General features: G+C 37.9%; 8 protein-coding genes across 16 annotated transcripts; 2 read left to right on the forward strand and 6 right to left on the reverse strand.

Annotated features, from left to right (window-relative positions):
- The first annotated feature begins 5,350 nt into the window (after nucleotides 1-5,350).
- On the forward strand, nucleotides 5,351-8,717 carry en2b (engrailed homeobox 2b). 2 transcript variants are annotated; one of them, XM_087811112.1, is made up of 3 exons: nucleotides 5,351-5,567; nucleotides 5,646-5,786; nucleotides 7,668-8,717. In XM_087811112.1, the coding sequence occupies exons 1-3, from the start codon at nucleotides 5,351-5,353 to the stop codon at nucleotides 7,982-7,984; spliced, it is 675 nt and encodes a 224-aa protein (XP_087667238.1). In that variant the 3' UTR covers nucleotides 7,985-8,717. The 2 variants fall into 2 exon arrangements, with proteins under 2 accessions (XP_087667238.1, XP_087667237.1); XM_087811111.1 differs by having other exon boundaries at nucleotides 5,351-5,786.
- An 8,476-nt stretch (nucleotides 8,718-17,193) lies between these two features.
- On the reverse strand, nucleotides 17,194-30,767 carry cnpy1 (canopy FGF signaling regulator 1). 3 transcript variants are annotated; one of them, XM_087810810.1, is made up of 6 exons: nucleotides 30,732-30,767; nucleotides 29,671-29,769; nucleotides 28,889-29,004; nucleotides 21,433-21,645; nucleotides 19,938-20,034; nucleotides 17,194-17,326 (listed from the first exon to the last, which is right to left on the reverse strand). In XM_087810810.1, exons 1-6 carry the CDS (start codon nucleotides 30,760-30,762, stop codon nucleotides 17,286-17,288), a joined length of 597 nt encoding a protein of 198 aa, XP_087666936.1. In that variant the 5' UTR covers nucleotides 30,763-30,767; the 3' UTR covers nucleotides 17,194-17,285. The 3 variants fall into 3 exon arrangements, with proteins under 3 accessions (XP_087666936.1, XP_087666939.1, XP_087666938.1); XM_087810813.1 differs by having other exon boundaries at nucleotides 30,728-30,747; XM_087810812.1 differs by lacking the exon at nucleotides 30,732-30,767 and adding an exon at nucleotides 30,556-30,715.
- Nucleotides 30,768-36,611: 5,844 nt separating this feature from the next.
- atg10 (ATG10 autophagy related 10 homolog (S. cerevisiae)) lies at nucleotides 36,612-39,639 on the reverse strand. The gene is made up of 7 exons (XM_087811160.1): nucleotides 39,509-39,639; nucleotides 39,111-39,241; nucleotides 38,878-38,991; nucleotides 37,657-37,825; nucleotides 37,426-37,523; nucleotides 37,267-37,364; nucleotides 36,612-37,182 (listed from the first exon to the last, which is right to left on the reverse strand). Exons 2-7 carry the CDS (start codon nucleotides 39,213-39,215, stop codon nucleotides 37,098-37,100), a joined length of 669 nt encoding a protein of 222 aa, XP_087667286.1. The 5' UTR covers nucleotides 39,216-39,241; nucleotides 39,509-39,639; the 3' UTR covers nucleotides 36,612-37,097.
- An 869-nt stretch (nucleotides 39,640-40,508) lies between these two features.
- Nucleotides 40,509-56,604, reverse strand: fam110b (family with sequence similarity 110 member B). Its single transcript, XM_087811407.1, has 5 exons — nucleotides 56,504-56,604; nucleotides 49,436-49,495; nucleotides 46,387-46,962; nucleotides 45,930-46,315; nucleotides 40,509-45,192 (listed from the first exon to the last, which is right to left on the reverse strand). The coding sequence occupies exons 3-5, from the start codon at nucleotides 46,507-46,509 to the stop codon at nucleotides 44,292-44,294; spliced, it is 1,410 nt and encodes a 469-aa protein (XP_087667533.1). The 5' UTR covers nucleotides 46,510-46,962; nucleotides 49,436-49,495; nucleotides 56,504-56,604; the 3' UTR covers nucleotides 40,509-44,291.
- A 6,573-nt stretch (nucleotides 56,605-63,177) lies between these two features.
- On the forward strand, nucleotides 63,178-68,626 carry LOC148063292 (tissue factor-like). Its single transcript, XM_087811855.1, has 7 exons — nucleotides 63,178-63,378; nucleotides 65,455-65,578; nucleotides 65,650-65,739; nucleotides 66,633-66,724; nucleotides 66,785-66,963; nucleotides 67,328-67,490; nucleotides 67,552-68,626. The coding sequence occupies exons 1-7, from the start codon at nucleotides 63,318-63,320 to the stop codon at nucleotides 67,701-67,703; spliced, it is 861 nt and encodes a 286-aa protein (XP_087667981.1). The 5' UTR covers nucleotides 63,178-63,317; the 3' UTR covers nucleotides 67,704-68,626.
- A 962-nt stretch (nucleotides 68,627-69,588) lies between these two features.
- LOC148063293 (uncharacterized) lies at nucleotides 69,589-86,826 on the reverse strand. 5 transcript variants are annotated; one of them, XM_087811621.1, is made up of 11 exons: nucleotides 86,699-86,826; nucleotides 82,006-82,063; nucleotides 79,772-79,933; nucleotides 78,417-78,617; nucleotides 78,153-78,311; nucleotides 76,636-76,716; nucleotides 76,112-76,247; nucleotides 75,995-76,039; nucleotides 74,485-74,949; nucleotides 72,588-73,990; nucleotides 69,589-71,570 (listed from the first exon to the last, which is right to left on the reverse strand). In XM_087811621.1, exons 1-11 carry the CDS (start codon nucleotides 86,761-86,763, stop codon nucleotides 71,523-71,525), a joined length of 2,823 nt encoding a protein of 940 aa, XP_087667747.1. In that variant the 5' UTR covers nucleotides 86,764-86,826; the 3' UTR covers nucleotides 69,589-71,522. The 5 variants fall into 5 exon arrangements, with proteins under 5 accessions (XP_087667747.1, XP_087667746.1, XP_087667745.1 ...); XM_087811620.1 differs by having other exon boundaries at nucleotides 81,979-82,063; XM_087811619.1 differs by having other exon boundaries at nucleotides 81,979-82,213.
- Nucleotides 86,827-90,669: 3,843 nt separating this feature from the next.
- On the reverse strand, nucleotides 90,670-103,162 carry sdr16c5a (short chain dehydrogenase/reductase family 16C, member 5a). 2 transcript variants are annotated; one of them, XM_087811628.1, is made up of 7 exons: nucleotides 103,030-103,162; nucleotides 101,994-102,333; nucleotides 100,433-100,564; nucleotides 100,164-100,263; nucleotides 99,227-99,371; nucleotides 98,374-98,499; nucleotides 90,670-92,891 (listed from the first exon to the last, which is right to left on the reverse strand). In XM_087811628.1, exons 2-7 carry the CDS (start codon nucleotides 102,312-102,314, stop codon nucleotides 92,795-92,797), a joined length of 921 nt encoding a protein of 306 aa, XP_087667754.1. In that variant the 5' UTR covers nucleotides 102,315-102,333; nucleotides 103,030-103,162; the 3' UTR covers nucleotides 90,670-92,794. The 2 variants fall into 2 exon arrangements, with proteins under 2 accessions (XP_087667754.1, XP_087667753.1); XM_087811627.1 differs by having other exon boundaries at nucleotides 102,981-103,130.
- Nucleotides 103,163-105,630: 2,468 nt separating this feature from the next.
- Nucleotides 105,631-111,661, reverse strand: penka (proenkephalin a). Its single transcript, XM_087811157.1, has 3 exons — nucleotides 111,425-111,661; nucleotides 111,103-111,246; nucleotides 105,631-106,391 (listed from the first exon to the last, which is right to left on the reverse strand). The coding sequence occupies exons 2-3, from the start codon at nucleotides 111,241-111,243 to the stop codon at nucleotides 105,795-105,797; spliced, it is 738 nt and encodes a 245-aa protein (XP_087667283.1). The 5' UTR covers nucleotides 111,244-111,246; nucleotides 111,425-111,661; the 3' UTR covers nucleotides 105,631-105,794.
- Between the last annotated feature and the right edge of the window lie 32,518 nt (nucleotides 111,662-144,179).

A 144,179-nucleotide genomic window follows, 5' to 3' on the forward strand; every position in this document is an offset into this window, starting at 1 on the left:
TCGTCTTCATATTCAGAGTCAACTAGATAATGACACTGTTTCATGAAGCTTCACCAGCACATCTCTAGTGATTGGCTATTCATTTTCTGAAACCTTTACCCTCCTATAGTAAGTAAGTAAGTAGTTTAGTTTATGGTTCAAACATTGTCCACTTACTTAATTGTATTGTTTGTTTGTTTTTGATTCATTAATCAGCCTTTTAAAAGGGTTACACAGAAATTAGGCTGAAACTTGTACCAGCTACTTAAAGTAAGTAAGTAAGTTAGTAAGTAAGTAAGTTAGTAAGTAATAGTTATTTGTAAAGCGCCTTTCTAGACCAGAGTCACAAAGTGCCTTAACAATCAAAAAGAATACACGGTTAAAATATATACTATAAAAGGCCAAGACACATAAGACAAACACAGGAGTTCCAGAAAATCAAGGAAAAGCCTGCACAAATAAAAATGTCTTAAGATTTTTCTTGAAGGAGTCAGTAGATCCATCAAACACAGAGGGAGAGAGGGAGAATGTTCCAAAGCTTAGGAGCAACAGCCTGGAAGGATTTCTCTCCTCTGGTCCGGAAGCTTCTGTGAGGAACCATCAGTAAATTCTGATCCACAGACCTAAGAGCCTGAGCTGGGGTGTAAGGCTGGATCAGATCAGTGATGTAAGGGGGAGTCTGACCATGAATAGATCTGAAAGTAAGAACCAGAATTTTAAAATTGATCCTGAAAGAAACTGGCAGCCAGTGAAGAGTTTTAAGGATCGGGTAAATGTGAGTTCTTCTATTAGAGCAGGTCAGAATTCTCGCTCTTGCAGAGTTTTGTATCAACTGCAGGGGAGACAGCTCCTTCTTGTTTGGAAACAAAAATAAACTGTTACAATAGTCTAAATGAGAAGACACAAACACATGGAATATAAACTCCGGATCGTGCTGTGATATCATTTTCCAAAGTTTAAAGATTTTTCTCAGTTGAAGGAAACAGTTTCTGGACACCATTGCAAGGAAGTTGGGGAATTTAAAGATGTTACATTAAGTCCTAAAAATTTAGATAATCAGAGTCAAATCAATAATAATAGATACATCCGTTATCTAGTTGTCTATCTGCAAATGATTCAAAACTTGAATGCAATTATTTACATTTTCATGCAAACATATTTGATATGTACTTAATTAAATTATTATTTTTAATATAAAAAAATTAAAAAAAAATTTTTCAGAATCTAAAATGATCAGAAAAGATAATCATTGTTGGATATATCTTATCAATCCCTGGTGTGATCAATCTATTATGTCTATGTTTAAATATTTTAATCTCTCTACTTGTGTAAACTACCCTAACATCACAACCAGACAGTGTCAAAGACGTTCTTTACAAACAGAATAAATGTCTATTTATTTGGTTCTAATAATTAATGTATTATATATTTTAAGTTTCTGCAAGAAGTAAATTAAAGGGGGGGTTGACTGCAGTCTAATATAAACATGCCTGCTGAATAAGAAGTAACTCACGCTTCAGTCTGTCAACATGGAGCCTCCTGTTTCCCCTGAATATGCACAGAGAGGAAATCGTTGGCTTTCCCTTGTGCCGGCAACAAAAGCCTCCAGCAGCGTATTTACATATATGTGTAGCAGCAGAATGTGACCATGGCTCACTCCAGACTCCAACCACGATAACTATTATTACAGTGGTTCATTTGATGCTTTGCTCATTTGGTGACATGATATTTTCATTCTTTATAAAGATACTGAGGAATACAACACCAGAAAAAAACACTTCTGGCTAATTCTCTAATAAACCTTTTGGAAAATGTTGGTTTGATTTATATACATTTTATTGCTGGGACAAATTGAAATCCTTTATACAGTGATATACTTGTTAAAATTCATCAGTATATTTGCTATCACATCTTTTTTCAATCCTGGCTGTTGATGTGACGTATGGACCAGGCTTGACTCTAAGTGTAAATACAAGCACAAACCAAAAGTCAAACACTGGACTGAACCAGGGAAGAGGGAGCGAAAACTATTGTCACGCCCATTCTTACTATAGAATGTTGGAGAAAACATATATATGGAGCAGGCAGAAAAAGAAAAACTAAACTGTGAGAGAGGAACAGAAGGTCCACTAAAACAAGTCAAAAAGGTCAGCAGATTAAAAGGTGTTTGAAGATACGACGCAACAGACATGAAGTTAAATATGTTGGGTTGTTGCAGAAGTAGAAAATGTTTACTGCCATGTAAGGAATTCGATTGTGTTTTCTCTCATCATAGTTTAAATGTGTGTTCATTTGAACTTTGACTCACAAACACAGTTCTAGGGGTGTATTGTTCTCCCACCTGCAGGGACTAAATGTGTGTTTTTAAATTAAAAGGCAACAGACCCTAACAGTCTTTTGTTGGACAGGAGTGTTTCTTTCATGGCAAGGCTCAGGGACTGGGTTGCATGCACCACTGGACCCAGTGAGACTATAGCTGCTTCCACTCCAGCCTCACCATTGCTCCGCCAGACTAACTCTGTAACCTTTGGTGACCAGCTGCTCGGGGCGTAAGCTGGACGGACTCACCATGAGACGTTAAAAGAAGGGGACATTGAGGACCCGCTCATCTAGGTAGGCAAAACACATATTTGTGTCTCAATTGCACAGCTGTAGCAGGATGTATGGACACCTGCTGGAATATTCTTGGTTTGTTTTGCAAAATACGTCCTTTTTTTCTGTTCTTTTGTTACATTTTTTTTAAATGAATTTTTCTTCACTACTTTCATTTCAATATTTTACGTATTTAGGATAACTGGCAACTCCAATCTTGTAATATTGAAACCATAGCTCCTGATTTAAATTGATAGAGCTTACACAAATATATATTATTTATTTAGTTATTTTTCAAATAATTTTGTAAAGTTTGTAACAGCATGTCTTTTCTTATTGTTATGACAAATGGATGTATTGATTTTGAGCATAACTTGACTTTGTTTTTATTACACTTCAAACTTTTAAAGGATTATTTCAGTGAAATAAATAGAAATGCAAATGTAAAGGTTGACTAGTAAATTAATTAAAAACCAATGACCATGGAATAATTAAAAGCAATGATATAATCCAAAAATGAGCTACTGGTGTGGTAAGTAAGGAAATTATAAAACCATCAAAATATGTTTTGAATGTCTGCCTCTAATATTTTGCAGTGAAGAAGGAATGATATGACTATTGGCCTCACTGTTGCCTTCACAAACAACCCTTATGTGCGTGTTAGCATTGTGGATTATCGATGAAACATAACCTATTTTTACTCCACCATCAAATTCATCATCTATTTTTTCTCTGATTTTAAATCATTTGTGTTTTTATACAACACATATTAAACATTTCTTCTTCCTATCTAGTCGATTTGTGAGACTACCAGTGTTGATGAAACCAAGATAACAGTAAAGACAAAGAAACACTCAAAGCTCTCACGTCATGACAGTCGTTGGCTACCTTGACAAACTGCTTAAAACAATAACATATGTCCACCCACAGTTCTACACGTGGAGCAGCTACAGATCTCTTCAATATTTTCATTTCTACCATCATCCTCGGATGGGTCGTGTGTATCACAGTTAGCATGGCTTTTATTACCACTTTTGCCAAGTCGGCAGCTTTTCAATTTTTAAAGCAACCAATGGCGCCTTAAAAGATGAAAATAATTTGTATTTATTGTCAGTAAGTTGGATGCATTTTGTAATTATGATATAAACCCTTAAATTACCAGTTATTTAATGTATATCAAAACATGTAGAGACTCCTTAGAATTCTTAGTTCTTAGTTCTGGTTGCTATTGTTTCCCCTGTAGAGCTATGTTTGTATGAAGGGGAAACACAGATATATTTACCATCCTTTGCATTATTATTTCTTTCATTTTATCAATTTATGCATCACTTTTGTTAATAGTCATGTGGTGTACAACTCTGTATGTAAATAAATAAATAAACTGTGTTATAGGTACTGCAGGCTCCAACATATTTAAACGTCATTTTTCTTTAGTTTTTCTTTTAAACAAAATATAACCTGATTGATTGATGTATTATCAACACTCGGACTTTGTGGTTCACGAAGGATTTTTTTTCAGGTTTTGAAATACCGGAAGTTCCTCCAAATTCGTTTCTGGCCTACATTAAATATTCCTCTATTTATCTTGCAGAACAAAAGAAACATGACAACGCTATGGAGGGTAAAACAGACTAGAGCATATACGGATTTATGGAAGCTCATTATGCATTTCCAACTTTTTTTCCCCAAAATATTATTAACAGAAAAAAAAACAACTAAGAATAATTTTCTCATTTTCTGTCAGTAAAACGGACCGCTGGGTAATCTTTATCTAATCTTTTATTAAAAATAAACAGTAATAATAGGATTTTTTACATGGATTCAAATATATGTGCGTGTGCATGGTTGTGAGAGGCAGGTCGCATTTATAAATTGGTCCTATTTCGAGTTTGAGTCGCAAACAAAATGTTTCTTGCCACAGAAAAATAAATATAAAAACTATATTTATGACGAAAAACTGGGTGCGTGTGCTGCTTCAACAGACGTTGATCTTTATCATTGTATCTATATTTCTATTATATGGACATTTATCTATCAAATTATTTTTCTGTGTATATATTTACTATTCAAGTTTGAAGATTAACTGAAATCCGTTTATTTGTCAATTCGTCCATATTATGGTATATACATAATACAATGCAAAACAAATAAATCCGTAAAAATAGATTTCCACCCTTTACATGTAGAAAATGTGATGTGTTTTTTAACTTATCATCCAGTGACTTGGACCAGGGTTTCAAATACAGATTTACCAGAGGCGGCGGTTTTTCCATGAACGCAACACGCTCTAAGTCAGTGCGCCTTTTTGGGAATCCTAAAAATACGCCATGTGACGCGCACGCTTGGTGTCCATTGGTCGGGGGCACGTGTCTTACCGCCTCGTAGTAGCGCTCAAGCGTCGAGTCCAGCAGCCAATCGGAGAGCAGAGTCCAAATGTGTAGTGCAAGTATTTGAGCAAGTGTATCAAAGCTGTTCACTCCTGGACCTTCCATTATCGTGTGCACGGATGCAGAACCGCTGTGCACGTTTTATTTCATATCAACACTTTTAAAGTGTGATTTATGAGTGGCAGCGGTCGAACTTGAGGAACATGAGATCCGTATGAATTATTTTGTTAAAATAGTATATTTAAAAAAAACTTTAAATCATTCTTAATAAGGATTTTTCTTTTTATTATTATTGGCCTTTTCCTCCCGTTTTAGTTGTGACAGATTGCTGATCACACTGAACCCACAAAGCTGGAGACTTAAACTCGTTTTTATCAGAGGAGTCAAATATTATGGAGGAAAATTCGCGCAGAGACTCCGGAGAGGAGTCGAATCGAGCCATCCTGCCTCTCCTGCAGCCGCCCGCCAACCAGAACTTCTACAGGATCACCAACTTCTACATAGACAACATTTTAAAACCAGACTTTGGTCGAAAAAAGAAGGACCAGCGCGGATCCGGGCCGGTCACCATTCGAAGAGAGGACCTAACAGAGGGTTCAAAAAGTGTCGGTCCACGTCAGCAACCGGCGGGTCAGGAGGGAAAGGACGAACCCGTCGTTTCGGACGATCAGCAGCAGGATTCAGAAGTCAGCAGTGACGGGCTCAGGGAAGATGATAAGGCCGGGAAAGGTCGACGGGAGAGCTCGCAGGCCGGTGCCTCCTCGACCCAACAGATGTTGTGGCCCGCCTGGGTCTATTGTACCCGCTACTCGGACCGACCTTCATCAGGTTTGTGATCCTTTTTTTTCCTTTTCATTTGATAATACATTCGTTTTCGTTCGATTTAAAAAAAGTAATAGTAAAGACGAGTATTTAAAAGCAGTACTTTCCAACGACAATAGATGGGAAAACCAGCTCAGTTTAATATTCTATCCGAAAAAAACGCAATCACTAATGTAGAAAAAAGTTTCCCGAAAATATCTCGCTTAGGTTAAACATATTATAAAAATAACAATTGTGTAGTATGAGCCATATAAAGCTGTAAATGATTATTATAGGCAGTGTCAACAATCACTTTGAATTATCGTATTATTCGTCGTCCGTATAATCAATATCCATCACTTCACACGATCAATTACGACTTTGAAATATTATTCTTCATTCGAAACATATATACGAACCTAAATATCAACAAAGAGGTACAAAAGAATGAAACAGTTTAAGTAGAGAAAATACCGCAAAGGCCACGAATTGACGTTCAACTGAAAAAGAATGCAAAATTAAAAAATAAATAAATAGAAAGCAGACGATCAAACTACCATATCATGTCAAAATAGAGTAAAAACCAAGTTTAACGCCATTGTTTCTGACTTCTCTTTGTTAATATTCATTAGCATATTTTTGACAAAGGGAGGGAGTCCAAAAAGTGAGGCTACGAAACAAAAAATGGCACAATGTGAAATGCTAAACACGGACATTTGAAACTTCTAATTCTGCAAACGGGAATATATATTAGAATACTTGAGAGTCGATGCCAAGTTAAGTCGTCTCTCATTATTTATTAACTTGTACACATTAGATAAAAGATGTTGCTCAAAAACGCCAACAAAGATGATGCCGGAGTGACGATGGGGCTTTCCCTCGTAAACAGCAACATATTTCTTTATTATTTTCGTTTACGTACTTGAATTAAAACAGAATACTCTACGTTACGTAACTATGCTTTTCTTTCGTTTTCTTAAAAAGTTCATTTTTTAAGTTTTCCATGTAAACAAAAAAATAAATGCATAAAGATGTATGGAAGCAACAAAAATCCAATATTCAATTTTTTCTATTGAAAAAAATCTGATGATTATCTTACTTGTATCAGATGAAAAGTTAAGAATGTGTTTTTTTTGGTTGACCATCAAACAAAAAAAGTTTGGCCCACGCGGGCCTGCGGTCTTGTGAAATAATCTCGAAAATGACTCGATTTAAACACATTCTTTCAACCATTGCAACGGAATATTTAAAGTTGTAATTCAATTGTATAAGGATGTGTTTTAAATACATGCTTTTTAAACATTATATATTAAAAAAAACTTTATTATTTTTTCGGCCTTATTTGTTTTCTGGACTAGCGTCAATTTTTACTTACACCTGACTTCATGTTTGTGGTTAACAAAAGTGTTTTATTTCGCTGCCAAGTTAGTTTTTAAACGCTGTTCCTATGGTAACAGAGACGAAAAGATGCGCCTAACATCGAAGCCCAGGCGCCCCCACCCGCCCGGCCTTCATCCGGCTCTCTAAGCCCCACCCCCAGCTGCACCACCTCCTCCCCACGACTCCCCTTTATACCCTTTAGCTTGTCAATATGGTGTCATTGAGAGAAAAAAAAAGTTGATTTTTTTTTTTTTAAATGCATTATACCAGAAAATTAAATAAAATTGCGTAAATAGCTATAATACTGTTTTCAAGTCAGTAATATATGTCAGGAAAACCAGGAAACAAGTTTAAATTTACTTTAAATTGACCTAGCATTCATAATAATTTAGATTTGTTTTGATATATTTTGTAGCTGAAATAAAATCCTGTGGACCTCAAACTTTGATTTATTCTACTTGGATGTTGCGCCAAACATGTGTCGCTGCACATTTAACCATTTTTTTTCTTTTTACTTCAACACTTTAGGTCCCAGATCCCGCAAACCAAAGAAAGATCCGACCCCGAGCAAAGAGGACAAGCGACCCCGAACCGCCTTCACCAACGAGCAGCTCCAGCGGCTAAAGACTGAGTTCCAGAACAGCCGCTACCTCACGGAGCAGCGGCGACAGAGTCTGGCCCGGGAACTGGACCTGAACGAGTCCCAGATCAAGATCTGGTTCCAGAACAAACGGGCCAAGATTAAGAAAACCGATGGTGGCAAGAACTCACTGGCGCTCCATCTCATGGCGCAGGGACTGTACAACCACGCGACACCCAAGGACATCAAGTCCGACAGCGACTAGAACCACGACCTCTTTCTAGGAGTCGAACCTTGCAATAACTTCACCTCAACACCAGCATCATGTGTCTTTTTTTTCTCTTTTTTTTTAATAGTTTTGTGTGTGCGAGTGTATGTGTGCGCGCAAGGTGTGCGTGTGTGTGCCAACTCAGGGCCGTTTATATACAGGGGGAATGTGATTTTTGTGTTTTAGGTGCACACGCCTTCTCTTTCTCACACACGCACACTTTATTTCATTGAAGACATTGGAAGTCCACATGTTTTTTTGTTTTTTTTAGAAAGCCAAGACGTTTAGAATGGTTTCTGAAAAAAATTGTAAACCTGGAGAACTGTTTGTTATTATACCCCTTGCCGGAAGACTATTACATGTCTATTAAAAGTTAAATTTAACACCTTTTCTCCATGAAAAAAACGCGGATTATTTTATAAATTCCATAATTCATATACAAGTATCAACAACAAACGCATTTGTGAAAATAAAATGTTCAAAACGTAATTAAATATTGGTGTTTATATTTAAAAAAAAAAAAATCGGAATCATAAGTCATAGTATATTTATTCCAGACAAAAATTCTTCAATTCTTGCATTTAAAGCCACGGATGACGTAACGATGAACACAAAAGTTGCCTTAGATGAACCGGAAGAGGGAGGGGTGGGAGCAGAGCGCGAGGCCGAGGGTCGAGCGTCTGATCGCGGGGCCTGTCAGCGAGAACTGTCGTTGAAGCTGAATCCAAAGATGTTGACTGTTGTTATACTGACCCACGTATTAATTTGAATGAATGTTACCCTCGAAACTTCCGCGTGTGTGTCGTTAGATCAGTTTGTTGCCAACATTTTTAAAAAATCGTCGCCATTAATAATAATTGTTAATGAAATATTTCCGCTCTTTTCAATTATATTCTCATTCTACGTGGACTTCCTATAAGCTACATTTTTCCACGACCATTCACGAATGTGCAAGAAGTAGTTTTGTTTTTTTTAGAAAAGACCAATATATGTTTATTTATTACACAATGAACTCGTATAGCCATGTGGAACAGCGTTTACATAACTTATTTTTTCCTGCAATAACGTTTTTTTTTAATGCAAAAGAACTGAAACCATTATAATGTACCAAATGTAGTGGTCTTTTTGTGTTGTTTTTTTGCATCTGTCGGAACGGTGTTTTTCTACATTCAGACAAGCTTTTGCCTTATAGTAAAACCTTAATGACACCCAGTGACCTAAACGAAGATCTGTTTTTATACAAGTGAGATTTTGAATAAAATGAGAGTGCGTGTGATTTCAACTTTCTTCTGAATTTGTTTCTTTCATATTCGTGTAAATATCTATATGCGATCTTTGTTATATGATAAATAAAGAAACGTGTAGCAAAAATAAAGCAACGCTTTTAGTATTTTCATACGATATCATTTCATTACTAAAAAAAAATGTGTCGCTCTTAAGCACAAAGTACACACGAAGTACACAATTTACGTTTACTCTCATTTAAAATGTATACAAATCAGCTTATTATATATTTAGAGGAAACGTTAACTATTAATAAAACTGGGCAACCAACAATTATATTAATAAAATATGTACATTTCTGCAGCATTTTTCATGTAAAAGAAGATTTGGATCTTAGTTCAATGTGTTTCACAATATTCATGATTTATATCAAACTGCTTCTGGTAATAATGCTGTATCACAAATGACGTAATTAAATTGTATCAATATATAATTTAAAAGCGATTGAAGAGGGATTTGTGTCTAATATTTTGAGACTGGGGGGCTGGACTGCACAGGAACTTTTGTCACTGGCTCACCATGATTTAGAGATGACAATAACTGTACTGTGGTAGAAATAATCGTCAAATAGAGACATGTTTAAGATGTATAAGTGTCAGTATAAATACAATTTCTAGGTAGGGATTTCAACCGACAATTAAATAAAATGGCAATTTTAGCCTTGCATGATATAATCAAAAGTTACCAATTTCCTTTCAATGATAAATATGTTTTCTATAGAAATCCACAAAAAAGCGTTTAACAAACATATGGAAACAGATGTTGGTTTGGACCCACAAACCAGTTATACGATATAAAATGATATTAATGTTGACTATATTAATTATATTCTATATAGGTTCTCGTTTAATTTTGGTTTTAAAAAATGTTGCTTATTGTTGAGCATGTTTTTTGTAACTGGTTCATCCTTTTAACTTCTTAAGACAACGATTATTGACTGTTTATTATAACGAAAGAGGATCTGGAGACGTTGTGTTTCTGTTGCAGGACGATAACAACTTTTGTTATCGGCCATTAATGTTGTGAAGTGACAACTTTTATGGAAAATGCGGTAATGGAAAGGGGCGATGATATCATCAGTTTGAAAAAATGGTTGAGATGCTAATGTTTTTTGACTGATCTTAACTGCAATGGTTTTGTTTGAACTCTGTACCGTCAGAGTGAGTGTCAGTTAAACATAGGAATCTAGAGTCAGTCTAAAGAATATCATCCAACCGCAACTTGTTGCTTTCCTCAGATGCTGGAAGATTTTTTACGTGTTCTAGAGGAACAAAAACTATCTCACCAGTGCTGAGGGATAAATAAGAGGGTCTTAAGTAACCTCTGGAAGACCACAGGAACAGAAACAAAAACCCGGTCCAGTATCAAGGTCTGGGTACAATAATTAACAACGATTGCATGAGTTCTGAAAAATAAATATATTTTGAGAGAATGCTTTCATGGTCCTGGAGGGAAAAATGGTGCTCACTGGTAAAAGGTTGGTGACCCCTGACCCAGAAACATCAAAATGTGCCAAATGAGATCATTATTGTTGAGCAGGGTCGAGCTATCTGTAGTCTGATCCTGGGTTGAATCATTTGTAATACTTTAGACAGAAGCTTGTTGTTAGTCTTTACATTGAACCAGAGATCTTGACATTCATCAAGTTAAAGGACATTCTTTGCTCATATGTCACCGAGTATGCTGAAGGCAACAAGGTACCAAACCACTTCATATTTCTTCTCTCTCTGAACTCTTTGATTTGTACCATTTTCAGGAATGACTGTGTCCAGCTGAGGGAGGTTTCAGTAAATGTGTTGTTGCCAAGCAACAAAGCAGAAAACAGTCCATTCTTCCCTCCCAAGATTGATGAAGAAGTTTTTGTTGCTTTTATTTTTTGGACCTTAAGCCCTACAGGTCCCTTTACTTACTTTTCAACCCTTTTTGGCAACAAAAAAGTCCCAAATCTGTAGTGTAATATTGAATGTTTTCTCCCAGTTTTTTAGGCGATGTAAGAATGTTGGTGCTGAAACATGCTTTTTCACCTTTGTTCACATCTAGTTACTGTTTTGTCCATTTATGGGTTTTCTTTTATTCTTTCTTTTATTTTTTACTGATGAAGCTTCATGAAGCATTTTTCATTACAGACTAGATTCTCTTTGCTGTAGCATACTACAGAACAATTTGTACTTATTCTCCTAGAAATATCATTTAACTACGTGTTATAAACATTGTTCAAATAGTTCAAACATGCTGATTAAATGGTTTCGTTTCAACAATGATGGACCGTTTGGATTAAAGTGTACCAGTATACTATCTATCTAAATCTACCCGTGTAAGAGTGTAAAACCGTTAGCTAACGCTAGCAGTGGGCGCTATTTGATACCTTCTTTCTGGAGTGACCAATGGATTTAATCTCAGTCTTTCGTCCTGACACCTTAGTACCAGCTACTTATATTTACAGATTTAAATAAATTTATAAGATGCTAAGAAGTGTATAGAAAGAATTAAAAACAGTGTATTAGACACTTTTTATATTCCATTTAATACATGGATAAATTACGATACCAGCAAATAGTTCTGCTGGCAAACCATTTTTTAAAACTTAAATAGTGATGTTTAGGCCATTTTAGTCTGTTTTTGAAAATAGCAGAATTAAATTATAATGATTTAATCTATTGGATGCCAGGTTTTTTTAAATGTACAATCTCTTTAAAAAAAAATAATAATACAGAATACAACCTGGTTTTGAAAATATATTCGATGCCGACAAATCAGCATTATTTAAAAATAACAACACATTTTATCACTATAGTGACCCCATGAATTGATTTTTACCGGACATAGAAGAAACGATACCAACATTTCGTGATCTGTTCATCATTTATTCCCTGAAAAAGTCACGTAAATACTTTTAGAACTTTTTTCAATTACTACGCTAGCATACCGATCAACTCAACCAAAAACAAAACTTCCATTTCCATCAGTAAAAAGTTATTTTTTTCTTATTTAATCAAGCTGTTTTTTACATGTTACTGGAGCTTTATTAAAAGCATGTTACTAGCCTTGTGTTTAATTTTCTTCTTGAGTTAATAGACGTCTTTAGAGTTGTAATATATTTGGAGAGTATCTCTGACTGTCCGTTTATGATCACATATCAAAGACTACGGCGGCTTGGAAGTGCAAACAAATGTTGGAAGTCTTGATACTAATTAAGAAACGCGTGAAAACTTCAGAAACATTGTAGTATTTAGTTTGTTCATTTGTTTTACAATTTTTGTATATGTGTTTCAAAATTTGTAAATTTAATGCAGAGTTTAAAAGTTTGTTTCGGAGTTTATAAGTTTGTTTTGATACTTTGTTTTGTAAGAATAAGTCAATTTGTTTTTCACTTCACAGCAAATTGTAAAAGACAACACAAGCTGTAACAAAAACAATATTGAAGAATTATTACTAAATTCAAAAACATATTCACACAACAACAACAAATACAAGAAGCTGTCATTCATAATTGTATTCTAAACTGAGACTCTCATCCAGAGTTTGTTTTATTACCTCAAGCGATCTTACCAAGAAATACGATATATAAAAAAATAATAATCATACTGCGTGTAAAACATTTAATAAAACAATTTATCTTATTTAACAAAATCACAAGCAGATTAATTTCCATCGCTGCAGCGATGTCATTGAAGTAACAAATGGCCATCAAGGGCGCCTCGGTTGCAACAATTATAGGCTTTAATCTGTATTTCCTTCCCTTAAATCTCAAGATAAGCGGATACAGAAACACCCACTTCCACCTGTTTTTTTTGTTTCTGCTGTATGAAGTACATGTACAGCATATTTCCCTCTTTGCAGTGCACTACCCAGCGTCATACCCCTACTTACCTACCATCTGAGGCGTACATCATGTTTTAAGTGTACTTAAAATACAATAAACTCTCATTAATACTGTGCGTATGTCATTAAAACAATATGGAAGCCACTGTCATCCAGGCTTAAGATTAAAGGCTTAGTTTCAAAGAAAAAAATGCATTAAATTAGTATTCAAGCGACCTAAAAAACAAACAGTGATTACAATACTAAAGTTTTATTTTTTTCCGCACAATCCAAATATGTTACATTTATAGTAAATCGTGACCCAGAGGTGAAGAAAAGTCAATATTTTTAGTAAAACATTGTTTATCTTATTCTGTTTTTTTTTTGTCATAAACGCAACCTCTACGACAGTCAGAGGCAAAGGCCAGACAAGAAAAGAAAAGGAAAAGTACATCTCGGAAAAGTGTTGATGTCCCCAGTGTCTCCGTCAGACAATGGCGGGACTGTCCAGTCCCCCTTCCCCCACTGAGTGATTTAGCCATAGTTCTTAAAAACGCTTCCCAGTCAAACTTGGAATATGGCATGAAGAGGACCCGGGCTTTGTGGCGGAAATATAATTCCGGCCACTGAAAGCTGCAGGGAGAGGAGAATAAGGATGACATCAGACCAATTTCACACCGGGGCCTGGGATGGCCGGGCCAAGCCCTGGCCTAGCCGCGCTACACTGATCAAAGCCTGGAGCAGCCCCCCAAAGCCCAGGAGAAAGGACACTTAACTATGCTAATCTCCAGGACAAATATATATTTTAATCTTGTTAGAATACAAGATAATGCCGCAGCTCAGAAGACAAACTTTACACCAGAAGGAAACGAAAAAAGCGAAATCACACATTGTGTCAACCCGGTCAGTGGAAAGTAAACCAGAAACAAGGAGATGAAGATCCTGCAGTGCTTGGTTCCATTTTTACTATAAAAATAACTAAGTTGAGTGGCAAAGTTGTGCGACTTTTGTGGTAAGATCGGTGATCGACGTATGATTTATTTAGTTGGCAAACCTGAACCTGTTCAACTCTGCTTCCTGTCATAGTGTCATGGCAACTGTTTCTAAAGCAAACATCATGTCCTATGAAGCGTCCCTTTCACTCTCGCTGCTCCTCATCTGTCACAAGCCATTTTTGTCACCCGCTCCACCCCGCCTGCACTCTCCTCTTCACCCCCCTTGTCTATTACTCTGTTTGACTGATCCCAAATACTTGAACTCATCTGTTTTCACGACCTTTACTCCTCTCATCATCACTGTTCCTCTCAGCATTGATTCTTTTCTCCCCAGCTCACCCCTCTTGCACTGAATGACCAGACTATTTTCATCAATGTGTTTCTTCTTCCCTGATGGCTTGGGCGTATTCCAAGATGACAGTAGACACATCTGGCTTAAATTGGGAATTAGTGGTTTTGGGGTGCACACGGTACCATTTTCGCACTTGGCTAGCCGACCACCGTCACAATGCGTGCTGTAATCAAAGCTTAAGGTGGCCTCCTGAAACGTTAAAAACAAATAAATTTTTGTCAATCGAGAGTACGTCTTAAAATTCAATTGGGAATGAAAAGTGCAGAAATAATGAAAATGAGAAACAAAAAGGGAAATACAGAGAGAAGAATCGTGAAGTAAAACGCATAAAAAGTGATTTAAACCAATGAAAGATAATACAATTGAGAAACACTATTTACCAGCATAGGAACGTGGAACAATCTGACACAACAGACTGGAACTAGGAAGCTTAAGTAGCACAGAGGTGCAAAATGTATTGTATATATTCAGTTAAGATAATAACTGGAGTATGTACACCATTTTTGACATTAAGCAAATGCATTTTTTTTAACACTTTCTTGATATTTATTTTCTTGTATTCAATAAATCCTGGTGACCCGGTGGCCAGTGTTTGTAGTGCCACTTGCATTGTTTCTGGGTCAAGGTGAACAACCTCCAACACTCCATGTGTATTTCTGGAAGCCAGGGAGGTCGTTCATCTTGACCCTGAGACAACACAAGGGATATCACAAACATATATTTTTTTGCAATTCTTTATCAGCAATAATTCTTCCCCAAGTCCAAAATATACAATTTTAATCCAATAATGTACCATCAAAAATTAACGGAATCCCTACACTTGTATTGAGTACATACACCAAATACTTTTTAATTTAAAGAAATGTGTAAATAGTGTGACACATCTCCAGATTGAAATGCAATATATAATTATAATTATAGATTATAATGCACAAGAAACCCTATTGTCCACAAAGAAGCTACGCCTGTATGTTGCACTGTGATGCTCCTGTAAATAAAAAAGAAGGCATGACATTTGTTAAGCTGTCGCTTATTACAAACTGTAATGCACTGTAATCCATTATCTGATCCTAAACACTGACGTCTTCATAGATCACCAGATAAACATGAATCTTAACACATTAATCTACTTTGATTTTGACTTGGTACATTATCAGATGGTTAAGAAAAAAAAAAGATTGTCACATTATGTATCAATTGTATCAATAATAATATAGCATGATTTCAATGCAGTGACAGTTTATCACGCACCACGTATGAGTATCTTTCTTCTGTTTCTCTCCTCACAATTCAATACATGTGTATGCGATATAGATAATATTCATGTTTTATTGGTTAAATCAGTCTTAAACTACTGTAATAGTTTAGTATTTATTCACAGAATTGTGCTGGGATTTAGAATGCAGTGTTCACATCTGTTTTAGTGTGTGTCTATGGTCTCTTAAATTGTGATGTGCTTTGGTGAATTGAAGCCTTTTAAGTTGAAAAATATCTGGATATGATAGCTTGAGCCAATAGAACCAACACCTAAAGGTAGATTTACTTCAACATCAAATCCTTCAAATTTCAAGCACCTTTGACTTTGCTTTGGACGTTTTGATATTGAAATATACTGGAGTGATGTGTGTACTAATATTCCCTACATGTTCATTGAAAAAATATAAATTGAAGTGTGTAAAGGGAACATTTGAAGAACTTAAGTCCGGGTTCTTGATTTAATTAATTTTCCCCAAATGAGCGGCTGAACAGTTTATAAACCTATAAGACCTATAGAAGTCGCATTTAAACCCTAAACTCCTCTTGAAAAGGGGCTGATATGTCCCTGTAAGACTTGATGAGCATTTGCGAGACGAAGTGTGACAGTGGAGCTGCTCAGCAGCAGAACCGACGCTCCGACGCTGGATCAATGGCCTGTGGGAAATCAGAATTAAACGGCTGTGAAGGTTCTCTGTCAGTCAGCACCTTCGTAACCCTTGATCTGTCAGGGGTTGAAGGGGTGTCTGCGAGGAAGCCCAGCTCGCTGACACTTCCTCGCAGGCAGTGACACAAAGAGTTTGTATAGATCCAACCGTGGCTTAGTCCCCATACTGAGCCCTCGAGTCAGGACTTAGTGCTGGACATGTTGACAAAAGTACTGAGAAGATAAAGTCAAACCTAAAACAACAAATGTTCCCAATACAAATACCAAAGAGGATCTCAACGCTCGGAGCGGAAGTTGACTCTGGTAGTCTCTCGCCGGCTCAAGACTTTAGTCGAGGATTTTGTTTCTCCAAGATATACCAATAAAATGTTAAAAGATGGTGAAGTTTAAACTATTTCTATGTCTATTTCACATTTCTTTTTTTGCCTTACTTTTGTTGAAACTGCTGCTTTTTAAGGTCCAGACTTAACAATAGAAAAGGTCAGAAACAAATGGGTTGACATCATGTGATGAGGACTGAGGTCAGTGAGGAACTCCAAAGGCCATAGGAAAGGACGGAAACAGAACCACGTAACTCTTTCAAGGATTCAAGAATTTGTTAATTCACATCAATGGGAACCATTTTCAGAACTGAGTTTTCAAAACTGACACTTCAATCTCCTGAGTGTTGCTGCTCCAGGTGAGACAATCTCTGAAGGGGGAACATCCAAGAAATGTCATTATTAATTCAAATACAAAAACAGTTGAGATGTGAAAATAAATGAGCAACTTTAAAACCGTTTCATCATTAAGATTTGTGAGAAATGGGTTGCTGCCGGGAGAATTTGAGTTCTCTAAAAATAAATCACAAGCGTCAGATGAGAACACGTCATCTTTATTCACATTCTCAATGTAACATTTTGAATCAGAAAGCCTGCTTCTCTGACCCCTGAAGCAAATCCACTTCTATAAATCCGTGTGAGTCGTCGGGAATCCTCTGCAGTGGCCTGTGAGGAAAGCAGAAAATAGAATGTGAAACTAACACTTTACTTTACTTGACTTCATTTAAAATTGTAAAATACTTACATTACTAGTTACTTCTTTTAAAAGTAACTCATTTACTTTAAGTAATCGATTACTGCCAAAGTAACTAGTAACTAGGGAAAGTAACTTTTTTGTAAGAGAGGGATTAAGGCGAATTATCCAAGTGTATGGGCCAATGAAAGGTCCTTCTGATTAATCAATTCAGACAAAAGGTAAGAACAAGAAATGAAATAAAACAAAAATAAATTAGGGCTGCACCGATCATAATTTTTGTGGCCAATACAAATTGGTTGCCAATTATAGAGTCTCAACAGGTTGATAGTTGCCCAATTTATTTCCCACTAGAATCACATAAAAGTAACTTTAGTAAGTAAGTAAGTAAGTAATTTATTTATATAGCGCTTTTCCAGAACAGGGTCACAAAGCGCTTAAACAATCAAAACAATATTCAATAAAGTATATACTTAAAAGATCAAGATAAAACTGAGAACACAACAGGAGTTCCAGAAAATCAAGGAAAAGCCTGAACAAATAGAAACGTCTTCAGATGTTTCTTGAAGGAGTCAGTAGATCCATCAAGTGCAAAGAGAGAGGAAGATCGTTCCAAAGCTTAGGAGCAACAGCCTGAAAAGATTTCTCTCCTCTGGTCCTGAGCCGTATAAAAACAATACAATTCAAAAACACTGTATCCTTTAAAGGAAAATAACAGACAATACAAAATTAATTAACATGTTATGGCTTTTGACAAAGTAATTAGCTACAGCACTTACTAAAACACTACCGTAAATATTGTAACGTATTGCGTAATAACACGTTGATCCCAACGATGTTCTTGACTGTATTCAGAGGGGCGACACCTCATTTTGTGACTTAGTCTGGCCAACCCGTTTCGTTGAGTCATGACTGGATGGACATAGATCAGATCAATCAAACCAAATGTTGTTTATTATGTAGTTATTCCTTTTTTTAATCTGTAATTTTAATGGTATGTTTGTCCATTTTGTAATTAATGTATGTTTTATCATCGGTTTTGTTTCTGTACTATTTTCATTGTAGTCAATGTTATTGTTATGTTAAATTATGGAATTGTTACCGATACATTGTTATTGTTGGTATCATCTGTGTTTGTACATTATGTTGTTTTGGTAATCAATACCGGTTTTAATTATTTAATGTTGAGTCTGGTGCTGCTGCTCTGGATGCTCAGCAGATGAAAGAGTGCAGGTGCAGGGTGGGCAGAGTTTTGACATATTTGCTATGACTCTCCTTCTGCATCTGGAGCTGTAGATGTCCATCTGGGCGACAGGCATGTAGTTGAGGGCACTCTGCACTACACACTGTAGAAGGAGTAGTGGAGTGACAACTGCTACTGGTCAAACTTTCTGACCAGGCAGGTGGTGCTCCAGGAAAAGTCATCGCCGAGGTGGACGTCCAGATATATAGATGGGATGGGAATATGAGTCTACAATCATCTCCTCTGTTTACTTTGTTTATATCAGCAGGGTGAACAGGAGGGGGCTCAGCATGCCGTTATAGAGGAAGGGGTTTAGTCTAAGTTTGTGGTAAAGCAGGCCCAGAAGTTTAGTGTCATTAAGTGTAATGATTCTGCGGTTATGTTTACGATGAAGATCCACAGTGTCACGTTTATTATGTTGTTTGTAACGTGGACCATGGCTATTCTTTGGGCCAATATTTATTGAGCCCTGTAATTGTGGAGCTCTTAAGAACAGGTGGACGACTTCATGGAGAACCTGACCTCGTACCTAGAAATGGGTATTATTTAGGATTCATCTAATATTGGTGCCGAAATAGTTTTTTGAATTGGTGTTGGTGCTTGAACTTTGCCTAAAGTTATGCAAAGGCGTACAGAATCTGAAATAGTTTTTTTAATTTAATTTAATTTAATCTACTATCTAGCATGTTTACATAGGAACACAAAGTTATATTCTGTACTGGTTTTAAGCAACCACGAGTTTCATTCTGTCAGTATAATTTTGGGGCTAAATTGTCGGCTGGCAAATTGAAAGTTTTATTCAATTCACGTTCTCAACGGTCCTGTGAAGTGGTCCCATGGGTTTAGTTAAGAAATCCTTTTATGAAATTGAAATACAAACATCAATAACCTTAATATGAAGTGACCTTATAATTCATCTGCGTGTTTCTACTCATTTATAACTTCTACGTTTTTCATTTAATTAGTTTTACTATAAAACGATCGTTTGCTGTTGTAGATGTAGCTCTAAACCAGAAGTAACTTTATGCACCAACCCAATAATCGTTGTTTTATTATGAAGAACACATTTGATTTTTTTTAATTTGTTTTTAATTAACCCTTGTAATATGTATTTCACATTTTACGGTTAATAGTGGTGTCAACTAACAAGATAATTTTAAGTGGAAACAGAAAGTAAATCCATTATTTAATTTTTTTTTTTTTAATTTTAAATACACTAAAACATGATCAACAGTTGTAAATGTATTTTATTTAATAATACAAGTCACGATTGTGTTTGTGAGACTCTGTTTGTGTGTGTGTTTGTGTGTGTGTGTATGTGTGTGTTCGGTGCATGGTACCTGAGAGAGTGTGGCATAACTCTGTGTGCGTGTGTTGCGAGTCTCTGCTGAAAAGATCGATAATTTCATCCTCCAGTTCCTCCACAATACTTTCACACTGAAAGACAAAAACACAAGTCAGATGTAGAAGTAGAAGACTTTTATATTGACACATAGTAACATATGAGAAGCTGTCGGTCGTGACCTCAACACCACACTGACCTTTTGCCTGAAAAAAGATTATCCTAACTCTAAATTAAATAGTTTGAATTATAATAACACTAAAAAAGGTTAATTCATCAGAAGCTCAAACGTTGATCATCTTCCAAGATAATTCAACTCAGTAAGGCTGCTTTTATTTACGACTATCGTTAGTATCATTATTTTAGCGGTGTTGTTTTTTTGTTTGAGTTTGGTAAACAAACACTTGAAAAAAGGGATATAATTTCATTACAGTTCCAGTATTAGTCACAATATGTAGTTCCATCTAGACTTAAGAATGTTTTGAAGCTCATTCACTTGTATGGCTGCTCAGCGCAGCTACTCAAGCACTTTCCTCGGTTCAGAAATAGGGAAAAATAAATGAATAAATCGCAACTTTAATAAAAGCCATAATACATTTTAGAAATTCCACTCGACTTCCATGTGTTTTACTGTGGTAGACAACAGTTTTATTTATCCGTTTTGAAAAGACTGTTGAATGCAGCAGAACTAACGTCGCTGGTGGCTAAGTGGTTAGCATTGAAGTTATTATTATTTGGTGTTTGTGTGTGCATGTGCGCATGTGCGCATGTGCACACTTTAAATGTATCTACTTTAAATAAACTTTATTGGTATCCTACATTTTAATTTTTTAATGAAAGATGCTAGAAAGAGAATTTAAATCAGAGAAATAGGTCACATGGACAAGTTTGCCAAGATGTTGAAAATGCCAAAAGCAGATTTATTGTAGTTTTAACAGTGAAAACATGCCAACATACAAGAAAACACATTCATAATAGCAAATAAAAACGCTGTCTTTTCATTGTACAACTAAACAATTTGAATTACCGACCCAGCCAGTGAGCGGTTTACTGGTTAAGAATAAATGGGCAGAAAACATTCAAAAATAAATAAGTACTATTAAAAAAGGAGAGTAAGATGCATATCTTTGTGAATTAAAAAACGATTAAACAAACAAATTAATTAACAATCAAAAATAATAAAACGTACTATAAAAGAGGTTTTAATGAAAATATTGGTCTCATAGTAATACATAAGGTGTTTATTATTAAAATAAATGAGAAAAACATTTTAAATAGGAATAAGCTGACTGCATGTTACAAGAAATGAAAGGGGAATATCAAAAAGAAGTAAACGTTAAATCTTTACTAAATTGAGAAGATAATTGAATGTTGTATTTAATGAAGTGAACAGATGAGAATAAAAAGAATAAAAGTACACCTTCTTCCAGACTAGTTCTTTATTAATACAAGGTAAGATGAACATCAAAAAATATAGAAAATAAAGAACTTACTGCGAACTTCAGCCCGTTGGAAGCCTCAGGGCCGTCGAATTGGAAGTTGTTAAAGTCCGGGAAGTTTCCGGTGCCTTCGTCAGACCTGGGAGCAAACCTCCGGTACTCCTTCTCCTGTGTGTCCGGGTCCTTGTGCAGAGCGTAGTCGCTCATGTGGCTGCAGACGTCTTCCAGGAGCTCGCTCAGGTGGGTCTCCGACCGGGCCAGCTGTACCTGAGGTGGACCAGAACAGAGTTTTAATCCAAGTTTGATAAAGTCAAGATCATGAAGGAGAAGTGATTTTGGGGCTTATTGCCATAGAAACCAAACAGGAACTGAGGGTTTGAAAGGTCCTGTCAAGTCAGCTGACCCTGTGTCAGCTATGTTACACCACAGGCCTCAGAAGGTCAGCGGGTTGACCTCTGGTTTCCGCCCGGGATTCTTACACTTTAACCACCTTCACCCTGCGATTCTGACTTTTAATCTGAACCAGAACCCCCAAGACCCCTTCACCCCCATGTGGACTTCCTGTTCCCCCTTGTCTGTCTAGACGAGTGGAGACAGGTGCAGGACCGCTGAGCACACCCACAGAAGAAGAGAACAAGAGGGGTGGAAGAGGAAGGAGGGGTGAAAGAGGGCGAGGCCTTAGCAGCAGCCAAGTGCGGGGTAAACAAGACTGCCACCTGTCTTGGCCTGCTCATCCCTCACTCCACTGATCAAAGGAGGCTTCCTCAGTGTGTGTGTGCACTGTGGTGGTGGTCATTTGGTAACAATGTAGCTATATTCTCACACACACACACACACACACACACACACACACACGTTACCATGATGGTCATACCAGAGACTCTCATCACCCTTAAAACAATAGTAACAATAATGTAAGGAGTTCATTTCATTGAGCTATAGCAACATGTTTTAGACGGAACATCTTGAATTTATCGTTACAAGCAAAGATCTTTTACTCTAAAGATATTCTCGCATGGCTTTTTTTTCCAGTACAATAATACCTCAACCGATTAAAAATCTAAACCTGAATTTATTTATTATAAAAGTGCAAACACGGTGCTGTACGATGAAAACTTAATTTAACGCAACACACAGTACAAAAAAAACATTAAAAAAAATATAATATGAATAAAAAATAAGATAAAACTTACTATAGAACATAAAAAAGAATGACACAAATAATTTGTAACATAAATACATGAGCAAAATGTGATTAAATTGAGGGGCAATTTTATCGGGGAGGCCGTGTAGAAGGGGTGATGAATTTAATTCCCCGGGGGGGTCGTACTATCAATGTTTACAATATTTTGGAGTTTTTTTCCCCACTAAATAAACTTAAATGGCCACGAGCAAGAAGTTATTTTCATGATTAAATTATATAAAGGGTACGTGCACCCAAAATGTATCTAATAAAATCTAATTTGCCGTGTTTCTCTGCAAATAAATTAGATAAGAAACGGAAAAAATACATAAGGTGACTAAAAAACAGTAAAAGAAGAATGAATATAGATATTTAAATTAATCCAAAAATATTTTTAAAATATATTACTTTCTTTATATATTTTCTATTTGTAGGCTTTGTCGGCATTGAAAGAACCATTTTATTTAAAATGCCTTCAAGTATGATTTGAAGTCATTAATATTCTCCCTGATCGTTGGGATCAGTAAACAATACATGCGTAAACCGATGAACACGTTGTCTTTAAATCTCATGAATCAAAAAGCTGCTGTCCAGCTGTCACGTTATTCCAGACCCAGCTCACATATTAATCAGCATACAGTACTTCAGCGCTCCGTCTGCCACTATATATATCATATGGGAGCAAGTTTAATATTTCCAGATCAAACTTAATCCCAAATCCTGTCCAAAAAAAAAGAAAATCCCGGCTGTCTGACAACAAAACATTGTCAGGCCGTGGCAGCCCTGGGGCTTGTGTCTGAGTCATTATCATGCCATGCTACTAAATGGTTCAGAATTAAAGCCCTTCCTTGCCAGTTGCAGCCTCTTGAAAAGAAGCTGTCATTCAAATTGCTGTTTGAAGAATGAGACGAGGGGCGAGGGAGGTGTGGGGGGGCAGGGGGATGGGGGTCAGAGAATAGGCTTCTCAGGGATGCTTTCCCCCCATTCAATCCCCAATGGAAAGGGAGCCATTATTGCCCGGACAGGAGCCTTTCACTTCCATTGTCCTGCTGATATGGGCCAATAAAGATGGACATTAATATTAATATTATTAATAATAATGATGATATCAGCACAGCAGAAAGGGGATAGAGGCTAAAATGCCACAGATAAGCAGACAGAAATGTTTTTGAACACACATTTGATCTGTTGACAGTTTGAATTAATTTCCCTTCAAAATTATAATAAATTCAGAGGTTGTTGGTTTGATTTTGCAGCAGAAAAAAGAGATCCTGTGTAAGGAAAATAACTTGCAATGTATTTGTTTACTGTATTATACATTGTATTTATATTACAGATCATTAGATCATTTATATTTAAGATTTCATAGCTCAAATATTGTCCAGATGGAGTCTGAAGAGCAGGGGTGGGAAGTTCACATTATATACTGTGACTGAGTTGGGCCTTGAAAAAAAGAAAAGGAAGGAAGAAAAAGAGCCTTAATATGATGGAAAAACTTTATGAAAAATATAATATAAAAATAAAATATTATATATAGTAATTATATAATATATATATAATATGTTGTTTTTTTTAAGTAAATATATATACATTTGTTTTAAATAAATATTATTTAAATTAAATTATTATTTTAATACATGTTGACGAACAAAAAGTACTCAAAAACAAGACAGATAAAGATATTGGATGAAAACAAAAATCCAGAAACTAAGAACTTAACAAGTTATATAAAAATACTAGAAATAAGAAATGCATAATTGAAAAATATTAATATAATATAATTGTTAGCTGTTAAGGACATTTCTGTGATAAGTTTTATTGTTTTACCCCAACCTCATGAGGGCCGCACAAATACACTCAATGGGCCGTATTAAGCGTATTAAGCGGCGTAGGCTACACTTTCCAGCAGTTCTGCTGATTATCCTGAGGTGAAATAAAGTAAACAAATAATTTTGTTCTAAAGAAAGTTGTGGTTTTCATTGAAATAAAAGAAGGTTTCATGGAGAAAAAAAAAAGTATTTATTTTTTACAGTACAAAGCTATTTGTAACGACAATTAGGCCAGATGTGACTGCAGATTTACTTTTCAGACTTTTCAGAATACTGGTTCGGTAAGGAGCCTGGATTTTGTAGATGTGAATGAATGACACGAAACAGTGAATAAAGTACGTTAATTAAACATAAATGAAAAGCATGAAATATCCATTGACTGAATAGATAAACTAACTAACTTAAAATCTTGTCTTTTTGTGAATCATAACAGATGTTTGGAGAATCTCTCATCTAGGTCTGACAAACATTTAACCCTTGTGTTGCCTCTGAGTCAACGTGACCCGAAGGCCAAGGATACCAGGTACGTCATAAACAAAATAAAGTCTAATCTAATCAAACACATTTGTTTTTGGGGCTTTGGGTCAATTTACAGCGATAACACAAGATTTAAGTCAAAACATATGCACAGTTTTCAAATCCCATAACATGTATTTATTTATTTTTATTAATACATTTTTCATATACACATAGACCCTTGTATTTGTACTAAAATGTATATTTTTTTGTTTGTTCGTGAATGAGGTTATGCTGATCAGATTTTCTTGATAGTTGTAAATAAAGTAATTTGTCAGCTATTTTGAATGTAGTAACAGATAATATCACTTGAATGGAAACTTGTCCACCTTAAGGAAAAGTCATTACATATTTGGAACTAAATTTTCACAATTGGTTTAATTTGCGTCTCACTTTCCAATCGTTGTAAATGTATAAAAATATGTGGGTATACTCATTTTGGAATACTATATATTGTATAATTTAAAGCAGCTCTATGCGATTTTTAGTCGCGTGTCGCCAGTGGACTAAAGTGGTAGTGTTATCCCCGATGGGGAACCACATTACCCATGAGCACTCGCTAAACGTCGCAAAAGTTGCCATGTCCAGGTTTGCGGACAAATTTTCTGTTTCCAGACTTCCATTGATGAATGAAGGATGGATACTGATGAGGTAATGAATCAGATTGTGGATAATGAAATATGATATGACGGCTTTGTAAATAACATAACTTTAACTTTGTTTTTGTACCGTAATTCAACCCCCCACCACAACCAGCGTGATATGTAGCATGTTCACACCATCCCCAAGAACTTTTACAGTGAAAATAAAAATCGTACAAAACACCCTCAAGTCACAGTATATGAGTCATTCAACTAGTTTTAAGTTGATGTGTCATCACAAGTTAATTTAGTACAAAAATATTAAGGTACCCAAAACTACCCAGTTCTGCTTTAAAACAACAAAGTGAGTGCATTATTTACGATTTCCCGACTTTTATTTTTCAAAACTCAATCTAAACACAATGAATGTATCTTCACGTGTTGTCTAACAGCTACTGTTAACCCTTAATCTCTGCAGAAGTAGGATGGAAAGCCAGTTATTGACTTAAATGTTGACTGTATGTTTAGTACATTGGTAGCATCACAACAAAACAAACTAACAAAACTTTACTTCCTGACACACTATCAGAGCAAAGGTCTTTTTTATTCTTCAAAAAATAAATAAGGTTTTGGGTAGTTCCATTTTCATAAAACCTACCAGCTTTCTTGTTCTTTTTTAAAGAAAAATCCCACAAGCCTGTCAGAATAAGCAACAAAAATAGATTCATAAAAACTCATTTTACCGGACCATTATCTATACTTACATCAAATAATTAATTTGAGGAAAAAAACTTGGTAGTTATAACTGAATTGCACTATTCTATTTATTAAACTGTAAACTGTAAGTATATATTCAAATACGAAATAAATGTGAATGCTAAATTGATGATAGAAAAGGTTTATTTTTCCATTTTATTAATGAATATGTTCAAAATCCCAATTTTGATCGAACAAAACAAAAAATAAATAGTCTTAGTTTGTGTTCCAGAGCCTCTCCAGCAAACTGTGGATACATCCTTTGTAAACAAACTCCATTGTAAACGTTGATTCTCACCCTCGACGGAAAGTTTACCTTTTTTCTAACGGAAGCCAGAACAGAAGCTGCGATGTTTTGTGTCAGAGTGTCACTCTTCCTATTGTGCATCCTCTCATTCTCAATGCATGACTTCCCTTCGGTCACTATGAGATCTGCTGGCTGCTCTATCTAAGTTCAATGTCTCTGCGCATCTTAAACGTCTCTTTGTTGCGGCGAGCAGGTTTTACTTTTGTGCCACGGAGCGGGCCTGTGCCCCCAGGAAGTCCTACTGTGAGGGGGCCAAAGAGCAGAGACTTAAAACCTGCAAATCCTTCAGGCTGATGGCATCTAAGCTGTGACATCCCTGCCTCTCCGATTCACAACAGGTCACAAGCTGCTGAAAAGGAGGGACTTGGAGCGCGAGGGATCAAGGTTTGGCTTCTCCTCCTGCTCAACATCCTTTGATTGAGCGGACAATGCGATAGGTGGACTTTCCACAATGACCTTTGTCAGGGCAGGAAGTCAGTCACAATATTAGCGGCCGGCAGACATAATGTGGGGTTATGTGAATGTTTTCCCACTCTAGAGCATCATCTTATCTCACATGTTATCTTTCCAGTCAACTCGAGTGCTTACTTTCCTCCTTAATGACAGAAATATCTTTAATGTTCCACAGTATGACTGAACAGATGATGCGCAAGGTCAGGATTTATGTTCTCACTGCATGATTCCCTACAACTGGATTCCTTCTGCCTTGCATGAAGGATAAAAGCTCTCTGTTAGGCCCGTTAATTTGACCAGATGTCCAATAAGGTCAAGATGAAAAAATGGTAAAGTTTCAGAATTTAATGCTAATTTTAAGCAAGTTCTTTTACTGTACATTGTGATGAGCTCATGAAGCTTCATGAATCATTTTCTAAGATCAGCAGATGGCGCCCTTAGCTTAAAAATCATGGTAGGTTTAATTGAAATAGCTTTTCAGAGTAAAGCTTCTACAGCAAAAATTGCTAGCTGGTGCGCTCTGAAAAAGAGGACGATGCTTCATGAAGCTTCACCAGCACATAGCTACATATAGGTCCATTTGATCTGTTGTAAATGTATATTGCCAGGGAGTCTCCAAAAAAATTGGAGTGGTGGAAGGGAAAAATGGAATTTGATATCTGATATAATAAAATGTTTTTTTTATTTTTTTTAACCATTTTCTCTGAACCTTTGATGATGTCACATTCTGAGTCAACTTGTTGTTGGCACCCTTTAACAAATAGCTTTAGCTAGCTAGTAAAAAGGAAATGGAAAAGTTTCTCACAGGAAAAAGACCATGGAAGATTCTGCTGCTACAAAAACTCATTGCCATATCAAATATATAAATAAGAAAGTCCGGAGTAGACTGTTCTTTCTGAGAAGGCTCCGTTCTTTAAACATCTGCAGGAAACTCCTCTGCACGCTCGATCAGTCTGTGGGGGCCAGTGTTTTATGCTGTGGTGTGTGGTGTGTCATTCATTTCCTAAGGGGCCAGATTATGTGACTGCACAGTCACTGTTTTAAGATGCGGTTAAACCAAATGAAGGAATAAAAAAGGTCGTAATACATTAAAAAAAAAACATGCAATTCATTTGATCTTATAGTTCATAATGGCATTTTGAATACATTGATCAAAAATAACCGTGCGGGATGTCACTTGAGGAAAATAAAGTTTCTTTATACAAGAAAAAAAGAGGTTCAGTCACTCACGTTTTTGTTTGTTCGTTCATTTACTGTCAAATTATTCAGATCATAATCAGCTGCGCGAAAAACCCTATCCGGTCTTTATCTGTCAAACAAGATCTGGTTTCTAACACGAATATTATCGCACATACTGATCATTTCCATCGACTAAATTATCAATTTCATTCCTTTTCATCCATTTTAACTAAAATACAGATAATATTGAATAAGCAGGTTTTAGTCAATGCTATAAATCAACAATGTTACTAATCAACATAAATCAACTAATGTAAGTCAAAATAAGTTACAAAATACATTCTATTTAAATGTGTATCATAAAAGCAGTATGGGAGAAACATTTTAAACTCTTATTCAATTTATTTAAAGGAGAACAACAAAAAACAACTTATACTAGCATTGAAGTCATTAATAATATATATGTTAATTATAATTTTTAAATGTAATTGTATCTAAAAAAACAGTTTTCTAGTTTTAAGGCTGCATTAATACAGTCAAAAGGCCACACATGGACCCTCGGTAAGTTCTGGTCTATATAATACTGAAGGTACATTCACTCTCACTTTATTAGAACTGGATAGCATTATAAACTATTTCACAACTTCAACCAAGATATCAATCGTACAGAGAAGAGAAAAAAAAACAAGTTTATAATGTTTTTTACCTTTTTGTCTGTCATGGATCCATCAGGGTTGAGTCGAAAACTGCCAACATTAATTGTTTTTTTGGGGTCTATCTTACTGATGGAGTAGTTCAGCTCGTCCACAATGGCCTTGCATGCTAAGAAAAAAAAGAAGTTTGTTTCCGATATTATCTTAAATATTTCTTATTAAATACTCACAAGATTATCATAATTCAATATCAAATGTTTTGGGGTATTCTAGAATGAAACACAAAATCAACAAGACACATTCTTAATAGTAATGTTAGCTATAATTTAGAGATATTGTCTTTTTTTCCTATAGGGATTACAATATATATGCAGTCTGTGGAAAGAAACACAATGACCCAACATTATCTCATTTTCTATGTGTACACAAACACATATCTGGCGTCTGACGTTGCAGGTACACTGTTCTGCCACTTGGGGGAACCAAAAACAATATTTTCAATGAAATATAAATTACAGCTACAGCTTTCACAATAAATAAGAGAATTAAAAAAAACCTGCTCAAGTCCCTGAGAACCTATTAATCTCTTTTCACCTCAATAAATTCACATTATGGCCTAAGTTACGCCAAGAGCTGGCTGTGACTAAACATCCTCCCTCTGGATTAATCCTTCTTCTGTACTCATTTTAAAGTTGTTTTTATTGTCAAGTACTTAGCAAGATTAACTGTGAATTCACGTTAACAACCCAAATTATTTTATTTTAGAAAATGCTTTTATATTGTTGACATTAATCACCCATTTTATTAGGTAACAAGGTGAGCTTTTGTTACTTACCAGAGCAGTAAACCGTCTTATCCTTGCCCTCAGTGATGCTGACATGGAGCGAAAACGTGATCACAACCAGAAAGACAATCCAAGAGGCCATTTTAAAAACTAAAAATTATATAAAGAGAACAAAAAACAAACAAACAAATGTTTAAACATGCGATACAAATTTCATAAAATGTATATTGAACAACACAATTCACTCTAAATACTGCCGATATCATGTAGAATCTATTGACATCATGTACAAACACGATATACCAGCATTTGGCATTACAGACAGGGAGGTATTTAAGTAGGATTTCTATTAAAGTAAGAGTTCCGAAGTTATTTACAAGCACAATGGTGGTTTTATCTGGAGCACAGTACAAACATCTATTTAATAACATGAGAAAACGAGGTAATGATCGAATTTTATTTATTTATAAGGGTTGCAGAGGTCTGGCAAATCCACAACTGGCAGCTGTCACCCTCACTGTCTTTAAAAACGTTAAATATTCTAAATAATCTCAGAAACCAAGGTGACCGCAATAATAACAACATCACTAAAATCATAGACAACAACATAAATGATAACATTTATTTACTATGACGCAAATATTGTGTAAGGTGAGATTTTCTTTTAAAAGGGCAGAAATAACAAGTACTTTGATGATACTTTCAATCTCTATAATCTTTATTATAGTAGAAGATTATCTAAGGTTGTATATACGTTTTAAATAAATGTAAAATAACGTGGACATGTGACGAAATCAGATTGAAATTCATGAATCAAATTATATATATTTAATCTGAAACCCTCGGGGTGTTTTTCTACGATCGAGTGTTTATATTAAGAGAAAAGTTAAATATCCAGAAGTTTTATAGAAGTTGTGACGGTGCACCTTGTCTTACCTGTCCAGCAGCGTCGAACACGCGGAAGACACTATAGTGTATGTGTTTAGCTATTATGCTCATTTATCGTGACATTGTGTATTTTCCCTTTTTTTAAAACATAATTTAAATAAATCCACAAAAACGTAACTACAAGCATATAACTTTTCAGCGCATTGACAAAGAGACGTACCTACCGCTTCCTGATAGTGTTTGTAATTCTGACATGTTGTTTGCCGATTGGTCAAAATCTAGTCACGTGACAGTGATCGCCATTGATCGACGTTTCCTTGTGAATAGGACTACAATAAGTTGATGTTTTATCTTTTTTATTCCGTTGACAGATCTATTTATTAGAAGAAATGTTTTATCTGTAAAGTTTGCAATCAGATTAAATAAGAGGTGCGAATAAAATATGTAAAAATGTTCATCAAATGTTTTTTCAGGTTTACAAAAACTACCAAAAATAATTATTTCCGAGGAAGCGATTGAATAACACATTAAGAGGTATTATAATGATATAGTTAACATAACATTTATATAACATTGTATAATCAATTTCACTTGGGCTGGTAAATAGTCATTTATTTTAATTTCCCTTGGTATGTTAGCACAATAAATAATAATAACAAAGCCATTTTAATGAACTGTACGGTGTATTTTAGTCTTCAGGATAAAGTCTCTCCAACTTCATTTACTTCAGATAAACAACAAAAAACTAATCCACCTCACCAGGATACATTACCAGTAATAGAAAGAAAGGGAATGCTGGTTTCTTTACAAGAACATTTGATCTTGTTCAACCCACCATTAGTTGAGTCTAACTCGAGTTGTTCATTACAAAGGCAGCTGAGGATTCAGCCTCAGGCTAAATTCACGAAACGCGAGCTTGAAGCAGAGGCGTTTCTATGTATGAAAAATTGATGGAGACCCAACACATTTAATGATACATAAGAGTTACACATGAGCTACGACTACCATGTTTTCCACCGCTAGTCTACATGGTTGGTGGTCTAGAGAGGAGGGAGGAGAACGTTTTTTAAAATGCTTAATACACATTTATTTGCACTTTAAAAAATAAATAATATATGTAAATGGTATGTATGTATGTAAGCTTTTTTTTTTAATTAAAATGTAGTTTATCTGGAAAAAAGGTCATCAAGACTTGGTTGGAAGAGGTTGAAGGACATGGAATCAACCTTCTCCTCATGAATGGGTTTACACTAGAAACTCTACATCTCCAATAAGACCTGAGGCAATTCATCTTCAGGGTCATACGGGCCAGGCTAACATGTAGGATTGCCACAGACTCTCGCAATCCAGCTCCTCCACAGGGATGGAAACCAGAAGCGGCTCCTTAATGAAGAAGATTTAATCAAATGTACATAAATGATTACCGTCTGATTCACCGTTGTTTAAAACTGACACCACTACGTTAACGCTGAACAACCATGACCATTTGTATATAATAGTTTGGTTAAAAATGAAAGAATAAAAAGGAGAAACATTATAATGAATATAACGTAACAAAATTGACTCCTAGATGGGCCAAAAGGACAGACTTTTACATCCGTGTTTCTCTTCTAAGCGTGTTCACCGGCAGGGAAAAGGTGAGTCTTCTCTCGGTCCTGCATCAAACCCTCCAATAAACCTTGTCACATACAATCATGTGATCACATTGCGAGAGGGAATTAATGTTGATGTTCAGCGACTGGCTGGTGTTTTTGGATTCACAGCATTAGGAAGATTGCCTGCCAGGTTTGATCCGGTGTAAAAAGCTTTTAGACTTGCAGCAGGGGTCAGCATTTCTTATGTATGAGGTCATGTTGGCAGAGGTCAACAATAAAGACAGTATGAGTCGATGTGATCAATTTTATCATCTGTTTTGATACCAAACCTTCTGGTATAACTTAACATGTTAGCATATGCAGTTTAAGGTTTGAAATAATCAGTTGATGCCGCACTCTGAAAAGAACTACAATGTTTATTATATTGTGATCAAAACATGTTATAGACATAAATCTATTTATATAACGTGTATCTGTTTTTCTGCATGTGTGTTCGTCCGCTTGATCCTTGAGTCTTAATATAGACGACAAAACTGCTTGATAAAATTCTTTGAAAATTCACACGTATACCATTGACCCCTGAGGGTCAAAGTTCTAGGGAAAAGAAGAGACATTTGAAAATCAAAATATGTTACATTTTAATTTGATTGAAACCATATTCAAGGATAATTTGCTGCTTCGACAGTTGCAAGGCCAATTTACACTCTACTTTTCTCCCTCTATCCATTCAGTTTTTCTTTTCTTTTTTTTCATTTTCTCTTCATACCTGGGCAACGGCAGGTATTTTAGATAGTTCATTATGATGTGTCATTTGCTTCAACGCACAGTCCCCAACATATAATGGGAGTTTACATTAAAATATTTGCACAAAGCCAAAGCTTATACAGCAAACATCACTCACTGCCCTTTGCAGTATAGATTATTTTCTATACGGGACGTTGTTCAAATTTGTTGCGTTTCATAAATGAATGAAAAGAGACTGTCAATATTTTGAGTCAGGGCTCATCATGCTCTTAACAAATACTGCAAGTAATGGCTACGCAATGTGCAACAAACATTCGAATCAGAATCAGAAACTTTTATTGCCAGTATTGGGAGAACAACAAGGGATGTTTTCGTGGTCTCAGTACAGAATAAAAGAATCAGATAAGTTGAAACACAAAATTAGCAATAAAAAAACAGAAACAAGTCCCAAGGCAGCCATTCTACTGCGTTGCCTATGAATGTGTCTGTGTTACCAAATGAATCTAAACATTTTTTAATTACTTCCTAACATGCTGTTTGATTACCTTGTCCCTATACTGCTGACTTGTAACTACTGCTAATACCAGGCAGCGGTCCAGTTTTAGGGTCTGCCAAACCAGCTGGAGATAAAACTATTACTTTCGGGAATCCTGCTCAATCCTGATTACTTTTAACCAAAGACACAATGCTTGCATAAAACTTCTACCCAATCATTGACATATTTACAAATATATTTTCCCTTCAAGAAAGTGATACATTTGCTATAAATCTTTCTTATCCGCACAAAAACAATGCTTCATGAATCTTCAATCTATCAGCCCATCACCAAAAAAACAACTTTTTGATGAATCAACTTGTTTTGTGAGTTATATTTTTTCATTATTTCATTATGTACTGCCACCACAAATCATTCCTATGTTGGCAATACAAGTTTCGGATTCAATTAATTTCTTCCTCTCACCACATACCAAGTTTTTATTGCATCAAATACACTTACTTTAGTTAAACAGAGTATTTGGCACATTAAAAATATATATATATATATTTTAGAATTTGTACATACTTCAATGACCTGAAAGGATACATACATATGATCTCCCAAGTTGATTCAATTAATCTGTGTCGTGGTAGTATTATATACACATAAATAGAGGTGTTGGAAATATTGATATTGCGATGATATTCTATTCCAGGACATTGTATCGATATTCGACAGCAGGGTAACAGTTATTTAAACAAAAACATTATTTTAATGGGTTGCAAATCTTATTTTATGTTTCCATAGTTGTATGGTTTATAGTTCGATAATGTGCTCGTAAAATAAAATAATTCTATTTTTACAATTAGCATGCAAATATACACCACATTTGTTTATTTTTCTTTTTGCGATCAAACTTCCAGTCGCTAGAAATTCCCAGAGATCCTGGCGATGACTGAGGACGAGAGGATACAGTCGACTCCAACTAAATTTAAAGCTGATGGTTGGACATGTTTTGGTTTCAAACCAAATGATCTGTAAATTCTGCAACACCAGAGGAGAGCAACATATATGTCACATGTGTTGGGATAAAATTAATTATATTGATGGACCATGAAAACAATGTGAGAAAAACAACCCATTAGTTCTGAAATACCAGTTGTACTGAAGCGTATTTTAGCTCAACATTCACAATCTGGTCCTTTTAGATGAAATGTTTGCTTTCGACAAACAACCAATTAACTCTGTCCTTAGGATGCCAGCGCAGTGTTTTTCCTTCGGATAAATCTGTTGTGGTGAGATCCTGATGAGCTAAACACTTAAGCTGCTGTCATATGTAAAATACCTGGCCTGCTCCTCGCTGGGTTACAATTCTGGATTAAAAACAACAGCATAATCAATTAATTTGAATCATGTCCCCTGTAAAACACTCTAAATTTAAATGAGAGGTGACTTTAGACAAATATGTGCCGAGAGGATTCTCTCTCACACAGAGGACAATGGATTCATTTGAGCAGTGCATGTTTGCCTAATTTCCACATGAACATGGAGTTGTAAAGACTTTGGAAAACGACCTTCGTAAATCTCTATGTCGAGGAAGAAAACTATGTTTGAATCCCCTTCAGGAAGGTGTCTGTGAACCTGTTGAAAGACATGAAGGACTTCTTCTCGTCCCACTGCTACAATTCAATGTTACCGAAAATAGAACTTCTCCTGAGTGAGATGAACCTCTGGAAAGAGCGTTTGATCACCGATTCTGTTCCTTCTGTAGCTCTGGTTCACCCCGACATTCCAGTCCATGGGCAGCAGTCCAGTGTGTGCGTGTCAACCGAGGAGCCGCACCATGTCTGAACAGCCCAACGTTTTCATTCACTGGCGATCACTCCGATCCGACACACTCCTTCACGCAGAACTGGAAATTTCCGCTTTATGTATGTGCAGTATGTGCCTTTAGTGTGCGTGGAGGCTGCCTGGAGGGTGTCGCCTGAAGACAGTAGTGAGTCGTGGACAGCAGCTTGTTTACAGGTGTGATTCCTCACTCATTGTTTACGTATACAAGTTTAGTTATTGGGCGCTAATGTTAGCATTCTTTGTAAACAAAAGAACACGTTTCTTAAATCCTATTTTTATTTTAATAACTTTGAAAAATATAGTCAGCCCCCAGTGGAGTTCTGTACTAATTATTTTAATAAAATACAATTCAAACTTTAAATTATATACAGGATAAAATGGCTTTCTGGACCACCTGCTCAAGTGCTGAGATTTGGGCAGATTTTAAAGTCTGCCAGCATTTATACTGCTCCATAGTGATGATGAAGCTTCATGAAGCGTTGTCCTCATTTTAAGAGCCCACTAGATGGCACTCTTTGCTGTATAATCTTAGGTTTTGAGCAACCGTTTTTTTTTAAAGCGAAGAACATGGAAAACGATGACACGGTTTCTTAAGTAAGTAAGTAAGTAAGTAATTTTTATTTGTATAGCGCTTTTCCAGACCAGGGTCACAAAGCGCTTAAACAATCAAAACAATATTCAATAAAGTATATACTTTAAAGATCAAGATAAAACTGATAACACAACAGGAGTTCCAGAAAATCAAGGAAAAGCCTGGCTTCATCTGCTGAACATCTTTTTGTCCCTTGTTTTGTCGCTGGATCAAGGTGAACAACCTCCACAACTGCATATTCATTTCTGGAAGCCAGGGAGGTCGTTCACCTTGACCCAACGACACCACAAGAGATACCAAAAAAACATTTGTTTTTGGGTCACCTTGACCCAGAGATGGCAAGGGTTATACTTCACATAATTTTTAGTCTGAGGGCGAAACCTACAGAGCGAGAGGCCAATGCTTCATGAAGCTTTGTCACCCTTTCACTGCATCAATCATACATGGCTGTACGGTTTTGGAAGCTTTTTTTTTTTATTTCATGTGTTCATCGACAATTTTGAGCAGAAACACAAAGGCTGGTATGAAGAACTGCAACTACTTAATATTGTTGAAAGAAAAAAGCATTGAGTACACATCAAAAGTGCAAGAACTTAATGTATTTAGTGAGCTTTGCATATTCCATCCTTTACTTTAGAGGTGATCAATGCGTAAAATGTGAATCTGTAAATTGTGCAAACTTAACTGTTGATTTTAGAGATGTACATCTTGCTCTGTTAAAAATAAACTGTAGCTCTATGTAGTTAACATGATCATTATTAAGAGTTTCTTGTAATTAAAGTTTTAAAATGTAGTAATCAACTCAATTACTCAGCCACATTAAAATAAAACACACAACACCAACTCACAATAAAAAAGTTTATTCTAGTACATAGAGTATGATGGAGTTGCTGAGTGGATCTAAGGTAGTGCTGGGCAGATGATGCTTCATGAAGCATCGTTCTTTACCACTAGATGGCAGTATAATCTTTCAGTTTTAGTAACTATTTTAACAAAACCTACAATTATTTTCAAAACACAGAGAGTAATATACTGAGCTCAAAAAAAGTGAATGACCAAGAAATGTTTGTCTCTTGATATTTCTCAGCAAAGCCTACACTCGTAGAACCGGTGTTACTTGCAGTAACCCTGTGATTACATGGAGGGGAAAATATGGACGATGATACAATGAGCAGATTCAAGTCTGTGGTTAAACGTCGCCACCAAAATACACTTCATTAATCATTTCAAATAAATATTGCACAGGGTTTTTTTCCCCAATAAAATTCTGCCAAATGTCCTTTTCCTGAGTTTTCTTCCTCGATTTTCTCCATTCAGTCTATGAGCACAGTCAGGGGAGACAGTACATCAGAGGAACGTCTAAGCCCACCAGAGGACCAACCACGCTGAGCCAGGTCACCACATAGTTCAGCAGCCTACAAATAACACACGAGAGACAGAATATTAACTTTCTGGTTATTAATGCGTTACTTAAACCTGACAGGAGGGAGCATCTTTACCTCTGCTGGTTGTGAGCCTCCTGTATCACTGGTTTCATGAACTCCTCAGTTCTACACGGGTGCAGCACAAAGAAGGGTTGACCAAGCAGCGGGTGCTCCTGGACCAGAGATTCATGGTGTGATCAGTGACGCACACAGCATAAGTGTAAGATGTGTTACCTGCTGGGTGATGGTGTTCAGAGGGTTGAGTTGTAGACTCTTTCTGAATTCAGGATGCACAGTATTATACACCTCTTCTAGAGACAGACTCCTTCCCTCTAAGAGAAGCAAATGGTCAAGATGAACCTCAAAGAAACATGTTCCATCTCACACAGACAACTTTAGCTATTGGTCAACCATTCATTCAACATATACTAAGCATATACAGTGCGAGTTAATATCTGTACATACCCAGGGTAGAGGCTCTAAAATAAAGCACTGGCGTCCCATAGCTGCAGGAGTAGAGGATGTGATACTCGTATTGAAGAACCTGCTCGCTGCCAGCAACCGTACATGCAGAACCATCTTCCTCACCATCAGTTTCATAGATGCCAGAGTCACTAGCTGCTGCTGAAGGTTTCTGGAAGCGAACAGACAGTCAGGAACAGCCCTTGCAGTGCATCGACTCTCCATCAGAATACAAGAACTTAAAATGACAGTTCACCCAAATTTCAAACCCATTTTCTACTCACCCTCATGTCGACTAAGGGTTGGGATTATTTTCAGAGTAATCTGTTTCTTTTTAGAGTTATAGTCAAAAATGTTTGTTCATTTTAATGTAGCAACTGGCTCCGGTGGTGTCGTCATCGTCTTCATCCATCAAGACACTTAAAAACATCCAAATACTTCCATGGTGCTCCTCTGTAATGTTCATCTTCTGTTGAATTCTCAAAAGGAGGAATGGTTCCAAAAAAACAGTATATTTAAAGTGTGTTTGTAGCAGATGCTCTCAGCTGCCGCCTCTCCTAACGTCTTTCCTCCTTGAAAGACATTGCAAGTGTCATTGCGCAACATTTAGGCCCCTAGCCTAGCGCATGCTAAAAATAAAATCTAAAATGTACACTTGTACTTGTCAACAATTCCTCTTGTTAAGGCTTCAGAACAAGATGCACATTATAGAAGAGCACCATTTAGGTATTTGGATGTTTTGGGACGAAGATGAAGTGAATGAGCTGCAGTCGCTACATTAAAATGAACATGCATTACTGCCTACAACTCTAAAAAGGAACGGATTACTCTGAAAATAATCCTCTAAATTGACATGAGGGTGAGTAAAAAATGTTTTAATCCTGAACCATCACTTTGACATTGGACAAATGAAAGATAATACAGAAGTTGTTTTAAACAAAAGTTATTTCCTAGTTTACAAAAGGTGAGGTTCTTTGTAAAATATACTAAAATAAACTGCTAAATAATATTATGATAATTTAGCTTTTCGAGGGGTACTTTTCTGGTAGCTTTTCATTCATTGTGGTACCATCTTAGTTATTGCATGAGAGATGACTTCATATGAAAATATTTGACATACATTCATATTAGAACCACTGCACTTAAACAAAAAATCCAAATAAAACTAAAATGAAAATGATTGGTCAATTATTTAAACAAATGTCTTATTATTATATTATTTACTTGCTCCACTTGGCCATGGTTCTCTGGATCAGGACCAGATCGTCCAATGTCCAAATCATCACATATGCTGTAGGACTTCAGAACAGTCTTGCGTAGATAGCCCTCCTCAGTCCCCTGTAAGCCAGCAAAATACTTCCTTAAGTGGTTCATGTACACAAGAAGCATGATCATCCAAGAACACAACAGCCGCCATATTTTCATGAAGCGGACAAATAAGAAGGATCAGACATTACCTGGACTGACTCCCAACTCCAGCCGTCTCTCAGCTGCTCTGACTTCTGCAGCAGCAGCAGACAGTTGTGAGCAAAGTTCTTCTCATCCAGCAGCCAGCAGCTCATGTCGAGTCATCGAGGAGAGATAAACACTGAAATATTTCGAGATATTTCACTGGTTAATATCATGTACACCCCCCCAAATTAAACCGTCAATATTATATTAAGTGTATTTCATATCCCCTTGGTCTTATTAAAAATGTGTGAATGTATTATTTTATCTATCCATATGAGGTTTGTCCCACCGCGGTAGATGGCAGTTCTAAATGTGGCCAGCAGAGGACGCGTCAGTCACGCTACCACTGGAGAAGCTGGATTAAACGTGAGTGTTTATGTTTTCAGATATGAAAAGATATTACCTTCGACTCTTTTCATTAGCTCGGGGGTAAATGGAAACGGCGTTTAAATCCCTCTCGTAAGAGGCAACTAGTAAACAGAAGAGAAAATCTCTTCCGTATGTCGCTGTTTACATTAACACCGAGTACATCCGGTAATGGGGATGATGTGTTTCCGGGTCAGAAGGTCATGTGACTCTAGACCGCGCCCACACAATGTAGCAATGGTGTAGACTAGATCATTACCTTTTATTAATAAAAAAGGATATTTTGGGTTCAATGCAATATGATTTCTACTTTTTATTGTATTTTAAATTGTAATTGCTTTGGATGATGATATTCTTACAAAATGAATTTTATTTTTTACATTTTAATCTTACGTATGGGAAATCTTATTGTTCCACTATTTAACCAATAGCATTTTAAATATGGGGTTCAGACTTTCGGCCCTTATTCTTTTCCACACCTTTGTTCAGAGGGTTATTTCTCTTGTATGAAGCGCGTTTTTGCTTTAAATCAACAAAACATCCCTTTTTTATTGTCCCTGATGTTTGGTTTCATTTTAACATTATTGACTCAATGATGTCAGAGACACTGTTTTATATCAAGTACTGTGAAAAGTTTTGATTACAAGGAAGATAAACGAGAAACTGATACAAGAGCTTTTATCTTATTTTGAAAACACATGTACTGTATGTGTTCTGGGACAGCTACGGCACAGCAGTTACCCTGTTCCAACACTAGATGGAGCCAGACAATCTATATTTTCTGATTTATTTATTTAATGGCCATTATATTTAGTTTTATTATGGATTGTGCACGGAATTTTCAATCTACCATGTCAATCTTTTCTTAACATTAAGTTAATTAATTTTGAATCTGTCAACTTGCTGCTGTGATAGCTCAAATAAAGGAGTATCTTATTTACGGGAGATAAATGACAGCTGTGATTGGCTGAAAACGAATCGAGGTAATGTTCAGTCAACTAAAGCCAATTGTTGAAATAATGCAAAAGAGCTTCCACATTGTATACATTTGTTTCTTTACTCAAGCAAAACTTTTTCACGTCAAAAATACAGTCAACAGCAGAGTGTGCGGAGATCCTCTCGGTGTCCAGAGATCTCAAGTACAGATGAATGTTTCTCTTATCTAGCCCAAAGTAAAACACAAAACCTCAGACAGAGAAGAACAGGGCACATAATTTCAAAGTAAATATTTACATTGTCTTACATCATTTACACATTTCAAAAGAATAAACCACAGGATAATACTGTCAATCAGAAAAAAGAGAAAAAAATAATTTGCTTGATCGAACAAGACGATGATTGTTCAACAATGCTGAGGAGAGAAAGAAGGGTTTGATCCAGACTCGGCCACACAGAAAACTGACAGAACGGTCAACAGGACAATAACATGCTCAGGACAGGAGGACAACAGCGGAAGGACGTCTGACAGCCATACTGGGTCTGGTTAACTTGAAAGCATGTTTTAAAAATAAATAAAACTGATGGTTCAAAGGATTCAAGTTTCATTAAAACAATAATATTCCCAACTTCTGTGGTTCTTCGGCTTAGACTCAGCTTCATTCAAGGACAGAGGTGGGTGGATGTCAATGGGAGGAAACGGGTGTGAGAAAGGAGGGGATGGAGAGGAAGACCTTATTAAACTGAGAGAATCATGACCATCCCTCTTAATACTGAACCGTGGCAGATGGACCGCACCATCACTCAGACACTCGCCACCTTTCATATCACGACCAAACTTTCCTTCACTCTGGTGACGCTAAGACACTGTAACTGACATCTAGAGATGTGCTGACGAAGCTTCATGAAACATTGTTCAGAGTCCACTAGATGCCACTGCTTGCTTCATAATATTAGGCAACTATTTTAATGAAACCTCCCATCATTGAAGAGCGACTATTAGATACATCTGAAACCAACACTCTGTAGCATTTTGTTGAACCGTATCATCTTGTGTACCATTGTTGTTCATTTTTCGTTCTCTATCAACTGTATTTCCCAGCGAGAGCATCAATTTTGATTTTTCTCAACTGTAAACATGGAGTACTGGGGGGCTTTGACACTAGATAATGATACTGTAGTTTGTCAACTTTTATTGTGAAAACATATACTGTAACAGCTTCCTGGTTACTGCCCTCATACGAGGACACGAAAACGACAAATGCAATCTAAGAATAAAGGATAAATAAAAAAGAAAACGGGTCCAGGCATCTTCTACAAATCTACTCTCACAGACATTCTTGAAGTTTGGAATTTTTTTTTAAAATACAATTGGATGAAATTATTTAAAGAGGCCCTTAATCATTTCCACCCATTTAGACTGACTATTTTATTTGTGCGAGTTGTAACCCCTCCTTACAGACATTGTGCTGCAGTGCACTGTAACCAAAGAAACAGTGTTCAATGTAGTGTTTTTTAGAATTTTTAATAAAAGACACTTTTAAGAATGAAACCTCTGATGCATATTTATTGATTTGGATCGTCAACTAAAGCAAGATTAACTGAAATTTGCATGTCAATACCTTCCAAAAAGTAGAATAAAATCCAATTATACGACATCTAAACCAGTTGCACTGGATATTTTAAATGCAGCCTCAGAGGAAATTTATTCATTATTATATATCCATATTATTTTTAATTGATTTTGTATCCAAAATGTGTTCAAAATGTAAATGAGCCATAATAATGGGACAGACTTTTAGCTTTTTTTTTTAGCTATTTTAAACTAAGGGAAATGTAAAAGTCTCATAGAGTCCAAAAAACGTTTTCGTAATAATAAATAATTTTATCATTTAAACATATGGAAAGGTAATTTAATTGAATCTGTACTGATACAGAGCAAAGGGCTGTGAGATCCATCATGGATCAGTCAAATACATTTTGGCCAGAGATCTTCAATGATTGTCACCAACATTCTTCCAGAAGGAGCTATAAAGATTCAACAAAAATAGAGATTGAAGAGATATTTTAGGAAGTCAGAGGAAGTTATATAGGCCCTGGCTCTTAGTTTTCATACAAATTTTGATTTTCTTTTTCCCTCCAAATCTTTGCTCCTCAGAAAGGATTTGCTTATATTTGCCGTGCACGAGAAAAGAAGCTTTGCTCTCTTCGTGTGCGCTCGGCAGGAAATGAAAGAAAACTTTTTGATGCAGACTTTCTTAGTAAACCAGAACCACTCAACTTCTGACTAACGTTAAAACTTGTGTGTCCATCATCAAACCACCTGTTCCACCTGCTGTGGAAGTATATGGTCAATTTTTAATATAGATGGACCTTGAACACTTTTTTAAATCTCACAAATAGGTTTTGGAAAAACGTTATTAGGTTTTATTATATTATCGTACGTTTAATTCTAGGGTCACAGAATTACGGGTACTGAATTCATCACAGTGCTTCATGTTTAAGAGAATCCTAAATCTCATCAATCGTTTAATTTATGTCTATTACATGTTGAAGAAAACCTTCATTCTCTCCGAAAAGGTAAAATTACTGTCTGTAGGAAATACTTTGATACAGTTAAGCTGAATAAGGAATAAGCTGATGAAGCTTCATGAAACAGTATCATCATTTTCTGAGCTCAGTAGATGGCGCTCTTGGCTTAAAAATGATGGAAGGTTTTATTAAAATGGTCGCTCAAAGCAAGTGATGATAGAGCGGAGAATGACTTCGAGTTGGCTATGAAATTGAAGACGATGCTTCATGAAGCTTCATCAGCAGGAATATGTGTACATGTACACGTTTCTACCCTCATCATTACTGAAAAAGAACCAACTTTTTATACAAACACAAATAACCCTCACTTGACAAACACAAATACACTTAAATAACAAGGTTGACCTAGCTTAAGCATACCTTAGCTAACTCTTACCTAAACAAATACTGCATGTTGGTGGTTCAAATATCAGGGACAGTATTTTATCAATGTATTAATTATGATAAATGGTAAGTTTTGTTTCTTGAAACAAGGAAATAAGGTCAGAGAAAAACTTTTAGGGGCGCAGGGATTCAATGAAAATGATGGGAGCTTTCTCTGTGACTAAACAGTCCCGTCAGTCAAACATCAGTGGGTGTGGAGGGGGTGAATGGAACTGGGATTAACTTAATTAAGAGTGAAGAATACTTTGCAGGACCAGGACTCTTGTTTTCCACTTCTGGAACAAATACACTTGTTGATAAACGCAAATAAAAGACACGTAAAGCACTGGCGAGAGAAGGTTCTGACACTCAACACAGAACAGCTGCTAGAAAGGTGGCTGGTGAAGTGGATGTTGTGGAGCCTTCCTGAATATCATTAACAACCACTTGGATCACCGATTCCTTACTTCGAACCCTGTGACCCTGGCCGACATGCGATCTCAGCCGGGTCTCTCACGAGCCATCTCTCCTGGTTCAGGGACAAAAACGACCTTGATGAGGCAGCACTTTGTGTTTAAGTTGTCGTAAAAGGAAAGATCGTAGGAGAAGAAAAAAAAAACAACCTTTGTTAACCAGCCAAGCTTTTGGCTGCGTCACCGAGCCCCAGCATCAAGTCACTATCGTGCTAATCATTTAAAGTGCTGTTTTTTACCAGTCGAAAAAAAAGACCTTAGAAGTGGCACCGCTCGAGAGACCGGCGCCAAGATGGGAGCTGGAACACAAGAAGCTACTTCTCTTTCACATTGAAAGCAGGGCATTAGTGTTCCATGCACAGAGGAGTAGCCTGAGTAGATGACAGCAATGATGGTGAAAGGGTTTGTATTTGCCGAATTCAGCCTCCAAGCTTTGTGTCAGAACCGTCAGCGGTTCTAAACATGCGAGACCTTCTGAGTCTCCCGGGCCTGCTTGATGCTGTACAGCCACTTAATGACTCTGGCGTTCCGCTCCACGGCCGAGATGCCGTAAGGAACCCGCTCGCCGGCTTCCTCCTCCTCGTCTTCGGCGTCGTCGGCGTCGGACAGCGCGTCGTTGGAGGACCTCCGCGAGCGGTCGCACTCGGAGGAGATCATGGAAGCCGAGCGGAAATTCAAGCTGACGATGTCGGAGTTGGCTCTTGCGAAGTTCTCGGGGCCGACCTCTTCCAGCTCCTCGGGGTCCAGGCCGCAATAGTTGAAAAAGCGTTCCACGTCCGCTCCGGCCCTGGCGTACCGGTCGGCGAGGTCCGACTTGGAGCGATGCAGGGAGGAGCGGCGAGTGGCGGATGAACCGGGATCCAGCTCCAGGTTGGAGTCGGCTGGCTTGGAGCAGTCCTCCACGTCGCAGGGCAGGGACTGCGTGGTGGTGTTGTCGCAGGGGGAGGCGAAGAGTTTGGGTCGGGGCCGGGGGAGCGAGAGCGTGGGAGGCGGGAGAGAGGCAGGGTTAGGTTTGGGAGGAAGCGGTGGAGCGGAGGAGCTACTTGATCGAGCGGTGCGCAGTGGTTTGCCGTTGCATAGTCTGAGGAGATCAGAGGACGAGTGGGACGTGAGCAGAGGAGGCAGTGGGGATCGGGAGCGTTCCATTACTCCTCCCTCTCTTCCTCTCTCGTCCAGGACCTGTCTGCTGAGGTTGAGGTTTCCTCCCAACTGTGGACTGCGGCGACCCCCGGGATTGACTGGAGGTGTCTTTAGGGAATGGGCGAAGGACCTCAAGGAGAGTGAGGTGCTGGAGGCTGTAACCGACTCCAGAGGTTGTTCATTGAGCATCATCGTGGATCTGTAGGTCAGTGGAATCCTAAAATCAGAAACACAAAAATGTAATGAAAAAAGACGCCAATGGAAAAATGATCAGAGTAACTAAGACGATAAAGTATGGAAATACATCAGTGCCATCAGAATATTGATTGGTTGAATTTAAAATTTCCAAATTTAGTTTTTCCTTATTTAAAGTATGTCTGTTTATTAGGGTAGATTTTTAAATGTTTTCAAAAATTGATAAAAAAAAAATTTAAAAAAACCTATTTAATTTACAGAGTTTGACATATGAGATAAGTCATTCTTATTTATTTTTGTAATTAAATATATAAATGTTAGTATAATAGTGCCAACACTTTTATTCTGAATTTAAAGTTCAATTGTGTGTGTGTGATAAATAATGGTTTACAATTAACATGCAAATACTCACAGAATTTATATGTTGCCATTTAATATTTTTTAAAATTCAATATTGAACATGTTAATATAACATTTCAAAGGCTACAATTTTAAAAATATATTTATTAATTTTTTAAAGTTTACTCAATTTGAAAATATGAATTTCTTTTATTTGATTATTTCCCCCCCAAAAAATATTCAACCTTTCAATATACATCTAATTCAATTATTCAATGATATTAATTCAATGCTTAAAAGGAGAACAACTTTTTATAAAAAAAAAAAAAAAAAATGTAAATGTTAAATTCAACCATGAGATATTCTGATGACATAAGATATACTTCCATACTTAAGACTGCAGTGAGTAAGGTACTTTACCCAGAGGGAGTCCAGCTGCGGGCCAGGCCTCCAGAGGTTCTCACCATCACAGCACTCTTCGCTCCCCCACCTCGACTTTCGGAGGCGGCCCCCGGTGAGGAGGATGAGTTCAGCAAGTTTTTTAGGATTTCAAGGTTCAAATTCTCTCGCTTGGCGGTGCCGGTTGTTTCCAACTTCGCATTGTTGTTGGACGACTTAAAAGGTGCGACTCCACCGACCCCAGATCCTCTCTTGGACAGAAGGGCGTGGCCTATCGGTGGCTTCGCCAGGATGGGGGGCTTGATCGGCTCCTGTTTCGCGTTGATGACCTCCTGGCTCTTCACATACTTTGCCTTATCAGCCTCCAAACGTTCCACAGCGCTGAGGCGCTTCGGGTTTGGTTCCACCTGAGAAACACAATCCACACTCACTGATTTCATCGGAAGCCTGTGGTCTTTGAAGTGACAGACCCACATACCTGCCTCCTGAAGTACTCGGGGCCCTTGTTGAGGATGCGGAGGGGTACCGTGGAACTGAACGGTGGTGTGGGACCAGCACCCTTGCTATCTGGGAGGGCTGGAGCCAATGTCTCTGTCGGCATGGCAACAAGGCGGCTGAGGTGGCCGGCCGTGATGGCAGTGGGTGTGGGGGGGGTGACAGAGGGTGGGGGTATTGGAGGACCCCCAAAACATGAAGACACAATCTAGATAGGGGAAAGCCTAAAAATGTTCAAAACTTCATGGACACCTCCGTCTCTGAATCTGCTTCTAAAAGTCAAAATTTAGCGATCACTATAGTCCTTGATTATCAGATGTGGTTACACACTTCTACACACACAGTGTGGATTCAGAGTTGAACCCAAGTATGCTTGAATCTTGGATCCATTTCTGGTGTATTCTGCCAAGTCTCTGGCTGGTCTGCTATCTTATAGCCACTTAGTACTTGGACATAAAGCAGCAGTGTAGGGACAGAAATGAGTGTGGATTAGAGGTAGAGGGGATACCAGTAGTGAAGAGTTGCCCCCCTCCTCCACCACCGCTCCAGCTTTCCTGAGCTGCAATGGAAAAACAACATTCAATAAAGGTTTTAGAATTAGCAAGATTTGAGAAAACCATGCTGAAGAAAACCATCTATGAAAAAAGGTTGGAAACTAAATCAAGATTAAAAAATTCAAAATCGTTTCATTAGCAGTGACTACTGTGACATGACGCCTTTGTTAGCTTCAATAGCACCAAGTAAGTAGGGGTGTTTATTGGCAAGAATCTTGAGCCATGATACATATCAGGATACAAGGGCAACAATACTATATATTGCGATTCATTGCGATACGATAGGAACAAGCATGTATTTGTAGCATTTCCGAGAGTACTCGACTCTGGTGTTGCAGAGTTCACTGCACAACTCTTGATTTAGTAACTGCTTTAATTCGTTTTAAAACCAAAATATGTTCAGACATAAGCTATAAAAGTTGCTCGAGTCAATTGTATCCTCTCATCCATAGTCATGGCCATGATCTTGCAGGATTTTATTGATTCTTATTTGTGCAGGCTTTTCCCTGATTTCCTGGGACTCCTGGGTTCGTCTTATGTGTCTTGGCCTTTTATAGTATATAGTTTTAACTGTGGATTGTTTTTGATTGTTAAAGCGCTTTGTGACCCTGGAATAGAAAAGGTGCTTTACAAATAACAATTACTTGCTTACTTACTTTAACTGTGGAGGATTTATTGACTACTTCAATCTAGAGGACATAAGTTTAATTGCAAATCAAAAATGAACACCGTACATATTTGCATGTTAATTTTAAACTTGATTAGAATAATTGTATTGGATATACACAACTATAAACAATAAAAGCATGATGAATGAATACAAATGTCATATCATTTAAAAGCCTAAAAAATACCAAAAGAAAAAATACAGTGCTGTGGTTTATTGATCCAGTATAGTGAAAAAACATCGCAGTATATCGCTGTATCAATTTCTTTCCTAACAACCTTACTAGGAAGTAAGACGATTCAATAACGTTAAGAAAAAAAAAGGGTCTTGTTTAGCTAGACACTGCATCTGTCTGTTGCTTAGCTGATATAACAGAGGGGAAAAAAATACAATACGCTTATTAAATAAACAGTCATATACTTAAAAAGACAAGAGTTTGATGAATCTCCCCCTGATGCATTACTTTTTCCTATAGTTCTACCATGTTTAAATGTGTGTGAAACAACACACTTTACATGGATAAAAGGTTTTAGAAACTATTTGCGTATGTCTGACTTATTTGTGTGGGACATACAGTCAAAATAATTGACGTTGAATTTTGCCGAGCCACCTTTGTGTCAGTTTAATGTCGCTGTGAGCAACATAGCAACACAGGACGTCATCAATATGTTGTCGTGAGCACAGTTATGATGTCGCCCTCTGCAGGCAGAGTTGTGTCACTGCGAGGTCCACAAATACGGACAAATCCACACATTTCAACGCCAGAGGATAAAGCAGAAGTCACATGTAGCAGGACAACCAATCAACACAGGCTTGTCTGCGTTTCGTCCTGCAGATCATTTAACATAGACAGCTGTAGACACACAAATCAAGCTACATATCTGAGCTGCCAGTTTTAAATATACTTAGACATTTGACCTTCATTTCATGCATTTGCAAGAAAAAAGTCCCATGATGAACCCAAGTCTGAGCAAAAACCCCCATGGTTTTCATAAACCTATTCTATGAGCACGTCGTTTTTGTTTTCAAGCTTTGAAAATCATCGAAATTCTTCCCACGGGCGGGAGGTTTTGACCAGTCAGAGACCTGGAGGGGGCAAGGTCTGAGGCTTACTGAGCTCCAGGATCCTGGGCCCATGTTGATGAGCTCCCTGGCCCCGAGGATAAGACTCCAAAAGTCAACCGTTTTTTCATTCCATTTCTCCTGCCAGATGTTGAAATGAGATTCAATGTTTTTCTAACTGCAAACGTATAACTAGACAGAGCGGCAGCTTCGGTTGTTTGTGATGATTTGATTACAACAATCGCTCCATTTAGTTATCTGAGTGCAGGGAGGAAACCAGATATCTAACATCAGCACTGATGTGACATTTATTATGCTCTGGACAGTGTTACCGCTCCGTTTAGTAATCTCTGAACACAGTTTAAATGTTTCTTCTAAGGCACAGATTTCCCTGTGACTGTTTTCACTAAATAGTGTATTGTTTCATTGTTAATATACATTGTTATTCCGTGTTGATCATTGAACTGTTAACAGCAGGGTCATCGTAAAATTGTTTATACTTCCACTTTGTCTGAAAAACTAGAAGATTTGATATGGAAAAAAAAAAGAAGTGCGTTATAGCTGAACCTTTTTTTGATACGCAAACTTATAAGTAGTCACAAATATAACTTCTATATACCACTATCTCTGGTAATGCCAATTCTACTTTTAATTCCCTCATTTTAGAATCAGTCTGATTTATTTATTATAATAAGACATTTTTTAATTGTTTTACAATGTTGGGCATCGATATTTAGATTTAAACTCACCAGTTTAGAGGCTAAAGTTTTTCACGACCTGATGCCTCCTTCTTCTCCTTTTGGTGGATTCTAGAGGTGGAGAGAAAACATTTATGTTAGGAAAGAATATTTGCAGCCATTTTAAACTAATGGTCTGCTCAAATAAATATCATCACATAGAGCAGTGGTGGGCATTTTGCTTCAATATGATGGGAAAAGTTAATATAAAATACATATAAAAAGGACACAACATGTAAAAGATTAAGTACATTACATTGTATCATAAAATAAACAAGACATTTCATTGTGTAATATTCATTTGAAATACATTTAGTAATATGGCATAATCCACAAAGTATTTCTCCCAAAAAAAGTACAATTAAAAGAAATAAAGAGAAATGTCCTCAAAGAAAATATCTTTAACCCTTATGTTGTCTCTGGGTCAAGGTCAACAACCTCCCAGGATTCCTTAATACACATGCAGTGGTGGAGGTGGTTGACCTTGACCCAGAGACAACACAAGGGATACCTCAAACTGTTTATAGGGCCATCGGGTCACCTTGACCCAGAGATAACACAAGGATTAATGACCCAAATAACTTTTAAAAAGTTAGGCTTCAGTAACATTTATGATAAATGCTTATTTTTATAGTTTCACTGTGACCTCATGAAGGCCATACTTCGCCCATGCCTCACACAGAGGGATAACTTTTAACACAGTGCCACGTCTAAGCATCTGGCAGACAAATGTGACATCTTCAGCAGAGGAATAGAAACTCCATTACAGCTTGTCCTCTAATGGAGGTCAAAACAAAACTCCTGGTCCAGCTGACCAATTAAAATCCTTTTGCATAGAATTTAAAATATTCTCTCATGCGTCAGAAGATTGAGGAGAACTTTTGCAGTTATTTGGCTCACAGCGAGTTCTGCATCAACTGGATATAGCAAAGAAGGGACAGATATATTCAGAATAGCCATGCAAGAGCGATATCTCTCTTCATGGCTCATTGCAGTCCACGCTGAGCTGAAGGAGATCTTAACTCGTGACACAGACTGTTCCCACTCTTTATGGTTTGGATGCCTGGAACGTTTCAGCCGTTGACTGCAGAATTTGTTGGGCCACATTTCCTGATAAACCACCCTCGGGGCTGATCCGCATGAGATCCTCTGTGACACGACAGAATTCTTTATTTGATTTTGGACCAGGAAGTTAAAGCAGCAGGAGGATTGCTGAATGTTCTCCATGACAGTGTTCTGAACACTGAAGTCTGGACTTGGTACAGGTTTGTTACGGCGCCACACAGAAATTAGAACAATTTATAGTTTAGGATTTATTGATTATTACCGTCTAAAATAGGTTTAATTAAAAAAAAAGACTTGAAATTAATCCTTTAAATCAGTGTTCCCCAACCCCTGGACCGGCACCGATAACGGCCCTTGAGACATTTGTTACCAGGCCACAAAGAAAGAAAAAAACCCAATAAATAATATTTTCTATTGATTATTACTTAAGACACCAGATTTTCTCTTAAATAATATTAGCTTATAATATTACTTGAGAAAATGAGTAAACAAAACTTCTGTTTCAGAGTACTTATTCCATATAAATAATGCTGAAAAGCAAACTCACACATTGGCAAAAAGTTTTTAAAAACTAGCAGACACACACATACCGAACACTATCATCGGCATACTATCAAACATACATAGATGCAAATAAACATCTCCTGTCCACAGCGGTTTCTGATTCTGCATTATGGTGAGACGTTTCTTCAAGCACTTATTTGTAGTTTCTTTCAGGTCATGCTATTGTATTTTTTGTTTTTTTTATCTGAATGTCGGTCTGTGAATTCAATCCTGACATTTAACCCGTCTGTGGTTTAAAAATTGTCTATTCACTCATCAACATATTTACAAACAAAAAGTATATAAGCGTTTCCACAAGTGTAAACACTTGAAAATAGAAATAGCTGAACTTGTATCAACTCCCAGTCCTCTCCATCTGTCTCTGGGGATTGTTACAGGAAGAACTAATCTTATTATAAGCTTCAATTCACTGAGGAAGAGCAGTGTGTGTGTGTGTGTGTGTGTGTAGGAGTCTGTGTATGTGTGCGAGCGATGTATACATTTCGAAGGTTTCATCGAAGTCTTTGAGGCGCAAAGTGATTCAATTGTTGCAGGTTTTCTTGCCGAGAGATTAAAGGTGACGCAAACACGAGTGACACTTGTACGACCCTCACACTGGTGGATCTGAGCTCAGACATAACCAACAGAGCCCAGTCAGTCAACTGAGACCAGTCCATAATCTCCCCCCGAGTCAATTGTGAAGTAATCCACGGTTGAATGCCTTGAATACCAGTCTGCTGGTTGGGAATAAAATTCTCAATATCTGCCAAGTTATTAGCGGGTGAAATGAAAACACACACATCAGCTATTAGCCATCTTTTTGTGGCCCAATACTATTTTTTCCCTTCATAATCTGTTTTGATGGGTTTGTCTAATTTCTGGTGGTTTCTGTAGCTCCACAAAGATTAGGATGTTGAATAGAATGCTTACCAAAGCAAGACTAAATCCTCGTTACCGCAGCGGTGTGTCCCCCGGGCCCACCAACAAGAATTTCCATCCATTAGAAAGGATTTCAACTACGCAACTCTTCCATCAACATGAGCACTTGTCACACATAATTGGTCAAATCGTATCATGTCGGAAAAAAAAAGATTTGCCGTTTATGGAATAAATACAAAATTATTTCACACAGCTATAGAAGTATTTCTTCTGTGGACTTTTGTGTTTGATTAAATAAAGAAAATTTATCTAAACTAAATGCAACTTAAATAGGAGCAACATTATTCATATTATTCAGTAGATGGCACTCTTTATTTATGTTTAGTATGATGTTGTTTATGTTAGTTTGAAAATGTGTTTTCTTTTATTAATATTTCAGCCAATTATAAGCTTGTGGCTCATAAGTGAATATACTGTATATTGTGCTTTATGTTTTGAACCCAGAAGTCCTAACTTTTCTCTTGAGTTTGTTTTCTTTCAGTTGATGAATAAATAAAAACATTTAATACACATTAGAATATTTTACATAAATAAAATGTATACATCTGATGGTGCATGAGAGCCGGGCAGTTGTGTATGTTTTGTGGGAATACGTAAAATATACTAAAAATGTAAACAATAATGTTAAATAATGTAAACACAAAATAACTTACGTTTATATGCTCCTTCAATTAACAAAGATTGTCCAATCATAGAACAATCTCATAACTTCATCGATGCTCAAAGTGACTGAAAATACATTTGTACAATAATGCTATAAAATATGAAAGCAGCAACACAAAATACTTTATAAGATTCTGCAACACCAGTGTCAGAACAGTTACTACAATACCACTTGCGCATTTGCTTACAAAACAACAAAAAGGCTCTTGTTGTGCAGGTTTCTATTTTTATCTTCCTGGTAAGTCTCTCAGTACCTTAAATAAAGAAAACAAAAACAAAAAGCTCTAAAGTGGTTTGGTGGTCACATGACACCTATTAACAATCTGTGCTGATCGTCCAGACAAAGCTAGTGAAGTTATTAGACATGATAAACCAACTATTTCATATGTATATCAATAAAACATCAGAATCAGAATCTCCTCATGTCATAGCACATAGTACAAGGAAATTTAAAGTGCCTCATCCAGACGGTGAAAATAACGACACATATTTTAAGTAAAAAATAAAAAAGAAGGGTAAAAAATATTGATAAACAAGATAAAAAACACAAAATAAACAAGTATCAAATAAAGATAATGTGTAGCAATAAATAGAGAAGCAGCAGAAGTTTGAACACTGTATATATATGTATAATAAATACAAAGACCCTATTTCTCATAAGTCTGCGACAGCCTCGTTGTGTAAAACTCTTGATTCACATTTTAGGTTTAGATTCATTCCAACTGACTCACTGTGTCAACAGTTATCAATTAGTCTGAGAATCTGTGAGCAGCAGCATGTGTGTATTTGAGAAAACCAGAGCGAGGATCACATTATTAAACAGACTTCATAATCTTACATTCATTTGTGTGATTTCAAACACCAGACAAAAGCAAGATGACAAAGAAAGTCTGGGAATAATGTGCCCAAGAATGTGCACGAGCCATTAAACCAGCGAACCTTGTGACCTGGCTCTGGACAGGAAGGGAAAGTATGAGTTTTCTCTCTCAGGCTCTCAGTTGAGACTATTGAACTTAAAACATGTAATGCGTTTAAATTCATTGCAATGTCAAACTACTTGAACAGAATAAGGTATTTGGATGCACCAGGTTTGGTGATCATGAATGTTTACGTGACTGAAGTGGAAGTTGAGAATTGTTAATGTGTTTTTGCATTCATTTTCATTTTAAATGACAAGACAATAAAGAGATGAACAACTTTTGCATTTCCACATCGTCAGGCACGATACTAAAGCAAGATTGAGGAAAAAGCCGAGTTCTAAAGCTGGTGACGTTTTTTTAAAGCTCATTTGAGAAAAGACGAACGTGTCAGTGAACACAGAGTAATCACTGTAAGCTTCTTTAGGCAGAACAGAGCGAAACTTATGAGGATTTCACTAGAAATTTAGGAGTGACCACAATGATCCTTTAGTGGAAAAAGGATCTTTTATTCCAAAATGGAAAACTAAAAAACTGGCAAAGTTCATACAGTATGTTTTTGACATTGTCATAATGAAATATTAAAGTTTTAGGCATTTTATTAACAAAGAAATGTCCTATTCACGAAGCAGATTTGCTGGTACATGCTCCATTGATCAAGTAATTCTTAGTCAATTTAGTTTGATTTTGGTTTATTTAATGTCAATAAGATGAATATTAACATACAAATAAAGCTTACTTACCTGCTCTCTATTCTGCCACTGTTGTGTAGTAAAGATTTCTTTATGAACTTTTTTGAAGTTATAATGTCTATCTCAGAATTCTTGTATTTAGCGCCAAAAACTTGGGACATGAATGAGTACGTACATTCAACACATAGTCAAACAAGTTTTCACAATAAAACACTGTTACAATATGGTGTGGGACCACAAACACTGAAGTCAACAACAACCACTGCTTGTTTACCACTATTAGTTGATTTTACACTATGATTTTGAAACCCTGAAATCTGTTTATACTATTATTGCTGCAGCTGCTGGATCATGCTACATTTGGTTACCAGATTCTTTATGTGAGATCTGAGGGAGTAATTGTATTTGAGTAAGTGTTGCTCACAGGTTTATCGGAAATTAAATACGAGGAAAAATGTTGGTATTTCAAGCACAAGGTGATGCAGGACACTCCTTAAATGCGTCACATCCTGGCAGTGTGACGTCACGTTGACATTGAGAAATACTCAGTCACAAAGTCGTGTTGTGTAAGTTCACTTGTGGGCAAAGTATGAGTTTGTTTGGCACAATAATTGAAAGAATCATAAGGTGCTACTCACTGCGTTACGTTTTTTTTTTCAAACCACAAAATGAAATGCTTAAACTATACTTAAATACATAATAACTGTGATAAAGCCACATTACTCCTCTCCATGTGATTTTATAGATTCCATTAAAATTCATCAGAATAAGCAATTAACACACGTTTCTAAGTTAGATAGCTTGTTTTTTTCTGTCTTAAACTTGTAACACCTGTAATACATTACACCCTGTGGACACAAACTTCATTTTGTTATCTATTGGAATCCAAAATAAATGCCAATATAGTCTTTGCTGAACAGTCCAGCCTGACTATTTGGCAGCACTCACGGCAACTCCTCTTTGTGTTATGATGAGAGATACCGGACTGGGGAGGATGCACATGATGGGTTAAGGTTGGAGGAGGCTGACTCAGTACAGAAACTGCTGATAAGCTCCTTTTCTGGATATGAGCGAAACATGTGCACCTCTAAATATATTTGGTTGTGTCCTAAAAGGGCCACTAATCTGTTTATGTGTCTCTTAAATGGATCTTGGACCTCTATTCTACTCATCAGTATGTGTCCGTTTGTACAAAAGAAATATTTAAAATAGAAAATGCTTAATTTTTCTTGAGATTAAATCTAATTTACCATAACCACACCCACTCTGCTGTGATTGGTCAATCATTTAAGTTTGTCACCACACTTCATCAATCCCGGGAAGTCTCCCGCTCCAAGTGACTCATTGTATAAACAAAGCAGGGCGTTCTTCCCTTATGGCTGGAGGCTGGTGAAGACCATTATTGTATCTTAATGGACTCTCATAACCTCTTGTTCGCCTGGATTTCAGACAGATAACTTTATTTAAGTCATAACTTCAAAATACGGTCATGATGAGGAACTTCTTGCATCTTGGAGAGGAAGACTTCAACATTTGAAACACATGAGTCAGGAGAGTTAAGTTTTCACATTAGTTGCCATTTAAATTGTTTACTTAATGTCCTCCAAGTAAACAAAAAAGTGAATCTAAGGCATTGCCACTTGAAAATGTAGGGTATTTTCTATTAACGAGCATCTGTTGTATTCCAAATAAAAACATCTATTCATCGTTTATTCCATTATTTTCCAAAGAAGTCGGTTCTGTCCATTCCTGGTTCTGCCTCAACAACACCGAGCAGTGTGTGCGTGTGTATGGGAGGCAGAGAGAGACCTATTGACAAGAGATGCGCACAGAATATAAATACCCAAGACTTGCAAAAGGTGGTCAACAACAACAACAACAACAGACTAGCATCTGGTTATCGTTCCAGGTGGAACTACCATGACGACTTAGCTTACCTGCGTTCCTGCTCCTCTGAACCTGGCCTACCCTCAACCCCTCAGACCTCCACAGCCGTGGTGAGCTAGCAGGGCGAGCAGCCACACCAGCGGGGGCTCCTAATGGAAGCCACGACCACAGACCCACGGCTCTCTACTGAAGCCACACACCGCTAACATGGAGCCACACCGGGGGCTGCTGCCTTCACTGACATCCCGCCGAACAATAGACCTTCTTCTCGACGAGCAGGCGTGAAAACACAGCGACTAAAGTGTGTCATTCAGAGGATGGAATGAAAGCTAAAGGTGTGCGGGTGACAGAGGTGAAGGCGTTTATCTTCTCACCTGGAGGGTTGAGTCCAGAAAACAAAAGATGCTGCTGTAGTTTCCTCTCCGTTATGTCGGTGCGTCTGCTCGGCCTGACAGCATCCTGTTCCCAACCAGCGCCACTGTCAAGTCAGCGGCGATGACACGTCCGTTTCCGCTTCAACAATAAGTCGCATTTTATTCAAATAATAAATACATTTAGTTATTTCAAATTTATATTGCGATTTGTTTAAGATTCATTCTAGTTCAAATGATCTGCAGAACTGCATAAAAAAAGATATTTCAAGCATATGATGTTTTTTTTATTGTGAGATTTTTGTGATGTGTTTTCGTCCAAGTCTAAAGTTTTTTATTTTTTTTAGGCAGACAAAATGAAACCTGAGAATTTAAAGTTTCACCATCCTCACCTAAACGACTGTTACACCTATAGCACGGCTGCAGTACCGACATTTTCAGACCCGCAGCTACAGACCCGGAAGTGGAGCGGGGCTAGCGTTGGGATTTATTTGGGGATCGTTAGAACGATCCATTGCTTCTTTTTTTTTTTTTTTAATTATTATTGTTATTTCACTAACTCAAAACTTGATATTTATCAACAAAAACAGGGGTTGTTGTTTCATGGATTTATTTTTGACAACATTTGAAGCAAAGAAGAGTGAAAAATAAATCTTTCTATCCAGAGCTGATAACGTTTCATGGAGGGTTGACCTTGGGCTTTGTGCAAGTTTTATTAATAGTTTTTTATTTTATTTAATAAAACAGTGGCACATACATAATTAACCATTTAAACAAACATAATTTGAAAATGGTTAAATAACATCTATGAATTGCCCATTTACAGTCTTGGCTTAAGGACCATACAAACAGTGTTCATGTAGAGGAATACTATAGAGGAATGTAGCTGGACAGTACTGATAATTATCTAAACATAATAAACTACACACATGACATAATAATGTAAAAAATGTAAAGCCATTAAACAAGAGCCATTTTAATAAAATGAATACAATTATTAAAGTTATAATGAATATAGAAACCTCCACAATTATTGAAGTAATTCAATAGGCAATATTAGGTAAAAGTACAAGTGTTGATATCTATTTATTCCACTGTTGAAATGTGTCAAAATGGGACAAAATATGTTATTCTTAAATAAATATATACATGAAAATTATTAACATTTATTTTTAATATGTACAACTAAATGTGAGATATTTTTCATGACTATATATATTTATATTGAAACTCATTCAGTCATCAATCTTCTACCGCTTATTCCATTATGAGGTTTGTGGGGGGGGGGGGGGGGGGGCTATCCCAGTTTCCTCAGGCAGGGGGACACCCTGGACAGGACACCAGTCTGTCGCAGGGCACACAAATATATGCACCCATTCACACACACACTCATACAAACAGACAATTTCCCCAATCAACTGTGGGAGGAAAATCACTGGGCGACCATGCAAAGTCCGTAGTCCCTCCGGACCTGGAAGCAAACCTGCAACCTTCTTCAGGTTAGGCGATCGCACTAACCCCTGTGCCGCTGTTTTCCCCTGATGTTGAAACTTTAACAGATAATAATTATAATTAAATAACAACGAAGAAATGTATGTTTTTTGGAAGACCTCATAATGGAAAAACTATCATATGCAGATCTCTGAGGAGATTGTCTTGGGTTTATGTTTTCAAGAGGTAGATTTGTGGGTGTGATCTTATGCCATCAAACTTGCATTCCAGGGAAGTTGGGGGGTTCATGGGAGTGGTGTCTGGTTGCAATAACCCGCCTCCATGTTCTCTCACTTACAGAAACATTTGTGATGCGCATGTGTTGTGGGTTGTGTTACATGTGGTGAAATGATCCGAGTTCTGAGGGAATAACGTCAATGATTAAATGAAGGGTTCAAAGCACCAAAAATAGATGCAACTTTCATGGAAGGTAGATTCATATCTGGGTGTCAAAATATTACTATTCAAAATTGTGTGAATAAAATGTATTAAAAGAAAAACAGGAGAACCACGTTGGCCCACTGAAACTACCTCAGTACACTGATGAATAGTTAACATCATTAGCATCAGGCTGATGATGATGCCACTGACAGAGATGGTCTAGACCAGATTGTTACCACCTCCAGAATCAGAATGAGAAACAGCTTTATTCGTCGACTATATATGAAAATAAATACAGAATTTTTAGCGTCCGGCAAATAAAAACTCCAAAAGATACTTTCAAAGGGCAAACATGAAACAAAGAATGCTCAAAACTCAAGAACTGTAGTCAGGGGCTGGACTGGAGACGAGACAGCTTACAATGTCAGAGAACCATGGAACCGTCCATGGAAATATTGGCAAGAGATCCTGATGGAAAAATGGTGCCTTGTCAGGCTGCTCAATGATCTGGCAGCTTTTTCCTTAAAGGAGGAGGTTATAGCCACTCAATCACTAGAGTCGTGAGCACCTGCCTCTATCGAGAGCAAAAAGAACCACATAACAGAACCGAAAAATGGTAAACAAAACAAAACGGGAAAAACAGGAAACAACTGCACCTCTCTGTGTCTCTTTAACTCCTGTATAATGTAGCTCCTTTTGTGGAGCAAGGAAGAACAATAAAAAGAGGTAAGACAACTAGCAAATGCAGACTGCTTTGACTTTTATAACCCTTTGCATTTTTAACTCACTACCTTATGTCGGTTTCGGATCTGGAAATTGTCTCATAAATGACAAGACAGCAAGTTATCCCTTACATGAGAAAATAAACTCACCAGTAGGACCTCATGCCTTTTAAAGAAGAGGCAGAAGATCCAGGAGAGAAGATTTCTCTGGTGGATGAAGAAGGATGAAGAACCCGGACATACAACCTATTAGCTCATAGAGACGACAGGAACCAACCTTTAAAAGCATCATTAGACACCTAACAGAACCTTCTGGGCAGATACTTTTAATTTCCACTAAAAAAAAGGGTTAAAGAATGATCCAATGGTTTCTAGTTTTACTTACTGCTAGCAGAAGGACATTAGTCAAAGTGATTGAGCTAAATAGTGAAATCACCCTTTTTTAGTGAAATAATGGTAGACAACCCAAACGAAGAATTCCGACAAGATATTTAGTCAGTCTTTATCAAGTATTTTTTTTAGATGTCATGTAGACTGGCTGATGATTATAGCAAACATCCAATGATCATGAATTGGAAACTTTATTCATAGACCAGTGTCTTAAACTCATCTGGGCTGGGCTGGGGGTCTTTCTTCAATTTGATTTTTTCTTGTTTTTAACTTGATAACTATGAAATCCTCAACATGTCTGCCATTTAATAAAAACAAGGAATTGTATGTTTTTTAGCCACAAAGTGTTTGAACACGCCAGGTAAAGAAATACATAAAAAGTATTAATCAATTAACCAAAATATATCCGTGAAGTGTCAATATTTTCTACATGTATTGTATAGTATATTGAAAATGTGGAACATCAAGTCCATTACTCCATACCAACATAAATCAAGGTAGTATGCATTCTTATAATACTTGACTAATCAATGAAAATACCTCTGTTTAAATTCAGTCAAACCCACCGTCCCAGTGCACTCATCGCTGATGATGCTGATATTCAGGCCATTTCCCCCAGTCTTTCGCAAAATTTTGATGTTTTATTCTCAATTTATAAGTGAGTCTCTCCATAGTCTATATGGCTTCAACAGTCTTAATCCTCTGTTCACCAACTATTGATCCTCTGTTTTTACAAATGGACTCAAATAACCAAGATACATTGTGTAAGAGGCTTCAATTTGATTTTTAAGTTAATTTTGAATTCGTGATGGATGTCCTTGTAGTCTCACTGTGAATCTTGGCTATTTTTGTCAAATTGTTTTATATTTATTAACAAATCTGTTGCATATTAACCATTTCATAAAAGCTGTGTAATTGATACAATATCATGTGACAGTCTTTTTGCTTCTGAACCATCTGATATTGTACAAAGATGGAATCCCTTGCTCTACCCCTTCACTCATAATAACTTACACATCAAATAAAGGGCTGCACAATATCAACTTGCAGGCCTTAAATGGCCCACGGGTTTGTAATTTCAAGACTGATCTAGATTCTAGACAATAACAGATTCTGTCTCAGGGCGAGTCTGTTTTGTTTCGAGATCTGAGATGTGGAGTTGTACGATTCCTGGTTTGTCTCTGTACTGAAGTGCACTTGGAGAGGTGGATTATGGTCCAGGATTTCACCTCGTGGTTGGATTTAGCACTGAAAGCAGGAAATGTTTTTATCCTAGTGAATCAGCAATTTACGCGTTTGAGTTTCCAAAAAATAATCTGAAATAGGCCTTACCCAGGTAACATTAACACATTTAGCAGTTTTTCAAGTAAATATACACAGATTATAGAGAAAAATAGATCAGAGGAATCATTGCCAGTTGAAAGCCAGTGCTGTTCCTCACCGTCACTCACCCTTGCTATGCTTCTGAGGCTCTTTGTTTTAAAAATCAAACCCCACTATGTTACCTAGCAACCGACAAAATGGCACATGTGAGCTCCAGCATCCCTGTTATCATGATAACCGCATGGTTGTTGTGGAAACAAGGCGTTGAGGTCAAGACAGGCCACTGTGTGCGACGGACATACACGTATATTACCGGGTTTTATGATATGATTTTTGAGATTCAAAACATCAGAACTATCTTTTAATAAAAGTGACATGTGGCAGAGCAGGTGGTTTATATATTGAATTAACTAGAAAAGTAATTTCTCTCTTTCAAATGTTGCTTTACATTTTTTTCTTAAGGCATCATCTCATGGGAACTGGTGGAAAGTCTCAAGCTGAGAACTTCCCCACAATCCCCGCTCGGTCATTAAGGGTCTATATATTTTCGTGGCCCTTGAGTTCATTCGCAGGCCATGGTTCATTTTTTCTCAGGACCAATAACAAATTTTCAACTATATTCTAGTAAGTATTCCCTCAGTCAATCCAGAACTGTTGCCATATTTGGTCATCACGGACTTAAAGCTGCGATGTTCATGCACCGATGTGTAAGAGAGTCAACGTTCCGCACCATGAATGTCACAGGATGAGCTTGAATTATTAACAACAGAGCAAAGTTGTGCGTAATGGGATGTTATGATACTGTACTCTCTCTGTCAGGTGAATACATGCCAGGTATAGACTCAACATCTCCACTGAAAGTTCTGATTGTTTCTTGTGTCTACACGTTATCTTTGGACTTGCATTCCTCTGCGGCTCTCAAGGGTTTCTGAATGCAGGTCTAGACCGAGCTTAACTGATGTGTGAACCTGGAGGATGTTTATCTTCTCTCCACCTGTTTGTGTAATTGTGTGTGTCATGATGTTTGTGGTGTGGTTGTGTATGTCTTTGTGTGTTCCTGTGTCTGTGTGTTTGCACTTAGGAAAATATGTGTGTGTGATTTGTGATGGCAGGATGGGCCCACGGCCAAGACTTACTTATCTGGAAGATGTTGGGACTTTTAGAGAGTAAACATCTGGACTGCTGACGTATTAGTTCGATCGCCGGGAAATCGCGTAACTTACGGCGAGGGGCGCCGCGCTCCTTGAACGGTCTATGAAATGATTGTGTATTCAAGAAGTCGATGATGATGCTTCTGCTTCCTCTGGGCCCATCCTGCCACCACATAAGTTTGTGATCTAGGGAGTCTGTGCGTGTGATCATTTTATTTGCCTCTATGTCCATGTGTGCGTCATTTGGTTTGTGTGTTCGTGTGATTATTATTGCGTGTTTGTGATTGTGTATTTGGAATTTTTTCGTGTGTCTGTGTTAGTGTGTGAATATGTTTGTCTGTGTGGTTGCGTGTGTGATTATGTTTGCATGTGTGTTGTGTGCGTGTGTCTGTGTGTGTTTGCGCGTTGTGATTTTTTGTGTACATGTTTGTGATCGTGTATTCAAGTGATTATCTGGTTGTGTTCTTGGGATTTTTACATGTGTGTGTGAATTTGTTTGTCTGTGTGATTGTGTGTGTCTGTGTGTGTTTGTGGGTGTGCGAGTGTGGCCTCGAGGAGATCCAACAAGACAATATCTTCAGGGGTTTTCACTTGTAAATGTGTCAGAGTCGACCAGACTGTGACGACAAGGTCATTGTGGATATTATTCCAGATTGTTTCTTCAATTCACCCAAAAAAAATAATCACTCATCGTCACATTAGTCGTTTTTTATTAATTACAAATGAAACTCTGACTCTTAGCGGATTGATTTTGTGAGTTTGATTCTGTCGTAGTTGAGAATCCTTCCCTGAATCTGTTTGATGTGAATATTTCCTCAGTTATTTTGCCAAAAGACAGACACAAACACGTACCTCCTTGGCAGAGGAAACAAACTTTAAATTTTCTTTACTGGAAGCTGAATGACTATTTACATACTTGAGGTTAGGAAACATTTGATTTGCTTTGCTGAGTGTTGAAAGCAGACAGAAGAGCGTAAACATTTTTGGTTTCCCTCCATCAGCCCTGCACACACACTGATCTCCCTGTTCCACTGAGGAATGTAAACTTAATGGTTGCCAGAGAAACGGGGCTCGAGTTTTCAGCGTCGTCGCTGAAGCTCATAAAAATAAATGTTTTTTAGGAAGAATTGTGTCTCATCTGCTCACTCACTTCCATGTTGCTTAAGTCCATGTTGCTCAGAGGGATTCCAAGATGAACAAGTCATTGTTGTGGGTGGGAACAGAAAGGCGGAACCCTGAGCGGACCCCAAGATCCCTGGAGCGCGGCTCCCACACTCTCTCACGCAGTCAAGCGGCGGCTGAAGCTGAAACCCAGAGGAAGGTCTATGTGTGATCCACGTCGGAGTAACGGACGGGAACATGGCCTGTATCACGTTTCTCTTTTCTCTGGGACTCTGTGCCTGGACGCTCGCAGCTGCAGGTAAATACCAGGTTCCTTATGTAACAGAGTTCAGGACGACTCATGTGCTTCTCATTAGACTGTTGCACACACTGTTTTCTACACACACTTAGACACACAAATAGTTCTTGAGTGGACAGTTATTTATGTTGACTAATAATAAATACTGTGTGTTAGAACCACACAAATGAGAAATGACTAGAACAAGTGGACAGTAACTCTTGTTTCTTCAAGGAATAATTGAAACCGTACAACGCATATTAGTAACACATGTTAGTGATACTGTATATCGCTGTGTTAGGGAAGGTCATTTGTGTGTAACAATCAGAAGTTAATACAGCTCTAATTCCGCGCCAATAAAAAAATAGTAAACACAATGTGGAGCATTTTTCATTATTCTTTAATTCCAAATATTAAAGGCCCAATCAGCAGGATTTAAATCTTGTGTTTCTGGCGCCCCCTGGTTTCAGAATATCGTAAAAACCGTTACGGAAATTCAGTTCTACAATTATCACAGTGCACTTTTGTTTAATTAACTAGACAAATGCTCTCGTTGCGTCAGATTCGGGTTTGTGCAAAACGTCTCTCAGTATAAATGAAGACTCCACTGCTGCATGATGGTCATGTGACACTCAAGGACTCTCCAGTGTTGGGGGGAATATGTTGTTTTATAGCGAGAGGCTAAACTGCAAATTCCCTAACAAGTGTTACATACCTGAAGATCTCCTCATTCAGTTAGCATGCGGATTTAAATGGACCTCTCCATTTAATCATCACCAGGCGGCAACAGGATGTGGCTTCTGACTCACGGTGTCTTCATCACCAGAGAGATTGACAGTGTCATAGGAATAGAAGTTGACGTCGTTTGTCCACATCATAGAATGATGGCTGCCTTGATACTGAATAATGAATGACCTAAGGGAGGCGACAGGCATACAAGTGTCTCATCAAACCATTTGAAACCTCTGTTTGAACAGCACACTGGTCCTTTATCCTTTGTTGTTTGTATTTGATGATCAGTTATAGATGTGTGAGTTTGAGGTTAATCTGTTTACAATAAAGCAGATTTGGCTTCATTACAGTTTAGTTGAGCAACAAGATGATTCATCTTACAGCCTTAAAACCACATGATGTGTCAAGAAAAGCTTGTTTCAGACATGACTCAAAATAAGATTTTTTCAAGACTCTTTTAAATAATAAACTATTAATCATTATTGATATTTTCATGAAATTACACCCTAGAGGTGATTGTATATCAGTGCCATCAGAATAGTATTTTCTAAGTGTAACCTTAAAAAAAATTATTATTAAAATATTGAAAGGTTGAATTTGTTTTTATTGAATACTTTAATTAAACAATAAGTATATTCAGAGGTTGTTTTGTTTTTTATAATTGAGTTTAATAAGGCCCATATAAATCCAAAATATTTTAGTTTGAGTTATATATTTGAATATTCACATTTAAATCATTCAAGAACATTACATTATATACAAGTACAATATATATTATATTCAAGGACATTTATATATTTTTTCATTCGTAGCCTTTTAATTTAAATATGTTTGCACTTTTACCAACCTTCTTTCATTCAATTTGAAAGGCTACAGATGTTGAGTAAAAAAGCGTTTTGAATTATTCAAATTACAAAATCAAATGTATTATATTATTATTATTATTATACATTATATGTACAAAAAAAACCTCTTGAGAATTCTCAACTTTAATAAATCAATTATTCTAAAGACAACAAATGCAACCTTCCAATGCAGAAAATATTAAATTGAATTATTTTAAAAATAACTAAATTCTTAAAAAACAACTGTACAAACCGCATTTCAATTAAGAAAATTCAAAGTAGAAGTAAGAATCACTTTATAGGTTAAATCATTGGACTGATATTCTTATAACATGATCTACACCATTATTTTTGTGGACTCCTTGACTTTATGGACTATTGTACTGTCGAACTGTGAGTCCCATTTACCCTTTTTGTTTCGTGGGCTTCGTCCAGATTTAAATGTATTAACTTTTTGATACATTCCTTGATATCTCTTTACGCGTCTTAGCCTCATAAAGTTTTCTTCTTGATGTGTCAGATGGACAATCAACAGCTAAAGCAGAAAACATCCGCTGGGTCTCTGTGGACTTCAAGACTGTTCTCAAATGGACATACAAGGAGTGGGACCACCTTCCCGAGGGATTCACGGTGCTGTTCTCCAGGTGAGCGCATGTCTGCGCAGACACACCTTTAACCCTTGATTTTGAACCTTTTTGTTTTTGTTTATCTTCAGAGATGGTGGAGATTGGACACAAAGTGCTGAATGTAACCAAATTTTTGACTCGGAGTGTGATATGACTGATGACCTTGAACCGCTCAGCAGGTATGGGAAAAAGGGACCATGTACTGTACTTCCTGCTAGAGTACAACATGCTGGTGGTTCAAGCTAAGCTAGCAAGTATAGCTTTCAGTTCAACAGAAAACTATGTACATATTTAACTATTATATATAAATATGTGTGGTAGATCTAGCTCTGAATAAAAACTTACATACTAAAAAACTGAAAATAAATAAAAATGATGAATACTGTGAAGTGTGTGAAAATATCAATACACCGATATATTATACTTAACAGCGCTCGTTTTACATCCATTTTTACTTAAACCATTTTTTCCTTATTGGCTTTCAAATCTTATTTATGTATTTCCGTTCTTTAATAGTTTATTGTTCAATAGTCTGTAAAATAGACATTTTTATGTTTTTTTGTTTACAAAATGTTTGCAAATATTCACAGCATTTTTTTGTTGCTGTTAAATTTCCAGGAGATAGTCCACTGTTACGTCCTTCGCAGCTAAAGGAACAATTAGATCCCGTGACTGGGGACAAAAGGATACAGATGACTCCAGCAGCTTTTAAAGCCGTTTTCTGGGCAAAATAAGCTTTCAAAACAAAGTAGTAACTACTTATATAAGTAAATTGTATTATCATTACTGCAGTACTAATACAAATGTATCCTTGTTTGTACAGAATTCTGTTGATGCCCCTGTATGGTGATACATATTGTATCACCAGGTTCTTGCCAATACACACAATGTATTATAAGGGACACCAGAAAAGAAGAAATATCGGACTCAGGAGTCATTGATCTGTAAAAGTGGTCTTGGAGCTGGACTGATTATTTCTCTGCTTATTTATTTTAATGGCAGAGATATAACTCTAATATTATTATATGTATTTATTTATGATGATTCCTGGCACAACATTTCTCCCTGACAGCACCTACTCCGCTGACATCCTGACGGAGCACAACGACGACTTACCGGAGTTCGTACACACCGTCTCACGAGAGTTTAATCCATACAGAGAGAGTAAGTCCACCATTATCCAGACATGATAGAAACACATTTGAAGAGTGTGATTTCCAACAGGTGAGATAAGCGCTGTGGACTTCAGCGTCCAGCCTGCAGGGAACGGGAGTGTGATGGTGGTGATCAGTGACCCTCTGACCAGCATACACAGGAAGGGGAAGCAGCAAACCATCAGAAACATCCTCAAACATGACCTCAAGTACAAGATCAGATACTACAAATCTCAAAGCACAGGGAAGGTACTTGGATGAGAAATATAAGCATACATCAATGATTCTCGGGTCCATTGGTGTGCTGTGTGTGCGACTGGTTGTATCTCCTCTTCATGGTGACCCCCACCTATTGCCCTGAGCAGCTGGGATGGGCCAGACCCTGATAAGGAAATAAGCAGTGGAAAATAATTAAAGATACAGTCTATCACTTCAATAGAAGTTTGCATATGTCAAACCAATTCTGTGCCCGACTAGGTGGATAAAAAGGACTCCCAACAAGTGTAAGGAGGCACTTTGAGGGGTGATTTCAACTTGAGCTCACAGCCTTCTGTGTGAAATGGTTCCAATGGCAGAGGCAATTAAACTACATGGAATCTGTTTTGGGCTACAGAGGGACGTCATCTCGGACTCCAGCACAGCAAAAATCTATGGCCTTGACGAAGGAGACAGCTACTGCTTCATGGTAGCAGCCTACATCCCATCTAGACCCGCAAATGCCCAGGAGGGGGCATGGGGTATGCAGCAGTGCACACCACAGGAAAACATCAGGCTAGGTAAACACACACACGCGGCACTTTGGACTGGATTCGTACTACTGCTCTGTGTCGTTTTCAGCCTTGAGTATCGGAGTTGTGCTCGGCATACTCTGCTTCCTGCTCGTCCTCGTCGTTGTCATCGTCGTTGTCATCGTCCTCTGTTGCGTCTGTCGGAAGAAGCAGCGACAGAGACCCCAGCAACAGATCGTTCTCACCTCGACCGTTGTGTAGAGCAGCACGGAGCAACAGTCTGTGTGTCAATCTCAGGGAGCTGGACTTTTGTGTGATGTGGTCGACTTTTACTCCCATCCAAATGAAGAATTGAGTGTGGGTCTCTACGTGTGTGAGTATTTGTTGTTGTATTATGTGCTGGAAATGATTGAAAACTTTCCTACTACTTACAAGGACTTCCTTTATTATTCTGTAATGGCACTTGTTTTTGCTTACCAGATATGTATGATTGGCTTTACTATCTAAGCAGGTACAGAAGTAGTACCTGTATGTGAGCATTTGTACCAGAAAAAAAACAAAAAAAAACAATTTACGTAATTTCAGTTGTATTGATTATTACCGCCTTAAAGTTGTTTTGTTTGAGAAAAAGGCTGGATTTTCTGCAAAATCATATAAGCATGTGATTCTTGACACAGCATGATGTTTGGTTTGGACACGTTTACTAGTAAAAAAAATATACAGAAAACCAAAAGAAAATCTGTATTTGGGAATATCTTGTTGTAGAGAAACCAGTCTTGTACTCCTGCCGGTTCGAAGTAATTAAGATGTATTTTTCATGCACTTAAAGTGCGGCTGAAGTTATTCCTTCATCCTACTTCCTGAAAGTTGTTTTGGTTGAATAAAAAAAAGAAAAAAAAGTCCCACACTGAACATCTGTGTTCCCGCTGAAATGATTTGAGTGAGAGTCTCAATCATTACAGATGTGTTTGCAACACTAACACAAAAGCTACACATCTCTTTGTACTTCTGACGAATGCTATTAATGTTTTTTCTGCTTGTTTGTATTGTTTGTTTTTATATTTTTCCATAACTCAATACATGATGGTTGGGAGAAAACTAGTTTATCCATTTTAAGTTTGTCATTGTCTGAATTATATCATGTATTATAGGGTGAATCTTGAGAAATAAAGCCTATCAGTGATCATCATCGTCCTTTCCTTCTCTTCAAAAGATATCCACTTAGGAGTGAAAGAAGAATGTCCTTGGCCAGGAATAGGTTGAAAGTCGAAACAGTGGTTACAAGTCTTTCCTTTGATACAGAGCCAAATCAGACATCACTGAGGAGCTCATGGGTACAACCCCGACCGTGACCAGTATGTTTTCACCAAGTGTTCAACGAGGCGCCATCATTTGGCATCGATTCGGACCCATGTCAGTCGTTTCCTATGGCCTTTGGTAAAGACATAAAGAGTCGCTCTAGTGTCCCTGTACATACTGTAGACTAGCAGTACTAGTAGTAACTGACACTACTGTGGAACCAATGATCAAAAACAAAAAGGAAAAGATCAGAAGGCTCAGAATTGTACCTAAGAACCAGAATGAAAAGAACCAGGTCACATTTTCTCCTGCAACATTGAAGGCTCTTGCCCGGCTGTGTGCAACGGATTAGCCGCCTGACATAAGGGCGACACCTCTCCCGCGGTGTTGCTAGCGACTCCCTGGGTACAACTGGCCCGAGCTGAAGGGATTGTTTTGGCACTTTTTGGACTCAACATACTCATAATATACCACATTGACCTGACATTGAAGTCTCCTTTCATGCATTATTTGGGAGCCCCTGGAATTATGGGCCCCATAAACTGGTATTGACCACCTTGGAGTACATTAATCTTGCTGGCCTTTGCCTCCAAACCAGCAGTAAAGCTGCGAAAAAAGTCAGAGGACATAAAAAAAAAATTAAATAGGGTTCTTGTAACCTCATACAACCCTCAAACGGCAGGCTCTGTGGTTGGCTGAGCTCCCTGCGGAGAAAAGATCCCGGGGGGCTAGGCCTCTTATACGGTGGGCCTAATTGCCACCTGCTGGTACGTGAGGTGTTGTGTGTTCTTTTTCAATGGGAGAGAATACATGTTGAATATCTAATTTTGTAAAAATATCAAGACACTTGTGGATTCAGAAATGACTTGTATTTTATCATGTTTCAAACACAGTAACACACACAAGATCACACGTTATAATCATCGCGAGGAAACCAAGAAAAGGTTGAACACATGATTGGCTTTGACCTTTCAATCTTTCAGTGATGAAAACCTTGGCTTGTACTGCGTGCGTACAAACAAACATCTTATCTATAATGTAAACAACTTTTACAGGAGTAGCAACATGGAGAATCTTGCCACGACAGATAATGGTGTCAGGTAACGTCGGGACGATGTTGTCATGGCATTACTTTAAGAGAAATGGAAACTATTATCCAAATTATATCTATAATTATGAATTTCACAGTGAGTTCAGGGGTTCTGACCAACGTTATCAGTGTGATCTGGACGAGTGCCAGGTGACATACAAGAAGTGTTGAACACGCAGACACACTAGGTCTTAGTCGGTTTACTGACGACTAAATAATCATGTTGGTGTCGCTGCATCAGATGAGTTCAGGAGGTCATGCTGGCTATGTAACTGTAAATTAACTTTGTAACAGGTCCTTGAAGGTTTCACAGTGTAATGACCTAAAGTTCCTGACTACAACGTAGGAGTGATCATGGGTGGGAGGCTGTTTAATTTAAGGAGTAATGAGGGGCCCATTGGAATAATGCACACTATGCTTTCACCTCAGTGAATGCTCACTGACCTCTTGAATGTGGCAGTAACAGGGGAATGTTTATGAGAGTCTTTCAGGTGGTCCTACAGTGAGTCAGCATCCTCCACCTATACATATCATGTGCATCCTATACAGTCATGCCTTTGCACTTAAATGAGATTTTCTAATGAGACGAGTGGAATTTGACAGTCACTTAGCTTTGAGTGTTTTTCATCTCATAAACATTGTTAATAAAAGTCAAATACATTGATAAACAATATTTTTTCTTTCATTTGGAACTCACTTGTACCCATTTATTGCAATTAAACAAGAGTGCATATTCTTTATTTTCTTGGTACATACAACTATATCCACAAGTTGTCAGCTATTATTTTCCACATTTCCATGGGTACCAACTATTTACATAGAATAAACACATTTCTAGATGCATTTTGTCATCCAGCAAGTTGCCAGGGTTACAGTATTCTTCAAGCACAGTCATGACTTGTCTGTTGTGAATTCATGACCATTTTTGGAATAGTGGATTCTTTTATATTATATCTTCTGTTGCCAAACACCAAATTTGCTGTGGATAACTTCTCTATTCTTGAAGCTCCACTGGTTAATGATTCCACATTCACATATTGTCGAGTTCTTATGGTTGTTGCATCAGCTCGTGTTAAGGTGTTTCTTAACCAGAAACAGTTACATTCCAGGAGAACCGTGTTTGAATGTACTGAAGGAGCTACATTAAATGCTCTCTTAAGGGCAAGACATTATAACTACATCTGGTAGAAACGCACACAACACTGACATTTACTTCTTTTAAGTGTACATGTTATTTGTAAGTATGCCACGGTGTGTGTTAGATTTTAAAGCAATTGGTGCTCAAAAGCTTGTCCCCCAGACTGATGAATATTCCCAATTATTCCCTTTATATCTGGACATCTACTGCTACTAGAAAACTATCTGGTAAACATGGCGCATGTTAGACTGTATTTACAAATTCAGGCGCCAACCAAAACCTTTCAATCAGGGGGAGAGGTTTGAAGGTAGATAAGAACAACAACACCCGCACCCATTAGATCCGCCCACATTTAATAAATAAAGCATTGAAGCAGTTGTATCAGCTGGTCTCTTATCACAGAGCTTCTTCATTTGATTCTTATCCTGGGAGTCGGTCAACCTTGAAAGTTAGAGTATTATTGCCGTTAAAATGTTGAATATGTGTGTCCCCCAAATCTGCTTCAGCACCATTCGCTTGTTCTACAGTTATGGACATCAGCACTTGACTGATCTCACTTCAGGTCGATATCTTGTATCTGGAACTTAGGCTTCTCCTTTTTCTGCAACACACATGACAAACTTGATTACATTTATGGCTGTTTACACATTTTTGATTCCATCAAACAACGGATTCACATCCACAAAGTGTTCAAGTCAGAAAAGTGGTTCTGATGTGGCCTGTGGAGGGTCCTTGTGAAGGATTTCGTAGACCAAGGTATATAAAGGATTAAAAGAATGTTTAAGGACAAGCCTCAAAACCAAATCAGGAAAACTACAAGAATATATTTCAGGAGATGGCTTAGTTGTTCAATGTTCCAAAATCAAGCCTACAAGCCTTAAGTTTAAGAAGAGATAAATGAAGGTGAAAAGGGTATATGGACAATCCAGAAGCATTGATAAAGATGAATGTCTTGTTGGAACACTTACTAATATAAGATCAGACAACATCAACAGATCCCTGCAGATTTAATGAATTAAGAAAAGTTTACGGAGCCCCAGAAATGACATGATAAAAAAATAATAAAATAATAATAATGTGGCCACTGAACTCAACTCAACTCACTCAACTCAACTTATTATTTAGATTTTTAATGTAATATCTCCTCTGCTAGTCGAACAAATCATAGACATATTGAGGTAGTACAGTATATGTACATTATACCTGTATATATATGTATATATATATAACTATATGAGAATATAAATATTGTTTATGCAGAAAGAAAAAAACGAGAGTCCATTCTTCAAAGTGTAGTTATTCCTCAAAATAATGTCTCTTGTTGTGGCAAATACCAAAATATATAAAAAGCCGCATCCCAATTAGATTTAAAAAATAATCATGTAATAATGAGAGTACTGAATTGGTAAGCGCACCCATGGGAGTCATATGCTCTTTTACTATGTCATGTCTGGTTCTCGGTGGGTTTTCAAACAATCAATATATAAAATAAAATTTGATACAGTAAATCCAGTAAAGGAACGTGCAATTTACTTGAAAATTTCAAATTGCGAAGGGAACAAAAGGCAGGAGCCTGTACAAGCTATGTCTGATGTAGAAAAGGTTTGGTCCTACTCACCCTGAGCGAAGGTCGTGGGGGTCTTACAGGTCGTACCTGCTCAGTCACTGGCTTGGCCTGTCTATGGTCCAGAGGCTCCAGATCATCGGCTACATCAGGACAACCTATATATCCTCCAGCTCCAAACACGGACGACAGATCCCCTTCCAACAAAGCTGCAGGGGCGCTGGACGGGTTTAGCTCCTGTTTGAAAGATGTGCTCGTATTTGAGGCGATGCAAGTGTTACTTTGCTCCAATCCCAGCAGGTCTTCAGTGGCGCTGTCGCTGTCAGAACTGTTTATGACCCTACGTCCAGTCTCCATGACGCACTGGTTGTTGTTCTTTTCAGGGAAAATGTCCTTACTGTACATATCGAGTACCTCTTGATTGTCGTGGCTGCCTAGGTCTAGGAGTTCTTCACTTTCATGGCTGATACCTTGCAGGACTTCTTGGTTATCGAATTGACACAAATCCAGTATTTCTTCATTCTCTTGAGCAACTAAATTCAATGATTCTTGGTTCGTATCTAAATCCAGCACCTCCTGATTATCGGGACAGAAGTTCAGCAGGTCTAGGTCTCCTGAGGTAAAGGGATCCAGCACTTCTTGATTAGAAGTTTCTATTGGGTCTTCATGCATTAAAGAAAATGGTTCAACCACTTCCTGGTTGTCAGGACTACAGTGATCTACTATTTCCTGGTTCTCATCAAAAACAAACTCCAATTCCTTGTTGTCCTCACTTGCATAGACCAGCACTTCCTGGTTCTCATCGTTGCACGAATGATCCAATAAGTTATTATTATCGCTACATTGTTCACAAATGTCTGGGTTGTCCAATGGATCCAGGACTTCCTGGTTAGTGTATTCAAACGATTCCACCTGTTGGTTGTCTGTGAAGCCACAGAGATCCAGTGTCTCATGGTTGTCAGATTGACAGAGTTCTGGAACTTCTTGGTTGTCTTCTTCGGGGCTGAGTTTAAAGCCGTATGGATCATAGTCATGCACGATTTCAGAGGAGGCAATGTCAAACCCATAAGGGTCAAAGTCCAGCGGGGCAGTTTGAAGAGATGGATCATCATTGTCAAAGACTAGACCATTGTCAAGAGGTTCAGGGCTGAGTTCAGCATCATCAGGGTCCAAGAGGGTGTTACTCGAGTGCTCTGGACTCAGTTTAAATCCATATGGGTCATAAGAAGAGTGGCTGCTTTGCTCGTAGCTCAGCTCAAAACTAATATTAGCCTTTTCAGAACCAGTGTCGGTACAGAGAATCTGAGGCTCTTGCAAATCTGGAGACGAGGTGTCCTCTGGTTGTCCCTCACTGTAGCACTCGGGTTCTTGACTGCAAGTGACCTCAAGTGAAGGGATTTGTTCTCTTTTGGTCTGGAGTTCTTGGTCCGACTGGGTTGTCTCACGCATACACATACCTTAAAGAACAGCATCAACGTTAGACAACCTTCAAATACATGCCAAATAAACCTGTTCCTGAGAACATCTACTACAGGATGTTCTTTTCCAGAACTTGTACTTCCGAATTTGCTACCACAAAGCTTTGCTTTTCCATTGAATTTGTACGTACTATATGATTCATTTGTTCTTTTCTGTCTTGGAACGGTAAGAGTAGCACGAAATTTTAAAGGTAGCAAGAGGTTACAAGAGCGGAGTCTATTATGACATAATAATGGCTTCACACCTCCTCCAGCCAACTGTAATTATGCCCAGCTTTGTTTATACAAAACAGAAAATAAGTGTTTTCAGTGGGCAGGGCTTAAGCACATTTTCTAAATACGTATTGTAAATATGAGCTCTTTTTCAATTCCAATCAATAGACACGTGTTAATGATGCCAATAAAACCTTAACTCAAGTACAAGGTCACATAGAGGAAAGGTAAGATACGTGTAATAAGAGAACACAAGTTACCTTGACTCTCTTTAGTGGCTTCTGCACAGATCTCCCCAGTGATCGATCCCAGACTCTGCTCCTCGATGTCTGATGGCGGTGAGATGGCACCGAGGTCCAGCTCGTAGCCATTTGGGTCAGACTCCACAGAATACTGGCCCTGTGACTTCCACCCATGTCTGGGCTCAGGGCCAAGATCCTCAGATGAGCTTTGAATGGGTTTGAACCCACAGTCTTTATCAGACACAGCAATAGCCTCGAGATTCTCTTGGCTGTAGCTTATCTCGATGTCACTGTCTTCATCGGGGAACTCAGACTCGAAGCACTGAGTGCCCGTGGAAGCCTTATTTTCAGCACAGGACAGACTGGCATCGGCCTCATCGAACACGTTTCCTGCTGCGTCATCACTACCAGCTTTTTCTTCGGGGAACAAAACATCTGCTGCAAATGGGTCGCTCCCTTTGAAAGGGTCGGAGGCAAATCCATCTGGTAAGAAGATCAACATGACTCAGATCAGGGCACAAAATAAACAGCCATTTTTGTTGCTATTGATAAACATTTTAGACACTTTGTCTACAACCTGTCCTAAAGTCTTACTTTCCAGTGGAGACTGATACACAGATATGCATAATTATGGATTGCCTTACATAATGGGACCTTTTTGAGATTGAAAATATGTTTACACTCCTGCAGGAGTTATGTAAAACGCTTGTTTTGATTTCAAAAAAAAAATGTATACAGGTCATCAGGACTATTTAACAATCTGGAAAAAGGAATGAAAAAAAAGATGTAATGTTTCCACAAAGATACAATGAGCTGACGCATACAATAGATTACTGTGCCTTAGATAGTTCTTTGTTATTTCTGTGCTGTGCTGTCCCCAATTTCTGCATTTGTGTTCCGGCTGCTACGAAACCAGAAGCCTTGAAAATCCATCACAGAGGGATGAACGGATTCAATAGTACTGTATCAGTGGTGGCAGTGGAATAGAGCGGAAATTGGCGGTCAGATCCACTTTTTAGTGGGTTGAGGGCAGGGTCAAAGCTCCTCACTAAGTCAGAGCATAGGCAGAAGCCAGCAAGACGCTAGTAAAAAAAAAGTTGGGGGCAAATTTAACTAGAATTGAATGTTTAAATTTACAAAGGTTTGACTGTTCAAGAGGTGTTTGTACTTTAAATGGCAATTTATTTGTACACAAAAATATATAATGAAGTGCCTTAACCCCTTATCTCAGGGTCAGGCCACTTTGACCCAGAAAAAACACAAGGGATAATACAAACACATTTTTTTTTGGTCACCTTAACCCTGAGATAACACAAGGGTTAAAAACAAAGATTTGATGAGCATTGCTTTAGTCAATTATTAGCTAAAATCAGGAGGATGAACAAGTTGTAATATTGACTTATTATCAAACAATCTCAATCCTAAAATGAATATAGTTATGTCAAATAAGTCGGATTTGATAAAGAAAGACTTATATTTTAGATCTGTGAGAGCAGAACAAAACATAGCAAAAGAAGTTGATTCTCACCTGATGTGTCTGTTTTTAGAAACATGTCCTCCTCAAAAAGGTCATCTGAAATCACAATTGCAAATGTTGTCATGGAAACAAGTTCACTAAAAAAGACTCAGAGAATGCGATACGTACGATTACTCTGGCAGTGCGCGAAGGGATCCGCTTGATAAAAGTCTAGTTGCTTCTCAGGAATCTCGTCCGTCTCTTCTGGTTTTACCTGCTCAATGTCGCCATCTTCTGGGTCATAGTCCAGGTTTGATCTGTCCATCTGTGTGGACAACCTCCTGTAAGGGCTCATGACCTGTTTTGCATCATTTACATGGATCTGTATAAGAATCTCATGACCAAAACCCACCAGCATTTTAGCATATTTGATTGGATTTTGTCACCACTTACTTTTACTACCATAATCGTATCAAAAACACTTAAAAGTATTGATGGTCTGATGAAGTTTCATGAAGCATCGTCCTCATTTTAATAGTCCAATAGATGAAGCTCTTTTCTGTTTAATTCTTGGCTTTGAACAAATATGTTAATATAACCTCTACTGAGCTGAGGAAACAACCATACTGTGTCATGAAGCGTCATTAGAACATCACTTCTTCAAAATCTCTTGTTGTACAGATTGATTCAGTGGTTTCTACTCAAGGATTTACCTTTGATGAGCTGCTGCCGCTGTCATCAGCTTCCTCTCTGGTGTCTGCTAGACTGTTACAGAATGGTGCTCCATTGGCCCCCTGATCACAGAAAACAGAAATGTAAATGCGATGTATCTGACGAAAATCTTCATGTAGATATATGTAGGATAGTTCTATGTTTTAATCCATGTAAATCAACAACTTCAGTGAAAACAGATATTTCACTCCACCTGACCAAAATGAGAGAGAAGATTCCTCCACATTAAATTAGCGGTTGATGAAGCTTCATGAAACCTTGTTGTCTTTTTCAGAGTCCACTCTGTGCCGTCTTTGTCTTTGAGCAACTATTTTAATTAAACCTCCCATAATTTATACGTAAAGAGAGCCATCTACTAAGAACATATTAATGCTGTATCATGAAGCTTTATCGGCACCGTATCTAAGGTAGAGAGCACACAATCTGCAGACGTTAGGGCATGCAACTTGGTCACCTTGTCTAACAGTAGTCCGTCTGAAAGGTCCAGTTGTAAAAAACAGACCCAGACTGAGAACCAACTGTGATGAAACTCAAAACCAGTTAAATAAAAGTTCCCACAAAAATCCCAAATATATTTTGTTGCTGCCTTCAGCTTGGATGATGGCAGGCATCTGTTCTATCAATAACAGCTTCTGCAACATCAACATTCTTTTCATCCGTTTTTTAATTAATTTTTGACGAAGACCTTCATTGGATAATAAAAATCCACATTTTAAATTCGTTAAATGAGTAATACGAATAAATAGAATTCTTTTTCAAGATATCAAGATAAATATAATAATAATAATTAAATAATCTCACTGTCACTGTCAGAAAACAAGATCTAATACACCCTTGAAAATTTGCTCACCACAACTCACCAACGAGAGGTAAATTATTGTTGTTTAAGCAGTTTCTTCCGGCATGTCTTTGATCTAAATTTAATTTAACATTCCATTTTCTTCCTCAACTACATTACAAACCTATATATATTTATAAATGATACGATTTGATGTGATGATCTGTTGATCATTGTAAAAAGTTCTTTGCTTGGACCATACTCCATCTGCCACATATGCCACAAGTTTGAGACCCCTGACTTATCATCTTATATTATGCGTGATTAAATATTATGAAAATGGCCTAGTTACTTGATTATGCCTCCTGCTCCCTGAATCCAAGATACTTTTAAAATGGCCCTGTATATGCTTTAGTGATATCTTAAAACAGTGTTTGGAAATATCTTTTAGATCCATTTTTTTATATAACATTATACAAAGTCACAAATAATAAAGTAACAATTTTTGCATTTTTGAATGCAAAGCATAATGTTTTAGGATGGTTGAGAAACAGAAAACCATAGTAATTAATTAAAAATATTGAAATCTGAACTGCAACATAAGTTATCTAACCATTGAACAATCCCTACTTCATTGATTCAACATCTTATTAACAGATGAACAGAAGTATAATACAAATATTGAGCATGTGAGACTGAAAACCCAACATAAACTCTTACCATGATCAGGTCGGCGTAGGCTGGCAGTGATTGGCTGCGCCCCCATGGCCTCATGGGAAGTGGCTCATCCTCAGTTGTGTCTGCAGGAGATGTGGAGTCGTCCAGCTGGCTCTCCGGTGTCACAGCACCTCCAGATAGAGAGTAAAGCGTGCTTTCCTCCTGTCGGGACAAAAATAGTTGTTCATTTGTGTAGAAATGTTCTTACATTTATTGAAACTCTTCTAGAGCTTCTGAAAGATTTGAGGACTTGACAAACACACAAACCACCTGGAGGATCTCCTCGTACGACTGCCTGATGGAGTCCTGCAGTGGACTGTTCCTCTCTCCGGCCTCCTCCATCTTCCTCTTGGCCAGCTTCACCTCCTCTTTCAGCTTCCTCAGCCTCCATCTGGCCCTGGCCAGCTCTCGCTCGTACTCCTCCACCTGGCTCTCCTTCCGCACCTCCTCTGCCTGCAGCGACAAGATCTGCAAAGAATAACACACATATATTTGATGAATTATGAAGCGTTGTTCACGGAATACATTACTCACACAGACACCTGCAGTACATGTGTTGATTAAACAGAAAATAAAAAGGAGAAATACATCGTCAACGCCCTAGTTAAGTAAACCGAACACCGGCTATATCCTACTGGCTAAGAGGCTACATGTAACAATATATTACATGTATGCATCTATGTGTCATCCAGCCAAATCACAACTCGAATAATCATTCATAAAAAAGGAAAAAAGTTTTTGCCAGATTTTTATTTATTACTTAAAAACAGTGAAGAAGTGTTTAGTCTAATATCATCAGTATGTGTCTGTTTGTACAAAACTCTCTTTTCATTGACACATTTACGTTAGAAAATGTGCTTAAGCTCCACCCACTTAAAACACTGAGAGATTAAATCTTGTTAACCATAACCACTGTAATTACAAGTATCAATGCTTGTCAATGTGGAAGTCTCCAACTCCAAGGGACTCGTTGTATAAACAAAGTGTCTTAAAAAAAGTCATATTTTAATTTGAACAAATACAGTTCTAGTCATTTAAATTTCCCTGTTGAAACCATAGGTTCCACAAGCAGGATTGAATATTACTGTTTTCTTTTGTTTAAATATTTAGAAAATGAAATATAAAGTGTTGTAAATGAACATATAAAAAACAAGTATATAAGTCACCAGACCAATCAATGTCCACACCGAAGTATGACTGACCATTGTTTCTTGACAACAACTCTGAACCAACCAACATAACCAACATCTTTAAACTTAGATTGTATCATCTTGTTCTTTCTCTTTATTTCTCTTTGTTCTTGTTCTTATTTTATTTTGATTATTTTTTTGAAAAATTGCTGTATTTGCTGTGGATAATTTGGAAAAAAAACAATTTCCTGAAGGAGACCTCCTGAGGGATCAATAAAGTTCTACCTAACCTAACATACACAGTCACACACACACACACACATACAAAACAAATAAATCACACAATTTGACAGCAAAACCACCACATAGCAGAAACACACTTGAACGTGGGGACATGTTTGAAGTTTAATTACACCTCGTGACCCGAATCAATCAAGATACGAAGCTGATCAATGACCATTAAAAGAATGAAGTGGCTATCGACATAAGTACCTTCTGACTCTCTTCATAGCAGAGCTGTCTGGTGGTCTTGATCTGCTGCAGCAGGTTTTCCTTGTGGCCGTCGAGCTTCACCAGAGTTTCCTCGAGCTCCTGGCGGTCCGACTGCTGCTCCTGCAACTCCAGGTTCTCCACTGCAACTGAATTCTCCAATTCCTTCAGAAAACACACATGGTTACAAAAAGCAGGGGTTCAGTTGATAAAACTCATGCGGATGTTGAACTGACTCTAAAATGGTTGCATCAACTGAGGAGGAATTATACAGTAGAATATGAAGTGAGGATGTTGATTTCTCCACCCCAATCTACAGTATATATATATATATATATACTGTGTATGTATATATATATATATTTCACAAGAATTTCACAATGGAATCATTAGAAAATGTATTGTACATATATGTCTGAAATAAATGTTGAAATTTCATTACCAACAATTCCATTTAAATTGATTTGCTCCAAAAAAGTGTCATTATTATTATTATTTTTGCTTGTATTTACTGCAACAAACAAGATGTTTTGTGTATTGAAATATGATGTATAATATAATAAAGCAAATTTGTTAAATTAGTATAGAAGATCATTTATTTCTTTGAATTTACCAGAAATATAAAATATATTACCGAACAAAATCTGATTGAGTATAATTTCTGATGAATTTAGTCACTCCGCCATGTGGTCTATAACCATTTATGATGGAGTATATGTCCTCATATCTGTGTTATTTGATTTAATATGACTTATTGACCTTTTAAAGTATATATTTGAACTGTGTATCGTTTGTGATTGTTTAAGTGCTTCGTGACCCTGGTCTAGAAAGGCGCTCTAGAACTAACCATTACTTACTTACTTACTTTTATATTATATAATATTATTGGAAAATACATTTTCAATTGATTTTATGGGACATAAAGAATAAGAAAAATAATAATAAGAAGAATTTAACCAACAATTTACTCTGACAATTATATTTTGGTATGTTCGATGTATGTAGTCCCCAAACAAAGTATTTTATACAAATAATATTAAATAATAATTTTAAATGTGTCATTGTTTTTAGTTCATTCAAAAAATTGCACTTAATACAGCATAACATGTTTAGGTAAATATGAGCAATGGACTGATGAAGCTTCATGAAGCATCTTCCGTCCACTAGGTGTAATTCTTTGCCATATAATCTTTGGTTATGAACAACTATTTTAAGGAAACCACCCATAGTTTATTAGCTAAGAGCGCCATCTACTGAGCTCCAAATAGGATGACACTGTTTCATGAAGCTTCATCAGCTGATTATTACTAAATATAACGGGAAGCGGCTTGAAACAATCTTGCAGTGGGACAAAATCATCTATCAATAGAATAATTTGACATAATTCAGCAAAATACCTTCCATGGTCCAACACTCGACATGTTTCTGTATTGAAACTAACTAAAAGCAATAATCTGTATGGTTCAGCCAATCAGATTGTATAGTCACGCTACACATCTTTCTACTGATCTAAATGTTTTATCTTTGGTCAAATCTATAATTGCGCTATCATCTATCATTTTTTTTTAAATTTAAACAATTAAGACTTCTAAGCATGAAACTGCTCAGTGTGATGTGATCTTTTCATTAGCAAAATAAACTTAACAGGAATATTCAACAAATCTTGTTTTCATTCTTGGAATGAAAATCTTGTTATACATGATTATGGCGTTGCTAGCTACATATGCTAAGGATAAAATAAAAATATATTGAGTTCAGTTGACGAGTAAATCCTATACTTAAAAAAAAAAAGATATTAAATCATGGCTTTAAAATAATCAAACATAATTTTTGTTTGCATTTTTTTTATTAATTCAGTGAAATTTTCCTGCTGTTTTAAGAGAAAATAATGGAAATATTCGCACCAATGATCCATGTAGCATCAATAAATCTTATCTACCATCAATATGTGACCATATAAAACCTGAAAACGTTTCCTTATAAATACACAAAAATCATGATGATCACACATCCTAGTGCTGATGATGAAACTATCCATCACCTGGTTAAAAAGACAGGAGTTGATGTTATCTCAATAAAACAGCATTGTTTAATCACTGTCAAAGAGGACATGCTCTACATTAGACATGCCAATATTTACACGTGTGATCTAAACAGAAATGTGTTGATTCATCAATAAAGACACACATGCAGAAGACAGACACACACACCAGCGCTAGATGCTGCGGTCTTCTTACTCTTATTTCCGTCGATTTGGCGACGACTCGCTGGTCCGTTTCCACCACCTCCGTGTCCCTGGGAGACGACCAGCAGAGCAGACATGAGTGTTTGAGCAAAGACGAGAGCGAGCAGTCATTTTTCCAGTCAGTCTTCCCTCCATCCTCCATTTTTGCCTGCTGCACCGTTTGCTCCTCCATCGCTTTCCCGAGTCTGGCCGTCCTCACACTGCAGAGGGGGTGGAGCCGCTGGTGCGTCTGAATGTGTGTGTGTTCGCTGATGCATCACAGCACATTGCACCAATGTGAGGATGGAGAAGAAGAGGGGGATGAGTCAGGGAGGCAGCGTCAGAGACAGGCCCGTCCACCTAAAAGACTGCTGTCCCCTCACGTTCCCTGTTCGGATCCCCTCCTCCTCCTCCTCCACCTCCAGTCACTGCAGTATGCATCAATCTGACCTGCTCATTCATAAAAAAGCTGCAGGGAGCAAACATGCAGCCGCCTGGATCAATATTGATCAGTGCTGCTGCAGGCTATTGAATACATACGTGTGTCAACATGGAGGTGAATCACAGCTAGAACCGGTTTTGAGGTGTCGGTGGAACATTCGTCGCATTAAATCTCAGATTTGGGACGTGCTAGGCTCGAACTACACCATCTTAACAGTCCCTCCTGTTCAGATGAATTATAGCCAGGGGTCCCCAACCTCTTTTTGTACCACGGACCAATTCAATGTCAGGATTCTATTCACGGGCCGACGTTCAGATATGAAAAAGTAAATATACAAAAGCATGACCTGCAAAAAAATTAAATAAAGTGCATGAAAAAAAAACATCTCACCATAACTCTGAATCAGCAAGAACTCTGGACTGGTTGACAAGATGTTGGTGTATTTGCATCTATGTAAGTAAGTAAGTATAATTTGTATTTATAGAGCGCTTTTCCAGACCAGGGTCACAAAGCGCTTAAACAATCAAAACAATACTCAATAAAATATATACATTGAAGGTTAATACTGAGAACAACACAAAAGCCTGCAGGAATAAAAATATCTTGAGATGTGTGTTTGATTGTATGCTGACGATGGGGTTATGTATGTGTGTGTCTGTGTAGTTTTTAGCATTATTCATATGGAATGAGGACTTTGAAACAGACGTTTTGTTTCTAAATATTTTGTGTTTTACTCATTTTCACCAGTCAAGAGTCACATACTAATGTTATTTAAGAGTGAATCTGGTCCTTTTTTTTTTTTACAAAACTGAACACCTTACTGTTCTTTCTTTGCGCATATGTAGAGGTTTGTTGGTTGTGCTCGTAATTATTTTTAAAAGGGCAGTAAAATGATCAATTTGATGTCATATTAACATGATGGACAACTACGACTCATGCCCAAACGTGTGTCATCAAATAAGCAACTCATGAAAATATTGATTCTCAAAGCATTTAGAAAAGCTTTTAACTTAATTGATGTATTTAAAAATGAAAGTAAAGCATGCCATCTAGGTAAGTGTTTTTTCAATTATTTTTTGTTTCAAACCTTGAACACAAAACACGACACACCATATGAATATGTTTTTATTTTACTGGATTTTATTAAAAATATTTGGCAACAAACTGACTTTTATGTGATCTTTTAACTCTTAACTGGCTTCATTAATGTGTTTAACTCTCTTTTGAACCTTTTACTCTGTTTAACTCAAATATCCTATTAAAAAAACATTTATTTTGGCCTTTATCTTTACCTTTTTTTTAGTTACGCAATGTTCAGTGGTTTCTCTGCAAACACAGTTTGGAAGAACTAAACTTATGCTTAAAAAACAAAATTCATCCCAGTGAAGGACTGATGACGCTTCATGAAGCAATGGCATCATTTTCTGAGCTCAGTATATGGTTTCAATAGAAAAGCTGGATAGACTGGATATTGATTAAAGAGCAGACAGTGCCATCTAGTGGGCTTTTGGAAGAAGGTTAAAGCTTCAAGAAGTTTCATCAATCTATCGCTACTAACATTCACTAATGATTTTGTCGTATAGCAGCACTACACAACATTTTGACAGCGAGTGCAGAACTAGATGAGGCCACAGTTTTTGAAATCACTCTGTAAAATTAAAAATAAACTTTATTTTTTGGATTAAAATAAAGGTAAATGTATGTGTCTCTCTTGTCTTGACTGTAACATCAGCAATGAATATCACCCTGAGATTCAGCAACAACACACATGTGTTTTTGTTTGCAATAATCAATAAAAAAACAAATAAAAATCAAGTTGAGTATGTAACACTCATGGTGCTAGGACCCAAATCTAGTCAGTCCGGCCCACCACATGGTTGGTCAATGTTAATGTTGAATTATTAAGTATTATTTACCTAAAATATTCTTTAAGATGGGTTAAGCCATGGAACATATAGTATAGTAAAACTGAAAAGTAAAGCTCTGTTGAAGTTATAAGATAGACCGAGGTTCAAAAATGAAAAAAAAAAAAAAAACATCATTATCTCACACTTTCTGTCACGGAAAGTTTGGGGAATATATATTTAGTTCACTCAACTTACATTGTTAGAATCTTTTGGGCCACTGAACCAGTTAAAATCATGTTGACAATGACACAGTCTTGCTCGAGGGAACCAGAAAGGAGAGCTTAATGAGAGAGGGTTTCTTTAAACTGTGTTTTTCTGAAGTAAAACTACTACTAGAAATAACTAGAAATAGAAATGATCAGCCTTCACCTCATCTATTACTTAGAGGTCAGTAGGTGGCGCCACCAGTTCAAAAATTATGTTAAGTTTCATTAGAACAGTTTTTGAAAACAAAGGAAAATAGTGCAGAGTCCGCCATCTAGTGGACTCTGAAATAATGACACTGCTTCATGAAGCTTTATCCGACCATCACTAATACAGATGCTACAGATCAAGACTTGGACATTGAGTTTAAAATCACACCAAGACACCATGAAATAAGTTTGGTCGCGTCATCACATAATTCTTGTCCCGTACATCAATTCACTTCAAATGTATTGATGACCTTTTTTTTTCATGTATGGATCAATTTCAGATGGATGTAAATTCTCTGGTCACTCAGTGAATACATCACGGATATTATGTCATGTACATGAACTTTTCTCTTGTAGCCTTTCAGTTTCTTGAAACACAAACCTTTTTTGTTTTCTTTATTCCTTAAAAATCATAAAATAAATGTTAAAAGCAGAAATACTTAGAAGGTTAATATTAAAAATGTTATTATTATTATTTTAATATGTATTTAATTGCTTCTGGATTATATGACCAAATGAGTGTAAATCATGTTAAGTAAAAATAGTGAGTTATTACAGTAGATTAAACACCTTTAAATTGTAGCAGGAATCATCGGCACCATGGTCAGAGCTCAAGCAGGGATCAAGGGTTTTTACAGAGCGAATAAAGGATGAGACATCTTAGCCTGATCCTAATGCTCATTGACTAAATCCAAGCCAGTGCACAGAGCTCTCCCCCGACACATGAGTGACGCTTGACCTGTCGAGACCCGAGCCTTTGTCTGCTGTGGATTTACTTTTATTTATCTGTAGATTTGGGATAAGAAGAAAGTAATCGTAATAAGTAAGTAAGTATCGCAACGAAAATTTTAATGCAACAAGAATGTCATTTTTGCAACGAAAACAATAATTAATAAATGTTTTCTTGCTTATTATGATTGTTAATACTATAATTACCCATATTACTCAATTATAAAATTAAACATTTACTGTGTTTAAATGTTGAATTTCATATGAAACGATAGACTTAAAAAAAAAAAATCTGCAGAATGTTTGTTCCTTGTTTGCTTTTTTCACTTTTGCCCAGGCTTTCTGTAAATTAATACATTTATATTTCTAAACTAAATAATGACCCCTTTCCATTACTAAATAAACAAAAGATATTTGAGCATAATGTATGTAGGCAACATATCCATTGAAACTACAAATTAGTGGACATTTTTTCTTCAAAATATCTGTTATTAATATTTACAATATATGTGTAGAACTTCTGTGTTTGTTTATGTCCTTAAACAATTGATTTGTAGCCATTTAGTTCATTAACTATTGACTAAATATTGAATTAATATTACAAAAACAACAATAATAATCTGGGAATACAATTTAGGAACCCTTCTATCATTTTTTTTAAAACCTTGCCAGCTTTGCCAGACTGATAGTGATATTCCCAACCAATTTAAGTAATTCAAAGTTTATATATAGTATATATAATTTATAAAGACTAGGGTGGTCTTCATTTCTTTGTCATTTGTTTTCATTTATTTTCTTTGTAATGTAAAAACAGGAAAGCAAATCAAAGAATGCTGTGTATTGTACACTGTGATCTAATTTCAAATAAAATTAAAATAAACAATTAAATGAATAATAATCCGAATATTTCGTTGATAACATACAAATATAATGTTGATAACTGTAATTTATGTTGATATATTTCTCTCGGGTAGGAAGTATCTTGGTCACATGAAGATTGAATCAGAAAATTAGTTAAAATAAAGAAATAAAGATTTCCCTTAAATAGAAATATATTCATAATGAATGTTTTTGTCTAGTGTAATATATATTAAAAATGTATTTCCTCGCGTGAGTGCAGTAGCTGGATGCTAAGTGCTAGCTGGGCTAGTGTTAGCGCAGGAAGACACTGCAGCATCAAAGTAACTTCACGGTTAGGACGACAAACAATGGTACCTGACTCCCTCCTGGCTCTTCGTGGCCCTCGACGTCCTCAGACAATCTAGAACGAAGCGCATCATGACTGCAGAGCTCTCATCCTTCTTCTCGCAGGTTTACTTCGGTAACCATCTCCTGTAACCAGGACCGTTACCTGGTGACCCACCAGCCCATGTCCCAGGCTCGCCGTGACAGCGACGCACGGAAGTCGGAGCTGTACAGCGGAAGCAGCGATCATCTGGAATTCCTTTCACAATAAAACATTTGAAAATACATTTCTGAGGCCAGTTTATTGATGGTAACTCTTTAATAAAATTTAAAAATAAACGAAATTATAAACAATTAATATGGATTTAACAATGTAACGGGGTCATTTAACAAATTAGGTTTCTTCGCAGTGCTTTATTCTTACAGCAGGGGTCAGCACATCCTAATTTCATCTCCAACATTTCTATATATCCAGACGTTAAAACAAAGTTGATACTTTGTCATGACAATATCTAAACTGATGCAGCTGTGATGAGGTAACTTGATCGTTTATGCATGCAAGTATGATCCAGTAAGTGGGTACTCGTTTGGTTTTGTCTGGTGGCTCTGTTATTCTGAATTAAGAAGGCTTCGTATTTTATTTATATTGAATTTAAAAGGCTTTGTATTTTTTAATATTGAATTTAATACGCTAGGAATTAAAAAAAAAGTTGAATAATTGAAATTAAAATATAACAAATATTAAATAATTTAAATTATTTCAACCTTTCAATATTTGAAATAGATAAATTCAACCATTCAATATTCTGATGGCATTCGTTTACTTCCATAGCTTCTGTTCAATCTTATTTAACAGCTTGTATTTTGATCACAGATGATACTTTTTTGAATTCGATTTTACGATTTGATGTGCAGGATGAATACGAATATGTTTTAATCAAACAAACAAGAACCAAGTCATTAATATAGACAACACAAGAACGATCAGGTTCTAAGTTCTAGTAGTATCTCTGTGGGATGAGCAATGTCATTACTAAAACTATACTCTAGGTGGCAGTCGAGCTCTGTCCGTCTGCGCAACCGTTCAAATAAACTTGAATCAATTATTTTCAAATTGGTTTCTAAGTTAAGCCTGGATTTAACATAATATCCAGTCTCTCAAATTACATTTTTTTTTTTTTATAACTTCGTTTAAATCGACATTCTCGGCAGTTTAGATACGCCACAGTTGAACGATACCAGGAGGAAAAGAAAACGCATTATTTTCAATTACTTTCAGAGTAATTTATGCATTTGAGACGTCACAACATGGTCGGATATTTGCCTTGTAAATCTCCGCGGTGAAGTTAGTGTGATATTGGATATTCGACAGGCATTCGTTCCGACAACCGCCGAGTCATTGTCCGCTACACGCCCGAAGAGAGCTCACTAGAAGCGGTCAATAGAACTGCCAAGAGTCGCTGACGCTCCAGCGTCACCTCTGTTAGGGACCGTCAATGAATTTTTACTTTCACGAAGGTTACAGTTTTCATGTAACAATGATTTAAAAAATTTGTTTTCAGTTGTTTACGGTTGAGAACATAAAAAAAGGCATGAAATAAAGCTGATTTAGTTCTATGATCTTACACTAAATTTCAGTGATTTCATCCCAACATCTTGAGAAAGCTATTGAGAAAAATCACCAATATTTACATACAAATATATATTTAATATATTATGAGAGGTGCAAGGTAAAGACAATGATAAAATATTATAAATCTGATTTAGTACTATGATCTCATACTGAATTTGAGTGATTTCATCACAACATCTGGAAGCTATTGAGAAAATACACTAATATTTACATATAAACATTAATCTATTCTGTTTGACGGTTAGAACCACCTATTTTATAATTTCACTATAAAAGATTGTAAATTTAACGACTTTAAGATCTGTGAGTTACTTAAATTACTGCAGTGTAAATACAAAAAGACACTGATAATGAGTATTAAAATCATAATTTGTCACGTACGTCACGTTACAAATCTATGGGTTTATTGGGATACGACATCACATGGCATGTGACTACTCTTCACAGCCTCAAAGGTAATAAATCAGAATTAAAATCTAGTTCTCAAGCAATTACAAAAAAAAGACTACAGTGTGTTGATAAATAAGTGTGTGTGCATGCGTGCCTGTGTGTGTAACTGTTTTACTATTCGTGATTGTGTGCCTGTTTTTTTTGTTTGTCCGGTCTCTTGATCAAAGTGGAGCACAGCAGAGTGACGTCCAAGCGCCCGAAGCTCTTGGTTTTATGCCTTTATAACAGGACAGACTCAATAACTTACTGCTCTGGTTGTTGAAACAGGGTCATTGGGGATCAAAACCAGACTCTGTTGCTCAAATTAGCTGGAAATGTGAACCTCTGCACGTCTTTGATTCTTCTCACTACTACTGCTTAGTGTCCAGATTTGAATTCCAATCAACACATTTCTCTGAGCCAACGTTTAAACATGTTCCTGCTGCTTCACAGTGTCTCTGCTTGACTTCATTTGCTTAGTTATCTCCACAGGGGCTCGTTCACATTTCCTTCTGACTGGAGAATCTTTGAAAAGGGGTTTACGAGCTTCGTACCTAATAGAATGAGTCTCTACACTCTTACATACACGGTAGAGGCGGAGAGACAGTGCTTCGTGACGCTTCATAAGACCATTACATACACAGGAAGAGACTGAACAGGCTGGTCACGAGGGCCGGCTCTGTCCTGGGCCGCTCGCTGGACTCGGTGGAGGAGGTGGGAGAGAGGAGGACACTCTCCAGACTATCCTCCATCAGGGACAACGCTCTTCACCCACTGCACCTGACCGTGGAGGAGCTGGCCAGCTCCTTCAGTGGCAGGCTCAGGCACCCCCAGTGCAGGACGGAGCGTTATAGAAGGTCCTTCATCCCAACTGGTGTCAGGATATTTAACTCTCTACTCTAAATATCCTGATGCTAATCCGTAGTGTGTTTTTCTTCTCGTGTGTTTTTATTTTATTTTATTTTTTATTTTATTTTATTTTTATTTTATTCTATTTTATTTTGTTAATAGTGTTAAATGTCTAATATTGTAAATAATCTGTATATTTTTAAGATCGTTTTATTTTAATTTTATTTTTATCTCTTTTATTATTTATTTTTTCCTTGCACTTTTTTTCAACTGTGCTGTTGTAAAAGTGTGTTTCCCCTCTGGGGATGAATAAACATTTTCTATTTCTATTTCTATTCTATTTCATTACTTGCCTGATTTCGTCATTGCTCTTTGCAGACTGATGTGGTCCTTCATCGGGTGGTGACTCACAACATTCACTCGATCAGTTTGCTACCAAATGTTTAGCAGTTTGGATGAAGACCGGATAAATCAAGGTCATTGTGCTCTGAAGAAAAAAAATTGATTTTCCATTTCCATGTGTGGAATCCAAAAGTGGAAAATCTTGGAGTTTTGTTCGTGAGTGAGGGGACGCTGGTTTAATAGGTCTATCTGAGAATCAGAGATGTCAGGCTATGTATCATCAAGGCTGGATTTTATGATACTGCTACTGACACCAGTTCCTGAAGGATCCTTTTTTGTATAATTTTTTACATAATTTCTAACAAATAAAAAAAATGACATTACATATACTAATAATCTTGAGTTGAATGTTTCGGCTTGGTAAATTACCACTTCAACCTGTTTACTTACAGAGAAAATGAACAACAAATAATTTCAAGTACAAAGGAACACTTGCTAACAAGCAACAAATGAATCAGATTTTCACTGCCTTTGTCACTTCTCAGTTTTTGCTTCAGAAAAATCCTCACATTATTATGTTTTGATCATACATAGTTATTGCATTGGTACTGTAAGATGATGCATGTTTTGATACTCTCAGCTTATTGGCCTCTGGGATGGATAAGCGGTGGAAAATGAAGAGTATGATAAAATTAAGGTATAATTCAGATAAAAAGCGATATTCAAGCTGAACCATTGAAGAAAGGAATCATGCTATAATTTTTATTAATCAGATACTTCAACAGTGCATGACCTGTATTACAATGTCAGAAAGTTATAACACAGCGCTACAGTCGGACATACCATGATCATCAAACCGACGATACACAGAGAATAGCCTACAGTGGTGAATGTTGTTGAGGGTCTATCAAAAGGAAACAAGAAGCTTAATAGCAACGAAATGCTTTTGACTCTTCAATGATGGGGAGGAGAACTTCACAGAGATGGAAACAACTAGCATCAGCGAGAACCTACATGAACTGTTAGTGCAACATAAACGACTTCTTACTGCTCACTCAGCTGCTTTTTGTCTTGTTGTTTTTATTTGTCTTCAGATTTCCATTAGCTAGGTGACCAAGGTCAACAAAACACAACAACGACAAATAGATAAAAAGGGACTTAATATATGTATATATCTGTTTCAACTTCTAAAGGTAACACATTACATTATGAAGAGGTAAAAGTTGCTTATATGATATATGTTTGTAAAGAACAAAATGTATCGGACCTTCATCTGCAAACTAGTTCGTTTCGCGCTGCATGTTCAATGTTAATTTTCAAATGTGTTCAGTCCTACATTTATCGGACATCTGTTGTCTGTTCGGATGGCGCTGAGCCAATGTGAGGGGGCAGCTTGCTCCCCACAGCTACACTGTCGAAGGCAGCACTAGCTGAGGATCAGACGTGTCGGTGTGAAATGCCAAAACCCTGGACAAGAAAAACAAATCTTCGCGTGTCTTAAGTTTTTTGACACATGGTTTCAAAATTGAAAAAAATAAAATGCTTTGTCAATTCTGAAATTAAGATTTGCAGATCTGTTGATGTGAAAGGGGCCTAAATATGAAAGATTACACATTCACACTGTAAAATGACTTCAACACAGTATTGTTTCCCCATCAGAGTTCTTCTAAAATGGCATATAGTGAAACACAATTTCTTCATTCTGAGTTGGTGTGGCGATAAAATAAGTAAAATACAATCAAAGCATTCAAGTGTCTGGTTCAGGTGCATATTTAGACAGACATTGTCTTTTGAGGCACTATTATATCAAAAGCGTTTTCCTTCGTACGTACTGTGACTCAGATTTAGAATGGCGGTGGACTTGGACCATGGGCTTTAACACCACCCTAAAGTGCCTTTACAAACCGCCAGACAAAAACGAGTAGTTAAGGTAAGTGGTGAAATGTTGGACCCGACACCTTCAACAGTGGGTGACATCAAACAATCCCTTAACTTAAAAAATAAAAACAAGGCACTTTTGTTTATATATAATGTGCTGCGGTGCCAGAAATGTACACAGACGTGTTTAACATCGGAGGTTTCGTATTTACACTGATCAGCCATAGTGATTGGCCCAGATCATATCTGGATACAGGGAGGGTTTGTCAATGGCTTTAAACCGCTGCATGTGTCATTCGACCTGGAAGCAGCTAGGACTACAATACACACACAAAAAGAATAGATTTTTATGTGACTTCTGAGTTAAAAAATGTCGATATTGTTCACCGTCTTAGAATTTCAATTTCAATTCTTCCAGCTACAAAGAAAATGCCTTGCAAAATGAAGACACTACACTTTCAGTTTTGTGTCCTGGTAAGGGACCTTAGTTCTTGCCATGAGCCAAACTCTTGTCATGAGTGTTGTTTTATTGATACTGTTGTATGCCTTTATAAGCCCATGTGAATTGAGCTTCTTGGCAGCGATGTCTTAATTCTTTTCTGGTTCTTGTTGTTTCAAGAGGACAAGAACAGTGTTAGACTGTGGATTAAATTTCATGGCTGATCAGTGTAAGTGCAAACATGGTAATGCTCCCAAAAACAACAACAAGAAAAATACAACGACATGGAAGAAGGATAGATGTACAGTGAAAAACTTTGGAATAACCCTTTGCAAGTTCTCCAATGTTTTCATCATCAACCTCTACAAATTGAAATGAAAGGAACACACACATCTGGATTACACTAAGACAAGAACATGCAGAATCTAAGTTGCTTGTAAACATGATTATAAGGCAATTACATATTAGCACACAGGCACAATTGGGACCAAAGAGCACTTGTTTTCCTTCACTGTGCTTTCATACTGTCAGGTAATTGTGGCTCCCACTCCTCTCCTCAATTCAGTTTCTTCGAGTGACCCCTGAATGTGTCCATGAGGTTGAAGGCTCCCATGTACTCACCTAGCATGACGGCTTGCTTTAGTGGGAGGATGCTGAAAAGTAGAAGAAGAAATAATCATGTAACAACAGCCAAAATACATTGAATAGTTATGTTTATTTTATTTCAACCTTCACTTCTTGTCCTTAACAGTTTCAGTAAATGCACAATTTTTTAAACAAAACCAAGATGATGTTCTATATTAACGGTTACTTTATGACAGCATGAGCATCGGTCATCCATTTAGACTGTTGCCAAACATGGCTAATAGCTTGTAGCAAAAGCCATAAAGTTTGGTTCAGTGCCCTCCTAAGTCAAGAATTATCATTATTTTCTCCTGTTAATTGAAACGGCAGCCTTCTGGGAATATTCTTCAGAAAGGGGCGGGGTCACACGTCAATACAGACAGGCGGGTCACGCACCACAGCAATGTTTCAATGGAAACCAACCATGAATAGCCACGGCAGTCGTTTTATTGCGGAAGAACAGAAATATCGAATTGTTTTTCTTCCTTCAATGAGCCTGTTAGCTGTACTTTGTGACTGTTGATGCAAGATTATCTGTGAGTTTAATGCCATTATCTTCAAATTATGCCATTACACAGACTAAATTACTATTTGTCCGCTTTTGTGGACAACTATAACCATGAGTGAGTTCCTCACGCTATTAAGCTGCTCAAAGAACAAACGTACCATTCAGTCTCCGATCAGTTGGCTACAGTACATCCATTCAATGAGCAAAATTATGCGAGAGTTGAGTATATAAAAATGTGTATGTGGTGCAAATGATTACCCTGAGTAAAAAAATAAGTAGATCAAGTAACTCTGAAAAGATGGTTAGCTTGTGACCTCTAGATTTCTAAACAGGGAGAAGGACTAAATGGATTCCTTATAAATCAGCTGACAACCAACAAACAAAGAAACCAAAAAAAAAATAAGGACATACAGTATATTATTAATATTTATGAACATTTTGAACCGTACAATTGGTGACATTATAAGCAGCAATAACTTGAATTATGTAAAATGGTAGATAAATCTGTGTTTCATCTACATAGCATTGGATAGATATGTTGTGTAGTGATGGGTGGATGAAGCTTCCACAAGCATTATTCTCAATTTCAGATCTCACTAGATGGCACTTACTGTATAATCTTTGGTTTTAAGTATTTTGATGAACTATCTTTATTTTAAAGCCAAGAACAGCATGTAATTCGAACACTGTTTCATGCTGTTATTTACCGGCCCCCCCAAATATAACAAATGTTCTTTAAACGACATCTCGGATCTGCTGGCGGATATTATGCCTGATAACGACCATGTTCTTATTGTTGGTGATTTTAATGTCCATGTGTGTTGCCCGGATAAGCCAATGGTGAAGGACTTATTAAGCCTTATTGACTCTTTTAATTCGGTTAAACCCCTGGTTCCACACGTCCTGCCAGGACATACTGAATGATGTGACTCTAACTGTGCAGCCAAAGGCCAAACCTGTGTCCTGGATTAACGACCGGACGCGTGCAGCCCGACAAGCGTGTCAACGGGCTGAGCGGAGGTGGAAGAAGGACCAGCTGCAGGTTACTTTCCAGACTTTAAAATGACTGGTATAGATACCAATCCATGGTAAAGGACTCAAAAGGGAACATTTGGCAGAGATTGTGGAGGCTCATCGCCACAATCCTTGTGTTAATTTAAAACAATAGACTGATGACTAAGAAGCTTCCCCAGAAACACGTAACAGCTTCCTGCACTTTTTTTATTGACAAGGTCATCTCCACCAGGGCTCTTATCTTGCCACCTGACTCTGCCACCTCCCCCTGCTCCTTATCCTAGCCTGGTTTTGCTAAAGAATTTCGAACCTGTGACTATGGAGTTTTTAAGTGATGCTGTACCTCCTCCCTTTTTTAAACAAGTCTTTCCAAGCATAGCGCAGTCGGTGTTGGCCATCATTAACAGCAGTCTGTGTTCTGGAGTTGTCCCATAGAACTTCAAGAATGCGGTAATTCAACATCTGCTAAATAAACCTGGTCTGGATAAGACGATATTGGCAAATTTCAAGCCCATTTCGAAGCTGCCCTTTTTGTCTAAGCTACTAGAAAAAGCTGCTAAAGCACCTTGTACCAATTGACCATGGTGTCATGGAAGTCTTTTAAACAGGTTTTGAAACTTAGCACAGCAGGGAATCTGCCTTATTAAAGGTTTTTAATGATATCCTCGTGGCAAATGAAGCTGGTAAAAATGTCATTCTTGTGTTGCTGGACCTGATAGCTGCTTTTTATACTTTGGACCACAATATTTTAATTGCACATCTACAGGACACAGTGGATATTGGTGGCAGTGCACTGGAGTGATTCAGGTCTTATATAACCGGTAGAATTATGTGTGTGCGCATAGGTTCTGCTGAGTCCTGTTCGGCTCAATTGTCACATGGGATCAATTCTAGGGCCCCTGATGTTTTCGTTGTATTTATTACCTTTGGGTTCCATCCTTCGAAGTCATAGTATTTTCTTCCACTGCTATGCTTATGACACAAATATATGCGCCACTCAAGAAAAACCATGCATTCACGCTCCAACCTCTCCTGCTGTGTCTCGAAGACACTAAAGCCTGGATTGCCATTAACTTTTTTAATTTTTCATGAAAGGAAAACAGAAGCAATGGTGTTTAGACCCCATGGTACCTTTAGCTCAATATATTAAGCCTTCAATACGTAACTTGGGTTTTAAGATGGACAGTGATTTTAAATTGGACAGGCAAAAAGCACCATAAGCACCATCTTGCAGGACAGCACTTTGAAACAGTAATCCATGCCTTCATCACAACCCGGCTGGATTACTGTAACGCACTTAATTTTGGAGTTGGCCAGTCGTCCCTCGCACGTCTCCAGTTAGTCCAAAATGCCGCTGCTTGGCTTTTAACTGAAACACGTAAGAGGGAGCACATAACTCCTGCCCTAGCCTCCCTCCACTGGCTGCCTGTGCATTTTAAAATTCTGTTTTTAAATATTTAAATGACCTCGCCCTGTTGTACCTCTCGGGGCTGCTCAACCATCATGCTTCTGCATGCTGCCTCAGGTCGGCTGATCAGCTGCTCCTAGTAGTGCCGAGGTCCGAGAGGAAACCCGGAGGTCACAGAGCTTTCTCTGTTGCTGGACCAACCTGCCCATGAGTGTCCGAGAGGCCTCCTCACTGTCCATTTTTAAATCTTCTTGTACAGTAGTTTTTATCAACTGCTGTTGGTTATAAAGTGCTTTATTACCCCATAACTCCCAGTCTGCAGTTTTTTGATGGACTAGAATCATGTTGATGGATAAAAAAAGGACAATTTGGAAACATAGTAGATTAAAAAAAAGATAAACAAGGTTATTTCTGAACTCAATGTCCATTTTTGTACATTTTTCTTCGATATGCACACCTCATATAAAAGTTGGATTTAATTCCATGCTTTATTGTAGTGTGTGAGGACTGAGGCAGTAGGTGGTTTATATCCACTAAAGAACATTAGAACAATAGACAAGCTTCACACTACAAAGCTAAAAAAAAAGGTGGAAAAACAATCAGCATAGAAAGAACTGGCTTTTTTGAGTGAAGTGCAATTTGAGTTTTACAGCACAGATTGACATCATAAAAATAAAGCGGATGATTGAAAAAGCTTGAGGTTAAGTGTTTTGTGTTTTTGAAAGCTGCCTACATCACTGTGTGTCATCATTGTTTAATTTAGGTCAATTGGTTGTGGCCATACTTAGATTTTAGGTTTGGAGAATAATTGTAAAAGAAGCACTGTGGAAAATCCCGGCAGCATTATTTTGGTGATGGTCTTCACTACATAACTTTTCCTGGACGAAAACATGTGTTTTCATATGTAGTACTGACAGACTTTTTGAATTCATTAGAATATAAAAACAGAAACTGACTCAACAAGAGCCTTTATTTTGTCTTATAAACAAACTCACATGCTGTTTGTTGCCACAGCAAGAGTGGCGTATATGTACTACCAGTCACATTCAAAGAAAGAATTTTTAAATCAACATTCATACACATTCCTACATAACATTATATGCCTTCAAAAAAGGATATTATGAACTGATGGACAGTCAAGAGTGTGTCACTTAAATGAACATGTTGTGTGAAATTACAAATGTGTGTTCTCAAGTTTAAAGACATCAATCAGGGAAGATGTCACTTTTCTCTGCGCTCTAGTATCTAATGTTTTATAGACATTTGTTAAAAAAAAGTTTAATTGTGCCAAGTTGAAACTCAAAGCTGCAAAGCTGTCAACGCATTGTCCCTGGCGATCAATAGAGAACAATACACCAATAAATGCTGTCCTCGGGCTGTCAAGACTGCTGACAACACAACAGAACCACAGACTTTGCTGCAGCTCTACAGCTTGCCTTTACATCATTCCAATGAAAATCCACTTAACTAGGCAATTTGTTCATCACCACTTATTCATAGAACAGTTGTTGAAATAAGGAGAACTTCGGAGAGAAAAATCATGCCTGGAACTCTAAGCTGTGCACATGAACCACTCTTTATATTATATATGTTTTAAATTAACTTAAATAAATCATCATCGACAATACTACAGAGAAGACTTCACTTGCTGGTTGGCAATGTAGTGGAAGCGACTTGGAGCATGAGGGTCACCTATGCTCAGCTTAGCTGGTGAGAACCCCAAATCCCCTTTTGATATTATTCAAACTGCTTATGTACATATAAAGAAAGCATCCTTATATTGTAGTGACCGTTAAATGAGGGAGACCAAAAAGAATTAAATAAACAACATAAATAAAATAAATGAAAATGATGGTTGACAGTTAAACATCTATTGACCTGGTCTATCGGTTTATAACCAGCAGAAGAGCTGCTCAGTCTTTAAACCCACAACAGCTCATAAATATAAAAGACGCCAATGGTTTTCCTGTTACCTGCTCCTTTGCCATCAGAGCGATCTGTGACGATTACTTTTCCAGGTACTTATAAGCGTCCGAGTGTGGTGAAAAATATGTGACTTGTTTAATCTTCAGGGTAAGGCATGATTGCTTTGAACCAAAGCACTCAGTTGCCGATAGATGATGGATGTTTTTTCCCTTCTCAGAAAAAAAATCAATTGGCCTGTAGAAAATGGCAGGCAGCGGAAATTGAAAGCCCCGGGTCCTTCTACCTTAACAGCATGTCCAGTACGATGTGAATATTTTAATGATGAGTTTCTATAAACAAGGGGAACCAATCAGGTTTCGCTCTGCTGCAAATCCCTCCATTATCTCAAGTTCACCAAATCATTGCATTTCCTAGTTTTTAGAATCTCATTTAATACTTATTGTTGTGGTTATTGCTTGACCTCTGCGATCTTTCAATAACATTATTTCAATTTCTTTCGATCAAATTCTTGGAGTTCGTGGCGGTCAGCTCTGAATTGAGTTTGGTGGACAGCTCCTTGCACAAAGGGCTCTATATGATTCCGGAGAGCATTTCAACTACCACCTCGAATAAAAACGTACATGTTATTGTCAAAGCAGGGAAGGTAAATACTTACTTTTTTAGGGCAACAATAAGGTAGATGCTCCTCGGCATCAATAGGAACACCTGGTCAGTCAGGACGGCATTTACGATCTTCTTGGCAACATAGTCTGGATCCAAAATGGGGAGCGTTCGAGGCCACCTGATCATGATGCAGATAGGGAAAGTCAGAAAATGCAAAACTTAAAGAAGACAAATTATTTTAGTGAACCATAGTAGAAAGAAGATTTCTGCAGAAAGATTTTTCTTTTTCTGTTCAGGAACTGTCAGGCTATGCCAAAGGTAGTTTAACGAGCCTCGGGTTACTTGAAAGCCGACAGAGGCTACTAAAGGTGTAAAAATAAAATGTCTATTGTCAGTTCAAGGTCTTAAGATGTCGGTTTGAAAGTCTGAAGAGCAGATCGTGACACACCAGGTGCTGTTTTGGCTTCAGGGGGATGAACGTGGCAGAAAGAAGGAAGGCACGAAACAAAGACAAGAGACAACATCACTTGTCAAATCAGTGTCCGGGTCTAACGTCTATAACAGCATAGACATCAGGAAGTCAAGTCCCAGGAGCTGGTGAACTATGTGTGAGGTGAAGTAGCTCAAATGGGGGGGGTGGTTTGTGAACAAAAGGTTGCAATTTTGATCCATTTGTGTCTTTGCGTCCCTGAGCAAACACTTTTCTTACTGATCCGGAACTTATCTGTGTGTAAGTGGGTGACTTATCATTGAATGGAAATCCCTAGATATGCAAGTTTTTTTCTGACATTTAATGTAACCTTTAATATATTTGGATGCCAAGACATAGCTTTTCTAGACACACCCTAGTTCCTTAAAAGAGTATCTGACGCTTTGACAGTAATATCAGAAGGAAATGAACCTACTTGGTTTGACACCCGTCAAACATTCCTGTGTTGATGAAATACGGGCAGACGATGGTGGTCTTGATACCATCTTTGCCAGTTGCCAAAAGTTCCAGACTCACAGATTCGGCGAAACCCACTGCGGCAAACTTACTGGCACAATAATCTAAATGGGGTCAGAGAAAAAGACAAGTTAAGGTGTAAGCTAATTATTTTAACACAGTGGATCGTTAAACACTATCTACAACATCAAGATAGATTTAAGGTCAATGTGAAACAGAATTATTAAGACCTCCACTAATGACTGAAAGACATACACAGTAAAAGCCCAGGACTTTTTTCTTAGTATTACAAATTAAACAAATGCAGAAGACAACCTTCTAATTGGTCACTGGTGTTTGTGTGTCTACTTGATGATTCTCTTCTATCACACATGGAGTAAATAAACCTAAACCATCCCCGGGCAACTATTTTAAGAGCAGTTTGCATAGCTGGTAATTATCCAAACTCATTCCAAGAACAGATTTGAATATGGCCTCTCACGATCATGAAGACATCATAATCATCGTAAAACTTTTCCGCTATATATCCCTCACAGTCTGAAATGTATACAAGTGGAGAGGAGAGTAAGGTCTGTTGCGCTGTTGTGGCTGCAGCTAATGGCAACACAAATCATTTGAGTCATCATTTGAAGGCCAAACACACAGTTGTAACCTGAGAAGGAAGCAGTTAAAGTTTCCTCCTCTACTGCCCCATACTCTGCAACCAATGGATATTAGATGGTGAAACCTTATTTTTACTAAACCAGGAGAGTGCTCGAAAATGTAAAAATAAAATTAGTTAGGGCTGTTTTTCAGAGTTCATTGTTGTGGTCAGAAGATCAGAAAGACAAGTAATATCCCCTTTGACAGGTCATTTCTAGAGTTTAATTTTTTTTAAAACATGTATCTGTGTATACCTGCTAGTCCATTGACTCCAACAAGTCCAGCAGAACTAGCAATACTGACCAAGTGGCCATGGTTATTGGCAATCATGGCTGGAAGGAAGGCCTTGTAGGTCTAAAGAAAGAGATTAAAACAAATTTGTTATTTATTGTATTTGAGCATCACAGCCACAAAACTGATCAGGAGATATGGCATATTTTAAAACATTTTGTAAAAGTGGGCATCATTATCCAAAATCAACCTGTAGTGAACCGCACCCTGAGCATGTTAGTGTGTGACTCACCCAGAAGTGAGCCATGGTGTTGACCTCAACGGTCTTCTCGATCAGTGAATCTGGAGAATCCATGAACTTCTTCCCCGTCACAATGCCAGCGTTATTCACCAAGATGCTGACGTCTCCCACCTCCCGTTTAACCTAAATTGGAGATGTGACAGATTTAGACGCTGATACTTTTAACGCTGATACTTTTAATTGACATTTTAATAAGCAAGCGATGAAGGTGACAGGTAATTCATCTGGGTAACTCCTGTGACACAAAGTTGCTGTCACAGAACAAAGTTCACAGAGATAAGAAGCCTCTTATCAGCCAAGTCAGTGGGTGACACAGATTAAGAGTGATCTTGAACCCATTATCATAAAAAGCACAAACAAAAAGTATTTTCTGGTTATTACTTTGATTATTATTATTATTTGTAGCTATTCTTTAATGTTTCTCTCTACTTGACAACTCAGAGAACTTTTGTTTCCATCATGGCTGAACTAACGAGAGAATGACCTGAAGCTCCAAGGAAGAGAAAACCAGAAAGGACCGGACAAAGCTTAAATGTTTAGTAAACAAAAGCAGATGCAAGTTGCGTCATGGAGAGCCTTTGGTTTTGAGAAAAATCGGCAAGTATACAAACGTTTTTAACAGTATAGGAGGTCAGAAACACATATATTCAATCTTATCTGATGCTGCTTAAATAAGAGGAAACATTTATCATATATATGATCATATATAATGGTTTTATTTTACATATGGTGTAAATAAACATTGATATGAAATTATTGGTAAAATATGGTTTAAATAAATTGTATTAATGGACAAAAAGTTGTAAATGGTATCATCACCAACGGGTTCAAACACATACATCAATGGTCACCTAATTGCAATATCCTGTTGTTACCACATAGACGTTTAAAAGATTGCTCTTTTGGGTGTTAGGGGTTCAAAACTTTTAGACTTGAACCAGACAGACCCATCAATTTCATCATATTTGATTTTTCCATGTATAAAACAACATTTAAAAGTTTAAGAGAAGGCTCTACATTTTGGCTCAAGATAAATGTAAACGTGTATTTCACCCTCAAAGAAAACATCTCTAACATATTTTCTAAAAACACCACTATATTTCTAATTCAACTGTTTGATCGATTTTGCAACTCGCTCTTTGCATGATAAACGCTGCAATAGCTTTATTGCTACTAACTTGACCGTGTTACACATTAAGTAAGAAAATAAAGCTGAATTACAACAGATATTATATACTCATTATGTTTTATACTCTGCATTTGTGTTTTTGTACTGTTTTAATGCTGTAATCCTTAACAAAATTTCATTATTGTGCATTCTTAATACTGCATAATGACAATAAAAACTCTTGAAACCTATGTCTATTGAGGGCACTTGAGTCAGCTTGGTTATCCACTCATGGGTACTTCAGCTAGTGTTATACATGAGAGAGCAGCAGACCTGATAAAATAATCTAAATCTGTATGCGTCCCACAGTGTGGACATGTGTAAACAATGAATTAAGAAAGACAAGAGAGAGACAAAAACATGCATGAATATTGAATTGTGTACCTGGTCAGCCACACTGTACACCGTATTTTTGTCACTACAGTCGCACAGATAGTAGTGAACTCTGCTGGCTCCACTTTGCTTGGCTAGCCTGGCGGTCTCCTTCATTCCCTCCTGGTTGATATCCCACAGTACTAAGACAGTACCGAGGGCAGCAAACTCCTGAGCCATAAGTCGGCCGATTCCACTACCGGCACCAGTGATGAGGACTATCTCTCCTGCCACATTTTTCTTCCTCATGGGTACAAAGCAGTAGATGAACGACTCCAAGTTGTACCAAAGGGAAAGAAGGAGGACCCTCAATGTGTCCAGGATGAAATTCATTTTGCCGATGGCTTGACGTCTGCAAAAGAGTGGCGACAAGAGGAAGGAAACCACTTGGTTAAATAGCAAGGCAGCCGCGTTTAAATATTAAACTGGACTCTTGACTCTGCATGGCACAGTGTGACCCATAACTTATCTGAAATTAGGGTGAAGGTTAAAGAAACACAGTCGACAAGAGGTTTTTTGAGGTGAAACTCCAAAACTTTTTTTCTATTGTTTGTTATTTTGATTTATTCATTTATGATACAAAAATACAACAAAAAAAAATCCCATGTTGTATTTACAACAATGGCAATACAAGTTTCTGATCATAAATCTATAATAAAACAATTATTAACACTTACATTTAAATTAAGGCAGCCATTCATTTTCAATTATATATATAGCATACCAACAAACTCTATACATCATTCATCACACGTAAAGTAGTGGATGGTTGTGTATTACACAATCATTACATCACGGTTAAAGGTGGATATTGTGTTGGCATTTATGATGCTCGAAAACGAGATTTCAGTTCAGTCGCCTATATCGTCTCTTATAGCTACTGCAGGGGGTTTAAGACAGGTTGCTAAAAAGCCAACATCTCTACTGATATCGTATCTCCGCTCACACCCCAGACCTTCGCACGAACACACACTTTCAATGATATGTTTTCACGGTGACCGTCTTGACGATCCAATGTGGTGATGCTAGGAGCAGACTCGGAACCTACCGTTGGTTCCAGAGATAAACTGGGCTCTGTCTGGGAGCAGGCTACTGGTCTTTAGCCGGTTGCGTGAGGAGCTGTGAAAGGTTATTACTCTGCAAACATGGCCCGCGGTGAGAACGAGCAGGATGTCCGTCACGTGGAAAACAAACCATGAAGCGACTGGCTCGCGCAAAGCATTGTGGGAGATGGAGTGCCAAGCGTGTGTCCGAGTGTAATTAGTAATCATAGAACTGTTATTATTGTATTACATATATAAGTTTTCCTCATTCTCCCTCCACTTTTTAGGCTTAATTAAAATAGCTCATTTGAAGAACTTTGCCGACGCAAACACGTCAAACTAGTTTTTGATTTTATTTTAAATAAACTAAAAATATATTTTAAGCTTCCAATATCTCTTGTTTTAGACAACATTAAGTTAAAGTTGTCTTTACTTACTTCAACTCCTGAACTAAAACCCAAACTTAAAAAAAATAATTAAATCAATTATATTAAACAACAGGGCAGTCACCATGAAAGTATATAAGGGGAACTTGGTAGAAAATATTATGAGTCATATTATTTTCGTTTTGAGAATAGCCAGAGTAAGTGACTTCCTCTTTGCCTCAACAGCATATAACTATTCATTCTGCCGCCTTGATTATTTTAGGATCAAGTTCTGACTGATGTTTTCAGTTATTTCCTGTTTAATTTTCACATTTTTCACAGTTGTCGCCTGTATTATTTGCCTGCCCTGTGGCAACACAAACAGATTATCTTGAACCAGTTGATTATGTAACTTGTGAAATGGTTTGAGCAATACCTTTGCTTGTCTGTTTCCACAGCTTTGTAATTACATTCTTGTTGTGCCTCATAATACATCCTTAAAATAAACTTTTTAGCCTTGTTGTAATTATTGAAAAAATCTTAAAAATAATTCTGGGAAGTTGGGCTTTATGGTCTTAACAAATACTCAACTAAACAGAGATTGTCATGGTGGATGTACTGTGTATTTGAATAAAGCTCCTGGCTGTTTCTTTCAGCTGCCAGGTGTGTAAACAAACCACACAACTACAGACAAATCGAGGCTTTTACAGGAAAATGTAAACATGTAAACGTTTTCATCTAGTTGTTATCAGAGAGGATTTGTTGTGCTCTTACGTTAGTTCTTTTATTATCAGGTGTGTTCTTATTTCTGTGGCAAAGGTTACCAACAGTGAAGCCCTAGAGGGCTCTCACCAGACAAAAGCGAGGGTGAGGTCCCTCCACTTTTTCTGACGAGGGGGGGATAAAAGGCACCTTTCCTTTGGGTTGAAAGTCAGGGCCAATGTCCTGCTAGTGTCAGAGTAGACAGTATGTTACTGTATTAACCCTTGTGTTATCTGTGGGCCCGGATGACCAGGTGGCTCGAAAACAAATGTGTTTTTGGTATCCCTTGTGTTGTCCTTGACCCAGAGATAACACAAGGGTAAATGAATCAGAATCATTAACATGAGGGTTGTGCTCAACATGCAAGAAGACAGTAAGACAATGGCAAAGGTTGCTTCTTCACAAGGATACTGTGTCGGTTGCCTTTTGTATTTTGTATTTTTGTTGCCTCTCCTTTCTTCTGTATTCATTGGATGCATTTTCATTAATGGCCCTGAAGTACCATTTAATTTTCTAGGGACAAGTTCTGTGTGGAACCCACATAGACAGTCAAAAAACAAGGCTTTTGTCCAATCCGGTTCAGTGCGAGGTTGGTTTTTGTTTTTGTTAACATAGCTACGACCCACTGCTGGGGCAACCATCTTGAAAAGGATTTCCATGGGGTGCCATCTTTTCCGGCATCATGGCTGAGCTTTTTGCTAGTTAACAGCCTTCATGAATTATGGTGTGAGTTAATTTTCTAAATTACAGTTTTTTTCTGTAAAGGATGATTTCTGTTATCTTCCCTTATCCTATGAAATCAATATGTTTGTTGTAAATTAAAGGGCAACTAATTTGTTGATTTAAGTGTTTCTTAAAACAATGCAAAATATGCTTACTGCCACTTAATGCCACTGATGACGCTTCGTGTTTCTGTAGATGAAATCTTCTTTACCATAACCACGTCCTCTCTGCTGTGTTGGGTATAACATGGTAGACTCGTTGTATAAACAAAGCGGGGCAGGATTACAGCTGGCTGGAGGATGAACAGGGTCGAACATCACATCGTAAAGGGCTTCATCTCGTAACCTCTTGTTCGTCGGGATTTCAGACGAGGGAGAACTTAGATTATAATATTTATATATAGAAAATAAAATCTCTGGTTAATACTATTCTAATGGCTGGGTTGGATCAAAATCTTTCGATATATTTCTTTTTCAGGAATAAGTTGATTTTGTCACACTAACTTCTATTTTGACATTTTGCTGCTCTAATCATGACATGTGATACAAAAGTATTGTGTTTCTGTAGAACCCAAATATAATGTTGGAATATTATGTGCAGGCCTTTTAAAGCCCTAAACCCCCTCATGCACCATGACTTATTCATGTTTACAACGAGCATCCCAACCACTGCAAAGTGACGAAACACATCCATCAACATGTTGTTTTAATAAATAAAATCATGAACATAATGAAAAATTGTCAGCCAAAATCAGTGTGATTATCTGAACAGCATGTTTTAATCATCAAGGGACCAGCACTTTGTACAGATGATGTGACGTAATCAGTAATTGAATTAAACAAGTTTTAACTACAGGGTGAAGAGTTGAAGCTGAGCTAGTCGGGTCAACCGGGCCTGTGGGGAGTCATCACCATAGCGTTCTAGTCCATGAAGCCACCGTATCTCTTCTGTAGCTCGCTGCCGTCCTCCCAAGCCCGTTTAAAGACCCCTCCGTTCTTACTGTTGTCCACGAGCCACTCTGGCCTCCCTACACGCCTCATGAAGCCTCCATACCTCTTTTTAAGCCCCCTTCCCAACACTGCCTCCAGCAAATCACTTTGTGCTACGTTACCATCTGCCCGACGCATGAACCCCCCGTATCTCTTCACTGCCTCACCTGACGGACCCCCTCCCTCATTGCTACGCTCTGTTGCGGCGTTGAGAATCTTTAGGATTTCCAGACGAATATTCTCCTCTTCTTCCTGGTTTCCAGCACTTTCGGGTGACCCTCCTTGAGAGGAACGTCGTGCCATGAAGCCGCCGTAACGTTTCATGAAGCCTCCGTACTTTTTGGTGAGCTGGTGATCTTCCAACGTGGAGTCTTGACCTTTGGCTTTAACACTGCTGGTCGCTTCCTCTCCGTGCTGCTGAAGTGGGTCTTCACTGAGAGGATAGGTGTCCTCATCCCCCATTAGGATTTCCTTACAAAGGCGGAGCTTCTGGCTGTCCAGCCCACCATCACACTCAAGTGAGCATGACTGAAAGAGAAAGGTTTAGCAGGTATGTCAATTTCAGAGCAGTGTTCACATAATAAAAGCATCACGGTTTCATGGGTGGACTGTGAAAGTCAATTCAAACTAAACCATGGTCAGGTTCAAACCTTAAGTCACATTGAAATGTTGTCTAAATTGACATTTTCTCTTATATTCATATTAATTATGTTCATTTTTATTCCGTTACATCAGGAGTCCACAACCTTTTTTGCACCGTGGACCAGTTTAAAGTGGGCATTATTTTTCATGGACCGACCTTTATATAAAAAAAAAATGTCCCACTGGTTTACATTTTTAGTAAACTTGACTAAAAGCATGCTTATGTTACTTCTGAGAAAATACCATCTTATTCCAAAACAAATCACCCTTAAGACAGTAAAGTCCATGGTATATTGCATGCTATTGCATAGTTGTATGAAAAACAAAGAGATATTCATTCATTTATTTTCTACCGCTTTATCCCTTAAAAGGGTCGTGGGAAGACTGGAGCCTATCCCAGTATCATAGGGCAAGAGGCAGGGGGACACCCTGGACAGGACACCAGTCTGTCGCAGGGCACGAAAAGAGAGACAACCATGCACACACTCAATATGATAACATATGAAAATATAAACATAAACAAAAAAGAAATGCAAGAAGGGATCAAAATGAAATAATGCAGAACAATCAGCACTAAACAGATTCTTATGATTTTTTGGAATCGCCAGTTTACCATCTTGGAAATTAAGTCTCAGCATCGCGGGAAATGGAATGTTTGGGGCAACCTGTGTTCACAGGAATTGTGTTTTGAAAAGCTCTTAATGTAAATAATATAAGTTTTAAATGATCATATTTACTGGAGTGGAAGACCATCAATCTTTACTATTATTATTATATCTTAAGCATGTGTGATTGTTTCCAGAGACTCCATGAGTTCACATTCATGTCATAATCAGAGTGAATCATTCTTTCTTGTCCAACATTGCACCAAGACACAGTGAGAGTGTAGGGGGGGCAGCCAAGCAGTCTCTCAGCGGGAGATCAAAATCCACTATTTGTTGAATGTGTTCTAATGGAATGGCAGCATTTTTCTTTTTTCAGTGTGAAAGAGTGTTATCACCCTTTTTCCCTTTCTCCTCATCATTATCATTCTCCGACCCCGTCTACTCCTCTAATCTTTCAAATCTGTTTTCTGGCTGCACAGAGGATTACTTCGTTTTACTCAACGACTCCACCACATGGGTGTTGGTTCTGTTCTTCTGTCCACACACAAACACAAGTAGACACACACAAATCACAGTTAAGATGAGATGATTAAACATCTGAGCTATAACTAGTATTACTTGATACTGTTCATTAAATATACTTAAAGTAGCGGACTCGTCTCTGATGGTCAGTAACTGAAGCGAGACAGCTGAAACAGAAATCTCTGCTCATCCTAACCCCCCAAAATACACACCAATGACACACTACATGGTGCTGCGTACCACGTACTGACACAGTCTCACACACACAGCTTATAACACGAGTTATGTCTATGCAGATTTTCTACTATCACGAGTCACAGGAGAGTCTCCGGTACATAATCCTACATTTCCTACATGATTTTAAAGAGTTTGTACCATTTATTAATTCAGAATTGTATATATCTAAACAGCTAAGGCTAAACAAACAACAGCACACAATGAACTGTATTTAGCACAGTTGCCAGATTTATAAATTAATATGTTATTAAGTGTTAAAATTATTGTAATTATTCCACAACAAAGTCAAGTTTGTGTGCATACAGAATATAACCTTTATTTTTCAATGGAAGAAATGTGTCGATCCATCTCTATAAGACGAAATAACAACGTTTCCACTGATTATTGAGGGAGATAAGGTTTATATATTTAATGTTTGAAGCTGAAATGTCTCTCAATTCTGCCCAGTCTTTTGAACACCTTCTTATAGATCTTCCAAAAACCCTGCAGATAGCAGACGGTGCAGAGGAAAATAATGCCATATTGGATCAGATTAGGTTGACTAGTAACTATAACTAGAGGTGGGTTGAACTTTTTAACAATAGCAACAGAGTTAATGGGTCTATTCAGCGACACAATAAACAATTTGGCCCAAGATACACGTTGTATTACTGTTTTAAAATGGAGCGTGTAGTTTATAAAAAGAATTTCCAATCATCGCCTATAGATGGCGTGGTTTTGTGCCGGGAATCCATTTTGTGCCAGGATAAGGTGTTGAGTCATGAATACCTCTGGCACAAATCTACTGACCACCACTCAAATTTGCAGTGCTGCTATTTTTTTGGTGACTTTATTTCAATCTTTAAAAAATGAAACAATGTTAAAAAAATATTCAAGTGTAAACAATTAAATGTTAAAAGCCTGAAACATCAACAGAAGTGATAATAAAAGTATCTAAAAGTTATTTAGACACACTTGTGTTAGAAATTCAGATTCAAATACATTAACTTTTATTTCCCTTGGTTGACTAGATGCTAACACAGACTTTTTTTTTTATAAAATAATACATTTAAATTAAAAATTGTAATTGATTCTTTTTACACAATGAATTTTACTCTGATTTATTTTTACATTGAAAAAAAAATAGTCAGTAAAAAAAAATATTTTCTTGAAATTTGGTTTTTAAATTCCAATTTTAATGCTGTAAAAATTCAGGGTTATAAATTCTAATTCTAATGTCTTTGTATTTTTTATATTTTGTTATAAATATATACAGTATTTTAAAATAAAAATAAAGTTTTCTTATTTAATTAAGATTTGATTTTGTTTAAAAAGTTACATTAAAATAAATATATATTTAAATTTATGATTGTCTGATGTTTTTAAACATATTCAAACCATCAAATACTAAATAATTTTAGTATTCAATTTTTTAAATTTTTTTTTAGTAAATGGAGGCGAGGACTGTGTGAGCAGTAGGTGTCACTGGAGTACACGTTCCTCTATCCCTACTGAGTGTTACGTGGAGTAAAGAGATCACCGAGCTTAAAGCCACTGGAGACCCCCTCTCCGGCTCAAATCTACTCCTGGAGACTTGTCCGTCTGCTTCTGAAACCCAGATCATTTCTCATTGAAAGCTGTTCATTAAATTCTACTTAAAGGGGACCACATCAATCTGCTGTTGACATACAAGAAGACACACTGTAGACCATCACTCGCAACTCATCCCTCCCCCACTAACACAATATTCCAACTGCAGGCCACTTATCCATTCACTTAACGTGACCTCAAAGGTTAGTGAGTGATGGGAGATCCAACAGCACAATCCGCTCCCAACCTCATATGTGACATTGGATTTCATTTATTGGAATTGTCAGAAAATCCTGTTGGGTGCCACAGCAGAGCGATCTTGCTGAGCTTTTAGAGCTGCAGGCTGATGAAGAGAGAATTAATGGACAGGAAAATTGAATATTGGCACCCCGAGGCCTGAGAAGGTTGAGAGCGGCAGGGGCCTTAACTGGCTTTGACAGGACGTGAACAAAACGAAATAACTGGGAGATATTGAACAGTCAATGTAAAAACGTTTCTTGAAAGAATAGAGTGTGTTATTTATTACAGTTATTGATTCAAGCTGTTACGAAGGTAGGTGGAAGCTTTACTCCAGAGGTGTCAAATAAATCTTTTAAGGGGCCAAACAAATGCATATTTACTAAGTTGTCTGTAACAGGAAGTATGATTCAGATCGGGATATTTTCTTTGTATTCTTTAAATACTCAATATATCTTAATTATCTATGTGTTTGTCCTCCTTCACCAAACACTCCCACCAGTGAATTTGTAACAAGTTTTTACAGAATCAATATATTGAATTGTAAAAAAAAAAACATGAAAGAAAGAAATTAAGTCTAAAATCAATGTAAAAATATTCATTGTAAACTATTTAATGTAAAAAAAACTGCAATGATATAGGTGCATAAAAATAAACGTTTTTTTCTGGTCTGGTTTTGATACTGTAAAATTGTGTTAAGAATGTATATAATATATATTAATTTACTTCCACAACAACAGTCTTTTTCAAAGAATTATTTTTTACATAAATTATTTCATTTTGAATCTTTTTGCATTACTTTTTAAATTTTAAAAGATTTACATTGAATTTCTAAGACGGAAAAATCCTTTCTTTCTACATCAGTTTAACTCTTATTGGAAGTCTCTATATAATTGTTGACAATTCCATTATCTCTGTTCCGAATCCTATTTATATCACATTTTATAAATACTACAACATGAGCTTTAATGTACGTTAATTTTGAGACAACCATAAGATGACATCACAGACCAGTTTTTTCCTCCCCCGGGGACTTATATTCCACACATGTGCTATATTCCATGATGCTATTTTATTGCCAAGTATATAGTATTTAGAAATATACGAATTAATAAAGTCATAAAATCATTTTATGTTATATTTAAATTCCCGATTTTGTTCCCTAAAATACAATTTTTATGTGCCATAACATGACCTGTAGACATATTACAAGTTATCTATAATGATGTTTGTTTTTGAAAACCAGAACACCTGCAGGAAAGTCAATGGTAAAGAAGTATAATAAGTATAATAGATATTTTATCGAAGAAAATTAAATACATTTATGATATAATGTAGCTTGTCGGCAGTTTTATTGTTGGTGCAGTCTGTTAAACCATCAGATGTGACAACAAAAGTCAAGAACTAACAATTAAAAGTGATCTTACCAAGGCGGAGAGTCTGGAGTCCTGTCCCAGCAGATGGTACACGCACAGTGCGCATTCCTTCCCACAGTCGCTCCCAGCAACCAGCGACACGCACGCGCTCAGCAGCATCATCCACACGCAGCTGCCGTGTATGGCGGCCATGGGCTGTAGAGATGGAACAGAAAATGAGAAAAAAGTTAAGTATTTAAATACAAAATGTGCGACTTCTTTTAATCTGAAGTACTTTTAACCAATTTAATAGTTAAAATAGGTAGTAAAATAGATGAAATAGAATCCTTCTAGGTGTTGTAAAAGTGAGAAGTTTATCTCTTTTCTTCTTCACCTCTATCTTTTGTGCAGTAGCGTTGATCCTTCCGTGGGTTTTTCTCACTCGTACGAGCCTCCTGGACCACCAGTGCGTCTGCTTTAATATGAGCGCGGTGGGTAGAGTAGGGAGCGCTCAGCCAATCAGAGAACGAGCAGGTCCCCCTTCACTCACACGCACACACACGCACACTATTTCTCCGTGGCTCACTCCCACGCCTATGATACCCACAGAGACACGATGCCCTGGACCGGTACTGAGCTGGTCAAGTCGTAGTGGAGCCTCGAAGTGTTGAACCTCTTCCCCCCGCACCGTGCTTTAAGTAGTTTGTGTTTACGTCATCAGCGCACCGGGTGAGAGAAAATAACTGGTGATGTATTCGTGGACGTCAACACAATTTAAGTGGTTTTTAAATTGTACTTTACAATATAAGCAGAGGACAGTGATCCATTCAATTCGGGTGGTGATTTCCTTCCGATTACTTTTTTTGCCCCGGTTTTCTCATGGATGTCTCAATATATGTATTTGGTGTCTGATTTTGAATTACTGTGTATTCAATGAAAATGATAATAATAATAATAATAATAATAATAATAATAATAATAATAACAACAATAACAACAGTCGCCCTTTACAGCACATAAGGAAAGAGTACAGATTAAAATGCAACAGTAAAGATAATTAAAAGTTGTCTTTGATGGAGGGTGATTTTCGAGGCAGTTGAAGTTAACAGAGGCGTTTGAGGGTAAATACCGATTTACACACACAAAGCTTCTATTAGAAATAACAGACCCCCTATAGTTAGTAATTAAGTAAATCAAAACATTTTTACGTAACAGAGATTAATATATATGTTTCTTAATTCATCCCTCTTGTTCCGAGGCGGGTTACAGGGGGAAGCTTTCAAAACCTATTACAGATTTTCTGGGTGAAAGAATCCCAGGCAAAGCAGGAGACGAAGCCTCTCCAGTTGGACATACCCGGACCGGATACCTCAACTGGCTTCTCTCGATTTGAAGTAGCACATGTACTACTTTGAGCCCCTCCTAAATTACTGTTATTCTCACCTTATCTCTAAAAGTGAGAGTCTAGACAATCTGTGGAGATAAATATGTTTATTAAAACTCTTCACTGGCTTCCAGTTTCTTTCAGAATAAACTTTAAAATTCTGGTTCTTACTTTAAGAGCTATTCATGGTCAGACTCCTCCTTACATCAGTGATCTGATCCAGCCTTACACCCCAGCTCGGGCTCTGAGGTCTGTGGATCAGAATCTACTGATGGTTCCACGCACACGGTTCAGGACCAGAGAAGAGAAATCCTTCCAGGTTGTTGCTCCTAAGCTTTGGAACGATCTTTGTGCTTGATGGATCTACTGACTCCTTCAAGAAACATCTTAGGACGTTTTTATTCCTGCAGGCTTTTCCTTGATTTTCTGGAACTCCTGTTGTGTTCTCGGTGTTATCTTGACCTTTAAAGTACATACTTTATTTAATATTGTTTTGATTAATTAAGCGCTTTGTGACCCTGGTCTGGAAAAGCACTGCAGAGAGTGGTGACCACCCCCCCCCCCATCCAGGACGTGGCAAAAACACGCTGTCTGAACAGAGCCCACAGAATTCTGTCTGACCCACACAACCCCTCTATGGACTTTTCTCTCTCCTGGCGTCTGGCAGAAGGTTCCGCAGCATCCGCTGCAGAACAGAAAGTTTAGAAACAGCTTCTTTCCTCTGGCCATCAGACTGTTGAATGAAATATGACTTGAGCTATGCACTATTTAAAATATGATGTATTTATTCTATTTATAACATATTGCACTATTTTTAACTTATTTATATTTATATTTATACTTTTTATATATACATTAATTCTGCTGTGTTTTAACGGTTGCTAAGCAACGAAATTTCATTGCCAGTTTCACTGCTGTGTTTTCTGTGCAATGACAATATAAGAAAGTCTAAAGTAACTTTATTCATGCATTTATACATTTTGTCTTTTATTTATTTTTGACATTTTGTTGTATGCAAATTAAAGCGGGATTATGATAATGATTTATGATCAGCGCTGGTATAGATGTAGAATTAGATGAGATCACAGTCCAGCAAATATTGTGTTTAATGTGTTTGGTTGTACCGCGTTTACGTTTGTGTCCTGTTAACTATGTTGTTCTTGAGTACACGAGTTACTCATTTCCTGGACAGCTGGGTGAGCAAACGACAATGTCATTTCTCTCTTCAAGACCAACAAATCGTATAAATACTCAGGTAGTACATTCTTCACAATAAACTCTCTGGTGTCAATTGTGTGAGAACATAAACACTGGATGCCACATGAAGAAAGAAGCCTATTATTCAACGTTATTCCTCATAACAATGTCTCTAATTGTTGCTAATTTCAAAATGTATAAATTGCTGCATTACAATAATAATAAAAAACACAAATCTTAAAAAACATAAACATTAACAGGGGATTCGAACACAGAGTTCCGGATCCAGAGGGCCAGCGCTCTAAGATAAAGTCACAAATATCTCGCCCCCCCCCATTTAAAATATGTATATGTATGAGGCCATAGATTTTACTGTAGAAAAAACATGTTCATTTTTTATTTATTACATTGTACGTCCTACTTCTGCAACCATAGCATTTAATGACTTTTGCCACGGCACCCCATGACCTCAACGATCATGTGATATGCCAGGAAAGGGAGAGTTGATATTAAAGCTAACGCTCATGCTAATCATTAGATATTAGTAAAAGATAATGAAGAACACAACTTGTAGCCACTACCACAGGCATTCAATATCTATTGCAATCTGTGTCAGATTGTGATTTGATCAATCTCACATCCATGTGATCACACACTGATACACCATTGATCAATAATCGATCATCAATCACGCCTGTGGATTGCGGTATAGATGGTGGATCTTGCAAGCCTGGAGCTTTTCATGTGCTTTAAAATTAAGTTCTGCAATATCAAGTGCTAAAAAATTAGGTTGAACTGAATTGTAAAAAAGCCTGGACGGCTATAAAGAAGAGAAAGCTGTATTCACGATATACAAAAAAAAGGATCCTGGTTTATATGATCAAGGATGGGAGATTGTGATGTGTTATTGAGTGAAGAGATAGTAGGTGAAAGTGAGAACAGCTCATGGCAACAGGCATGACAATTGGTCCACATCAACATCCCAGAATCAGGAGATTCGAGAAAAGGCTGAGTGATGAAAAGTGATGAGCGTTCCGGTGATGATTTGAAGAACAAGTGAAGTGAGATGCTCGGAAATGCTGTAACTCTGGAGGCAAATAATCAATCGGTGAGCAGCAGTTTGGATTCATCTCAGGATATCCCATTTTACCTCGAGGAATATAATCAGAGTAAGAAGGAGTTTCACTTTGTCTTTATTGATGTTTCCTGATGATATTGTGGATCATAGTGAGAGAAAGGTGGCGGTTTATGAGAAGACAGAAAATTTAGAGGAAGCAGGTTAGAGTTTGTTTGCGTATGGGAAGGCAGGAGGAACATAATATTTTATTGGAGGATTGATGACAGTGAATACAGCTGGGTATTTGCAATCATTCATCCAGAGTAATGAGAGAGTTGGAAAGAGATTTTATTAGTTTTGGGGAAGTGTCTTTCAAAAGAAAAGAAACAAGTATATACAGTCGGAGAACGCTTTAATTTGCTATTGTAAAAAAAACAACTGCCTTTTGCTATTTTCTTTAAAAAAAACATTCACCTTGAGGGTGGTTTTCTTAGCCCTGAAACCATGTTTCAAAAACATCCAGTTTTCAAAAGTGGAGTCAATTGCAAACAGCTGCATTTCCTTGAGTGTCCACTTGAGGCTGGCTGCAATAAGAAGGGAAGTCACACACTCAAAAAATCTGAGGGCATTTCAAACATTTTACATTCTGTTTCAAAAGACAGCTTGGGTGTTAAAAACTAATTTCATTATCACACATTTTTTTCTTCATCGGTTTTCCCAAATCTATTAAATTCTATCAATTTGGGTTTATTTTCAGAGTAATCCATTCCTTTTAAGAGTTATAGGCAACATTTTAATGCAGTGACTGGAGATCAGTTTTTAAAAGACACATTTAAAAACAGCCTAAAACCTTTGTGGTGCTGGTCTGCAGTGTAACTTTAAGGCTTGGTTGACATGAGAACATAAAAGTTATCGTTCCCTTAACTAAGTGGCAGCCCTGTCATCACCTTATCTGCCTTGCATGGCTGAAAATAAACTCAGGAACAGACTCAAAATCCATATTTGTTACAGTCTATGGTTTACATGTGTTGATAGCAGTGACCATTTGTGTTACAGCTTGCATTAAGTTAACATGAATCATGGATAAACGTAGTCATTACAATCATTAAAAAGCAATTTTAAGGCATTGGCATACTCGTTGTATAAGTCAAAAATGTATCTTAAAGTCTCAAACTATTGCAATCCAGATTCCCTTGATAACACCAATATCTGGGGATTTTCATGAAACTATATTATATCTCTAACCACCTGGCACTTCACCAAAGAGGCGTTGTTATCACATGAGGTAATTACCCACCTATCAGAGAGCTGTATCAGTTTGACATTATAATGGCTGGTCTCCAAGTATTATCCCGCTTTGTCACTAAAGACTGTAATTCTTGTCTTTTATCCAAGGTGCTTTATTTCACTTGAAACTGCAGGAATGTAACTTGTATTGACATCTTCTTGGAGCCTCTGAATGCTGCCGGCTGAATGAAACTACACTCTTCAAAACACAAGCAAAGTTTAATGAAATATTTAAATATTCATGAAGGGCTCTGAGCTGAAAATTAATATCATAAATATCCTTACCAGCTACTGTTGGCCTGATAGGTTGACCTCACTAGAAATATCATTTATGGAGTCAGCCCTCCGGCCAACACTGACATGAGCAAAAGTGTCTTCTCGATTGTTTCTGCATACCTGGTGATATGTTTTTTTTTTAACCCCAACCATTCAGTTCTTGAATGTTAATGAAAATCATATTTATGACGTTACAGTGTTTAAAATCTTTAATACAGCATGGAAATCCTGATAATTATCAGTTTAAATGATACTTAAATTGAATTGCATGCAATTTACATTCTTTTTTTGACAATGTAAGTTGCAATAAAAAATTAAAATAAAGTGAAAATTTACTATTGAAGTTATGCTAGTTGTCCCAAACTGGCATCAGCGTTCAAATTAATTGGTTCCTATTAAAGACTGTGCTTTTAAGAAAAAAACAACCTGCCCACTGGCCTAGTCTTGGGGCCTCGAAGCATAATGGGCCAAGATTAGATTTCTGCCCCGATAATGATGAGCCTGACATAAACGGCGACATGCTTACTACTTACAGTCAACATCGGTTGACAAAATGTTGTCCAGATTGTCAACAATGTGATGCTATGGTTCTTTAACTCCAGGCGTTTCGGTCTTGTCTCTGTATTGGTTTTGGTCTTGTTTTGGTAGCGACACTTTAAAGTCTATTGTTTCTAACCTCATGGCATGAAAAAGCTTAAAATGTTCTGGCTTACTGGCTTGTGGTTATCGAGGGGGTGTCCTGCAAACAACAGGCTAACTTTTTGGGATAACCATGTCTGATTAGGAGAGACTGCCTCCACCCCACTTTGGCTCTCATATCTGGAAATGTGTCCAATTCTATCAGCCTTTATTAACTCATTAACAACTCAGAGCTCAGACCAAGGAGCAGAACTGCAGTCCTTCACACTCCTCTGCACTTCTCTTAGAGCACTCAGCTGCCCAAAGCACTTATTGTGCAGGACAGGAGAATAAAGAGTGGGTTGTTGAATATTCGATCCCTTTCCTCAAAAGCAGCATTTATTAATGAATTCAAATGAAATAAAACATTGGTTTGTTCTGCTTAACCAAAACCTGGCTGTCAAAAGATGAGTATGTATCTTTAAATGAGTCACCACCACACAGCCACATTAACTTTAATGATCCCTGAGTTCTTGACCAGCCTGGTGCTTAAATCAGATAAAGTTATTATTGTTGGTGACTTTAACATCCATGTGGATATGGTTCATGATAGCTTGGCTAATACGTTCAACTCTATACCAGAGTCAATTGGCTTCTTACAGTATGGACATGAACCTACTCATTGTTTCAACCACACCTTAGATCATGTTCTAGCAAACAGACTTGAAATTAAAAAACGTAATTATCTTCCCTCTCAGAACTCTATAAACTTGTGATTTATTTAGATTAGCTAGCACTACAGTGCATAGGCACCCTTATAACTTGACACTTTCAGATATATATCTATCTTAAAGTGTCATAGCCAAATTTAGGGAAGCAATTCCCTCAGTTCTCAGTTCAATTCCCAGTGAGTTAGGGGGATAGCTATACAGAAATGATTCAATACCTCCTGGTATCCTCTACCACAAATGTCTTTGCATTATTAACTTGACATCGACTTATGTCCCATAGACTCGGACTCAGCTAAAATTCTGGAGAAAGTGGTTGCTGGTCAGCTCTGCGATAACCTCCATGATAACAATCAATTTGAAATGTTTCAGTCAGCACAGAGACCGCCCTAGTAAAAGTTAGCAGTTAGTGGCCCCTGAACTGGGCTGTGTTTCAGTTCTTGTTCTTCTGGACCTCAGTGCTGCATTTGACACTGTTGACCACCAAATTCTCCTACAGAGACTAGAAAACCAAATAGGTATAAGTGGAATTACTTTAAAGTCGTTTCATTCTTATAGACAGAACACACTATGTACAAGTCAATCACCTGGTGAGCTGTGGTGTCACTCAAGGTTCTGTTCTTGGCCCGATCCTATTCAAAATCTACAGTATATGCATCGATATTCATATATCTTTGTAATGCTACTATAGGTTTAGATAGCTGGAGAAGGCTTAGACACCTAACTCTCTCTCTGTCTGTCTCTCTTTCTGCATTATGTCCCATCAACTGTGCAGTTCTAACCCACCCTATTTCTTTCCCAGAACCCCAGGGCTCCACCTTCTCTCAGAGTACCTTTGGAGTGTGCTGCTGAAACTAGGATTACCTTCACAACGATACTAATGGATCCAGACGCCTCCCCCCAACCCGAACACAGCAGAAGGCCGTCAACAGCGAGACTGGTTTTGCTCAAGTTTTCTGCCTGTTAAGAGAAAGTTTTTCATCACCACTTCCACACTGTGATTTACTAAAGGTCGATAAGAACAGTTTTTCCATTTCCCCTCTATTGTCTTACCTAAACTGTCTATATAGTCTTAACTAAAAGTGTTTCGAAGTAAAATCGAATTGAATTACCGGTGTTTATATTACTATAATCTTAGTGCAGCAAACAATATGAAAAACTGTTACAGGAACACAGTGTGACTATGGTGACAGGATAATTGTCTTCTACTCTGTGATCCACAAGCTATTAAGATTGTCTTTCAAGCATACGCACAAACGCTTCGTGATACGTATTGCAGGTTAATCTTTATTAAGGCTCTGACAAACAAGTGCTGAAAACAAGCAGAGAGACGACTTAGCGATGTTAGCTTAACGCCTTTTCATAATTGAAATGTGGCTTTGTTACACCTACAAAACTGATAAGAGCTATCTATGCGGAGGAAATATAAAACGGGTGCAGAGCGTTGTCACAGAAATGAAAGACATTTACCTGATGACACATGATCATTCTAGTATTTTTTTTTTTTAATTACAAAACAAACCCTCCTTAAACAGCAGGGCTAGAATAAATATGGGTAATTGTTTCAGGCTATCATGGTGTTTTTGAAATAAAATATTTTTTATAAGTAGGCCAGTCAATATAAGCATGCTCATGCAGATTAATCTTTTGACTCAGAGAATAACAACTTCCATTAAATAAATGGTTTCTTTTGTTACACAACTGAGATAGACCCCCTGTGGACTTGGTTCTATTAGATTTGCTATTAAGTAGATGTTTAGAATTGTTTTTTGGGACGTGGTGCGGCACTGAAAATGAAAAGAAAGTGACAGAAAATCTTGATTGTTAATTCTTGTTAAAGTATTTTACACTTTATAAAAACTGGTTCACTACAATTCTGTGCTCCTGGTGCATTCCAAATAAGAAAATTCAAAGTTACTACAATAACTATACTTCAATTTTATTATTTGGCCAAGTTTCATTAAAGACAATTATATAACTATTTTAACTGAAATTATTGGACAATATTCCCAAGCTAGTTTGTCTAACAGGGTCACATTATTCTAATAGCAATATGGATTTAAAAACGAACAATTAAGCACATTAATATACAGTATGTTTATTTAAAATAACACAAATTTCTGTGCATCATCCTTTTGACCAACTTGATATTAAATTATGGAATTTATTAAGAAGGTTTCGCTGGTTACACTAATGTGTGAGTCAACTGTTTGTGTCTGTATGTGAGCAGGTGTGAACTGTCAACTTCTCTAGGGTGTGAACTGCATTTCAACGATGCTCAAAAGTTTCAATTAATTCTCTCAAGCGAACACCGTTATTTTACTTACCAGATACTCAATGAAGACTTTTTTTTTGTAGATACTCATTCAGAAAATAACAGCTGACATTAATAAACATTATACCTTTGTTTTTTAATATAGCAGTGGTCATAAACTACAAATCATTTGATACCAGGCAAAACAGATTTTGTTGTAATGATGAATTGTCTTAAAGATGTTTTATTTTGAAAAAAATGACGCTATTTCGTTTGGGATTACTCAAAAAATTAGTATAGAAAACAAGGTAAACACAAACTCTATATAGGACTTTCTTGTTGCAAAGAATTCCGCCTGAAGCTTCAGTTTGTTCAATGTTAAAAGTATATGTATTTTTATGCACTTTGTTTGGTTAATGCTGGTCATACCATTTTATTTCTGTTGTTTTCATATGTAGGCCGATCCGTGAAAATGATGCCAGCATTAAAATGGTAGCCATAGCTTGAGGCAGACTGACAAGATGTTGAAAAGTTGCTGCCAATATGCTTCGAACACTCTCATAATCAGTCATTCACATGAGGCAAACTGACTCGTGCAGAGACACAACTGGAGTGACTATTATGGGGCTGGATTCAAACTTCTGTTTGTGGTTCGTCATACCTTTCTGTGTGGACTTTGTATGTTCTCCCCATGGGTTTACATGGGTTTAGTCCAGGCACTTCTTCCCAAAGTGTGTGAATACTTCTATGTATTTGTGTGTCCTGCGATAGACTGGTGTCCTGTCCAGGGTGTCCCCTGTCCCTGCCTGAAGAAAGTGTGAGCCCCCCGCAATAAGTGGTAGAGAATGGATGGATGAGTTTGGCGTCAACCCTGGGTACTATTTAATCAAAAGATCCTTCCCTTTCTTGAGCATCTGTTTTCTGGTGGGATCAGGTTGTGGTTAGCTGGTCCATCCCATCGTCTGACAGACAAGCCATCACGAATTTTGTGGAGCCTTAGCCACTGTGCCGGGCAAGGACCTTCTGTTATGCTAGCCACGGGGCCAATTTTTCGCACCAGTGGCAGAAGAGTGAGGCAGGCAGGACAGCTGTAAGTTTCCTGACCCATATCGAAGGAGTATGTCTCATAAAAGTTTATAAATGGCCAGAACCATGATGCAGCAGGTGCTGGTCTTCTTACAGTTGAGATTTTTCTTAAAGAGCAACACCAGATTAACTGCTAGTTAAAGGAGGTTTATTTCAGATGCTAAAGCAGAAACCCTGGTATAAACCAGTGATGGGCTGATGAGGCTTCATTGAGAAGTATCATCATTTTACAGTAGATGGCGCACAAAAATGACATTAGAAAGTTTTTCATTAGTTGCCCCATGCAAAGGAGTTTTTTTTAACAAAAATCCAAAATCCACATGAAGTACCCGACCACATGGAAGAACCTGTGATACAGAGATCTAAACACCAATGTTACAGAAATGTCTTAAGTTACAGAAAAAACAAGTGTATAATTATATTATTTACTTAATTTACACTTATTTTGTTATCAAAGTTATTAAGTATGTATTTAAGTTTGAGACACATTAAAGGAGACATTTCTGAAAATTATTTTTTGCTCTAAAATGAGTTTGAGTTGTTCATGGAACCTATTTATCATGATGCCCTGATTTGCCTTGTCAGCACTCTTTGACCTATCCATTGTGTAGTAAATCTGTTGCAACGTTCTCTCACTCTCGGTTCCGTCCTCCCTGTTCGTGTGCGACTGCACTGCATGTCCGTAACTCCTCTCTCCCACTTCTGTTCAGTGGAGACGCAGATTCTGACTGAAGAATTGAAAGGAACCAAAGCCTATTTTGAAGCCAGCTACTGTCATTCAGTTCCAAAAAGCCTTAAATACCCCAGACTCAGTTTGTTCACATGGGGTCTAATAATATAGCTTCAGATCTGACCAATGTTCCTTCTGACTTTCACAATTTCAAAGTTTTCTTTATCAAAGATAAGATACTGTACAGTACATTTTTTTTCAGAAAGAAAGCCTGAGATGGGAGTGCTAGTTTATGTCTCACCTTGCAAAAGGTATAGGTGAGCATTGCGAGGAAAAGATAATTACTTTGGTCATGGCTGGTTCAACCCGAACAACATTTTGTACCATCAAACTTCTGACATCAAGTCACAGGACAGCAGAAACAACTAGAAAATCCCTATATGAGGATAAATCTCTGTGTCATCTGCATAGGAGTGGAAAGATACGTTCGACGATCAGAGGTAGCATGTAGAAAGAAAATAAAATTTGCCATAAGATAGAACTTTGCAGTACAGTATGGGGCAATTCAGCTGTGGTTGATGAACCTTTGGTAACTGCGTATGCTTATTTTAGTGCAAGATCCTGTATCGTACGCAGTAAAATAGGTGAAAGACATAACCGACTTCTTCTTTGGAGAAAGAATGCAATAAATGTCAATTAACAGGCACAGCAGTTTTGGGTAATGATCTTTTCAACAAACAGCTGCTGCATCAGGTAAACCTTTTCTCTTCTCATTTTCCAACAACCATCATTACGTTTAGTGCGTCACAAAGACTCAGCCAGATACTGTGTCTGTGCTAATCAACGGCAATGAAACAGGTAAGGCAGGCACAGGCGAGGTCGGGGTGCTGATGCTTACCAGTATGAGACGAAAGAGGTTTATTGACTCTTTTTATGAGATGGTACGAGTGAGAGGAACTGGAATCGTAAAGATATCAGTTAAAATAGAAGATAAATGCTTATTTTATCTTGATATTATTTTGGTTTGAACCCATGTAAAGGAGTAAACCCTTTATTTGGATCAGAAAATCAATATAGGAGAATGTCAGAATCTATTATTCATTTTCTTTTTACACTGTGAGCTATTGATATATTGTTTTTTTTACAAATCAATAAAAACCATCATGAGGAATCGTTAAAATAATAAATAATCGTCAATCTTTGGCGTGATCACACAGTACTACAGTAAAGATGCCCTGTTCTCGGCATGGTCGTCATTTTCAAAACCGACTAGATGGCACTCTTTGTTATTCAATCTTTATGTCCACCCAGTCCACATCTGTCTGTTTCATCATCTATCATGTTGGCGATCAAGGATCTGATCTCAAATAAAATATCATTAACATGGAAGATTCAGATTTGGTTCTACAATAAACAATATGGGAGGCAGGTTGTGACCTGGAAGAGGAGAGAAAGCTGACCATTCAAAAATATTAAGTTATTAATGAGGATGTGACAAATCTGTGCAATTATTCAGAATATCTAATGAGAAAGAGGCAGTTCCTGGCGCCAAAAACCGGAATTGATGCCCAAATATTGTAAAACAGATCAATATTGTTGTACTAAAATTCCAATAATAAAACAATTAACCCCAATGAATTAAAATGCTTGTTAAATTAGGCTTTTAATACATTGTTATTTGCTAATATTAAATATAAGTAAATGTATGATATAAGCAATAAATATATAATACTCTAGAAAGCAGATAGAGAAAACGAAAGAGGTCGCTGTGAATTGAATTTCCAAAATAAGTTCTTTGGTGAGCTGGTACAGAAGCATTTTGTCCTGAGATGAGGTGGCCAGGGGCTTTTCTGTCTGAAATAATTTTGTCTTGTGTTGCTATGATTGTGCCATTAGTGCTGAAAGCTGTCCTGGAAATGGTCCACCCCACGTCAGCAGATGTGTCCATGTATGTGGAAACACAAGTGTAGATATTCTGTTGAAAAACAGGCCTAGTAACTGAATGAAAAAAAAAACCCTCTCATTTACTATTGGGACAAAATAATGAACATAAAACCTCATTTTACTTATCAAAGAACAATTGAGTTATTCCATCCTAAGATGAAGGAATCATTATTTTGTAATGTATTATTTTGCTTCCTACAGCCAGAGCACACAGAGCGTGTCCATTTCTCAGAGATCCAGTTAATTTCGACTCTAAAAAAATTCCATTAGGAGAGTATTATCAGACGCAGATTAGATTCTTTAGAATGTATGAAGTACCTGTTTGAACGAGAATAATCCTTGTTCCTACAGGTGCTAGAAACCCTTGTAAGTGCTTCAATTTTAATGTTCTGTTTTCAAGGTTTGTGCTTGGATTTCTGATGAAGTGCTTGAATATGTAATTGTTGTTTTCTCTGGTGTCTGACCAAGATCTGTCAGTCCGTGCTGACGTGCGACCCTTCTCTGAAGACTCTGAGTGGAGGACTCAAACATGTCAAGTTTTCCACTAGTGTCGTCCTTGTAAAAAAAATAAAAATAAACCATGGCTCATGAGAGGACCAAACTCGTGTATACTACTGTTAAGTATCCATGTTTGTTTAGCAAAGATATCATTAACACAGTAAACAGACGTCGTTGCTCATTAATTATATTTCATTAATTCACACGGTTAACATTTAAAAAACGATCCTGAAACCTCTCTATGAACCACCCAAAATGATTTATACATGGACAAGAAGAAACTTACCATTAATAAATCAAAAAGTAACATATGCATGAGGAAAAAAAAAGGAAATAGAAACAATTATTGGGTTTATTGTATTTACACTAACTGAGTATTATCAGGTAGTGTAAATACTACAACTATGTGTGAATGTAGAGGGTTAAGACCAATGTATTGATTGTTGGTTCCTAAACACATTTAAATGTAAAACAAAACAGCTGCTTTCCCTACAGAAATTGGCTCTTCAATTATAACAATGGAGAATGGAAACATAAAGGAACACTGGTAATAATTGGCCGTAAAGGGATCTAAGAAAATTGAAGAAAAACATTATTCATTAATTAAGTTTCTACATTTTGCGAAATACACTTCAGCCGCACAACAAATGGCGAGGAACATACAACCTCTAAAAGAGAAAGGACGCAGATTGTTTCAGCTAGAATCCTGCAACATTTTTTACTTTTAGGATTGAGCACAGTGAACTCCCTTTTTCCAGCGCACCAAATTCATTTTCAGAAAAGAAGCTCCTTCACTTCTACTTTTACGGCGTGTATGGTTGGCTGAGTTACACAAACGTGACGTCAGAGAAGCGCTCTGCAAAGAAGCGCCCCCAGATAGACAGGATATGACAAATGACAACACAAACAAAGGTCATAAACAGGACATGAATCACTGCAAACGTAGTTTATCAGTGTGAAGAAAAAACATACAAAATCAGCCCTTTTTTAAATTTTAAAACTTTTTCTTGACGACATTAAGTGTTGCTAAATGTTTGACATCCTTTTCTAGTACATACCATTGTTTAACACCTGTGACCGATATGGAAAAGCATTTAAAATTCTGAAATTCATATTTCCTCTAAGATTCTGTTTATTTTCTCTGTTATAAAAGATCTTTCGTACGAATGCTTGAATAGGTGTCAGCCAGTAATGACGGGGACCCTCGCAGCTGATGGACAAATTGGAAGGGCACAGGAGCCCTCAGACAATTTATAGTTATTCTTGAACATAATGGTGGAGGTACTTCACATTCTGATGGTCCTAGTCAGGGATGAGGGACACTTATTTTTGGCTTTGATAAAAAGCATGATAGATAAGAGCCACATGGCTAAAAGGTATTGTTGTATTTTTTACATTTCTAGTCAGAATATCTCATCACAAGACACATTCACCTTAGTGTACACTTTCAATCAGCTAGTCCATCTTGATGGACCAGGATTGAAATTACAGATTATATTATGTTTTCCTGTTTGTTTTGTTTGCTTTATAAAACGTCAGAGTGATTTGTTCAGCACCAAATACGTCAGAGAGTTGCACAAACACTGTTGTCACCAGCCTGTCTGATGATGGAGGAGATGTAGCCTGCAGCCGTTCGGTCTTGTGTTCAGCACTGCATGATGCTTGAGTGGCATGCGAGGCTGAAAATCTGGTCATGGAAGAATTCAAAAAGTCAAACAAAAGAAGTACTTTTAATTGTATAGATTTAGGGCAGCTAGAGTGTGACGACAAACAGTGATGGGTTGATGGAGCTTCATGAAGCATTATCTTTTTTCACTTCCAGTAGATGGAACTCTTTACTGTATAACCTTTGACTTTAAGCAACTATTTTAATCAAATTTACATTCAGCGGTGAGCCTAAAAATTCGCACCTCTGCACTTACAATATTTTACAATACTATGCGCACTCAATTGGCACACTCAAACGGCCAGAAAATTGAGTGTGGATCAATGGACACTTTACACCCTCAACGACCGCCATCTTAGTACCGGCATAATGTCTCAAGAAAAAACTCATTTTAACACAAAACAAGCGCTGTCAAGGGTCAACTATAGGGTTGAGCAGAAGAAAAAGCTGTCGAGTCATTTGCGGTAAGTGTGTAGCGGCAGTGTTTGATTTGAGACAGTACTACCCTGTTGAAATTTGCTCACTGCGCAAGTTAGTGCACTGTCTTACAGTGTTTTAGAGAAGAGCGTGATTTGAGACACAGCACTGGTCAGGCAAAGAGCGACATCTACTGAGCTAGAAAATTATGACACTGTTTCATGAAGCTTCGTTGTAATTTCTAATCAAATGGCTGCCAAGATGACCACACAATCGAGGTGCGGAGAGATGTTAGAGAACTTTGGGGGCAGATGGACCGAACCCATATTTCCTCTTGACTCCGGATGATACCCTCTTATTTCATCCATCTTCTCATCAACATCTTCTTCTTCCCACCAACCCAGTTTCATTTCAGGCACTCAATTGAAACCCCCCTTAAGAACTCTAGATGGAAGAGTTTAGGACGACTAAATTGAGCCATTTTTTCTTGCTGTAAAACAACATACCACAACTTCTGTATTTCAAAATATGTTTGACATCAATATGTTTTTTTTTTTAGAAAATGTGATGGGTCAGAAAACACCTCATAATAAATACCTCATTGATAATATGAAGCTCCATTTTAGGATATACAGATTTTGTTAAGGATAAAGACACCTTCACCAAACTCTTGTTGTCTGTGGCAGATCGTTGATCACACTAATATACATCTTTACACGGTTCACAAGGCAAACGAAACTGAACTTTCAAAACATCACGGCAAGAATGACCTTTTCCCATCAGGAAAAGAAGCTTCTTTTAGTCACTGCCCGCAAAGACATAGACTGCTGTGCGGGGTTTCAGTTTTTTAATCGATATTCTACATTTCATATCTTAATAAACAGTAACGTACCATGTTTTCAAATTGTGTTTTATCAAATATTACCGTAAATTCCGGACTACAGAGCGCACCCGATTAAAAGCCGCATGCTCAAATTTTAGAAAGAAAATCAATTTTGTAATTATACAAACCGCACAGGATTTTAAGCCGCAGGTTTAAACAGCCAAAAAAATGAACTACCGGTAATTCACGTCCATTTCTTACACTTAAATAAATAAAGCAATGTGTTATTCTTCTTAAGCATTGTTCAGATATTTACAGTCCGAGGAACCAGCGACAAAAGCAGGAGGCAGGTGGACAAACTGTCCGTGTCCTTCAACCGGGGAATTATTTCTTCATCACGCCGGCAACACGGATGAGTAGTTTGCTTTTTTCCACCTGATCGTAACGCAGTGATTGCGCGGATAAACGCGACTTCACGGCGGGCCGTCCTGCGTCTCTGCGCCTCACCTAGGATTCACTTAACGCAGCCTTTTTTCTGGACAATAATGGACTTGAACATTGGACACTGATCGCGGGGATTTGACTGTGGGGTGTCGTGGGTGTTCGTTGTTTTGTTCATGTTTGATTGATCCTCCTTTAAGGAGCGCTTTTTGTTAAATGTTATTAAGTAAATATATTTTGATTAACTTCTATAACGGCTTCATGTGTGGTCAGTGTTGTTATAATTAATGCTGTCACTCTGGAGCGTCACCAAGTCCGCACCAGAGCTCCGCCCCATGAAGAATGTGTGTGTGACGATCTCTCGAGGAGTTATGTGAGAAGGTCCGTTACAAAACATCAGAGGTACTTCATCCATATTTATGATTTCATCTGGCCCGATGGAATCCTCCGCTATCTTTGTTTGAGTGAATGTGCGGAATGAAGTAAGTTTCTCCTCGTAGTCGGGAGGGAGCTGCTGACACAAAGTTACCCATTCATTCTATTGGTCTACTGTTGCTGAGCAAAATGTTTTTCCCGCCACGAAAAGAAAATGAATAAGCCGCTACGTAGTATAAACCGCAGTGTTTGAAGTGTAGGAAAAAAGTAGCGGCTTGTAGTCCGGAATTTACGGTATATCAATGATGAATTCCTGTTTACATTAGATGCTGTGACATTCTACAGAAGTATGGAAAAAAACATCATATTGCATTAGTGATCACACTAAAAGACCATAGCAAGACAAGCAAATGAAGGATAATGGTAGAAAGTAATATAAAAATGTTATAATAATTCCTACCCGGATTACTGTTTTATTTATCACCACCTCTGCCCACTGCTGCCCCACAAAGGATATCTGGGATGTGCTGTGTGAACCACACGGGGCGGACATTGACAGCCTGACAACCTGCATCACGGACTACATCAATTTCTGCATGGAGAACATCGTACCGACTCGAGAAAGGTATGGTGTTTCTCCAATAACAAACCCTGGGTGACGTCAGGACTGAAGGCCTTGCTCAAGGAGAAGAGGAGGGTCTTCAAATCTTGGGACAAAGAAGAGTTGAGGAGAGTGCAGAAGGAGCTAAAAAAGGAGATCAGGAGAGGCAAAGACTGCTACAAGAGGAAGCTGGAGGAGCAGCTGAAAGGGGAGCAAAGCCAGGAGCCAACGGCGCTTAACAATGGTTGATGTCACTCTATGTCAAACAAAACTATTGCAATTCTTGAATCATGAAAGTTATTTATCGGTTTGATTGTATGCTGTGTTTCTTTGAGTCCTGTGAAACGAGCTCCTTGGTGTTGCGTTGACTCAGCTTTTGTTCTCTCCTCATGTTTAAAGGGGAGTCTTTGAGGTCATGTTGGTTACAAGCACTTCCTCAAAAATAGGAGTCAGCTGTGGTTTACAAAAAGCATGTACCAGTAAGTGCTTCCCCCTCAGGTAGTGCGTCAAAGTCTCTCTTTTTACCGTAACACAATAATGGTTGAAGATAAAGTTGAAGTATTATTTACCGATGCAATAATATGTAGATATCAAAGAGATTTTTACATGAATATCTGACATTTACGGACCATAATCGATGTTGTCATACTCCGGCGCTCTAAGAGTTTGTTATTTTGGAGGATCATTCACAGATTTCCCTTCACTTCCTTACAGAATTTGCAATCTATTTTTCGTACAGAGATGGGTCAGTTATATAGAATATAACAAGCTAATTTGTGTTCATGAAAAGAGATCAACATCTTTGTCAGTTAGTGGGGAACAAAAAACAAATCATGTATATGATCATTTGCAGATTAAAAAGTGGAGATAATATGAACAATCTGATTGAGGATATGGATATTTAAAAAATCATAATATAAGAAATGCATCTTTTAAGTAAAAGAAAAAAAAAGGTGTCTTTACGCTGTATGTTTAAATGGAAAAACATTGGAGCAGGTATCAGAGGTAACTTTGTTGGGCTTCACCAGATGAACAAATATCATGGAAAAGGCACATACTTACGTAATAAATCTGAAGTGGCAAGAAAAATATTTATTGTGAATAAGATTAATGACCTATTTAATGAAAGAACATTAACAACATTGCTTTGCGTTTTGCTTTCTGAGGTAAAACAGTAAGTACACGTAAATTAATTGATTGTTAAAAGCACATTTATGATTAATTAGAGAGACACAGAAATAGACTCTAACCTGAAAATCTTCAAATGTTTTAAAAAAGTGCAGAATTTCTATCAACCACATATTAAAACTACTGCAAGGCAAATTAATACTTCATTAAAATAAGTAAAACATTTGGAGTACTCCACCTACTGATATGAAAAACCTAACCAGGGTGAAAGTATTCAAATAAATGTATTTGACACTAAAACTAAGAATACTCAAGAGAAGTATACATGAATTTAAAGATTATTTGGAAATATATCACGTCACACATGCAGGATTTTTTTTGTTGAATTTTCAATTAAAATATGATATTTGAATTGTCCTTTTTTTTTAAAGTTCCATTTCTGCCAGGACAGAAAATTGTAATATATGTACACACTCCTGACACAAAGCAAAAACATTCAAGGTACATCTAAATTGAATTGCCTTTCCTAATTCCTAAGGTTTGCCAACTCCTGTTTTTTAGAGATTTTCTCTGAAGCTAGGGCCTTCATAGCGACGGCTAATGCTACACCAGGATCTAGAGTGAGATTAGAACAGTTTAGGATAAACAGGGGTCTCAATGGGTGTCTTAATACCCAGGTATTTCCAGGAATATACTGTCCAGAGGAATAAGGGCCATAACCCAAACCCATTTGCAACAAGGCACGGCTTAATTGGCAAAATCACCTGTCTAGCAAAAAGCAGATCCTGGGTTCAAATCCCAGCGCTGACTTTTTGGATTGCTAATATAATATCGTTAGGCACAGAACCATGGAAGACATGAGAATCAACTGTCAGTGTCTTTGCAAGTATTAATTGTCTGTTTTTAAAGACAAAAGATAGGCCGCAATTGTTGGAGAAAACTGTGTCCTACTCTCCCTGGATGGTTCATTTTGATCTGGAATGCTCAGAAGACAAAATGTGGACTGACTACCATGGACGTGAAGGTGTCTGAGCTGACACCATTTTTCGGTGATGCCGCATGTGCTCCATCATCAGTCCTTTCATCATCTTCCAATGTGAATCTATGATTGCTTGTCTGGGGGAAGTAGGTCAGGAAATTGCTTCTGGAAAGTGGACACATAAAAGAAAATCCCAGCATGATTGTGACAAATAGAAGATACTCAAAAACACATTGTAGTCATTGATTATAGCTTGAGCTGAAATGCTGAATGCACCTATAAATCCATGTTTTAGAATTAGTTATTTTTCCCTTTTTTTCATGGGCAAATGTGAAAGAAATCATGAATGAAACCACTTTCAAAACTATTTTGGCTATTTCGATGTCAAAGTAAAACATTTATTTAAACAAATTAAACAAATATGTTCAATAAATGTACCAGAAATCATGTGAAAACAGTTTGGTCGGAAAGCCAGCTGGGTGGAGACACTGCAGGAGGAAACGATTTGTTATTTAACATCCAACCTTTCATTAGCTGTTCATGTTGCTGGAACCTTTTCCAAAAATGAAATACAATGTAGTTGAAGGAAAATGACTAGTCTTTATTCATTATCTACAATAGTTAGCCATCTAATATAAATGTTTCCACGTGTGTATGTTGCTACGGCCAGAGCTTTGTTAAGAATATCATGAGTACCACAATTCATGGTTCTACAAGATTTATCAGTTTATCTATAGCTTTTGTTTTATGTCTTGCTACAGTCAATGAAAGCCGCTGACATTAAAGTCTGTCCAGGAATGCTTCTTTTTTTTCAGCGAATTTTCGTTGTCCGACGCTTTTGAACGTACCACTCCCCTGTGTTAATAAGATACTGTGAAAGTTAATCCACATTTTTTTTTACATTTTTAATTAAATAATCTCTTGTTAGGTCAACCTAAATAAACAGCAGCAAGTTTTTTTTTTTGTTTAATACTACAATTTGACATTATTTAGTCAGTCCTCTAATGTAATAATATAACTGTCCTTTCATTACTACTAATTATGTTGTATCTTGTCTTGTTTTGTTATAAAGGATTGTTGACAACATTTTTTCATGGTTTCCATTAACGAAAGCAATCCTAATATGATGAACTCAATTGATTTAATTACTGATCACATCAATTGAGAGTCCTTTAAAAGGACTTAAAAATATGTTTTCCTCATTTCCATTGGCTAACATGCAATCTGGTTGATGACAAAACTGTTTTATATGCAGTCAAAGTCTTCCTCGACAAACAGTATTTCAAGCAAACTCTATTTAATTGGGAGATGTTGAGCTTCATTTAACACATAGCATTACTATAGCATTAATATCAACAATGAAATACATCCATTCATTCAACTTGCTCCTAGCTTTGACAAGCAGATAAAGTGATTCATTCCGGTTAAATAAAATCTCGGTCCTCCATATTACTCTTCAATATGAAGAGAGTTGTTGACATTGTGACAGAAATAGATCAGAGGCTTCTTTGTGTTCATCCAATTCAAACGTGTAGCATGGGATACAATCGTGTTGAATAATAAATGGATGTCTGGCTTTTGTTTTGTACACGACCAACCCCTTATGTATTAGACATTTTAAATATATTTGACAATATTTCACAATAAATAGTTTTTGATATTTAATGGAATTGATTGATACAACAATTAACACTTGTAGCTGCAATTACATAACCGGTCAATAGTAATGGGGTGATGGAGCTAAATGAAACAGTGTTATCAGTAGATGGTGCTCTTGGCTTAAGAATATCAGGAAGTTTCATCTTAATATTTGCTTTTTTTAAGTGCCATTTAATTGAAAAACAATGCTTCATGAAGCATCATCACCACCTCATGAACTAGAAAGGTTCAAAATGTCAATCAACACAGTTCTTTGAGTTTATTGCCTGTGGACGATATATATTTTTTCGAGTGGTCTGACTAGATACTTTTAAATTGTACGTACAGTACACTGTCTGGCCAAAAGACAAAGTTGGGGTTTGAAATGAAGTTGGATCTTACAGTGACGACACAATATTCACTCCATAAATTGTGTTACACTTTGTCAGGGAAGGGAAGAATCCAGCCCTTGCACACAAATGAATAATTCATTACAATCTCAAATTAAAACCACATATTCTTTGTCATTTAGGGCTGCTGATTGTAATAAGTGTTGAAGAAGTTCTCAGAGCAGAAATATTTATCTACTCAGTAAGTGCAAAATCCATTGAAATGTTTAATGGAGTCTGCAACCTCCAAAAGCACCTTTGTTAAGTGGAGCAACAATTGGAAACGTTACTCACGTTTAAGTGCTTATGATTTTAAACCCCTATTTTTGAATTCATTAGTGTGTTTTTCAACTCTTCTAATGGGCTCTTTGGTTGTAAGTTCATTTAAATTTGGAAAATTCTTCATGAATTACACATACGCTTCTAAAAAGAAAGTGTGTTCTGGAGTTGATTGAGTGCACATGACGATATATTGCCACTAAGTTAAGAACTGTTGTGGGGTGAAGATGAGTTGAGTTGAGTTGTGGGGTGAAGATGTTCCCTCTAAGGATGTAACCCTCACCTTTTCGTGGCCCTACTTTATAAAAGAGGTTTTCTTTAATACTACTCTGACTCAACTCAAAACATAACAGCTTTACAATCTTGGGAATTGAGCAGCTATTAATGGAACCCACCTTATTATTACGCAAAGAAAGCAATCTACTACACTATCCTCGGAAATGTACGACACCGCTTAATGAAGCTTCATCGAACCATCCCCACAAAATTACAGAGTTTGATGCTTATACAGAATTGTCTGATCTTGTTTCGGGGATGAACCCTTCCACTGAACGTTAACAATTGACACAAATATTTGCATTAGTTAATATCCATGAATAGACAACCTTCCAAGGAAAGGCTACAGGGTTTTGCAATAACAACACCTAATGTTGGAAAACCACTTTTTATTTTTACAAGAACAGGATATACTTTATATTTGGTTAGGACAGATTTTGCGAATGTAGTTTTTTGTTATCATGTTTCTCAGGAAATCCAAATATTGTTTAGTTACTTTTATGTTATTTACACAACTTAAAAATTGGATTTCAAGCCACCTTCAACAGAGTCATTCAGTTAAGATAAGTGATCAAGCTCGTCCTTAACTTCAGTCTTGTTCTTTTTTAACTAGAATGTGAAGATAAAAATAGTGGGATTTGGATATTTTTAGATCGTAAAACCCTAAACCCACACAAGGACACAACATAGGGATTCGTTCAGCTAAGCCAAACTTTCATTCCAATAACTTTTTTTGGGGGGGTAGAGATACAATATTGAAATACATTTTTAGAGACTTTTTCAAGGTTACCTAAAAAGTGACCTTTAATAACAATAGCATTTTTGGCCTTCAATTTGAGGGAGACGATGTATACAGATCCGATTTGAACCTAAACCCCTCAAAAAAAGAATACACAAATATTCAAGGGCTACTCTTCTTTTGCTGCTGGATGGCCTCTGATATCTAAAAAGTGTCATTACACAAAGGTCACGTGACATTAATGACACACAATTCATGGACCAAAACAATTGGACAAGAGCACTACAGGACCGGCAGCTGTAGAAAACCATTATTTCTAAAAGCAGAGCAGAGCCAGAACAAAACTAAACCACACATTCAACATGTCCAACATAACAGCAAGTCCACGTGTGAGAAATGACTGTATCCACTGCTTCTTGGATCTCTCTTGGATGGTTAGTTCATTAAACAAAAATAATTCATAAAAAGCCCCCAAATTGTATTTGTTGCATTGTATTTCATGTCTCTACTAATCCCTTCTGTTTTATCAAAAGTGACAGCTTCTAGAAACCTGGTAGATATGATCAGCAATCAACATTAGCTTCCTGGTTCCAGTCCTTAGTGTCAGATTGCTAATGTGGTAATGTCCATCTCCCTATTTCTCTTTTTTTTCAGATGTTTCTAATTATTTGGTTGTTTTTCTTATATCGCAGTGTTTTGTGCTGCAGTTGTTTTGCGCTTTTCCTGGTTTTTATTTTCCATTTTCCATTGTTTTGTACATTACATCATTGTCTCATTGTTATTTAGTCACGAGATGTGCATCGGTCTCTGACCTGTCAAATCTGAATTAATGTGAAAGTAGACATACAAAAAGAAAAGAAAAGTGCCAAATCAAGGTGAAAAAAGAGATAGAAATATAGCCACAAATATGAGTCTGAGAATTCATCAGAGAATCCCAGTGTTCACTCCACCAGCATATGGCCTGACGATGAGACTGAAAATCTCCTGCTTGTACCCAGTGGCAGTCAGGACACCTCTGGCAACCTCATGGAGCTTTGTTGCCTCCCAAGATCATTGCTAACTCACAGGCAAACCAGTTAAACTTGGGAATGTGTCGAGCAACAGGACATTCTCCACGGTGTCTTCACAGTGCCACAGAAAACGCTTTTTTTCTGATTCTCCTGCAAAAATTCATTTGAAAGTAGGAAAGAAGTCTGTAAGAGAATTTAAGATGCGAGATAGCGTATTTGGTACTAATGTGTTTTTGGTAACCCTTGTGTTGTCTCTGGATCAAACGAACGACCTCCCTGGCTTCCATAAGTGCATATGCAATGGTGGAGGTCATTCACCTTGACCCAGAGACAACACAAGAGTTAAAGACTTGGTTTGAAATTCGTTTTCTGTTTCACCCTACAGTCAATATTAGACCAGAATTTACTTTTGCTTTCAGGCCTGTATTGGGAATACTTGGTCATTAAATGTCAGCTGATGGTCATACAAACGACTTATCGATGAAAACACTGACCTATAATCATGACGGCAATGACATGCGTAACTAACCTGGGGGATGTTACACACTCTGATGGACATATGATGACTTCCATCTGAGTCACCCGTCAAACCAAGAAAAGATTTATGGGCTTTTCTAATGAACTAATGACACACAATGTGTTTTTTTTGTCTCTCCCAGACACACATTGTTTAAAGCCTGGGGACATTAGCATCTGGTTTGAACTAATAGCTGCTCTACCCCATTTAACCACAGATAATTGTCAACGTTCTGTCGGGAAGTACACCATTGCCTCCAGTGCCTTATTCTTGATAAAATAGTTAACACGTGATTCTACAATACAGTCGAAAAGAAAATATGAAAAACATTGTGTTTTCGTTAAAATCTTGTTCACTGCTAAGGAGCCCTATGCATGACATTGTCTTATGAATGTGCTTGTAATGCATTATACTATACTTATCAGAGTGAAAGATGAGAAATACCTGTAGAAGCATCTCTTCTCTCAGGTCGTCATTCCGAAGTTATGTCAGAAGAATCAACAGAAACAACTTCCTTTATATCCTTTGAACATATGTAAAGGGACTGCATGCGTATTTTTTTGTTCTGGTCGCAAAATAGAATAGAATAGAATAGAAAGGCTTTATTCATCCCCAGAGGGGAAACACACTTTCACAACAGCGCAGTTGGAAGAAAATAAAGTGCAAGGAGAAAGAAATACTACAAGAGATAATACAAAATAAAATAAAAACGATCTTAAAAATATACAAATTATTTACAAAATTAGAAATTGACACTATTAACAAAATAAAATAGAATAAAAAATAAAATAAAATAGAAATAAAAACGGAAAAAAATAAAATAAAAAGCACACAAGAAGAAAACCACGCTACGGATTAGCATCAGGATATTTAAAGTAGAGAGTTAAATATCCTGACACCAGTTGGGATGAAGGACCTTCTATAACGCTCCGTCCTACACTGGGGGTGCCTGAGCCTGCCACTGAAGGAGCTGGCCAGCTCCTCCACGGTCAGGTGCAGTGGGTGGAGAGCGTTGTCCCTGATGGAGGAGAGTCTGGAGAGTGTCCTCCTCTCTCCCACCTCCTCCACCGAGTCCAGCGAGCGGCCCAGGACAGAGCCGGCCCTCGTGACCAGCCTGTTCAGTCTCTTCCTGTCCCGGTCCGTGCTGCCTGCTCCCCAGCAGACCACAGCGTAGTGGATAGCAGAGGCTACCACAGAGTCATAAAAGGTCCTTAAAAGTGGTCTGCACACTCCGAAGGACCTCAGTCTCCCCAGGAGGTGGAGGCGACTTCGGCCCTTCTTGTACACGGCGTTGATGTGTGTGGACCAGTTCAGTTTATTGTTGAGGTGAACACCCAGGTATTTGAAGCTGTCCACCAGCTCAATGTCCGAGCCCTGGATGCTCACCGGTTGATGTGGTGGGGACTTTTTCCTGAAGTCAATCACCATCTCCCTTGTCTTCCCGGTGTTTAAGCAAAGGTAGTTGCTCTCACACCAGTCAACAAAGTCCTTGATGACTGACCTGTACTCCAGCTCACCCCCCCCAGACACGCAGCCCACAATGGCCGAGTCGTCAGAAAACTTCTGGAGGTGACAGCTGCTGGAGTCATAGGTAAAGTCCGCCGTGTAGAGGGAAAAAAGGAAAGGTGACAGCACTGTCCCTTGAGGCACCCCGGTGCTGCAGATGGTCACCTCAGACCTGCAGTCCTGCAGCCTCACATACTGCGGCCTGTTGGTGAGGTAGTCCATCGTCCATGCTGCCAGCTGTGTCCCAACTCCTGCGTCCTCCATCTTCTTCCTTAGCAGCGCCGGCTGGATGGTGTTGAAAGCACTTGAGAAGTCAAAAAACATGACTCTCACAGTGCTACCGGCGGCTTCCAGGTGAGTCAGTGCCCGGTGCTGCAGGTAGATGACGGCGTCGTCCACCCCCATCTTTGGCCTGTAGGCGAACTGCAGCGGATCCAACGCAGAGCTCACCGTCGTGCGTAGCTCGCGGAGTACCAGCCTCTCCAAGGTCTTCATCAGATGGGAGGTCAGGGCGACTGGTCTGAAGTGGCTCGGCTCCTTCGCATGTACCGCCTTGGGAACCGGAACCACACAGGAGGTCTTCCACTGGACCGGGACCTTCTCCAGTTTGAGGCTCAGGTTGAAGATGTGTGTGACCAACTCACAAAGTTGATCAGCACAATCCCTGAGCAGTCTGGGGCTGAGTCCATCTGGTCCAGCAGCTTTCCTGATCTTCAGTCGCCTTAATTCTCTCCTCACCTGTTCCGATGTAACAGAGAGAGGTGGCTGTGGGGGGTTGGGCAGCTGAGGCAGTAGGGCTTGTTGGGGTGGAGAAAGGTGGCTTGGAGGTGAGAACAGTTGGGGGGAGGGGGCTGAAGCAGGGGAAAAACAGCTTTGTGAAGAGTGAGGGGCAGAGGTGGAGGGGGGAGGGGGGCCCTGATCAAACCGGTTGAAATACTGGTTCAGTTCAGTGGCCCATCTTTGGTCTCCCCCTGCTGTGGCTCTGGCTCCACTCTGGCCATGACCTGAGATGTTCTTCAGGCCTTTCCACACATCCCTAGTGTTGCCCTGCGCCAGTTGCTCCTCCAGTTTCCCCTTGTATTCGTCCTTGGCCATCCTGATCGCCTTCTTGAGTTCACGCTGGACCTCCTTAAGCTCCTCTCTGCTCCCTGAAGCAAACACCCTCTTCTTCTTGTTCAGCAGAACTTGAAGTTGAGGGGTCACCCATGGCTTGGTGTTGGCAAAGCACCGCACCTTGCGGGTCGGTGTGACGTTGCCCTCACAGAACTTTATGTAATCTGTGGAATGGTCATTGAAGGTGTCGATGTCATCACCATGAGAGAACACGCTCCAGTCCGTAGACTCAAAGCAGTCTCTCAGCCTCTCCTTGGCTTCATCATTCCACATCTTAACAGTTCTTTTCTGTGCAGGCTGTCTCCTCACCATGGGAGTGTATTCAGGTCGCAGACGTATCAGGTTGTGATCAGAGCGGCCGAGGGGGGGCAGGGCGGTGGAGGTGTAGGCACCTTTTACATTTGCATATAAAAGGTCCAGAGTCTTGTCCTCCCGGGTGTGGCACTTCACGTATTGTGTGAAGGTGGGAAGAATGGAGGAAAGTGAGGCATGGTTGAAATCTCCGTTAATGAGCAGGAGAGAGTTCGGGTGTTTGAGCTGCAGGTCCGACACTGAGGCGCTCAGCCTCTCGCTCGCTGCGGCTGCGTCCGCAGAGGGAGGAATGTAAACAGTGAACACAATCACATGTGAGAACTCCCTCGGGATGTAATACGGGCGGATGCCCACCGCAACGAACTCTATGTCCTTAGTGCACACTTGTTCTTTAATGGAGACATGAGCGGGATCGCTCCATCTCTCATTAATAAACACCGCCACTCCTCCTCCTCTCCTCTTTCCATCCATGTCCCGGTCCGCACGCACCATCTTGAACCCCTCCAGGGAAACAACAGAGTCTGGGATCTTCTCCGTCAGCCAGGTCTCCGTGAAACATAGAAGGCTGCTCTCCCGGAAGTCTCTCTGATGCCGGGTCAGCGCAGCGAGCTCGTCCGTTTTATTCACAATCGAACGTACATTTCCCATGATGATCGATGGAATAAAGGGACGGAACCTACGTTTCTTCTCTTGTTTCATCCGACCTGCTCTGCATCCGCGTCTTTTTCTCTTGATTTCCACGGGAATCGTCCATTCCGCGCTGAGAGAGAGAGCGGTGTTGCGCAACCCCAACAGCTGATCCCTTGTGTAAACAATAGACCCGCTGAGCGTGTCTGCCGACGGAGTTCCCAAAAGTGACGAAAATAGCAGAAAACCGTATGCAAAAGTTGTAAAAGTGGTCTCGTTTTGTGCACAACGGCAACAAGATCCGACCACTCTAAAGAAAAAATTAAAAAGACGCCAAAAAAAAGGAAAAAGTGTAATAAAAAGTAAGAAGAAAGAGGGAGCTGTTGTAACCAGCTGCTGCTCGTGCGGCGCCATCTTGCTAGATGGCGCCGCAGTAATGGTACAGTAATGGTAACTGTTTGTTGTCCAAAATGATGTTTATAGCAAAATGGAAGTTGTCTGCTTGTCCTTCGATGGAATGTTTGTTGGGAGAAAACAAACCAATGTTCAAAGCTGCTTCATCATCTTGATACGTTTTCGGGACAGAGAGGTGTGTGTTCCGCCTCCATTTTTGGTTTTGACCTGGCGATATTACCCTTTCTCGAGGTGCAGCCGAGTGACTTTCACTGCTCTCTTGTTGCCCATTTGGGCTCCTGTTTTAGCGGCATCCACGACAATACAAGCAGTTCTTCTCATTGTTTCGCTTCAAGCCATCCTCTCACTCGCTACATCAAAATTGCAATTGTTGGCAGCATTTCTCCAGACCCACGAGCGCTTACTTTTTGCAGAATGCTCGGACTGCAAGCCGGTTTCCATACCTCTCAAAGTATTGAGCCAACTCATCATCTGTCTTGACATTGATGACGTTGTTGTCCACATACCCTCTATTAACACACTTTCATTCCAATAATCGCCTGACCCATGGCTCCCCCTGAGGCAGACGTGTTTGTTCAACCCACTCCAGAATGCCATTTTTTTAACCGTTTATTGTGTATTTTTTTGTAATGCCTGAGTGCCACACATTGCTAACATACAGTAAAGGAACACTGCTGGACATTTATAACTCGCAGGAACACACAGAGTTTAATGGACATATACCACCAGAGCTGCAACTTATTGTCCCTTCCTACGGACATCGCGGTCACCCCCAGGGAGGCCCCGAAGCGACTGAGTATGCCGATCCAAGGAGAACGCTGTTTTTATTACTGCCGGTGACTTCAATCAGTGCAACCTACAGACTGTTTTCCGAAATATTACCAACACGTGAACATTCCCACCCGCGATAAAAACACATTGCACCATGTTTTCAGCAATATACGGGGTGCATACAGGGCTGCACCCCGCCCCCACTTTGGACACTCAGACCATATATCTTTGTTTATATAGCCAACCTACAAACAATTATTGAAACACACAAATCCTGTCTCTAAGCAAATTAAACTGTGAACCCCAGACACTTTGCACTGACTTACTGGGACATATTCAAGGATGCAGCCATGCTGGAGGACTCTTCTTTCTGTGTTGAGGACTATGCTGACTTTGTGACCTGCTACATAAGCATTTCTGTGGAGATTTTCGTGCCCACAATAAAAGTCACAAAGTTCTCTATTCAGAAGCCCTGGATTAACAGCTAACAGTGAAAGTACGCCACAAGTTACGTGCCTGCTCTCTTGCTTTCAGGTAAGGCAGTGAGGCGAAATACAAAGACACCAATTACGGACTGAGGAAGGCCATCACAATGGCCAAGAGGCAGTAAAAAGAGAAGCTGGACAGTTTCTACTCCTCTGCCAACTTCGGGCGGATGTGGCAAGGCCTGCAGCACATCACTGATTATAACACCACCACCAGCACTATAAACTACACAGACAGTCTGGCAGATGACCTCAACACCTTTTATACCCGATTTGAAGACTCCAGCCACCGAACAGAGGGGCAACACAAACATACCTAGACCCTCTAAACCCCCCCACCAACTATATCACCAGAACAGGTTAACATGGCCTTGAGGAAAATCAATCCACGGAAAGCAAACTATACAACCTTTCCTCCTGCCAGAGTAATGTTCCAATCTGCTTCAAGACCACAACCATTGTCTCCCTCCCCAAGAAAAAATGACCCACCTGCATGAATGACTACAGGCCAGTAGCACTCACTCCAATCATAACAAAGTGTTTTGATCGGAGTGCTGGCCCTCATTCAGAGAAGCATACCCGACACAATGGACCCCTACAGCATGCCTACCGGTCCAACAGATCCACATGAGATGCCATTGCTGCTGCCCTCCATTATTCCCTCCTCCACCTGGACATAAAGACTCCTACGTAAGGATGCTCTTTATTGAATACAGCTCAGCCTCTAACACACTCATTCCCCACAAACTCACCCACAAACTGTCTGCAGCACACCTTCTGTGACTGGCTCCTGGACTTCTTGACTGACCGGCCCCAGTCAGTCAGACAAGACCTCGCTGAGCATCACCACAAACTCCGGTGTGCCACAGGGATGTGTCCTCAGCCCCATCCTCTAAACCTTTATCACCCATGACTGAGTCGCGTCCCACAAGGACAACATAATCCTTAAATTTGCAGATGACACTGCAGGGATAGGATGCATCACTGGCGGGGAGTAGGCGGCCTACAGTGGGGGGGTTGACCAGTGTGGTGGCGTGGTGCAAGGACAACAACTTCACCCTCAACGCCGACAAGACTAAGGATATTATAGTGGAAATGCGAAGGAGAGGAAGCCACTGTATATCCGAGAGCTTGAAGCTGAGAGGGTGAGCAGCTTCAACTATCTCGGCGTCCATGTCACAGAGGATCTTACCTGTACACTTAATACCTCGCAACTGGTCAACAAGGCGCAACAGCCGCTGTATTTCCTGAGGAGAATGAGAAAGTTCGGCATGTCAACAAAGATATTCAAGAAGTAACCCTACAGCTGCATCGTTGAAAGCATCTTGACCAGCTGCATCACCTTGTGGTACAGCAGAACTACTGTGGCGGACTGCAAACGCCTGTAGAGAGTGGTGAAGACAGCAGAGAGGATCACCAGAACTTCTCTGCCCTCCCAGCAGAGCATATAACACCGCACAGTCCACAGTAGAGCTGCCTCCATCCTCAAGGCTCCCAACCCCCCCCAGCACGGACTGTTTACACTCCTGCCCTCAAGCCACAGGTGCAGGAGTGTGAAGTGTAGAATAACAAGACTGAAAAACAGCTAATTAACCATCTTACCTCATGCCGACAACCCCTTTTCTAGTGTGCACTATATAATTCAATTTTCATTATTTTTCACACATGTCACTTTAGGGGCTCTGTACATTGCAGGACAGGTCAAACTTACAGTACATTTTTGGACAATGGTAATGATATAATCAAAGCTAGTTAAGAGCTCATATCTATGCTTTTGCATTGTACTGACAAAGTGCCTTTTGGCGGTCCATGTCAACTCATCTGTCTGTTAGTCGCACGATACACATGTACTTCTTGATTGAAAAACCATTGATATTATACGCTTGTTATTCAAACATGTTTGTTTATTTATGTCTCTTTGTTTGCATCTGATCTCTATGACAACATTAAATGAAAAAATAAATAATGAACTCTTCAAAATTACATGAAATATTGTCCATGTTGAAAATTGTTTGTTTTGTTTCTAAGCCCAATTTCCCACAGGCAGGAGATCTCCAGAGGGATTAATAAAGTCTATCTAAACACAAAAAACTGTATCTAGATAAACACACTCATTTTGTCATTGTTTTTCATCAATACTGCTCCAGTTTGTTGAGGGATTGGTGAAGGACTTAAAGGATAATAGATGTGTATCAACCTGATGGTTCACAGCACTTCAGCACATGTCGAGTGTCAACTTGAATTGACTGAGCACGTGTTCTGCCATAAAGTATTTTATCAAGTATCCACTATGAGATGCTCACGTGATGCAGAGGAACCTCTGCATTAGATGCTGCTTGTAGATGTTCCTCAACAATGAGGGGTTCATTTAAATATTCGTCTGAAAACATAAGAAAGAAATTAGGGAGAATGTCTCAATTTTCTGGAAATATTCCAGGAAAACAGTGGTTGTAAATCAACAAGTTACCAGTTCATTTTCAGACAGGACTCACACCCACACACACTGAACTGCAGACAATGAAGATGCATCAGCTGAGCTCTAAATGTTTATGAGGGAAAAAACCCTCTGCCTGGTGGGAACCCACGCGATCACAGGAAGGACATAAAGCAATGTTTTCTCCTAATCTAAATGGCATTCATGGCGACATCACACTGACTAATGTATTATGAGTTAGAGTCGATGACAAACACAATTATTGGGGGGATACACACAATGTTAACTTGAAATTTTCTTACTCCTTTTCTCTCTCAATGTAGACATCTCTGTATGTGAAAAAAAATGCTGTTGTAGCTCTGCATGCTTTATCTGCTAAAAAAAGAAATGTATTTGTTTTGTTGGTCAAGAAAAACTAAAATAGAAGCAAGGATGTGGTTAGCTAAGGGCCATATAACAAATGCACCATGTTTATTGTATTTCTTTACCAAAAAAAACTCTATTACTCATGTTATCATTGACGCAGATTTAAAACCTCAGTCCTGGTCCAATGTCTGTTCTCCTTAATTGGACGCCGCTCTTCCTTGAATGGCCACTTACTGGTATATATTGTTTCGTAATTGAAGGAGCTGTTTTTTGTCCTGATTCGAATTGAGTGTCAGGATTACACACACGAAAAAAGAAACAGTGGCTTGTTCTGATGTATGTTTTTTTTACCCGATCTCAATTTGATTTTCCCTCAGATGCAATGCAATAACAATACACACCAAATGCTGCACATGCAATGACAACATTGTGAATTTTTGAATATTTCTGGGCCATTTAATTGATTCCGAAAGTGGCAAAACAATTCCAAGGCTCGTAGGCAGTCATCAAGAGCATTGTAGAAAAGGAGCTTAAGTCAGACTCAATATTACTTCAAGGGCAACTAAATGTTAATTAAATTGTGTCTTAAATAGTTCTTGGACCTCTATTGTACTCATCAGTATGTGTCTGTTTGTACAAAACTCTCTTTTCATTGAAATATTTACATTAGAAAATGTGCTTAAGCCCCACCCACTGAAAGCGCTGCTTTTCTGAAGATGAAATATTGCTTACCATAACCACAAGCACTCTGCTTTGATTGGTCAAAACTAAAAGTTTGTCACCGTGTGTCATCAATCCCGGAAGTCTACACCTCCTAGGGCCTTGCATGATTACATCTGGCTGT

This window comes from Callionymus lyra, chromosome 16 (assembly GCF_982586985.1).
Source record: "Callionymus lyra chromosome 16, fCalLyr1.hap1.1, whole genome shotgun sequence".
In the NCBI taxonomy this organism is placed as follows: Eukaryota; Metazoa; Chordata; class Actinopteri; order Syngnathiformes; family Callionymidae; genus Callionymus; species Callionymus lyra.

What these genes read in the sequence shown, in the direction of transcription:
- en2b (XM_087811111.1), top strand. Translation starts at nt 5,351, where the DNA reads ATGGAGGAAAATTCGCGCAGAGACTCCGGAGAGGAGTCGAATCGAGCC. An exon ending in CTCGGACCGACCTTCATCAG is followed by an intron (nt 5,787 to 7,667) that starts GTTTGTGATCCT and finishes TCAACACTTTAG; the next exon opens with GTCCCAGATCCCGCAAACCA.
- cnpy1 (XM_087810810.1), bottom strand. Translation starts at nt 30,762, where the DNA reads ATGTCAGAATTACAAACACTATCAGGAAGCG. An exon ending in CCAACGGGCTGAAGTTCGCA is followed by an intron (nt 20,035 to 21,432) that starts GTAAGTTCTTTA and finishes TTTGTCTTTCAG; the next exon opens with TGTGAAAGTATTGTGGAGGA. An exon ending in GTTATGCCACACTCTCTCAG is followed by an intron (nt 17,327 to 19,937) that starts GTACCATGCACC and finishes CTTTCCTCACAG; the next exon opens with GCCACTGCAGAGGATTCCCG.
- atg10 (XM_087811160.1), bottom strand. Translation starts at nt 39,215, where the DNA reads ATGAGCTGCTGGCTGCTGGATGAGAAGAACTTTGCTCACAACTGTCTG. An exon ending in TTTTAGAGCCTCTACCCTGG is followed by an intron (nt 37,524 to 37,656) that starts GTATGTACAGAT and finishes TGCTTCTCTTAG; the next exon opens with AGGGAAGGAGTCTGTCTCTA. An exon ending in GAGGCTCACAACCAGCAGAG is followed by an intron (nt 37,183 to 37,266) that starts GTAAAGATGCTC and finishes TGTTATTTGTAG; the next exon opens with GCTGCTGAACTATGTGGTGA.
- fam110b (XM_087811407.1), bottom strand. Translation starts at nt 46,509, where the DNA reads ATGCCGACAGAGACATTGGCTCCAGCCCTCCCAGATAGCAAGGGTGCT. An exon ending in CCGAGTACTTCAGGAGGCAG is followed by an intron (nt 46,316 to 46,386) that starts GTATGTGGGTCT and finishes TGTGTTTCTCAG; the next exon opens with GTGGAACCAAACCCGAAGCG. An exon ending in CGCAGCTGGACTCCCTCTGG is followed by an intron (nt 45,193 to 45,929) that starts GTAAAGTACCTT and finishes TTCTGATTTTAG; the next exon opens with GATTCCACTGACCTACAGAT.
- LOC148063292 (XM_087811855.1), top strand. Translation starts at nt 63,318, where the DNA reads ATGGCCTGTATCACGTTTCTCTTTTCTCTGGGACTCTGTGCCTGGACG. An exon ending in CTGGACGCTCGCAGCTGCAG is followed by an intron (nt 63,379 to 65,454) that starts GTAAATACCAGG and finishes TTGATGTGTCAG; the next exon opens with ATGGACAATCAACAGCTAAA. An exon ending in AATCTCAAAGCACAGGGAAG is followed by an intron (nt 66,964 to 67,327) that starts GTACTTGGATGA and finishes TTTGGGCTACAG; the next exon opens with AGGGACGTCATCTCGGACTC.
- LOC148063293 (XM_087811619.1), bottom strand. Translation starts at nt 86,763, where the DNA reads ATGATGCGCTTCGTTCTAGATTGTCTGAGGACGTCGAGGGCCACGAAG. An exon ending in CCTACGCCGACCTGATCATG is followed by an intron (nt 76,717 to 78,152) that starts GTAAGAGTTTAT and finishes TTCTGTGATCAG; the next exon opens with GGGGCCAATGGAGCACCATT. An exon ending in AGCCACTAAAGAGAGTCAAG is followed by an intron (nt 73,991 to 74,484) that starts GTAACTTGTGTT and finishes CTGTTCTTTAAG; the next exon opens with GTATGTGTATGCGTGAGACA.
- sdr16c5a (XM_087811628.1), bottom strand. Translation starts at nt 102,314, where the DNA reads ATGAATTTCATCCTGGACACATTGAGGGTCCTCCTTCTTTCCCTTTGG. An exon ending in TGTACAGTGTGGCTGACCAG is followed by an intron (nt 100,565 to 101,993) that starts GTACACAATTCA and finishes TCTCCAATTTAG; the next exon opens with GTTAAACGGGAGGTGGGAGA. An exon ending in TTTGACGGGTGTCAAACCAA is followed by an intron (nt 98,500 to 99,226) that starts GTAGGTTCATTT and finishes CATCATGATCAG; the next exon opens with GTGGCCTCGAACGCTCCCCA.
- penka (XM_087811157.1), bottom strand. Translation starts at nt 111,243, where the DNA reads ATGGCCGCCATACACGGCAGCTGCGTGTGGATGATGCTGCTGAGCGCG. An exon ending in ACTCCAGACTCTCCGCCTTG is followed by an intron (nt 106,392 to 111,102) that starts GTAAGATCACTT and finishes TTTCTCTTTCAG; the next exon opens with TCATGCTCACTTGAGTGTGA.